General features: G+C 40.4%; 1 protein-coding gene and 1 non-coding gene across 4 annotated transcripts; both read left to right on the top strand.

Annotated features, from left to right (window-relative positions):
* The first annotated feature begins 34,379 nt into the window (after nt 1-34,379).
* LYRM9 (LYR motif containing 9) lies at nt 34,380-98,632 on the top strand. 3 transcript variants are annotated; one of them, XM_044054403.1, is made up of 4 exons: nt 34,380-34,981; nt 64,928-65,069; nt 95,402-95,494; nt 98,149-98,632. In XM_044054403.1, the coding sequence occupies exons 1-4, from the start codon at nt 34,971-34,973 to the stop codon at nt 98,164-98,166; spliced, it is 264 nt and encodes an 87-aa protein (XP_043910338.1). In that variant the 5' UTR covers nt 34,380-34,970; the 3' UTR covers nt 98,167-98,632. The 3 variants fall into 3 exon arrangements, with proteins under 3 accessions (XP_043910338.1, XP_043910339.1, XP_043910337.1); XM_044054404.1 differs by having other exon boundaries at nt 34,386-34,671; nt 64,928-65,078; XM_044054402.1 differs by having other exon boundaries at nt 34,386-34,981; nt 64,928-65,078.
* A 45,253-nt stretch (nt 98,633-143,885) lies between these two features.
* Nucleotides 143,886-144,038, top strand: LOC122788520. Its single transcript, XR_006362716.1, has one exon. It is a non-coding gene; the product is annotated as a 5.8S ribosomal RNA (ribosomal RNA).
* The last annotated feature ends 141 nt before the right edge of the window (nt 144,039-144,179 follow it).

The raw sequence follows: 144,179 nt of genomic DNA, 5'->3' as shown, positions 1-144,179 counted from the left end.
AGACCTGCAAGGGCTGTTCATGCTGTTACTGGGCAGAACAAGAGCGGTCAGATACAAAGTGATTAAGGCAGATTTGGGCAGCTTTAAGCAGGTTTGCATGGGTTTGCGTGAAGCTAAGAGGTGCTAAGCTATGGGTAAACATTCGGGCGCTTACACAGTGTAGGCATCGCTTACCAGTGCGCAAATCAGCTTAGCTGTTATATTGCAGCAGTGTTGATACTTGCTAAGCATGGCTTAGCCCTGGTAACCAGGTCACATCACCCAGTCTGATAACATAGCAGGGTACTCACATCTGTAATAAGTGTATGTAATGCCATGTACAATACATGCACCTACGTGCTGTCATTACAGTAGCAAGGGGTGTGTGTGTCATGTGTGGGACACAGACATATATGTGGCCTGTACAGCACTGTTATCCATGTAAATATGTTAAATACAGGGGTATTAGGCCAAGGTACGTGCTGTCACACTAGCATGTAGTGTACTGTGGCAGAACTACTGTTGACAGTGCTTACCCAGGCAAGAGCAGAGTGCCAATTGTAGTACTGACAACAGGCACACCCGCAGGCATAGCTGGACACTGAGGCCTCCCTGTTGTATCCCTGGTGTGTGAGCTGTGTCACAGTATATACCCCTTTCTGGGTAATGATCTAACATGCGGAATGTAACTGTAGACTACCGTCTGTACAGCACATGTTAGTGAGGGCTTCTGACATGTACTTATGGCATACATATTGTTGTCAAATGTCTGTCACCACACTCATCCTACTGCATAGCTACTTGCCAAGCTGTCAGTCCCTGTACAGATGTGCAGATGGCAGGTATCCAGCTGGGATATGTACAGGCAACCTAAGCTTGATTGGCACTGACATGTCTGCCCGGCTATGTGAGAACCGGTACATATAGGATATGTCACCCTGTATGCACCACGTCACGGGTACCACCACTACACTACCACAGTCAACAGAACATGCTTGGGTGCAGGTCTCCATCACAGACACTAACCATGTGTTGTAATGCATGTTGCATACATGTCAACTTGATCACCTCAGTGGCCATGTGGAGGATTGGCTGATGCATGTTATTCTCACCCTGAGGGTCACCACAGTAGTGACTGTTGATAGGTTGCCTGCTGCCACCTGGCAGGTAGCAGGATACCACTGTACACAACCCCTACATAATCCATCTCTCATTGGACAACAGCTAGGTACACTGCTATGACCACCTGCAGTGATCCACCCCTGTAGTGACACATGTGTTTGTGTGCATGACTGAGTATAGCACACCTGTACTTGGGAATTGCATGAGGGCCTTCACAACCAACGCAACACCCATCGCCCTAGTCAGTTGTGGCTGCTGCTGTATGGGACAATACATGTACCCTGTTAAGCTCCTCCCCATACTGGCTACACGAGCCTTGCAGTACCAGCACTTCAGTGTTTGACAAATGCGTTGATAGGCATGGGATACCCATTGTGTTCTTGCATGTGTGTAGTTGTGCATGTCCGTATATCTGTAGGGTACAGCATTCTGAGGCCACATACTCCTATTACAATACCCATTGCCACACAGTAGTATTGATAGTGTTGTTGCTGCCCATAGGTGAGGCATGACAATGCAACACACTACTACGTGTGTGGCTTGTGCATTAGATGCATATCCCTGTAGTACCACTGTTGGGGTATACTATGGGATGTATTGAAGTCGCGGCCAATGTGTGATGGGTATGGCAAAGTGTCATCATGGGTTTCAGGGAGTACAATATCCACTGGGGGATGTGGGTGCTGTGTACACTGTCATTACACCAATGTACACCCAGTATATGTCACATGTACCCCGTTATGGTTACTACTGTCACCATCAACCATACAGGTAACTGATACCACAATCCAGTCTAGTTATACATGTGCTATGTGCAGCCTACCTGTAACAGATTGGACACATGGTCAAGTTAGTTAGCAGCAATAGGCCCTGATATCTCAGATGTGTGTCTGCCTGTTATGTGTCTGTTAATGTGTATATGAAGTTATGTCACACTACATATTGTCCATATACACTAATTACACCCCCCATTAGCATACTGTACATGTCTGGGGATGTTCTGCATGTAACATGTAATCTGGGACACACCTTACCCTAAACGCTGTATGGTGTGTGCAATGTCAGCCACACACTTCAGTATCACTACATAGCTAGGTAGTGGTCTAGTCCCAGTTTTGTCAAGTAACAGTATGCGTGTATGTGGATGGGTGTACATCAGGTTGCAGGGTATACACACCTCAGCAGGTCACCTGTCCATGTGGCACACACAATAACCATTTCAGTAACCTGTGACATGTGTTCAACTGTAACCCAGATATGTCACAGCCATGGTGTCACCACAGTGCCAAACCCTGTTGTGGAATATGACGACAGACCATCATCGTGCTGACACATGTACACCTACAACACACATGGATAACATTATAGGGACCACAACCAACCAGTGGTAATGACAGCTATAATACATCATTGCTGGATGGCTACACTACCTGCCATATATGCATTACACTTTACTCCTTGCATGTTATACTGCAGTACAGTCACTGTGTGCATCAGAACCATATTAGCCTGTCCCTGCATTGATGGTATGGATGACAGGGATGTGGCACAGGTATCATCATATGCACAGGACATTCTTGTGCTGACACATGTACAACTACAACACAAATGGATAACATTATAGGGACTACAACCAACCAGTGTTACTAAAAGGTATAATGCATCATTGCTGGATGGCTACACTACCTGCCATATAAGCATTAAACTTTACTCCTTACATGTTACACTGCAGTACCATGGTACACTGCAGTACAGTCACCATGTGCATCAGAACCATATTAGCCTGTCCCTGCATTGATGGTATGGATGACAGGGATGTGGCACAGGCATCATCATATGCACAGGGTGTGATGTTGGTTTTCCAGAGACCGAGGGTGGGCCATACATTTGACACCACTTGTGTGGGTGAGGGGTGTACTGTGTTGAGCTGGGCATGGTGCTGTGGTGGGTGTAGGAATGGGGTTGCCCTAGGTGTGTTTGTATAGTGTGTGGGTATGCATGCACACAGTTCTGCCATGTGGCTGCCCTACACAGGTGTTTATGGACAGCTGCAGGCCATACCTGGCAGGGTGTGCAGTTTACTGCCTTCAGCCATGGGCACATGCACTGTGCCTACCAGGGGATCCATGTGCACGTCCAGGTACAGGCCTCGATGTGCTGCTCTCACCTGCTGATGACAAAACACATGCACTGTGCCTGCCAGGGGTTCCATGGGTACTTCCAGGTACAGGCCTTGATGTGCTGCTCTCACCTGTTGATGACAAATGTCCGCTGGTACCAGGCCTCTCCTGGGACTGGCCAGGACCACACGCAAGTGCCCTGCTGTGGTGTGGGGTGGACAGCACCCCCACACTGCCGGGGCTGGTACTGCCACTATGAGAAGCACCTTGGTGTCCTAGCACACCCACGTTGACTGCCAGCTGTTGGTGTTGCTGGCCCACGTCCATGCGGCCATCGCTGCATCCCCATCACATGTTGAAGCATGGACACACCATGGCCGATGAGGGCCATCATCTCACTATGCTGTCTATCCATGAGCTTGGTATAAGCACGGATGGCACCAGACAGTTCACGGATGTTGTCACTTACAGATGCGAGAGCAGTCCTCTGCAGCCTCAGGCTCTGTCTGATGTAACGTTCCATATGTGCCTGCGTTGCCATGACAGCCTGAAACATGCACCCGCTGGTACCAGCTATGTCACCTCTGCCAGGAGCATGATGTCCAGTGGCACTACCACAAGCACCCTGGTACATCTGTCCATATGGTGCCCTGCTTGACATCGGCTATGCCTGCTGTGACCAGACACAGTAGGCATGGTTTTCACACTTTCCTGTGCACTGCCACCAAATGCCAGCTGTCCCTCCAATATGGCCACTAGTGATGGGGTATGTATAGGCACTGAAACTGTGTGCGGGGTTGGGGTGAATAGGCACTGAAACTGTGTGCGGGGTTGGGGTGACTAAAAGGGGGATGTCAAATGATGCAGTGTTGGCCTCTGACAACCCCACCTGTGCCTCAACAGTACTATCATCATCTTCAGTGTCTGTATGGACACCAACATCAGATTGCATCCAGGAGGGATCCTGACCCACCTCGCCACCTGTGGCAGAAAACAATAAATGCACTTTAAAGCCTGTACAGCATTGCCTAACAGTACACACACACACACACACACACACACACACACACACACACACACACACACACCCACACACATGTCCATAATACCTACCTGTCCACGGCTTTACAGACAGTCCCACGTATATGTCCATGTGGTACCCCATCCTGCATCACACTTGTTAACATACACACATTGATACCACTCATTAACATATCAGTCCTCTACATGCCTACACAAGTGGTCACACCACAAGACCTGTTACTACATTACCTGCCTGACCTGTGTGTAGTGGTTTTACATGGCCTCACTGCTGTCATTCGGTATGCACCCTCTGTATGTCCGGACATCATAAGCACGGCCACTATATGTATGGGCTACTATGTTCTATCCTTAATATCATGCACTGGTTTGGCATGTGTATGCAATGCTCAGTACATGCCAGATATGCTGCTCATTCAGTCTATCATTTGACAACTGCAATATTTGGAGACACTCCCTGGTGTTGACTAGTACTTCCCCAATACATCTGTAGTGCTGCATACGTGGGTTGTAGGTGACCTCCCTGCTGAATGCGATATTAAGGGTGTACCTGGTGTCTACCTTTCCTCTTGATGCCTGTTCCATGCTACAGACCATACTATACTATCAGATGTCCATGTACTGCATGGTCCCAAAGGGGGTACTGCTGTATGAACACCCCACAATCTCACATGTGCATGCATGGCCACCCACACAAGCACACATGCATCCTACATGCATCATCCTCCCTCCACTTCACCAGAGTGACCCTACAGACAAACCAACTAATCACCAGGATGCACACACACACACACACACACACACACACACACACACACACACACACACACACACACACACACACACACACATACCGGTGAGGTTGCACAATGACAGTACACACAGTCCTCCTATTACCCATCTGTCAACATGCAGAACATATGGTACACAATAGCATGCAGTTCAGCTATAGTCAATCCATGCTAGCAATAGTATACATGTGTGTGATGCAAGTGCTGTGTTACTAGGTGATGCCTCTTCCCCTGGATACCACTGCACCCATGTACACAGTAATGTTGTGCACCTTTTCTGCATCCTGCCATGTACTGTGCACCACACCTCACAGATGTACAGCCCATTGCAGAATGTGTAGCAATGTGTCAGTTATGTCATTTTTAATGCTCACAGCCCCTATGTTTTAAAGCAACACATACCTGGGATGATATGTGGACAGATGTCATTTGTGAATGCCTGATGCCTGATTTACAGCTCACAACATCAGAGGACCATGTATGACCAATACAGTACTCTTACACTAACAATCATCAGAGCATACTGTGGCTATGGGGGGTGTACACACCCTTCCTGATATGACACACCCATCCATGATCTGCATTGGGACCACATCACTACATATCTTAACAGTACATGTGCACGATATGTGACATATGTCCTGTACTTTTACATGCAGTGTCTACAGAATGTGTTAGGTGTGTGGATGCTGACCGTGATACATACCCTCCATGTGGGCATATGTGTGTTATGATGGTTTGACGCACCTCTTGTGTGTACTACAGCAGTCACTACTCCTGGTGGGGGTATACCAGTGTGGGCCATCTGCAACTGCCAGTGTATGTTCAATCTGCCCTACATATGTCCCCCTTCTCTGCATGATTGCAAGTTCTACTCATGTATGCATCCCTCGGTATTTGCACACTGCCATCACTATTGCTGTGGGGGTAGGGTTACGTCTGCCACAGGTCCTAAACCTGACTATGTGCGGGTACTGCCATTCTTAGCATCCTTACGATCCTTGCTGCAGTCCACTGGTGTGTCATGCTGACACCCCCCCCTCCAGCCATTTTGCAGATGCATGACAAGTAAGCCCTACACGTGTGTTACTTTGCAGTGTCCCATACACTGAATACCACATGTTACAGCCTAGTCCCAGCTGATAATGTGGACTACTGTAATGCCTTATGCCATAGTGTAGCTCTGCAGCAGTTGCCATTGTCCTACAGGTATATACACTGGTGTTGCACTTGATATGGGTGTTGTTCCAAACATGTCCCTACTGTAGGCCATGTCTCCCACCATTATGTTACTCCCTGTGGACACATTCTGCAATGACAGGATGTCAGTTATCATGTAGGTGTCTGACATATGCTTCCAATACCCCATCATGATCACCCCTGTGATGCCATGCATTTAACAGCAACAATATATGCACATGTACAGCATGCATTCTGGGTAAGTGTGTTAGATGTGTGCATGGCATATACCATTGCCATTACATGCCCGGTATATTGGGAAGCATCTACATAAACCATACTCACCGGCTACAGGCTGCTGCCTTGGTATCCTGAGAGGGACCTACATAAGAGGGTGAGAGATGCAATGTCAGTGGCCACACCTGTGGCAGTGCTACAGGATGTGTGCAGTATTACAATACATCAATGACACATTTCCACAATACTATCACATATGGACATCTGTTTATCACTACTATGCAACAACACAATATACCTATGACATGTCAGATATGCATGCTGTACCTGTACCAAAGTGGATGTATACGCAACAGTGGTCTACTGATATGCACTGTGGCCTTACCTGCATGGTCCTCGGCCAGTGTGTGGGTGGCACCCACCTCCACAAAGGTGTCTGGCGGTTGATGGCTGGCCAGACAGGCAGGTGCTACGAGGCTGGACAGGATCTCCTCCATACGTGTCGGGGGGATGGATGGCATGGCCCCCCCCATGGCAAGGTGATTCTCCCGGACTGCAGCAGCACACCGACGGGCATTGTGAAGCAGTACAGTGATACTGGACCTGCTCATAACTGCGGTTGTGCAGTCCAACATCATTGATCCTGTGGACTAGGTCATTCCACAGGGTGGTCCACTCCTGCTGGTCATGGGTGGCCTAGCCAAACAGCACAGGGTAGTGCTGGATTAAATATGTGATCAGCACTTCATTTTCAGCTGCTGAATATGCTGGCAGACGTGCATGTGACATCTTGGCTGAAAGACATAAAGATGGTAACAGGTCTGAGCAACTCATACAGCAAGGTTACCACAGTTCTTCACACACATCTCTGTCACCCCACCCACCACCTCAGGGACAACAAACTGTACACAGAACTCATTAGGTATTGCTACAGCTTACCTACCAGTGGGACAGATATTGTATTGTACCACACTTTCTGCTATGTGTTTGTAGCCATGTTCTCTGTATGGACACTATCATTGCTGACCTGTTACAGGTTATTCACTTGCATGCCATTGTCAGGGCCACTATGGTTCCATATATGTCTGTGGTATGGCTGCTTTGTGATTGCTGCACATCTGACATTCTGTGTTATTGGGGATATCTATGCATGCTGTTGGACATGTTCCGGGATTGTGTAGACTATTACTACCAACATATGTTCTATAACATTGATACACTAGCATGTATATGTACTATTGCCCAGCAGAACCACCTCTACAAACCCATCTGCCCATTTACCTGGCCACATCATATGTGTGTCCCACCCTGGGGCCTCCTCATTTACTGGTCCAGCAATACCATCAGGTGGAACCAACCCAGGGGGGATGTTGTCTCCCCCCTGGGGGCACACACAGACATGTTCCTGTCCCCTGAGGTCACGTCCAGGGTCTGTTCCATAACGGGCTCCACAGACACACATGGGATGTGCTACATCACTCTGAGGCACCCAGTACACATTCATAGGGCCGACATGCTCCTCCTGCTCAGCTTCCAGGCCAGGCACCTTCAGGACGTGGACTGCTGTTGTGAGTAGCAGTGGGTGGGAGGCTTGTTCCCACTGTGTCCATATTGGGGCTCATGGGGCGTCCACATCACAGACCACATACACCATCCAGGGTGTTTACTCACCACGTGTCATATATCACCCCTGAAGACTATCCTCTATATCTACCAAACCTCCCCACCTCCACAACTATACCTGCCATACTTCTCCATATTCCCATTCCATAGTTCACAGATGAGGGCAATGTGGTCCCAACAAGGGGTTAACATGTGACATACCCGTCAATGTTGCACACACTGACAGCTGTAGATATCTGTGTGTATTGCTATGTGTGCTGTTTCCTCGCACATAGCATGCAGCATTGTGGTAGTAATATAGGAGACATGTATTTACATACATATATGTTTGTGTGTGTTTGTATATATGTAGACGTGCATATAGGTATATATCTATATATATATGTGTATGTATATATATATATATATATATATGTATATATATTTATACATATATATATTTATGTGATGAATATATGTGCTCATACATATGTCTACACATGGGTATCTGTATATTTGTGGACATACATGTGTACATATATATATATATATATATATATATATATATATATATATATATATGGGTCTAGGACACATGCTCGACTAGCATATGTCCGAATCACAAAACATCGAACACACATACATGAAAGCACTTAACATCAAAAAGCGCTTTTGTGTATGTGTAGTTAAAAAAAAAATCTATGTTTCTGCAGGGGGGGGGGCTTCACCCCCCCGCGTGCCCCCGACACCCCCTACTTTATTATTCTCACTCCGAGATCGCACTACAGTGGGGAAAAGAGAATTTTCCCTTACCCGCACTGTAGTCCAATCTACGAAACAGGCACACATAAACAGAAGCGCTTGTTGATGTTAAGCGCTTTCGTGTATGTGTTTTCGATGTTTTGTGATTCAGACATATACTAGTCGAGCATGCGTCTGGATCCCATATATATATATATATATAAATGCTTATATATTGTATATGTGTACATATGTACACATATGCATACCTATATGTGGGGTACATTCGGGCATCAGGTCCACAATCTCACAACACCTTCCTGCACAGCTGCACTGTTCTGCCTTGCTACAACACAAACAGGTGCCACATATGGACACAGCCTGACATTAGGGGGGGGTATATGTAGGACCAGATTGCAGGTAATCCTATTACACACCAATGGCATTCCTGCATGCTACATTACAGATTAACCTGAGTATCCTGCAAGGGGTGGGTTGTGGATCCCACATGTCCATCATAACGCCATTGCATCCACCACCAGCTATTGGCCACGTAATATACATATTTCCCATTACACAACACACACTATAATGGCTTACATCTTGTCAGTCAGTGCTGATCTGCACAGCTGACAGCTATGGCCCACTACCCACAGGGACACACACTATTGTCCATAGCAGTTGTTCAGTTGAATATCATTACAATAATACCTGGTGGCACATATAATTCATCCAACATCATCTATCCCATTATTATGGACCAAGTACTACATTCAATTACATGCATATATACTTCATATACCTGTTGCAGGAATGATGTCTGTGCTGGACAGTTTGCTGGATGTAATTATATATATATATTTTTTTTTTTGCTGTGGCTTTGGCTTTCACTTCCACTTTCACACTCTTTCTCTCTCTGTCTCTGTCCAGTAAATGGATTGAGCTGCTTTGAATAGATTGCAGCATGGATTTTGTAGGTGATGCACATGATCAGGTGATGGCCTCTGCACCTATCAGTGTCCTCCACTTGCTACCTGCATGCAACTTGCTGTGCAGTACTTCCAATTACCACTGTCTTGGCAACCACCTACTATAAATCCCTACATCATGTGGGCTTGGTCCCTTTACCTTTCCTGTGTAATGGACATCCTTCCTGTGTGTGGGCATCACTGTTACAGACAACAGGTAGCAATAACTCTTACAGGGGAACCTGCACACCCGGGCCAGCTACATAGTGGTAGGTGGTTCCAGAACTACAGACAGAGTGTGAGTAGAGTTGTTGCATGCATTATATAGCACTGGTGTTGCAGGGTTTGTGTATGCATACTAGTTTAACTTGGAATGCAGTCTGTCTGCATAGCTCAAAACTGTGGGCCTATCCTCTTGATGGCCAGAGGTGTGCCTATTATGTTTTGTCTGTCCACCACACAGGTCTTGTGTCAGAAATTTCACTGGCAGTATATGTGTTGAGTGCTATCAGTACATGGCTACATCCATTTCTGTTTCTAATGTCATATTCCTGACTAAGGGTATGTTGCAGAGTATCCTGTCACACCAGTGACTTGCTTAGTGTATGACAACAGTTTTCCACACATGAGCCTGTGTTCCAGCCTCTGTCCTCCACCTACATATCAGGCTTTGCACATATGACATGCTGTCAGGGGTTTGTAGTTAAGCACTTTCGGCAAGGATAATCCAAGCCTTCCTCAGAACAATTCAAACAATCATATGACCACCCTTTAAATACCCAAACATAAGTAATTAATTTAAAGAGCCATGCAATATCTAAAACATTTGATATATATATATATATATATATATATATATATATATATATATATATATATATATATATATATAAATTAATCTATCAAATCTTCTCAATTTCAATACACTAGAAATAGAAACTACTTCATTTAGTCCTGGAAATGAAGCTGCATTTAAAAATAAAATCCACCACAATTCCCTTTGCTCTAAAATCAATTTCCATGGTCCACCCCTAGGGTTAACACGTACATGTTCCAGGACTAAAAATTTGAATTTATACTCAGGATATTCATTTATATGCCTAGCCACAGCACTAGTGTCTTTCCTTATCTGGATGTCATTGCAATGCTCATATATGCGTTGTTTGAGCCTTCGCTCCGTTTTTCCCACATAGTATTCCATGCAAAGGCAACACTTTGCTGCATATACCACCCCCTTTGTCTGACATGAATACCTTCCAGAAACAAAAATATTTTTGAACCTATATTCACACTCCAAAATATGTGGGCACTGGGGGCACATATTACAATTCTGCATCTTTTGTGTAGTAGATGCATGTTGATGAGATACACCATCACACCAATCCTTAAAGTTACCACCACGTCTAAAAATAAACTTAGGGTTTTCACCTAACTTATTAGCTAATACACTATTTTGTCTTATCACAGTCCAGTTCTTACACACAAAATATTTAATACATGCACTATCCACACTATGTGCAAAAATAAAAGATTTTTGTATACTATTTGCTGCCACTGAAACCCTGGGATCCAAATTCTGTTGTTCATTTAATAACTATACACTCTCCTCTAGATGATTTAAAGTGCCATTACTACAATTACCCACTACTCCACACATATTTGTGGCTGTTAATAATGGGCGATATTCTCCAGAAAGCCTCTTCCTAAATACTTCAAATTTTATATCATCAATTAAATATTTTGGATATCCCCTATTTAAAAACATATTACATATAAAATGGCATTCTTCCAAAAATTCAAATAACTCAGTAACCATTTTGCCGCTCTGACCATTTGCCCTTTGATGACACCTTTCTTAACGTGATATGGGTGATTGCTTGAATAATGCATATATTTATTAGAATATGTTTTCTTACGAAAAATACCAGATTTTAACCCAATTGCACTTTTTGTTAATATAACATCCAAATAAGATATGGATGTAGTACCAATATGGCATGTAAAATGTAAAAAAAGAAGTACTATTATTCATAAACTCTAATAATGCATGAACTTCTGCAATAGACACTACCCATGCAAAAAATAAGTCATCTAAAACGCAGGCATATAATTTTACATTTTTGAAAAATTCACAAGAAAATAAATAACAAAGTTCCCACATCAGCATTACCACATTAGCATATAAAGGACCACAGGGGGAGCCCATAGCTACCCCTGTCAGTTGTTTAAAATACTGACCTTTGTAATAAATGAAATTATTACATAATACCATTTCCATCATATGGGATAGAGTGTTTATATGATCTTGTTGTACATGAACATGGTCAGTAAAATATTCAGTAAACCACTGCAGTCCTATGTCATGTAGAATACATGTAAATAAATCCTTTACATCAACCGTCACTAAAATGCCATCATCAAAAGTTCCTAACTGGTTGTATTGATGCAAGAATTACCAAGAATCCCTGCATATGTGTTTGACATTTTCCAAATATTCCTTTAATTGTTTATCAATAAATTTAGCAATAAAATATGTCTTAGAATAAGTCCCATCAATGATGGGTCAAAAAGGGGGTTGATAAATGTCTTTGTGCAACTTAGGTACACCAAATATAGTAGGTAACTTTGGTTCACTATTAGTTACAAAATTAAATTCCTGAAGAGACAATTGACCTTGAGATAACATATCATTCAAAAAATAATCTATATTACTATAAGAAATATTAACATCATTAACTGATGCTTCTATATAGGAATCATCATATAACAATTTCAACATTTTCTGATTATAATCAACATGATCCATAATAATTAATCCACCACCTTTATCAGGTTGTAAAAGTCTTAATGATCCAGTTCGTTTTATATCTTCCATCAACTTACATTCATCCTTTGATAAGTTAGGTGAATGACATACACTGGAATATGATAAAGCTGTTCTCAAATCAAGTTCACAAAATTCCTCAAATTTTTTCTCAAGGTAGGGTGGAGATCAGGATTAAATATACTAGGTATTCTCAGATCATTATCAACAGGAAATACAGATTCATTAAATAAAAGTGACAAATTCAATTTCCTCGTATAGAGCTTAAGGTCTATTAATAATCTAGGTAAATTAACTTTCCTCGTAGCAACAAATGTCAAACCTTTGCTAAATAAATTAGCATGTTCCTGAGTAACATTATAGCTACTATAATTATAAATTTTGAAGTCTCCAGTGCAATTATTAACAATATTCAAAGTACTGGCCAAACCTACCAGTTCGGCCGATTCCTCTGGTTCAAATTCGAAAATGTCCTCATCTGGTTGTTGTAAGGTTGATTACCTGTCCTGTTCACATTCACATTCCTGTTCCGAATCCTCTCTGAACACTGTATTGGATTGTAATCTAAAGCAGGCTGCTGACTAGATGTATTAGCCACTTCCTGTAATTCTTCATTATTATGTGGGTCGGAGAAGGAAACTGCCCGCTGTCGGCCTGTAGGTGGTTTTGGATAAGCTGTGCCATTCAAATAATCAAGCCGGTCTCTCTCCAATTTCCTATTCTTTCTTTGAATAATCCCCTGACACATATAATCAATATCAGAGAATATTTTCTCATATTGAGTCCAAAACTCTTGAAAATTATTGTATAACTGTCTCATCCATCTTTTTAATATTAGTATATATGTTCCATTTCTTTGCTGTTATGTTTCACCAATAATTCCATAAGTTCACATCTATTTTTATCAAAAAGCTGTAATAGAGCCACATACAGTTGGGAATTTTCCTGTAAGCCAGTCAGGTACCTCCAACAACGCAAACCTTTGGGTACATGTTTGCATTTAAGGCACTCGCGAAAATACACATTCTCATGATGTAATTTATGATATTGTGTTAAAAGATCTTTATACACACCCAAACTGTTTTCAATAGCTAGTGTTGATACCTGGCCACCTGTAGTTCCACTAGTTGCTCGACATAACCAATGGCCAAGCAAAGAACCACCAGTACTTGCTGGTTCATCTGAAGAGTTCACGACTGTATTACCACTATTCCCTCCATTGGTGTTTGTAGCCAATAAACGAAACTGCTCCTGTCCTGGTGGAAAACCCTCATAAGAAGGCAAGACAGGCTCCAGTTGAGTGTTAATTATTTCTTGTTGCAAATCAGCCACATTGCTGGAGTGCAACCATTCAGTTAACTGCAGAATGAGCAAGGTTAAATTATTAACCAATGTTTGTAGTGTGTCAAATTCCACACAGGAAACAGTTTGTAAATCTATCTGTGAACTTTCTTCAGCCATAATTACAACTCCAGAAGTAAGAACCAACTAAATCCACCAAAAAGGCACAACAAGAAAGTTCACTGAATCAAAATTTATTGTTTGTAGTTAAGAGCTTTCGGCAAGGATAATCCAAGCCTTCCTCAGAACAATTCAAACAATCATATGACAACCCATTAAATACCCAAACATAAGTAATTAATTTAAAGAGCCATGCAATATCTAAAACATTTGATAAAAATATATATATTTTGTAGATACTATCAACAAAAATCGTAACAACCATACTCTCTCCTCCGCTCTTTTCATTGATCTCTCAAAAGCTTTCGACATGGTTAACCACTCTCTCCTAATCAATATTCTTGAATCCCTTCCTTGTGATAAACTAGCCACTAATTGGTTTAAATCTTATCTTAACAACAGACAACAAGCAGTAATATGGGAAAACCATATCTCATCTCTCTTGCCCATTTCCATCGGAGTTCCCCAGGGATCCATTCTGGGTCCACTTCTGTTCTCCCTCTTTATAAATGATCTTCAGACTGCTATCCCACAAGCTACCTGCATACAATATGCAGATGATTCTACCCTTATCTGCTCGGCACCTTCCTCTACTGAACTGACCTCATTGACGCAAAATACCTTTAACGAAGTAGAAACTTGGTTTTCCAAACGGTTTCTCCTACTAAATGCAAAAAAAACTAAACTCCTCCTCTTCTCCCCCTCCTCTCGGTCCCCCCCTTTAAACTTTACCATTTCTTTTAATAATGGTACTATCATCTCACCTGATCCAACTACTAAACTTCTAGGAATAACCATTGACAATCATCTTTCCTTCGATCAGCACATTAACAACACAATCAAGGTTGTTAACAGAAAAATTGGATCCCTATATCGTATCAAACCTTTTTTAACCCCAGCAACAAGAACCAAAATTGCACAAACTCATCTCCTATCTACTCTCCTATATGCTTCCCCCATTTATACTAACCTCAAGAAAAACAGTCTAAACAAACTTGCAACTTGCTATAATAACATAGCTCGCTTCGCCACTAGTAACCCCTTTAGGACCCACCATTGTATAAATCTAAAACAACTTGGCTGGCTCGAATTTCAAAACTACCTAAAAATTCCTCAACTCACTATAGCCCACAACATATTACACCTACCTGACAACACCCCTATACTCTCTCAACTTCTAATCCCGTACAACAATCTGAACTCGCTTCGCTCCTCTAGTAAACTCATGACAAAATCAATAAAGGCAAACAACACAGCAGGTGGTTCTCTATTCACTAACACTATAGGTAGAAGCTGGAATCTCTTACCTAGTGACATAACTTTGACTACATCCCTACCACAATTCAAACAAAAAATTAAACTGTACTACCTCAATCATTGGCTTTGTTCCTGCAGTACACCTGACTAAACTTTTTCTTATACTATATCTCTCCTTCACTCTTCTCTTCACTACCTGTCTGATTTCTTCTCCTTTTACTGTACTAATCTAACTATGTACATCTTATGTATAATTGCTAATATGTAATGAACTGCTTATTGTAAACGTGCTTCTCTTTGAAAGTATCTTGCATTCTGTGTGTTGTTATGATTTCTAATTTTTATATTTCTAAACAGTAATGATTATTTGTAATGTACTTAGTATTTAGTGGAGCTTTTCTCCTCGGGCCTCTGCTGAAAATGGACATGTATCCAGCCAGACCAGCCCAGTTAACAAATGTAAAATAAAATAAATAAATAAATATATAAAAAATCATTTATCAAATCTTCTCAATTTCAATACACTAGAAATAGAAACTACTTCATTTAGTCCTGGAAATGAAGCTGCATTTAAAAACAAAATCCACCACAATTCCCTTTGCTCTGGTTTAGTTTAGTCCTGGAACATGTATGAGTTAACCCTAGGGGTGGACCATGGAAATTGATTTTAGAGCAAAGGGAATTGTGGGTTGTTGAAGAAAATATCTTGCAACACTAGCCTTGCTGCAGAGTAAGTGTGGAAGAGCACTTCCATGACTTGTAGTCTGAAGGTAAGAACTCTTGTTGGAGGAAGTGAGGATATCTGGTTGATTTTGTCTAGATGAGAACTTACGAACTCCAGAGTCTGAGTAAGTGTAAGTTGTGATTTGGCATAGTTGACAGTGATGCTCAGATGATGACATAACTAGAACAAGTAGTCCCCTGCTTGACTAAGTAGATGTCTGGATGGGGTGGTTAGGAACCATTTGTCTAGATATAGAAACAGTAGAAAAAACTGAGAACGCAACTCAGACACACTGATAAATGGTGAAAATCTTCTTCTTTATTGCATTCTGGTACCTCGGCCTTCGCCTTCTCAAGGAATACATTTAACTTATGTTTCACCACACCTTTTATATCTTTAACTTGATGTATTAACTTCAATCAAACACTCCATTAAACAATTAAACAATCAACCAACCCATTTCTTTTCTTTTTCAGACTAAGAATCTTGAACCTTGCAAGAAAGTAATAAAACTATGAATAGCATAGAGACTCATGAAAGAAATACGTCAAGATACATGAAATACATGAAATACATAACTCCCCAGTAGTTGTGAAACTTCAAACCCAGTTTGTGAATAAACACTCTACCGTGAAAAACATGATTTATTCTATCTCCTTTGCTATGTTATAATATAATATAGATATAGAAACACACAGAATCCCAGCAGTCACAGGTGAGCCACTACCACTGCCATTCTTTTGTTGAACACCCTGGGAGCTGTGGTGTGCCCAAAGGGCAGTGCTCTGAACTGGTAATGACTAGCTGCCAGATGGAACTACAGGTGTCTTCTGAAGCACCTGCTCATTCTGATTTGATAGTATGCATCCCGAAGATCTATTCTGAACATCTAACTGTCCTTTTGCAGAAAAGGCAAAGTGGACTGAATCATGACCATCTGGAACTTTGAACTGGTCTCAAGTCTCCTGTCTTTTTTGGCACTAAAAAGAAATGTGAGTAAGCTCTGCATCCTTGCTGATCTTGGGGGCTTTTGGATGACTCTTTTTTTTTTCTAGCAGCTTTATTATTTCCGAGGTTGCTGCTTCCCTCTGATTGGGTGGAAGATAAGGGATCATTTTTGTTTTTGTTGGTGGATTTTGGGAAAATGGGATGAAATAACCTCTGGATATAATCTTCACTCGTGTCTTTTTTGAGGGATGCCCAGGCTTCTGGGTGCAGAGATAAGCACACCCCAACTGCCTCCAGAGTAAAGTAGTCCAGCAACCTATCAGAAGCACTGGTAGGACTTATCAGAGAAGGTGTCTCTGAAGCCCTGGCTCTGCAGGCCAGCCCTACTGCAAGGGTAATGTCTCCCATTAGAGTTCCACCTTTTGCCCCAGAAATCCCTATGTCCTCGTGAGTCCTGGAAAGACCCTTGGGACTTGGAAAACCACATCTTTGTACCACCTTGTTGATTCCAGGAAAAGGACCTCTGAGGCGTAGAAAAGGGTCTCTCCATCTTGCTCACTTTTGGAGAGTGTTTTCTTAACTTTGGGGCTGAACAAGGATGATCCAGCAAAACTAGCATTGATAAATGAAGACTTAAAGGGCTCTGCAAAATCACACAGGCACATCTAGGTGTGCCTCCTGACAGCAATGCCTAAACCCACAGCCCTAGAAATACCTTCAGCTGCATGAGAGATCAACCTCATAGATACATTGGAGATTAGAGTGAAGGGTGGCCAGTTGTAAAGAAACTTTTTTTCTGGTCCTCCAAAGACTGAAAGTGATTTGGAAAGCTCCTTGGTCAAATCCCTTTGTAACTTGGTGAAGTGTGCCAATTAATTCAGCGACTGAAGAGCAAAGGTTGCAGAGGCATGAATGTGCTTGCCAAATCTGTCCAAGAGCCTGGACTCCCAATTAGGGGAATGGATAAATGAACTCTGTTTTGCAAGCTCACTCTTAGTGGCTGCAGCCACCACCATGGCATCTATTGGGGCTCCCTTGCTCCACTGAACCCTATCTTTGGGTGGAGCTAAAAACTTATCTGGCCTCTTAGGTATGGGTTCCATACCATCCAGCTCCTTCCATGCTCGGTGTTAGATAAGGTCAATCAACTCATCACCCAGAACGACCACCCAAGACTTAGCCATGCCAGCCCCAAAAGCCTCCAGAAAGCCTGACTCCTCCTGGGAAGGGGTTTAGGAAGACCATCCACCTCTCTGTTTAAGAAGTTCCAGGATCTCTCCAAAGGAGACGTCTTCAGGTGGAAAACTGGGGCAGCCCTCCCCTTCATCAAAATCCATGTCTTCATTGATATATTCCTGAGGTGAATCTAGGTGTCTCCTTTTGCACATCCTCTTCCTAGGGACTTCAACAGTGGGGTGATCAAGTAAAGTATCAGAAGTGGGTTAGGAGTCCTATGTGAGGACTATCTAAAGGGTAGGACAGGGTGGCTGTCCCAGTGGAATGGACATGAGAAGCTCAGAACTTAAATTTGATGGAGGAAGGACTGGATCTGAAGAGGGTAAGGATGTCCTCTTTCTGGGTAAAGAGAAAGCCCTCTCCACTATCTCAAAGGCAGAAGGTCTAGAAGAAATTACAGCCAGTCACACCAGCGCAGAAGCTACCAGCACTGAATTCTGAATCCCTGTAGATCCTTGCCTGGCAGATGGAGTAAGAGCTGACCTAACATCGAGGGACCAAGGGGCAAGGATGGCTCTCACAGCTTCGGAGTTGACCCCAACCCCCTGGAGCCAGCACCAACACTTCAGCCACAACAGTCATCCTGCTCTAAACAGATCAGAGCCAGGAGACTCAGGAGCATGGTCAGAGTGGAAGAATAGGCATGTCTTTCTATCCGACAAGGACGTTTGTATGATCCTGGATCCGAGGATTCCAAAACCAACAGTTGGATTGGAAAAGGATCTATAACATGAGTTTAAGAAAAGGTCAGGCTCATGGGTCTGATAGGAGATGGAGACGGAAATACCCCCGATCTGGATCTGAGCCCTGAGAAACTTCCTCATGATTCTATCCACCTCTGCTACAGATAAACTCCTGGATGACCTAAGGGATGCAATTGTGGCAGGTGGTCCGGAGTGTTTCCTTGGTGTCTCCTGCAAAAGAGATGAATGAAGTCGAGGAGATATTGGCTCTGGGGTGAAGCATGGAGGTGGGATCTGAGGAGATTTGGTGCTTGGAGTTGTAGGATCTGAGACTGACATCAGATCTAGTTTCTTAGAAACTTTAGCCAGAGGTTCAGGAATAGGAGCCAAACGAGGAGAACAGTCAGGGAACTGTTTTCCTGGACTCCTTCTCTTTTGGAGCCAAGTAATTTCTCCCTTTATCAGGTTTTTGGAGGGGGTTTGAGCCCCAGCCAGTAAAGAAGCAGGAAGAAAAGGTAGTAAGCCTTTTAACACTAACTTGTTTCTCCTGTCACTCAAAGCACAGGAGTTGAATCCCGAACAGAAGGCTCAGTCAGCTTCAAGATGGGCAGAGCTCAGTCAATAAACGCACTCCTTGTAGGCATCAGAATTAGGGATCTTAACACAACAGGATGTGCATTTCTTAAAGTCTGTAGGCTTAATCCGAACATGAAAATCAATAATCAATTGATAGACCTTAAAAGATTTCCACAAATAATTAATGTAACTTTACTGGATCTATACCCTTATATTGGTATATCAGTACATGATATATTAAAAGAGATGAACCTTCCTAAATCTTATTTAATTATAATTCGACAATTAAAGGATCTTTCCATAAATTATTTTAATGACTTTGGAATTAAAGAAGAAAATTTGACCAAATGTTTAAGTTTATGGCAAACTCTGATGCAAGATTTTAAATATATAACATCTACATACAACTTAATAAAATAATTGAAATACAAGAATCAAATACTCTTCGCAAATTACTGGAAGGAGAAAATACCATTGATTGAGGACAATAAAATATTAAAAGCTATTAACCTAACCTTAAAAGCAGTATCTCTCCAAAAATTGTTATTTACGCAACTGATGATTTTTAATAATGCCTATTATACTCGTCTTAGAATACATAATTTTCACTCTAAAAATTCACCTAAATGTCCATATTGCACTGATCAAACGGTGGATCTTTTACACATGTTCTGGAGCTGTAAATGTATATTTAAACTTTGGAATTCTTTAAAAATTCAATTACAAAAAATGGGTTATCAACAATCTACACTTTCCTGGGAATTTATGATTCTACATATCCCGCCGAACGATTTGGATAAATCCCAATTGATAATACTTACAAATATTTTTTTATTAATGAAGTTATACATAGCTACAAACTGGTTGAATCCAGTGCAGACTTCATGGGAAAATTTTAAAAGTGTAGCAATAAAACATATTTTAGCACATAAATTATTAATTAAGGATCACAAGAAAAACATAAATAATCCAAAAATTTGGAGAAAATCTTTAATATTGTATTGGCATAATGATTAAATTATATTGTTCCTCTGGGTGTACATATTAAAGTTGGAAACGTTATCAGTAACCTGTATACTGATACTAGATCTTTTAATACCTTGTCAAGAATTTTATCTTAATGTATAAAGATTTTAGTTATCTGTTGGAAGCATTCATGTAGATAATGTATATATAGTGTAGTAGTGTGATTATAGGTTTACTTTTGATATTGCTGTATTTTATTTTGTGTAGTGTATTATTGTATTAACAACTGAAAATAATAAAGATTTATTATTGAAAAAAAAAAGTCTGTAGGCTTGTCAGCCATATCGAAACCAAGTAGAATGATAGATTTTTTTTTTATTAGATAAACTTTTTTTTATTATTTTCATTATTATATATACAGAGCAGGAGAAAATAAAATATCAACAATGATATTCCAAAAGTACTCTATACATGGACAAACAGTAAAAGAAAGAGAAATAGTACCAATGATGGCATTTAGAACACCACTCTCACAAGGGTAGAGAAGCCTAACTAGAAGAAAAAGAAGTTAGAGAATGTCAACGTTATCAAGAGCCCCCTACTTAGGTAAAGGCAAAGGAAGGAAGGGAAGAAGATATTAAAACTAAAAAACTCACAAATAAGGACAGAGAATCCTATTTAACACCCTTAGCTCAAGAGCCAAAAATCTGCAGCCGACTGGTGGCAAACGAGATCAGAGGTATACCGGGATGGTTGGGCATTGTGGGTAAAGGGACGAGCTCCAGAGCTGGATCTGTGAGTCTAATGAAAGCAGCCCAGTTGGATCACAGGTTGACCAGAGACCCATCAGTTGAGGAATGAATGAAAATGATGTCGTCGTTGTATTCTACTGGCCCACCGGATGTGCAGTAGAAGCACCGTCCAAACCCCGCCCAACACCCAGCAGCAGGTTGATATCACACTGTAGTCATGAATAAACAACGTCATGTGTTTCTCAGCCGCATGAATATTCGTCTGGATAAGTTTTTACATCCAGATAAGTTTTTATTGGTATTTCACTTGCCTTTAGGAAGGGCTTCAAGTTATAACAGTATCTTCTGAAAATAAAGTATGTTAAAATGCTGTATTATGCGTTCTGTTGCATATACACTGATATTACACTTCTTTTTTCTGTTTCTTGCTACCCTTGGTGTTGTAAAGTCATAGAGTGGTGAACCTCTTTTTACATAGCAGAAATTATTCTAAATACCAATTCTGGTCTGTATTACTGTGATAACCAGATTATGGCTGATTTGTTGTGGAGTTGTTTGTCTGTTTGCAGCACAAAATATAATTGTTTTGCAGACACATGAGATTAGTAGTCATTCTGTTGCATGTGGGCACTTTTCGTTCTTGATTCTTTGCCACAGTATTTACACCTCAGCAATAGAGAAATCTGTGATTTAAAATAGGAAATGTCTTCCACAGTGTTGATGGCAAGCTCCAGCCAATAGGAGTTTGCAAAGCACTAGAATCCCTAAAGAGCCTAACAGCACCATCATGCCTGAAATTATTTTCTTTGCAAAATACGGTCATGACATTACAATTGTCCCATTTCATGGTGACCGAGAAGAAATGTCTGGTTAAGTCATTTGCTCAGAATCACACATTTGGCAAATGGGGATAGAAGAAATCAAACCCTGTACTTTTGGTACAGTAAGGAGTTATTAACAGCTCAGGAAGAACTTATATGTCTGGCTCATGTTTGAGGTTTGGCTTAATTTGTGTGATCTCCAGTAAAAGAAGAACAGTGCCTTTTTTTTTTTTTACTTACATTATAAATTCAATAGTTTGCCTGATAACATAGTACAGAGGGACCACTGAATTTTTCGACTTAGGATAATTTTCCTATACACATCTAATACACACAAGTTAAACTGCACACTTTAGGAATTTAAATATACTGAAGTCACAAAATGTAATGATTATTAGATTCTTCTGCATCTATTAACATTACAACTCACCACATGATCTGCCCCAAAATGCTTTTGTGGATGTACAGCTCTTAACTGTCCAGAATTTCACATAATGTCCACATTTTTCCTTCATATTTACTCTGTTCTTCATAACATCTGTGTTTTGTTTTGAAGACACTAATAAACATTTGAATTTCAGACTTTGTATCCTTCAGAAAATGAATGCTTTCATAAACTTAATATATTAAATATACCAACTCCGAGATCTGTGTGAGATCCAAAATTACAATATCAAATCAGCAGTATTAAATTGTCCCTGTCATTGGTCCTTTGCTTTCTATTATTTTTGACTTTGTTCACAATTCTTATACTAACACTTCGACAGGTATGCCTCTAGACAAACATAGTTGAAGCAAAGTCTAAAAAGACAACTCACTATGACCATGCTTTTCATTCTAGTAACATTTTTGATATTGAAAGATTTAGCCTGACTTCAAGCAGGGTAGGGACTCAGTTTTCTAAAGCAGCAGTAATACTGTTGCAATAAAAGAATAGTTGGCATACAGCAGTCTTGCAGCTGGAACACCTTAAGCCTTTGTTTCGACTAATATGTAAAATAACCGCCAACATTTTTAATGGGACAGAAAGACACACATGACAATATGGCAAACTGCAGTTACCATCCTGTGCTGTAACTATTTCTTATCAACAATGATAGATTGCATTACAACAAAACGTACTTCTTTCTTATACCACAGCAAAAACATACACAATAAGAACTGCAAAACATCATAGATCTATACTATGTTGTTCATAGGTAGATACTAGGCTATCTGCCCTAAGGCATTTATAAGCCTAGCCAGAGTGTATTTGGCTTCCGCCTCCCTATTAGATTAGCCTACTGTGCCTCTGTAAAGTAGGTCACAGAAGGTACCCTTTTAAGATTAGTTTACTGTGCCTCTGTCTAGCAGGGACACAGAAGAGATCCCAGGAGTGAATTTGCGATTTCCCATCCATGCGTCAAGATTTCGCTTGAAGAGGGTGAGCGAGGGGCTATGTCTAACATGAATTGGGATTCTATTCCAGAATGAGGGGAGCCTCTGGGAAATGAATCTGTCCCTCCAGCATGTCCTATTTATTTTTGTGCTGAGGTTTAGGTCCCTGGAGCGTGTAGCTCTAAGGGACTTGGATTTTTTGAGGTGGAGCATGTCCATTAATTCTGGGTTTGACATGGCTTTGTACGTCAGGCATAGATCGCCTCTGAGTAGGCGGTAAGCAACTGAGTAGAGCTGGAGTTTCTTTAGTCGAGCTGCATAGGACATCTGTTTGTAGCCCATGATCCTCTTGGTGAGGTACTTTTGGGGTCTCTCCAGTTGCTGCAGGTGTCGGGTAAGGTACATCCCAAAAGGGGCATTATATTCAATTATGGGCCTGACGAGTGACGAGTAGAGGGGCACAATGACCTCTCTTGATCTAGATGCGAACCCTTTCGTGATAAGGTGAGCTATATAGAAGGTCTTTCTAACCACTTTGGCGACGTGATTATCAAAGGAGAGATTACTATCTACGTTGGTCCCCAAATCTCTAATTACTTCTTCCATACTTAATGGATTACCACCTATGTGGTAATTTGTGGGCACCTTGTTTTTCCCAAAGGGGATGACTATGCACTTTTTAGCATTTAGCTTGAGGCCGTGGCTCTGGCACCAAGCATCCGTCTCTGTGAGACCCTTTTGGAGGATGCTTGTGTCAGCTGGAGATTCGATTATGGCCCCCAGTTTGCAGTCATCTGCGAACTTTGTCAGCCATAATCCCCCCATGTTAGCCTGAACCTCAGAGAAATATATACCGAACAAGAGAGGTCCCAGAACTGAGCCCTGTGGGATGCCACTTGTAACTGGTTTGGATTCGGACATGGCACCTGCGATTCTGACCATGTGGGTTCTATCTCTGAGCCAGTTTGCAACCCATCTTGTGATATAGGGGTTGATATTTAAGCTGGTAAGCTTATTTATGATGCCCGAGTGGGGTATTGTGACGAAGGCTTTTGCGAGGTCCAGGTAGGCTGTGTGGACTACCTTGCCCTCATCTATGGCTTTGGTAACTGTTTCAAAGAAATCAACTAGGTTTAAGAGGCAAGATCTGCCCTTAACAAAGCCGAATTGGGTAGGGTTCAGTGTCTGGAGGCTCCCAATGTCTTTGTTTATGAGTTCCATGATAATACGCTCCATAGCTTTACAGACCAGACTAGTCAGGCTTATGGGGCGATAGTTTCCGGGGTCCGTTGTGGCACCACCTTTGTGGAGTGGGACCACTGTAGCAGTACGCCATTCTTTGGGTACATGTCCTGTAGTAAGGCTAAGTTTGAACAGTGACTTAATGTGAGGGTTCAGTTCTTCTTGGTGCTCATGTAAGACACAGCCTGGGACACCATCCGGTCCCATAGATGCTGTGTTTTTTGCTTTGGAGAGGGAAGCTTTCACCTGTGCATCTGTGATGTCAGGGAGGTTACATTCAGTTGGGATAGGCATTTGCTCCTTTGGGGGGGAGAAGTTTGTGCTGAATCTGTCTGCCAGGATGTTGGCTATGTCTGTAGGTTCGGTATATTTTGTACCGTTATGCAACAATTCAGAGTATATCTGGGAGTTTCCGCCCATGTTCCTGACATAACTAAAGAAGGCCTTGTGATTATCTTTAGTGTCTAGGCCAATTTTTCTTTCGGAACTGGCCTTTGATGATTTTATGAGGGATCGAAGTTTCTTGCTAATACTGATCAGAGATACCTTCCCTTTTTGGGATTTTGCTCTGTCATGTAGTAGCTTCCTCCTTCTGTTGCATAGCTTATTTATGGCTGGGGTCCACCAGACCGGTCTCCTGTTTTTGGAGGAGTAAGTCTTGGTTTTATTTGGGATAGCACGATCCATGCATTCCTGCAGGTGCTCATAGAATGCATTTGTAAAGGATTCTGCGGATTGGGCTGTATTATCCTCTGGCCCACGGGCTTTGAAGGATTCCACCTCAGTCTTGAGAAGTGCAAAGTTGGCTTTTGAGAAATTCTTTACAGTGATTTCCTAGCTGGGGGTGGGGATGGGATATGGATGTCCAGGGAAATTTGTTTATGGTCTGATCTTACCAATGAGGGGTTTACCTCTGGTGTGGAACATAGAGTCCCCATGTTGGTGATGACCAGGTCCAATATGTTGTTCCCTCAGATGCAGATGATGGCTCATTTTGTAGCTTTAAATATCACTTCTTTTTCTTTCGGCTGTTCCCATTAGGGGTCGCCACAGCGGAGCATCTGTTTCCATTTCTTCATGTCCTCTGCATCTTGCTCTGTCACACCAAACACCTGCATGTCCTCTCTCACCACATCCATAAACCTTATCTTAGACCTTCCTCTTTTCCTCTTACCTCGCAGCTTCATCCTTAGCATCCTTTTACCACTATATACCCAGCATCCCTCCTCAGCACATGTCCAAATCAATGCAATCTCGCCTCTCTGGCTTTGTCTCCAAACCGACCAACCTGGGCTGACCCTCTAATGTACTTATTCCTAATCCTGTCTACCCTTGTCACACCCAGTGCAAATCTTAACATCTTTAACTCTGCCACATCCAGCTCTGACTCCTGCCTTTTTGTCAATGCCACTGTCTCTAACCCATATAACATAGCTGGTCTCACTACCCTCTTGTAGACCTTCCCTTTCACTCTTACTGGTACTCGTCTGTCACAAATCACTCCTGACACTCTTCTCCACCCACTCCACCCTGCCTGTACTATTGTGCTTAAATACAGCGTGGACTATTAAATGACATGGCATGTATTGTTTAAATATTCGCTGTGTTATGCCTTTAAACCAGTAAACAGCTGAACCGCAATAAATGCTCTCATGGGGTTAATGGAAATCCCGTTGACTAGTAGCATATGAACAGTATAAAATAAAACTGCTCTATAGTTTGTGAGATGGAATAAGCTTAATTAAATGCATAATGCAGGCATGAGAAGACAGGAAGATGCTTTGTCATCTATAATTAATTCAGTGCCATTTAAAATCCTACACTCTTCCTCATTTACTAATAGCAGTGAATATTTAGGTTAAATGACAGTTGTCTTCATTTCAAGTACCCATATTGTCTGGTATAACAAGTAATTTCAATTTCTTTGCAACTCGGAAGCATAGTAAGGTATAGTTTGATGTAAAAGTTCTTAATCTACTGTGTTGAAACAGATATCAGCAAAATTCATTTTCAGTCAAATGACTTTGCTGTGGCTGACAGATAGGTAAAGATGAACAATCATTACAGGAAGCAAAGGAAAAATCAACACTCTTGTGTGGGATGATTTCACAAATAGCTTCATAAAATACAAATGTATGCTACAACATAGCTTTACTTTTTGTTCTTCATTAATTCCAATGCAGAATATAAGTAAAAAAAAATAATTTGCATAGTTTAGGCCAGATTTCTAATTTCAGCATGCATTCATCGTTGTGCATTTATCAAACTGTCTGATCTCGCAGCTTCATTTTTAGAAAAAGAACTAGGTGGAGAGATATTCGTTCATTCCCACGATGTTATCAATACTCTTTTTCAGGAACGTTCATTCAGTAAATTACATTTGATATTATATTATTCAACAGTGACATTAATCAACTTACTACACAGTTTTGCATGCTTGTTAAAAAAAAAAATTATTTTATTTATTTTATTTTACATTTGTTGACCAGGCTAATCCAACTGGATACATGTCCATTTTCAGTGCAGGCCCGAGGAGAAAAGCTCCAGTAAAAAAACATATTAAAAACATCCTCGGAAAAAAAAAAGCACAGAGATATATCGTACAACTATTAGAAAATAACATTAATATAGAATGATGCATCATCAGATTAACAAAAATTTACAATTTACATATTTTGATTTGTACAAATTTACAAATACCAAAACATAATTTACAAGAAAGTACCGTTAAAAAGTGAGTTAAAGAATCAAACATGGAAAGTAGTACTCAGGAATGATAATGTTAGAAATGAAGAGAAAAGATTAGTTTATAGAGAGTTACATAAAGAGGATTATAGTTCAGAATATTCTGTTTTAAATGAAACAGGAAAATTAGTGAATAATAGTTAGTCAGGGTTGGTACAAGAGCATAACCAGTGGTTAGAGAGGAAATGTTTTAGGTTAGTTTTAAATAGTGGGAGAAAGGTTAGGGTTGTAAGGTCTTGTGGTAATTGATTCCATATTTTACCATCTGAGTTAGAAAATATGGAGTCGCCTGCTGAGTTATATGATAAGGAAGTGTAAATCAACATTTTGTTAGTGGAACGTAGATTCCTCAGGTTGTTATATGACCTTATGAAGGTAGAAAGAATTGGGGTGTTGTTGGGTTGGTATAGGGCTTTGTGGGCAATTATAAGTTGGTTGAATTGTAATTGGTGAGGTAATTCAAGCCAGGCTAGTTGTTTTAGGTTCTGGCAGTGATGAGTCCTGTAAGGAGAGTTTGTAGCAAATCTGGCAATATTGTTGTATGATCTAGCTAGTTTGTTAAGGTTATTTTAGAAAGATTGGTATATATGGGAGAAGCATATAATAGGGTAGAGATTAGGTGAGTTCTAGATATTGTGGTCCTGGCTTCAGGTGTTAGGAAAGGTTTAATTCTATAGAGGGATCCGAGTTTTCTGTTAATATTCTTTATTGTGGTGTTTATGTGACTGTCAAACTTTAGTTGATTGTCAATTGTAATACCTAGGAGTTTGGTGGTGGGGTCTGGAGAAATAACAGTACCATTACTGGATGTGAGTGTGAAATGAAGAGGGGGAGACAAGTAAGAGGGTGTAAAGAGCAAAAGTTTTTTTTTTTATGGTTAAGGAGAAGACAATGGTTAGAAAACCATTGTTCTATAGTGGTGAAAGCTTTTTGTGTGAGAGAATGAAGTTCAGTTTGGGATGTTCCAGAACAGATTATGGTAGAGTCATCTGCATAAGACTGCAAAAAAAGAGATGTTCGTCGTCTCCCATTGCTGCAGTCCTGACAAATGGGGGTACTCCGCTGCCCACCATCGGCCCGAATACCAAAGGGCTAGAACTGGCGTCGGTCACGGGCGCCTGAGACTGACGTAAGTACTTGTCAGTACAAATGCGCATGACCGACGCCATAACCTCAGTCTTTCTTGCCGCATGGTCCTCAGCAGAAGCAGTTTTGCAAGTGCCATTCGGCGTTCTGGAACTGTCGGTTTTCGAGTTTCAGACCGGATACCAAGTTGGCTAAGTACCCTGTTGGGAACATTTTTTGTCTTTTTCTTGCCTCAGTATTGCCGGATGTCAGAAAAAGTTAATAACTGTATTTCTTGTGGGAAACAGATTCCTCATAGGGATTACCATTCACTCTGCATTCCTTGTTTAGGGCCTGAGCACGACGTTGTTGGGTGTCGCTTTTGTGCTACTTTTAACAAGCGTACTATTAAACATCGGTTGGACTGTGCTAGGCTGGTGTTTGGTAAGCGTTGTAATTATAACATGCCGTCGGATTCTCCGACGACTGGTTCTTCTAAGAAGCGCAAAGATAAGTCTTTGCGGTCCAAACAGGATGAGGTGTCCACTCCGGACGTCGGTTCTGTGGAACCACTGACTGCTTCAGTGGCTCCTTCTGACAGTTTACCAGTGTGTCTAGGGGAGCCTTTGTTACTGCAGGAAGTGGCTTCTCCTGTGTTAGGCCAGGCTGAGGGTGCTTCTTTGTTGTCGGTGGCTTCCTCCCCTCATAGGGTAGTTAGACCTCCTCCTTCTCAGGGCAAAGGCCATTCTAAATCTAAGTCTATCCCTGCTGGTGCTAATCCCCAGGGTCCAGCTCCTAGGAAGCACATGTTAAAGATGGCTGAAGATTTGATTACTTTAATTAGGGGTTCCATGCCCCCCCCTGTGAAGCGGCCCAGGATAGACACAGAGTTGGAGGGTCTGGTTCAGTCTTCCAATGAGTCGGATTCCTCTGTGGATGAGCTTCAGGATTTCCCTCCCTATTCTGATTCGGAGGCTGAGGACGCTACTCCCTCTGCGTCCCCTCCAGAAGATTTTTCTTTCTCTGAAACTTTGCATTCCATGAGGGAACATTTCCAGTGGGATGGCCAGGATTATTCTGATTCTCGTAAAAGGCTGAGAGAATTCTTGTTTTTACCTCAGCACAGGCCTTTGGCTATTCCCCCTGTACTGGATGTTGTTCAGGATGTATTTTCTGAGGCTGCCCTTAACCCAGATTCTCTGCCCCTGCCCCAGTTAAACCAGATAGATACTACAGGGTTCCGGAAGCTCACAAGTACTTGTATAAGAGTCCTAGGGCTGATCCAGAAACTATTTCTCAAGGCCCCAAAGGTGTTAAGGCTTCTGTGGTTAAGAATCCGGTTCCTCTGGACAAGGATGCTAGGGCCCTGGATAGGTGGGGTAAAAAACTGTATACCTCTTCTACTTTGGCTATGAGAGCTTTAAATTGTCAATTTCATATGCTCAGGTATCAGAATTATTTGCTAAGTCAATTGAAATGTAAAGTGGATGCTTTGCCTGAAGGTGTTGACTGTAAGGAGCTTCAGGATTTAGTGCATGCTTCCGACCAGGTTGGTAAGCATTCTTTGCAGTGTGGTTTTGATGCTTTGCAAGCTTCTTCCAGGGTGGCTGCTACTAGTTCTGTTGTTCGCAGACATGCCTGGCTTAGAGATCAGTCCTTGTCAGAGCATGTTAAGGCTCGCATTATGGATGCTCCTTTGCAATCTGATGTTCTTTTTGGCCCTCCAGTGGAATCAGTTTTGAAAAAAATGGAGGAAAAAGCTAAGTCTATCCAGACGGTAAAGGACTTCTTACAGGTTCAGCCCCCTAAGTTCGGTAGGAATTGGCCTGCTAGGGGATGGTCTTTTCCCTCTTCGGATTTTCATTCTAGGGGCAGGTCGAGGCGTGGTAGAGGTAGGGCGTCCTCTCAGGGCCCTGTTACTTCTAGGCCTTTGAATTCTTTTACCCCTTCTGCTGGGGTGGGCAGGGGTCAGTCCTTTCGGAAGCAGTCCCAATGACCTGTGTCTTCAGCTGCCGGACTCTGCTTTGCTGACAGCTCCTCTAGGAGGAAAACTGGGACTTTTCAAAGGGAATTGGCATTTGGTTACCCAAGACAAATGGGTATTGGACATTATAACTCGAGGCTACAAGTTTTATTTTCACACATTCCCTCCTTTCAAAGGTATGCCGGATGTGCCTCATCAGCAAAGACTGGAAGTGCAGGCACAGATTTTTTCTCTGCTCCGGTTGGGAGCAATACAGGCAGTTCCTTCTGTGGACAGAGGCACGGGGTTTTATTCCCGTCTTTTCTTAGTGCCAAAGAAGGGAACTACTTGGAGGCCCATTCTGGATTTATCCATTCTAAACACCTTTCTGGAAATTCCGAAATTCAAGATGTTGACACTGCAGCAGCTGTTGCCTATGCTAGGCAGAGATCACTGGATGGTGACTTTGGATCTCAAGGAGGCCTATCTTCACATTCCTATCAGGCCCAGTTGCAGGAAATTCCTGAGGTTTCGGACTGGGAATTTGCATTATCAGTTCTCTGCATTGCCCTTTGGCTTATCTACTGCGTCCAGGGTATTCACAAAAGTCCTGGCTCCAGTAATAGCTTTTCTCCGGCTGAGGGGAATTCAAATTTATCCTTATCTGGACGATTGTTTGATACTGGCTCAGGGCAAGCATGACCTTCTTCGACATCTGCAGTTTGTGATGACAGTTTTCAGATGCCTAGGGTATTCTGTGAACGAAATAAAGTCCAGTCTAGTACCCTCACAGGAGATGTGTTTTCTGGGTGTGAGACTGAATACAGCTACTCAGATGGCATCTCTTACCCCGGACAAACAAAGAAATCTTCACCTATACTTCCAACAGCTATCCGTAATGTCCAGGCTGACTGCAAGGACAGTCCTTCAAGCCTTGGGGTTCATGGCATCTTGCATTCTAGTACTTCCCAATGCCAAACTGCATATGAGGAAGCTACAGTGGTATCTCAAAGGCATTTGGACTCAACACAGCCACGATTTGGATACTGTCATTCGGATTCTCCCTTGCATTCAGAAAGAATTTGTGTGGTGGGCTCAGGAATGTCACCTAAACAAGGGACTCTCTGTGAACCAACCAGAGGCAAGTCAGATATTAACGACAGACGCCTCGGAGTCAGCCTGGGGAGCTCATTTCAAAGGAAAATGGATTCAAGACCTTTGGCCCCCGGAGTTGCTTCACTTGCATATCAACATGAAGGAGATGCTGGCGGTTCAATTTGCCTTAAAAGCATTCAAGGATCTACTTCAACCGGGACTGGTGTTGATTCGAACAGACAACACAACTCTCATGTGGTACATCAACAAGCAGGGGGGTACTCATTCTTACCCTCTTTGCAGACAAGCAATGCTGTTATGGGAAACTGCTTTGGATCTGCACATCACTCTTTGAGCACAGTTTCTGCCAGGGGCACAAAATTCGTTAGCAGATGTTCTGAGCAGACAGATGGTGGATCCTCACGAATGGAAGTTGGATCCTCAGGTATTTCGTCAGTTGACCATGGCTTGGGGAACTCCAGACATAGATCTGTTCGCTTCTCCTCTGAATTCCCAACTGCCTCTGTTTTGCACAAGGCTGTTTCATCCGAAAGCCTGGAAAATAGATGCACTATCCTTCAGTTGGAGCAACCTTCACGTGTATGCCTTTCCTCCTCTGCCTCTTCTTCCACGGGTCCTGTTGAAAGTCAGGAGGGACAAACCTTGCATGATCCTTATAGCGCCGGATTGGCCTCGTCAACATTGGTACCCTCTGCTGCGGAGCCTAATTCACGGGACACCTTGGCCATTACCGCGGATTCCTCACTTATTGTCTCAAGAAAACAATCATTTTCTCAATGTCAGGGTGCAATCCCTACATCTGACAGCCTGGCGCATTCAGTTTTAGAGGATGGGGGCCTTCAGCTCCCTCAACAAGTTTTGGGTGTCCTTTTGGAAGCCAGGCGTCCTAGTACTCGGAAAGTTTATGCTGATAAATGGAAGAGATTTTTTCTTTGGAGTTCAGCTAAAGGTCTTGATGTCACGTTGCCTAATTTGAGTTGTACTTTGCAATATTTGACTATGTTACTGGACAAGGGTTTGTCCTTCTCTTCTATAAAAGTGCATGCTGCAGCTATTTCTGCTCACTATGATGGTGATCCTCCTTTATTTTCACATCCTTTGCTTACACAGTTTCTTAGAGGGGCAAAGAATATAAGACCCCCACGAAGGGCTCCTACTCCTGCCTGGGATCTTAATTTAGTTTTGGAAAAGCTGACTCTGCCTCCTTTTGAACCTGCAGCTACGGCTGAATTGAAGTTGTTGTCCTGGAAGACTGCTTTTTTATTGGCTGTTACTTCTGCTAGAAGGGTGTCTGAATTACAGGCTCTCATGGCAGTGGAACCTTTTCTGATTTTTCACCAGGACAGAGTTTCCTTGCGTACTAATCCTACTTTTCTGCCTAAGGTAGTTTCTAATGTGGCATTGAACCAATCTATACATTTGCCTACTTTTTATGCTAACCCCCAAAATGAAGGGGAAAGAGTTTTGCATTCTTTGGATGTGCATAGGCAGTTACGGTATTATTTGTTCAGAACCAATGAGTTCCGGAGATCTCAACAGTTATTTGTTTAGTTTGCTGTGGCTTCAAGTGGGAAAGCTGTCTCGAAACAAACTATTTCCAAGTGGATCGGCCATTGTATTGCTTTTTGTTACTCTCATCATGGTAAGGAGGTTCCGGTTGGGATCAGGCCTCATTCTACTAGGGCTACGGCCACCTCTACTGCTTTTTTGAGAGGGGTAGCTACGAAGACATTCTAGAGGCAGCTACTTGGAGTTCTGTACATACCTTTACAAAGCATTATCATTTGCCTCTTTATTCTAGGTCTAGGGCTGGGTTTGCCACTGCTGTCTTACAGGGCATGTCTGCATCTCCTCCTGCTATTTAGTTGGCCAGCCTCCCTTTTTCCGTTGCTCTGGGATTCTACCCATTTGTCAGGACTGCAGCAATGGGAGGCAGCGAACATAGTACAGTTTTGTACCTACCATAAATGTAGATGTTCGAGGATCTCCATTGCTGCAGTCCTATTTTCCCTCCCTCCTTCCCCCTTTTTCTTTTTAGACTGGGGTTTTTTGGGTGGTGTTTTCTTTTTTGCGTTCTGACGTCTGAGGCAAGAAAGACTGAGGTTATGGCGTCGGTCATGCGCATTTGTACTGACAAGTACTTACGTCAGTCTCAGGCGCCCGTGACCGACGCCAGTTCTAGCCCTTTGGTATTCGGGCCGATGGTGGGCAGCGGAGTACCCCCATTTGTCAGGACTGCAGCAATGGAGATCCTCGAACATCTACATTTATGGTAGGTACAAAACTGCACTTTACAGCAACCGCAATATCGCATTACCGGCAGTAGCCTGTACGAGCTCAATGATGAACATCTTAGATTTTTTAGTTTTACCTGAAAAGGAATTAGCATGAGTAAATGAGAGTAAGCTAGTAAATAAGTTTGGACGTCCCAGGTATGTGTAAGCCTTAACTGAAAACTATGAACACAAAGATAAAACTTAGCTCTTACAGGGACGTAAGTCTGGAATCTCATGACGTAAAGAAAGTGCGGTGCTTGGCTGGTTTTAATTAGGCCAGAATTTTTAATACTGGGATTGTCCCTTTAATTCTGAAATGTCTGACTCACATCTTATAGGAACGTAAATCCAAAAGGCAGTTGACACTGGGAGTTAAAACAAAACTGGAATTGAAAAAAAACACAGGATATTTAAAAGAAAAGTGATACTGTTGCTGAGAATGTGAGTAACGTGGTTAAAGTGGGCGTTGCTTTGGTTGGCTGTAATTCGGACCGAATTTTAAACACTGGGAGTGTCCCTTTAAGAACGGCAACTATTGCTTTCTCCAGTTATAAACCCCGGATTTGTTGAGTACTGCTCACGTAGATTTACGTGTCTGCGCACGATACAAAGAAAAACAAAAATAATCGTACCTGCTCCTTACTGCCTCATAAAGAATCTCTTCTTACTAGTGCTAGCAGGGCTGTTTTTTTTGCAATTAAACGGTCATTATACCGAGCGCACACCAGAAAGCATACGGATTTGTATTCAATTGTTCCCTTATGTGTTAAAGTCCATAGTTATAAGTGTTTGCTGTCGCTGTACGCAGTGGGGCATTGTGGGATTAGAAAGTACGCAGTACTACATGCCAACTGTTGGGGTATGGTATCATTTAGAAAGAAAAGCACTTAAAAGTTTTTCTGAAGATTTCACTTAAAAAATAAATAGGAAGATAGACGAAGCTGTAGACCATGTCTGTTGGGTGTCCAACAGCCAATAAACGTCTCAACTGTACTACATTTCCAGGCCAGAGTCATGAAGTGTACTTCAGTTGTGATAGGGTTGCTACCCGTCTTACAAGGCCTGATCAAGTCTTTTAGAGGACATAGGGAGCACATGAGTCTGCAGTTGACCTTCCCAAGCACTAAATGCTTGTTATCGTTTTGCTCATAAGAGCAAATGAAAAGGCAGTAAGTTGGGCATGCTGAGCCTTCAATAGTATCTTCTGCTGAAATGCTTGTGGCAAAGATAAATGTATAATATTATCAACACTATAAAATACTATACTACATCTCCTGTACTTAGATGCAATTAATATTTGCAGTTTACGTTTGAAGTATACAGCACAGATAACTATTTTAATCTTATGTGATGTACAGCAATACACTGAAATTCCAGATATTTTATGAGCAGAAAATGGTTGTCAGTTTAGCATTCAATATCTCTACTTAATTTTATATGTAGTCATTTTACTGTTTCAGTTTCCTTATTAGTCGTCCTGACTTTGCTTACAAATTTAAAGAGAGTTCACAACACTGCTCTGGGGTTGCAGCGCTCGTTGTGTGCATTCGTCGTTCAGAGCAATTTTTGTACTTTACAAAGTGCATTGTTGAAGTTTAGTAACATTCTGAGAAATACGTTCAAGTCGAGAATACATAGTTCAGAATTCTGAGATAGCGCTTGAAATTTTGAGTAGCTGGACACCTTGAGCAGAATTCTTGAAGACAAATTTGGTTAATAGTGTTTTCTATGTCATCTGCATATATAGACTTGGTATATTTTTGGTTGACATATCCATACCTCTCAAATGTCAAAAATTTTGCCTAATATTTTTGGTCTGCTTCTCATAAACTATGTGGTTTTCTGCATTTTTGTGGCAAATATTGTGAGGACAGAATTCACTAAATAATGATAGACATTTACGTTTCAGACTTCATATCCTTCAGAAAATGCATGGTAACACAAGAACCTTTTATTCTAGCAACTTTCAAAGTTGATAACAGCAATATTTAAAATGTGCCCGTATTTTGCGGCTTTGTCCCACCCCCCATCCCCCCTGTTGGCTTTGTCCATTTTTTTTGTGGTAAGAGATTGAGAGCTATGTGTATCACTCTGGCACAATTACATTTATGTGCATTCATTATCATAATCCATATTCAACCCATCCTTTCCACATTTTGCAGCTTTGATTTGTCAGAACAGAATTTCTGCTGATTCTGCCTGCTAATACTGCTAATTAGCAGTATTCCTTTGAGATTCAGGAACTAACAGGTTAATGTGATAGCTTAATGAGATATCTTCCCGTTAGCAGTGCTGGTGGAAGTCCTGTAGACTGCAAAGGAGTGTTGTTGTACACCAGCACTGAAAAATAGCAATTGCACTTCACCTTTCAAACTGTCATGTTTCTTCTAAGATTCTTTATATCCTAGTTTATATATATCTTGTACTTGCCTATCACTTTGAGGATTTTTGGGACTTCAGCTAGTATGTCTAAATGTGTATTGTTTCACAAAAGTGGCATTCTGGCCTTGGGAACTGTAGACCATTATCTGTTACTGCTTCATCTGGTATGCTATGTCTGGCAACAATAGAAAATCTGTATTGTGATGAGACTATCTTATTCCACTTCTGGGTACTTTTAATATTAATCAACACAGAGAAAGTAATATGGTATCTATAAACAAACAAACATCCCACTTTCATTCAAGAGTATGCAGTGACCGATATGACAGCATCTCCTCTTTCTGATTTATGAACTTATTGCAGACTTCACATCTTTGAATAATCTATTCAGTCTGCTGTGACATCTTAGGCCAATAAAAACAAAAATGCCACTGGTCCTTTCCTTATACTTGGTTGTTTCTAGATGTGACTCGTGGATCTTGTTTGTTTAACACAACAATACAATGTACAGTAAGAATAACCATGTCAGCTCTGAAAGAGATATAACAAAGGAATTTGGTATCCAGGGCAGTATACCCTTTTTGGCCCTACACTACCCACAGCCCAGTGCCCACCCCACTCATTGACATAATTTTGTTATTTTTATAGTACTGCAGGATGATATGTTTGTAGATGACATTACTGAAGTAATTACTGTGTTTAGGTGCAGACGGTAAAACAGCATAACAACAGGAAGGTTTTGAAAGATCAGGAAGTTACAATAAAATTAAAGGTATGTGTGTGTGTATGTATCTCCCACTTCTGTTGCCCCCTGCAGCCTGGTATACCAAACAGTGAGGCTGTCTGTCCCTCCTTTTGTATGGCCATGACCTGTGAACATTGAACTTTGTAGAAAAAAGCTCCTCAAGGTCTGAGAAAATACTGTAATTTTGGGATATAGGGATTTACCATTGTCTGACATTAATGTTATCTGTCCAACCATTTAACAGTTGAATGGTTCTGCAGTCTGTTGTACAGATTCTTGACACTTCTAGCTTCTCACATGATTCAGGCACCTGTAAAATAGCCCACAGAACTTCTAGTTCTTTCTCTAGCAAGTCATTACGCAGTTACAAGTAAGCTCTGATAAATGTATCAGCTGTATGCATTAATTTGCCTGGTTTATGCTGAATTTGTAGATCATATTTCTGTAAATTTAGGAACATTCTTTAAAGTCTTTTGAGTATGTTATGAAAAGACATTTTGAAAGTGCTGCTCAATGCTTTATGTTCTAACTCCAGTATGATAGATTTATCATAGGTATAGTAACTCCAGACTTTTGCAGAATGTCCACATTTTTGCTTCATGTTTTTGGTCTGTTCCTCATTCAGTTTGTGGTTGAGGACTGAAGTTAGTACATAATGGCAGACATCTGAGTTTCAAAAGTCATATCCTTCAGACAATCCAGGTCAGTACAAAACCTATTCTAGCAACTTTCTAAGTTAATAAGAGCAGTATTTAAAATTTGTTCCGATTTTGGTCCTTTGTCCACCCTTATTCATTTTTGGCTTTGTCCAGACTTCTTATACTAAGAGATTGAGATGTACGAATATAATCATGGAGCTTTTAACAGCCAAAAACATGGACAGCATTTTTTTCTTCTGAATTTGAGCTTACCATGTCTGAACTTCAGATACCTTGACCTGTATGTTACTGGTATTGTTTCATATCTGTCGCCTTTTTATTCATCCTGTAATTTATTTCCAGTTGCTTAAACATTTCACCCAAATTCTCCATGCACTTTAGTTCCTTGTCAGTCCTGCTTCCAAATGAGATTTGGATGCTTCTTGGTGCATGTATAATTGGTACAACCTTAGACAAAATCTTAATGTGGTACTGTCCTAGCAGACAGCCTAAGCCAGTAAGAACATCAGAAAAACTCTGCAAAATACCATCAGTATCTTGAACATTCAGTTTTCACATCTCCAAATGAGTCACTCAAAACAATGTTCCTGTTATTATGCTTAGTGACAGTTTGAAGGCCTGTAGCAGATTATTCAGAGACTGTTATTCTAGGAGAAACATACATACTGCCATTGTCTTTATGACTGTCAGACTGTCTATTAAGCTCTCTATGACCATAAACCTTTCTGTGACTCTGCACTTTTTCACAGTGATGCTTATTAACATTCACAATTTCTTTCCTGTTGCTTTACTTACCCTAATTTCAAGCAACATTAGTGCAATTTAGATTTATATTTCTTACTTGTAAACAAGAGTTATATTTTTATCTGCAAAACTCAAAATTATTCACAGTGTTAATCTTCTTAATCATACTATGTTAGGCAAGCATTGCAAACCAGATCTTTCTCGTTACCTTAAGTGCTTTTTCAAGGATGCTGCCTGTGCCTTTTTTTTCTCCATTTGTACTCATGGTCAAGGAAAATCTGACTAGGTGCATCCAGTTCATGCTTAGAATGCATCAGAAGTACGAAGAGAAATTTGTAACCAGGATTAAGCAGATAGTTTCTGACAGTATGACAGATTCTACACTGGTATAAAGCGAAATATAATATACTTTTTATCTTTATTCATCTGTCCAAAAATCATGATTTTTGCTGCTTATAGTTTGTGCTTTCTTCACATTATGCATGTCAACTGTAGCCACAAATATTTCTATGTTAGTCTATTCCTTTGCCTCTACTATTAAGTATTGCTGGAAGGATTTATTTTGACTTGTTCATAGATTCATAAGTAAGTACTAGCTTAGCTGCCCTAATGGGCCATTTTTTTCCTTTTGGTGCTTGAATTAACGTTTCTGTTTGCTGTTAGACTGGCCTTATTCATCCCATGGTCAGTAATTATATATTGCCCCTACTGAGAATAACTGAGATCATACCATAGATAATTTAAGGAGGTATATACTTGGAATAAAACATTTAGGAGTTGCCTCTGTCCATTAGTAGTAGACACGTCAGTCCTGGGGTAAAATTTCCATCTCCCATCCATGGCTCCAAGTTGCAGTTGAATGTAGACAGGAGCTTTGTTTTATGTGGATGGGAAGTTTGTCCGGAGCAGTGTTATCTTTCCAGTCCCTCCAAACCATTCTGTTGATGTTGCAGAAGAGGTTTAGATCCTTGGACCAAGTATTTCTGATGCCATTTGACTTTCTGATGTGCAGTAGGTCCATCAGTATTTGGTTGGAGGATGCCTTGTATGCTAGACACAAGTCACCTCTTAGTCTGTAGAATGCAAAGTATAATGGCAGGGCTCTGAGGCGGTACATGTATGACATTTTGTTTAGGCCTTGTATCTTTTTAGTAAAGTCTCTGTGGGCATTCCAGTTGTAGCATGGGTCTGGAAAGATACATGCCAAAGGGGGCATATACTCAACGTTTGGCCTAATGAGGGCTGATAAAGGGGAGAATGACATCTTAATATCTAGTTGCAGTCCCTTAGTTTAAACTTTATAAGCTGCCCAATATAAAAGGATTTTCTTATGACAATGGACACTTGTTGGTCGAAAGTTAGGTCTCTATCCACATAAATTCCCAAATCCCAAACAAGTGGTTCATCTCTCTCCAATGTATTGTCAGTGTCATAGTTCCTTAGCTAGATGACTTCCCAAAGAATACGGTAATGCATTTTTTGCATTTAGTTTCAGTCTGCAGTTCTGTTACCAGTTATTTGTTTGGGACAAACCTTTCAGCGGGATGGCTAAGTCATTTTAGGATTGAATAACTGCTCCTAGATTGCAGTAATCTGCAATCTTAGTCAGAGCCCTTTAGCATTGGCTTTTTACTTGAGAAGTAGATGCCAGTCAGGTATACACTTCTGCAAAATAGTTCTGAGCTTCATTTAGCTTACAAAAGTAATTAATGGCTCGCCAGTTATTGAGGTTGCAGATGCAATGTGACTAACTGAGTGTAGATTTGATGTTATGGTACTTCTGTAGTAGTTGTAAGGTGAGTCAGTTGTTAAGTCCTATATGAGAGGTTTGTAGCGGCCTTTGCTACTTTAATGTAGTGTGCACCTAGCTTTGCTTGCTGTGTGGTTTTCAAGTTCATAGATATGGCAGTAGTGGTAGTTCTAACCTTTGTACTTACTGCAGGGTGAGACAGTGGTAAGTCCTGTACGAGAGGTTTGTAGAAATTTGTGTTACTTTTTTGTAGCATGCAACTAAATTTGCTTGCTGTGTGGCTTGCAACTAAATGTACTTGCTGTGTGGCTTGCAAGTTTGTAAATATGACTGATGCATATTAGTAATGTGGGAAGAAGGTAGGACTGGCATTGTTTTTCCTTGTTTCATCAGTTAGATATAGGTTTGACCAGTAGAAAAGTCACATTTTTTGGTGGTTTATTTTGATGACTTGCTCAATGTGCTGATTAAATTTCAGATTTTTGACTCTAGTTATACCTTATAGTTTTGTGTAGGTTACTTTTTCTGTGGTAGTGTTATTCGCTGATGTAACATTTAAAAGTGTGCTTTAGGGCAAAAAATTGTTTGGGTGTGGCTTACTTTAATTTGTTTTTCTTAGGGTTTAAGAGCAAGGCTGCATTGGTTAATCAGATTTCAATAGAGGAAATGGATGCTTGGGTGATTGGAGGTTTGCTAAGATGTTTTGAATAGCAGAGGAAGATGTAGTCATGGGCTTACTGCATGATGGTAGCTTGTTTGGTAGCTGAGTGGAGCTTGTTTATAGATATGTTAAATAGGAGGTGGCATATATCAAGCCTTGGGGAGCATCTACTGGAACTGGAAGTAAGAAGGTGTATTGACATTTTACAGCCTGTTGTCTGTTGCTAAGGTAACTATTGAACTAGGATAGTGTAGGTTGGGAAAATCTAGGAAGGAGAGTTCAGTTAGTTTAGTATGAGAGACAATGTCAGATACTTTGGATAATTCAAGGAAGATGGATGAGACTGTGACCTGCATTTCTGTGAAGATTGATTGTGTTGGTGAAATGTAGAGGGGCAGTCATGGTGCTATGACTTGGACAAACTCTGTGTTGGGTCTGGGGGGAAATTTTTAGCAATGAGACGCTTGAGGAGCTGTGTGTGAATACATTTTTTTAGAAATTTTCATAAGAAAGACATTATTGCAATAAGTCTATGGCTAGAGAACTCTGTTGAATTTGCACTTGTGAAGGGGTATAATTTAAGATTTTGCCCAGAAGATTGGAACTTGGCACTCTGTAATGTAACGGTTAATAAGTATGGAGGTCATGCAGGCCTGTGGGTCTTCTGCCATTTTGAAGTATTCACCTGGAAGGTTATCTGCATCTAGTCTTATGGGCTTTAGATATTGGAAAAGTTTTTTGATTGTTGAGATAGGGGCAAGTTTTAAGGAGAAGGATATTGTGAGATCATTTAGCTGAGTAGGTGATGAAGGAATAGATGATTATCTTTGACGAATGATACAATTGGATGAAATGGCTGTTGAACTGTGTGACAATGCTGTTGGTGGTATTAGTTGATGGTGGTGGTTTGGTTACTTGACCAAAGTGTAAAAGAGTTTCCACTGATGCCCAGAAGAGCTTTATGTTATGTTGGTGTTTTTTCTTGAGGTTAGTGTGGAAGCTTATTTTTGTCTGTTTTATTTTGGGATTTGGAATGGTTCCTGAGATATCTGATATTTTGCCAGTTGCTTTGAGATTTGTTTTGTGATCATTGTTTCCATGCTTTGCCCCTGATGAGCCTAAGTTTGATTTCCTTAGTTAACCAAGGTGCTGAGTTAGATTTTGTTCTGCTGGGAGACAGTTAATTTAGTATATTTAGAAGTATTTTCTTAAATTCTGGGACTGCTTCCTCTAGAAGCATTTTTTTTTTAAAATCCCAGTTACATGGCTGAAGGTTGGAAGTAAAAGTTTGTACCCGGATTACTGAGGCTATGTGCTTGCTTATATTATGGTCGTCTATGGATATTGTTTTGTTGCCTTATAGCAAAGGTAGGAAGATGGTCACTGATGGTGCATGTTAAGCAACAACTGATGGTTATTTTGTTTGGAGATGAGGTAAGAACCCAATCCTATATACATTCTTTACTGGTATTTTTTGTTAAGTCTTGTTGGAGTTGAGTGAAATTATATAGGTTTATTGTGTAGCTGGGAGTATCTGAGCATATCAGTTGCCTTTCAGTGTTGCGGTTGCCCTGTATCATGGCTTATTTTGATGGCTATCTTGTATAGGATTTCTTCAAGAGTGTTAATATTGTTCCTGGGCATATGTATAGGGCTGTTATGCGAATGCTCATCATTTTACTATTTAGCTTTAGCCAAGAGATAAGTATTTGTGCATTGATAAATTGCAGAATGGCTTTGGGATGTGGAGTCATTTCAAGGGTATTTGTATAAAATGGTTACCCCTTCTGCCATTTTGTGTTTTCTGCCCATTCTTCAGATGTTGTAGCCTGGCAAGAGAGCTTCTTTGTCTTTTATAGTTTTAGCAAAGTTTCTGAAGTGCCTAATGTATCAGGGAAGTGCAGATCATGTCTGCATGTATATGTAGTATTTTGTTTCATATACTTCTAAGGGTCATACTAAGGAATAGTAAGCCTGCCTGCACCTTTTGGGTAGAGGTTGAAAATGTTTCTGGATATTTTTGTGGGGCATATGAGTCCTATGTGTGTGTTGAAGGACCAAGGTTTGGTTGGATGTCACCACTTTGTTTCAGTTTTTATAGGTTCATAATTATATACTAGGCTAATGACCTAGGGCCTATGTAAGCCTTGCCGTACAAACCATCGCATTTGTGTCCTTATGTAATATGGGTGTTTATGTTAGTTAGGTTTTCTAGAGGTTATGTAGGGGCTATGTTAGTTTGGATATAAAATGTTTGTTAGGAGTGGGACATTTGTATTTGAGATTGTGTTTTAAGTTAACTTTGTGTTAGCAAGCCATTGGTGTTTAGATACATGTGTTTGTGGAGAGCAATATGTAAGATACAGTATAGATTAGGAGAGTTTGGCTGTAAAATGTTGCATTTTGATTTGTGATATGATGGTTTGGAGAAAGAGAGATAATGAGAGATAACATGAGTATATATTGAGATTAAGTTTATGAGTAGGATTAGGGGAATTAAAATTAAGAGTTGAAGAATGTGCATGGTGAATAAAGAGGATGAGTGAATGAATGTATTTGTTATGAGGAGGCTGGAGGAGATGTGAAATGATTTGTGAGAGGTGAGAATTTGTACAGTTTATAGTCAGTATATGAGTAAGGTGAACCCCCCCCCCGTCCATCTTTACCCTTGTACCAACCCTAACTCTGTTGCTCTCCTAAATTCAACCCTGTACATTACCTTCCAAAGCCCTTTTCCTAACAGTTCCACTATTCAGATAAAAATGCCTTGAGGTCCTGTTAATTTTTTTTTTACTGATCTGAAAAAGGAAATAATTTGGTTTTCTTTGTTGATCTGTATAGATTTAAAGTTTTTGGATTTAATGCTTGCTAGATATTCGTTTATCTGCCAAGGTAACTCAGTACTGGCCAGCTTTCAAAAACTCAGACTTCCCCTCTCTCTTTTCTTGTGATAAGTGAATGAGATATTCTGAGAGGGAAGTCTTCAACTGACAAAGGAAGTGTGAGCGTTCAGTCTCTTTCTGCCATCCAAAGTAGAAAGTCCTAGGACTAATCACAGGATCCCGTGCTGATTTTTCCAGCTTAATGTTCAGATAAGCTCCATTTGGAGACCCCTTCCTGTCATTTTATTAGTAGGTTTATTATTATTCTCTTTCTATTTTTTATTTATTTAGGACATACATTTATTTTAATATTTTATATCTCTCAGTGTTTACAGTAACTCCTGTGTGAAGTTTTGCTTGTAACAGTGTTTAGTTGGCTTCTGTCTTTTACAAATGTTTGTTTTTACTGTTTTGGATAAAACTATCAGTATTTTTCTCAAAAGTGCAGTGTATATGTGTGTTGTTAAACACTATTTGTCAGAACCACAAATTAATTTTGCCTGTCACAAATAAATTGTGCTTGTCTTTTCTGTTGGTACTTGATTTATTTTCATCTTTTGATAGGAAAATATTGCAGAACATAATTTTTTTCTGCATTTATACATTATTTACTACATGTATGACTCTGCTGTCTGTGTTTTTAACTTCAGATCATGATTTTACAGCAAATTAAGTTATTTGAATTTACAGTGGAAATTTTATTCTCTCTCTGGCAAGAAAATGTAGTTTAAATTGCTAGTAAACTTTACATTATGGCAGTTTAACATGGTTAAAGTGTATAAAACTAATTTTTTTTAACACTATCTTGGTACAATGGATGCTTTGGTGTTTGGAACTGTATACTGAAAATTCTTTAACTTCTGTCAGTTGCAAAATAAATCTGAACATATTTCAAATTGTTTTTGTGATTATAAGACCGTTTGCTTGTGTGGGGACATATTTATTACTAAAATCTTTATGTGCTTATTGTGATACATTGTCCAGTACTGTCACTTTATTGTTCTGACTGGTTTTCTTTCCCCAACTTGATTGATCATAACTGTGGTACCCCCTCATCAAATCCGATTCCACCTAAAAAAATAAATAAAAATATGCCTCAGGTTATGTTTAGTGATTCTGTTGGGGCCACTGCTCAACCCACAGACCACTTACTTTTTGCCCTATCTCCCTGTAGTATTGCTTTATCAGCCACTATGAATTGGGGTTTAAACACCTCTTTTTTGGGGTGGTTCCTGTACCTGGCACAGGTATGGAAGAACCAAACCCATGTAGGTGCAGTAGTCATCTGGGGTTGGAAACCCCTTGCCAGAAGTAATACTCTGTCTCAAGATATTTTATCAAGTAGTGAAGTTCACAAGAAAACAAAACGGATGTTTCATCATACAGCTGATAATCAGATTATAGCTGTTTATAGCCGATGTGGTGTCCTTGGCTAACAGTGTTCTGCAGACAGCTAATTCTGGTGGTTGTGTTGCCATACGTGGCTTTAGTGTTAGTTGGTTAGCGGCCTTTCTGTTGTTTCAGAGAATGATGAGGAATCTGATGAGGACAGTGGAAAACCTGAGCTTAGGTCCAAACAAGTGTTCCCTTTTCTTCAGATGATTGCTAGATTTAGTGATGGTTTTGCTTGGGAGCATTGAGAACTGCCCCAGAGTTAGGCAGGGTATATGACCTTTATAGAGAATAATATGCTCAATTCTGTGGCTGTCCCTCCTGTCTTAACGGCCTTGGAGGATGTTTATAAAGCTGCCTGCTGGTCATCTGTATCTATTCTAGCAATCCCTAAAAAGCCTCAGAAAAATATAGTTTCCTCGGATATGACAGGTCTCTTTTGTCATTTGACTGCTGACCCAGCTGCAGTTTCTTCAGTTGCCTTGTCAAATAAAAAGTCCTTGGCTTCATCAAATCCATTGCCCCCAGTAAAGAGGGAAAATGCTTAGATCTTCAGGTCAAAAGGATGTCTCTTTTTAGTAATTTAGCCTTTACAGTGTTAAATTATCAATGATGTATGTGGAAATTTATTTTACAGTGTGTGTACAGTTTGGATCTTTACCTACAGAGCAAAAGTCTTATATGATTGAAATTGTTTCTAATCTGACTCAGGCTTTGAAACATGCTTTGAGCGGTATGCTTGAATGTGCAAATACAGTTTTGAGAAATTTTAATTTGGTGTGCTTGGTTAGATGATCAGAACTTCTGTGATGATTTAAAAGTTGATATTTTGACTGTACCTTTAAGTTCGGAATTGGTGTTTAGACCCTCTCTTATACAGATTCTCAAACAGTGGGATGATAAGAGGCAAGTTAATGCATGAGGTATCTAGGATGTTTCATGTTCCCATGTTCTCCTAAATAAGGCGTCTTCCTTCAAGAGACAGAACAAACAGCACAGCCAAACAAAAGTCATGGATTCAAGAGGAAATGGCAGGAGGATAATTCTTTGAAACTAAACAAGAAGAGTTCCTTTCTGAAAAAGGATCAATTCACTGTAAAGGAATGACTGTGCCGAGTCACAGAGCACCCCAACCAAGCCCTTCCTTCTTTTTCTCCTTCCAGGTTGTCTCTCAACCCTGCAGCCTGGCTGTAAATAATGACAGGTCAGTTCTGAGAGTAATTCAGAGAGGATACACTTGGTAGTAGATAGAAAACCCCTCCCCCTTTCAGGGGAATTCCCTCACACCCACCAGACCAGATAGAGCTGTTTCCTTTAGTGCTTTATCACTTAGTAGAAGAAGGGGTTGATACACAAAGGAAAATAATTTTACTCCGGAATCTTTTTGGTGCCAAAAAAGGAGCACTGCTGGAGACTGTACTAGATTTTTCCTTTCTAAATGTTGTTTTAAAAAGTTCCAAAATTCAAAATGCTCACCACACAGTTGGTCCTAGCTTTGCTTCCAGTTCACTTTTTCATGGTGACTGTAGATCTCAAGAATGCTTATATTCATATTCCTGTTGCTCCCAATTTCAGGAAATTTTTGAGATTTGTTGTGTCTGGGTTACGTTATCTAATGCATCTTGAGTGTTTACAAGGTGTCTGACCCCAGTGGTGGCATATTGCAGAACCCTAGGCATCCATATTTTTCCTTATTTAGACAACTTGATGATTTCTGCACATTCTGTATTTGAGTGATTGGAGTCCTTAGACAAGGTTGTATTCCTCCGTTCCTACCTGGGTTTCAAACTGAACTTTTAAAAGCTCCTCCTCACACCTTTGCAATGAATTGTTTTCCTGAAGTGTTGGATAAACAGTAAAAAAGATTATCTTCTTGCTGGTAGCAAAGGTTGACTTATAGGGGCATTTTCTTGAATTTCTGTCTTCTAGATGTGGCCTTAACACAAAATTCTATGCCTCATAGCATCAGTGATCTTCATGGCACCACTAACTTGACTATACATGAGAAAAATTCAATGGTACTTTAAGATTGTTGGATCCAACTCCTCCATCCTTTAGATTTCTATGTACTAGTACTAGGATTTGAGAAATGGGAACTGCAGTGGTGGAGGGATTAATTGTCTCTAAATCCAAGACTTCCTTTCTCTCTTCATATCCCAGTCCAGTCTGCCAAGATGGACTCTTCAGATTTTCTGTGCAGAGCAATGTCTATGGGAGTTCAAGTGCAAAACTTGTAAGATCCTCAGAGCATGCCAAAACACATAAATGTAAGAGAAATGCTGGCAGTGATTCATGCCTTGAAAGTTCTTCACCACTTATGGACTCCTGGTCCTCTTCTAATAGTCACAGACAACACTACAGTGATGTGGTAGAAGAACTAGCAAGGGGGTACAAGGTCATGCCCTCTTTGCCAGTTGACATTGATGGCATGGGAGTTGTCTATGCAGCATTCTGTAACTTCAGGCCTTGTACATTCCTTCAGACCAAGACACAGTGGGAGACAGACTAAGCAAATCCTGGCCAGAACCTTAAGAGTTTAAGCACCATGTAAAGGTCTTTCAGGACTTGAGCCAGATGTGGGGTACGTCTCAAGTAGATCTGTCCCCCTCCATTCAAAACAGACAATTCCCTATGCATGTGAAGAAGAGTTCCTCCCTAACCCAGTTCAAGTGAAATGTGGACAATTAGATGGGCAATGGGAAATCCATCCCTGGTTTGGCACCTATGTCTCTATTGGGCAGAGGTAGCATGTAAATGGTTGAACTCCCAGACCCCTGCTTGTAAATGTTTCATCTCCCAAGCCCCTGCTTACACTTATCAAGGGTACCAGAACTTGTCAGAGATTTGGGATGCATAGCCACGCTTAAAAGGACCATTGTGGTTATTAGCCTAGTAAACACCTATGAACCACCTATGACAACTGAAAAAAATTCTGCTCAAGACATTCTTGCAGCCATTCTTAGAAGGCAGGCATTCTGTCAGTCCCATGTTCAGGAATGCTCCTGTATGCATTTCTGCCCTTTCCAATAATTCCGAAGGTACTTCAAAAGATTCAGAAAGAATTACCAAAGCTCATTGTGGTAACCCTTTTTGGCACAGGCAAACTTGGTTCTCCCTTTTAATGGAATTGGCCAATGGCAATTGCCACAAGTTTCCTCACAGGCTGGATCAGCTCAAACAGCATCAGGGGCTAATGGTACATCCCAACTTAAAGCAATTGCAACTGACAACCTGGATGATTCTATTTTGATAACTTTTAGGCACTTCTTCCATGTGGTGTGCAACAGGTGTTAAAGGAGGCAAGGAAATCTGCAACTAGAAAATCTTACATTTTAAGTGGAAGAGGTTTTTCTAGGTTGCACCTAGCTAATAAAATAGGCCCTGAAATGCTTTCAACCCATCTAGGTTTGAAGTATTACTGTGAGCTACTTAGAAATGGTTTGTCATATTCTTCAGGTAAAGTGCATCTTGTGGTCATCGCAGCTTGCCTGCCCATGGATCCTACTCTTTCATCTCTTCTTGTGGTCAAACACTATTTGTCAATATCCTAAATAGCCTTGCTCCTATCTTAAGAAAACATGTTAAATCCACCCAAACTATCTGGCTATCCACCGCTATTCACATACTGATGCACAAGAGAAAGAGAGACATAGCTTAGTGAAACTGGCAAAGAACTACATTTCCTGCCCACCTCCAAACTTATAATCATCTCCATAACCTTGCTAAAACTTAAAAAAATATTACTTAGATCCACAAATAAACCATTAAAAAGAAAAAAATGGCCCTTTTTAACAAACTCTTACACCCTGGAACTTCTACTGCCCCCAGCCCCTACCCAGATAGCTCTCTAGAAACTGCTAATAAATTAACTCCCATTTTACAGTCTCTATTGCTGACCTAATGTAAAATCCCATACAAACTCACAACACCCCTGATGAGGTTCACACTTCCAATAAACCTCTTTTCTCCTTAAAAACTGCATTTGCCTCATATAAACCGCCTATTGAGTAATCTCAAGCCCTGCTAACCCTCCTTTGACAAGCTACCTGCAGAATATCTAAAGTTAGCATCTACTTCCATTGCTTATCCAGTCTCCATCTTGATCAACAGATCCATTCAAGAATCACATATCCCATCTCTCTGATAAAAATTCTACATCATACTTCTTCACAACAGTGGTAACTAATCTGAAATAACAAACTTTAGGCTTATCAATATCTTATCCCTCATCTCTAAAGTTCTAGAAAAGTGTATACATCAGTAAATCTTGCAACACCTTCTTCAAGAAAATCTACTAAGCTCTACCCAACTTAGTTTTCACCAGTACCATAGCACAACTGCTCTGGTTGCCTTCTTAGACAACACCATCAATGCTAGAGATAATAATAATTTGGTCTGTTCTCTGCTTTTAGATTTCTCCAAAGCCTTTGACACAGTCTCACTCCAAATTGCTCTCTAAAATGTCTGCGCTTGGTCTGTCTAATACAACACTCAGCTAATTTGCTAGCTACCTTTCTCATTGGCAACAATCTATAAAATGGCTCTCTACATACTCCCTTTTTTTTCCCCAGTTAATATCGGTGTGCCCCAAGGTTCTATCCTTGGACCTGTGCTCTTTAACATCTTTATTAACAACATACATGCATCTTCCCAACAGGCTTCCCTTGTCCAGTACCCTAACAACCCCAGTCTCATCTGCACATCAAACACTGTTCCCCATTTACACTGCATTATGCAGAAGGCTTTCAACTTCATTGAACTCTGGCTCTGACCAAATCTTCCTAAATCCCAGTAAAACCAAGCTACAACTATTCTTACCAAATCTCTAGCATGTCTCAAAAACAGCTTCAAAATTACTTCTGTCAATCACAAAGATATAGAAATCATATCTCGTGCCAAGTTACTAGGTGTCAGAGTCAATGATGATCTGAAATTTGAGCTTCATATACAAAATTGTATTAAAAAAAGACATCAAAAACTTGGTGTGCTCTACAGATAAAAAAAAAATCCTCACCCACTCCTCTAGAGTCACACTGGCAAACACATGGTGGGAGGTTGGCATAATGGTTAAAGTGTTTACCTTATACACACAAGGTGCAAGGTTTGATTCTGACATGGGGTAATTGGCTAGGCTTATAATAGCCCGCATAGGCAGTTAGCCTAGTACTAACCTATGAACTTTCTCTATTGCATGCCTCACTAATTTTTACCAATATTCAAATCTTCCTCATCACAAAACTAAAACTATGTTATATCAAGGTGGTTAGATTTGCAAATAGTCTGTCATATAAAAGTCATCAGTGCTGTGTTCTGAAAACATTATATTGGTTTGAGTTACTCAACTACCTGAAGTATACTCAATTCTTATTTGCCGACAGAATGATGTATAATCCTTCTCACTGTCCATCCATCAGTAACATTCTCAAACAGTAACTTCCTAAGCATCCACTTTGCACATATGAGAAACAGCTTCTTGAAACCCGTAAGCCTGAAAAAAATAGGGCGTAGTTTACACTGTTGCATACTAAATAAAACCTGTATCAAGATTCCTGTGGACATTAAATCAACACCTACAAGTCCCATTTTTAAGAATACTGAAAAAGAATACCTTCTCAACCGGTTCTGTACTTGCCTTACACCAGGTTAAACTGTCCCTTTTAATTTCCCCTTCTGTATTCTTTTTCGTACATACTCTCTCTTCCCTTTCTCTTCCATACTCCTTCCTTCTTGCAATCTACTGTATACCTACTATATATCTTACTGCTGTTAGTGCTTATCCTTATTTATCTCTTATCTTCTTCTATGTCATCATCTTTTAAATGTTCTTTTACCCACTTTTCCACCTTCCATTGGCCTTTCTTAGTCTGTCATCTTCTTACTGTCAAGTTTCTGTTTCTGCATCTCCTGTACCTGGTTACTTCATCTTTCTCCAGAAAATTAAAAAAGTACTTAGATAATTTTATGTGTGTGGGTGTGTGTGGGTATATATATGGGTTCCGGACAGTTTGCTGAATGGCCGTTTCTCCGAAATTGAAATGGCCGGGCATACTTGCGCCAAAGTGCTTTTTGCCAAAAAAGCAATTTCACACAAGATGCTAACAGGTAAGGGAAATCATGGGGGAATGGCTGCTGCTGAGATCATAGTACAGTGGGGATAAGGGAATATTCCCTTTTCCCCACTGTAGTGCGATCTCAGAGAGAGAATATAAAAGTGGGGGGAGGCACAGCCCCCCACATGGGGGTGCAGGGGGGCTTGCCCTCCTGCATAAACATGAGTTTTGTGTTTGTATGTGTTTGTTTTTGTTTTTTCTTAGTGTTTGTTAGGGACTTTAGCGAAAGTGCTTTTTCGGCAAAATGCACTTTCGCTAAAGTGGATTCGGTTATTTGGCTTCGGACAGTTGAACTTTCGTTCAATCGTCCTGGACCCGTGTATATGTGTGTATATATATATATATATATATATATATATATATATATATATATATATATATATATATATATATTTGTGCATGTGTTTTTTTTTTTCCCTGTCTCTGAGATATATATGGGTTCACTACGAAATTTCGAAATCCCAAAATCTTGAGTTCAGAATCTCGAGATCTTGAAATCTCAAAAATTGTGAACCCCCCCGAAAACACCACCCAACACACTAAAACATGTGTATGCACCCCCCACACCCCCCCGCAACTTAAATATACCGACTCCAAGATCGCACTACAGTGAGGACAATGGAAATCTCCCGGTCTGCGCTGTATGCCGATCTCCATTCAGGATTTCGAAGTTTTGAAACTTCAAACATATGATCTTCGATCATATGAAATTTAAAGTTTTGAGCTTCGAAATGCTGAACGGAACCCATATATATATATATATATATATACATATATGGTCCACTTCTTAATTTCGAAATGTCACAATCTCAAGATTCATAAAATCGAGGCCACAATCCTGAGGTTGTGAAGTCCCAAAATTAAGAAATGAACTAAAAAAAAAGAAAACATGTAAAACTATGTTTTTGCAGGGGGGCTAGCCCCCCTGCACCCCCAAACCCCCTGCAACTTAAATATACTTACTTCAAGATTGCGCTACAGTGAAGAGAACGGTAATAGACATCGCTATACAGTGCAGAATGGGAACATTAGCATTCTCTTCACTGTAGCGTGATCTTGGAGTTAGTATATTTAAGGTGTAGGGGGGGGGGCACAAAAATGATTTTACATGTTTTCTTTTTTTTTTTTAAAGTTCATTTCTTAGTTTTGAGATTTCACAACCTCGAGATTATGGCCTCGATTTTATGAATCTTGGGATTGTGACATTTTGAAATTAAGAAGTGAGCCCATACATGGATAATATATATATATATATATATATATATATATATATATATATATGTTTATTTAATTTGTATTGTGTCGTATGGAGCTTTTCTCCCCTGGTCTCTGCTGAAAATAGGATTTATGGCTTGTTGGATTTTTTTGGTAATCAAATTTCAAATAAAGGTAAATAAATAAAAAGAGTGAACAAAACTAAAGCCACAGCCTAATGCAGGAATGGCACAAACGAGGCAGATGTTTTATTCCAAGCATTCTGTTTTAATAGAGGTTTTGTGAATTTAATCATTCAGTATTTAGTATTTGTATTATATAAATATGTACGACAGTATGAATTTTTTTATATAGACATTTGATTGCATTTAGATGCTTTTTATAGAAATTTGATGCATCTATGTGTATTTTTACATTTATTATTGCGAACTATTTTGTGACATCATATCCTGTTCACAGGATTTAAAAGACATGTGTTGGGGAGGGCACATGTTTCTGAAGAAGTTCACATTTTATTAAAGTGGAAGAAAGCGCTAAAACTGCATCTGCCTCGTTTGTGCCATTCCTGCATTAGGCTGTGGCTTTAGTTTTGTTCACTGGTTGCGGCTAGTCCGTGTTTTTCGTGTTTTTTAAATAAAAAGAGTGTTGCACGAGACTCCCTCAAAAGCAAATTTCTCCTTCCTAGGGATCCTAACATTTTGTTGAAAAATTGACATTACCTCTTTTTGAACTTGCCTCTCAAGCTGATTTTATGGTTCATTACTTGGAAGACTTTTTCACTCATTGGTCTGACATTTGCAAGATGATTCTATGATATGCAACTTGTCATAGTGGGCCAACCCTATCTGTGTTTTTTTTTTTTTTTTAATACAAGGACAAGGTTGTGTTTTGCAGTAATTCATCATTCATGGCTAAAGTTGTTTCTGAATTTACCTTGAAATCAAGCCGTCAATCTCCCAGTGTTCTATCCTAATCCAAAAAACAAGGAAGGAAAGATTCTGCGTATCTTGAATGCACACAGGCAGCTCAGACAGAACAAAGCCCTTTAGGAATGCTGAACAGCTGTTTTGTTTTCTGTATGGGGGTTAAGAAAGGTCAACCTGTCTCTAAGCAAAATATTGCAGAATAGTTGTCCTCTGTTACTGTTTTCTCTTACTTCCACCATTGTAAAGCTCTTCCGGACAAGGTTAAGGCTCACTCAACTAGGGCCTTATCCTGTTTGATGGCATGGTGGAAAGGAGTGAACCCTAGAAGCATTCTAGAGACAGTAACCTGGTCCCCTGTTCATACCTTCACAAACAAACACTATAAACTTGATACCTTTTCAAGATCCAGAGCCTGCATTACTAGGACCATTCTCTTGGATCCTTATCCTTCTACCTCCCAAGTAGGGTAAACTTTGGGAATCTACCCAAAATGGCAATGAAGCAGTGGGAACAATGACCATAATACATCTGTGTAAGTTCTACTTAACTAACAGCAGATGTTCAAATTCCTCACTGCCCCAGTAGTAAAACCCACCAGCCATTCCCCGGATTATGCATAGTTGAGGTTGGTTTCAACCTGTTTGGTTTGGTTGTTGAATTTATTTTTTATATGCTGCTGTGATTGTGAATTTACTCTTGCTAGATGATTCTGGCTTTAGGTACTTTCCTCTCCTACTTTGTGGAAACAAAAAAGCTTGAAGACTTTCTTCCTGTGACATCTGAAGGCTTACCTGTCAGAATATGCATAGCCACAGCTAATCATCTGTCACAGGAAGAGAGAGGAAGGGGAGTCTGCTCTTTTTTGAAAGCTGGTCAGTACTGAGTTACCTTGGCAGATAGCCCAAAATGCCACCGAGGCAGTGAGGAATTCAAGCATCTACTGTTACAGGTAAGTAGGACCTGCACAACTGTACTTTTCAACCTTTATTTTTCTGCATTTATATTAGTAAAGGTTACTGTTAGCTTACATATATGTATGTTTGTATGTATGTATATGTTGATTTTTCAAAACACAGAGGATCAATGACAGTATTTTGAAAATCAACATAGCACAAAAAAAAATAATAAACAGTTTCCTTTTGCAGTCTGTTCACCTAAACTCCACCAAAAATTCAGACCAAATTCCCTAATAAAATTATAAGGTTGATTAGGAGGATATTTGAAGGATAAGAGGTGAAAATTAAACTGGGTGGGTTCCTCTCTGATAATTTCTGCTTGAGCAGAGGAACCAGGCAGGGGTGTCTTCTTCACCTTCATTATTTGCATTATAATTAGAACCATTGGTAAAGAAAGTAAGGGACTCAGGAATTCAAGGATATAATTGGTATGGTAGTCAAGAAAAGCTGGCTCTGTTTGCAGATGATATTATTTTATACCTGATAAAACCAGAAAAGGGCATTACAGTGTTGTGGAAAATTTTGAGACCATTTCATATCTTTTCAGGATACAAAATTAATGAAGCTAAAACAAAGGCAATAGAGGTAAAGTATGTACCCATACATGAGTTGGTTCAGCACTATCCATATTTATGGGGACATGATAAAATTAAGTATTTATGAGTATGGATTAAAAATGATTCTGATGTGGCAGCTAAGGATATGTGGGAAGAGACTAAACAAAAGATGATACAAAAAATGAGAAATTGGAAGTTCTGTTATATGGCTATGGACAGTAAGTTACAAGCAGCTAAAATGTGTTTAATCCCTTTAGTCATATACAAAAGTCAGGTATATTTTTATCAACCAGAGGAGAAGTTGTGGATAGCAATTAATAAAGAGCTGAAGGATTTTATATGCGAGGGGAAGGTGGCAAGAGTCAAGTGGGATAAGCTGATTCTTCTAATAGCACAAGGCGGATTGGGATTACCCCATTTGAAGGGGTATTTCAGAGCTACACAGATAAGGCTGCTATACATAGCACAAGCAGAAACCTGTAATTCATAGTGGAAAGGGATGATGATGAAATGGGAGAAGCTCAAGAAACAAGAGATTGCGATTTTGGATGATGATTTTAAGAAGAATAACAATAATTGTACAGAATATTATCATAGGAGGTTACAAGGCTAGGGCCCTTACAAGCCTATCCAAGTTAACTCTTGTTCCCAAAAGTGTCTGTTACAGGTAGACACTAAGCACCTATTCCCCGTATCTAAGAGGGACACAAGTAGAACCCCCCAGGGCAAATTTATGGTTTCCTTTCCAGTCGTCCAAATTATGCTTAGGGTCAACAAGGGTCTGTGCTTAACATGGATTGGAAGTCCGTTCCAGAGATGAGGTAACCTCTATGAGATAAATCTTTCCATCCAGCAAGTTCTATCAATGTCACATACCAGGTTAAGGTCCCATGGGAATGGAGAAAGGACATTCTGCTGATAGGGATAAATGCAACTAGGGATGCAGACAATAGGCAAGAGGGGTCTGGAGTTTATTGGAGAAAAGTGGCAAAGGAACCAAGGTATTGTGAGCAAAAAATTAGAAAGAGAAATGTAATAGAATGGGAAGATGCCAAGACTTTTTTTGGACTGCAGGTTAGAGATTGCCTTCCCTATCAAGGATTGATGTCAGAGTATAGGCAAAGAGAAAGAAATAGGGGTCCTAAATGAAAGACCAGCACTAGGAGAGTTTTTAGTAGACTCTAGAACAGAAGCTGGTATTAAAAAATAAATAATTAGTAGTGCATACAAAATATTGCATGATAACTATAAGAATCAATCAAAGGCGATTAGAAATGATTGGGAAGAGAATGGATAAGCAGTTCACAAAGAAACAGTAGGGAGATATATGTTTGTCTCCCAAATATGCAGTAAAATCTAGAAGATTTAGGATTTTTGCTTGGAAATGTTTACATAGATATTTTTATACCCCAAGTAGACTCCAGGGAATTTTTCCTCTGGTAGACAGCAAATGTTGGAGGTGTGATGGGGAAGAAAGAGGGAATTGAAAACAGATTTTCTGGGAGTATAATGATTTGGCAGACTTTGAAGATTCCCTGCAGACTATTCTATCAGAAGTACTGGGTAAGCAAATTGGTCTGTGATACAGATTCAGAATTGTCTAGACATGGTAAGGCCTTGCTGAGTCTAATTATGGTGGCTGTCAAAAAAGCAATTACTAGAAAACGGAAATCAAAGTCTAAACCAACTGTACTAGAAGTAGTGAATATAGTGACAGAAATAAAACAATTGGAATTGAAATCTTTAGAAAAGGGTAGGAGCAAATTACATAGGAAAAATGGGAATTGTGTGAAACAGTACATACAGGGGAGGAATGAGGTTTAAAAGAAGGCAGGATTTGAATGATCTATGTAATGTTTGACAGTGATTGGCTAGATTATAAGTGATGTATAATGTTTGCAATTAAAATTATGTCAGTACAGTCTGTGATGTAAAATACTTCTAACTAAGAGTATAATATGGTTTGTTTCCATTTATATAAATGTATGATTGCTGTGTCATAAGTGATAATTTAATAAAAATGATTTTTGTTAAAAAAAAAAAAAAAAAAAAAACATTCAGACCAAATTTTCTTGAACAGTTGTAGTTTTTTATTTATTTATTTTTTGTCTGAAAGGGTTTCTCTTCTAAAATAAAGTGTAGGTTTGGGTTTAGTATGTAAAACTAAGGTAATGTGTGTGTGTGTGTGTGGGGGGGGGGTCACCCTTGTAAAAAAAAGGCAAATAAAAGTACCATTTCATTTTCCAGAACAATCTTGTAGCCAATCCTCTGGGTGTCCTCTGAAAACTTCCAAAAACCTGGCAAAGTTTCCCAGTGTAACCCAACGCCAAATGAACCAGATCGTAAAGAAGCGTATTCCTTTAACTCCCATCATATTAATGCAGCAGCCTGTTCTTTTTCAAAGCACATGTAGTGACGCATTCTCCCACCAACCCAGAAATCTTGCACACTTTTTCTGTCTAAAAATATGTCTCCATGACAGCAATTAAAAAGCTATTACATAAAATAAGGCTAACTACCCAACAACAGACACTCTTCCAGATGAATAAATTGAATTAGCAGCAGGAGTTCTAGCCTGCCTTGTCTATGTACTTATTAAGAAATCCATAATGGAATATCATGTTCCTAAAATCTGCAAGCAACTCTTCATCCCCCCCTCCCATAGAAGAACATCAGATTGATTGAGATGATCCACTACTGACTCATATCTATTCCCCCTCCCCTATCAAAGGTACCAGAAAAATGTATTCACTTCTAAATACTTTAGTACCTGCTAGATAGTAACTTACTTGCCCCCAAATAACATGGTGTTCATCCTAAGTATACAGCAGCAGCCGTACTACCCTTCTTCATCACAGTCTACATTTTGAAAACGATCGACTCAACAATTTTTTTTTTATGTCTATAAGGCATTCAGCATAGGCTCCCACCCTAAACTGCTTCAAACTCTGATAGCCTGTAACCTGTTGGATGAGTCCATAATGTAGCGTGATATCTACCCGACTAATCAAACTCGGTGCATAAAGGGCCAAGCTGCATGGTCAGCATTTCTCCCAGTGAATGTTGGTGTCCTGCAAGGAACCATACTTGGACCTATGCTATTCAATATATTCATCAAAAAATTACATACCACCTGAGGCCTTCCACATTTGTTCAATATTCTGATGATTTCATGCTTATCTGTTTAGCTACATCCTTAACTAAGCTGCAGTCTGTCACCCAAGAGTCTTATTTCTTATCTGAATGCGACATGCAACAATCTGGCCAAATAGTGATAAAGGACAAAAGTAGTGCTATTTTTACCCAAAATCATTCATCCTCACTCAGCCAAGCTAATCACAGTATCCTCTCGAAATATAAACCTTGACATTTATTTATTTTATTTTACATTTGTTGACCGGGCTAGTCCAGCTGGATATATGTCCATTTTCAGTGGAGGCCCGGGGAGAAAAGCTCCACACTTCAGAATAGCATCACAATAACATAAGTACATTAATTTAGCAAATTTTACTAGTAAATACATTTTAGCTTGAGTAAGGAAAAAATCTTCTAATCTAACATATCACATATGGATATACATACAACAATATAATCTTGAACATCAAATTACTTGCTCCCAGAACACATCCCTGTCATGCCAACTCAGGTTTCTCAGTTCATATGGTGATATTGTGTACCCAAACTGTGTAACTGAACTCTGAAGTAGTATCCCTTTTAACATGAGACAATTTGAGAACTCAGTTATTTTCAAACAGAACCAGTAGTCTCGCCTTCTCAACACCTGGCTATTTCACTGTTCTTCTTCAGAGGACTAGCCCATTACAAATCTATAACCCACTAAAAATGTTGTTCTACACAACATTTTCATGATCTTTCTTCCTTTATTTGTATCTTTAATGCAATTAAAGGGAGAGCTCAGTAACTCTGTATGTATTGTAAATAATAGAAATGTGTGTACAGTATATAATTCTAGGAAATTGCTCTTACAGTAATACTTTATGTATGTAACATGGAGAAATATTCATAACATTTTTATCCACTGTTGTATGTTCCTATTATGCATTCTACCACAATGTGTTTCTAAGATTTTTAAACTATGTACTTTATACTATTAAAAGTGTTGTGTGCTTTTCTATGATGTTTTTTGTATGTACTGCAGATAGTGGAGTTTTTCTCTTGAGGTCTCTGCTAAAGAGGGGTCTTTCATGGCCTAGACAGATATTTCCAGTTATTAAATGCAAATAAAGAAATTGTCCTTTCACACAATATGTTGCACAGAGCTTTCAAAAGATCACTGCAGTTGTTTCCCATAGCTGAAATATACAGGTATTATAACTTAAGCCATCATTGAGGATGATCTAAGGGGAAGAAAACTACTGCAAGATGTGTTGATTGTCATAAAGTGCAGGCTGTATAAAATATAAGAGGAGAAAGGTTGAAAATACAAAACCCAGGTTGATCACAGTCACTAAGACTGCCTTACAGATAAAAGTATTGTATTAAAAAACTGCTGGATATTGTACAACAGATGAAGTATCACATTGTAGATACTTCCACAGTTAGTCAAACAGTAATGCAGTTAAAGGATAACAACAGGATTCTATTATTAAATGCTCAAGTCCTCTGTCCTTTTCTCCCTATTTATTGCCCCTGCTATGAATAAACAACAACACAGCATTTAAAATATTTTAAATTGAATGTTTCTCTACACTAGAACAATACCTTACTGTACTGTGGTGGTTTCACTTTCAAAAAACATTTATCCCACTGTGAAAAAGTCTCCAATTCATTGATGTCATCAAGGCCACTGAATACAGGTAGTTTTCTGGCCAATTCCCTCTCCAAACTGACATCATCATGACCATCCTAAAAACCCTCCCATGCTGTGATGTCACAACTGACTGGTCCTTCTCCTACCCATACAGAAAGTAAAAGCTAGAACAAGGAAACTACATGAGTCGAGTCTCCTGCTGAGAGCTGTCAATCACAGCAGATAACAGCTCAAATTACCCTTAGCACTTTGACAGCTAGGGATGTTAGGTGTGAAGGGGGATGAGAAATGAGTCAAAGTAGTACAATTCAGGCTTCACAAAAAACTGTAGCTTAGCCATTCTAAAAGGAAACAGCAATAAAAAGCACTTTGAAAATCTGTTCTGTGGCATTTGCACTGTTTGTGTTTTAAGTAGTCACTGAATGACATGAAATGTTACTTAAAACTAACTGACAAAGACAGCAGTGTCTGCATGCAAAATCAGTGCAGTGACAGGAGCTTTAGGAAGAAAGAGGCCTGCATGATGTAACTTTTACAGATGAGCACTGCATTGTGAGATACCTAGAGGCAGACTAAACAATCAGAATTACTTCAGGATGTCAGACACCATGTGGGCAGGCTCAGAAGTTATGTATAAAAATATTTAAAAACCTGTAACTAGTCCCACAGTTGTGTTAAAATGTAGGAAACACCAAACCATGATGAAATAAACAAGTTTTTGAGTCTGTGGTGTGGTTCTCCTTTAACAAACAAAAGAAAGGCTTAAACTCAGTTGCAGTACCTTTACCACTGCCACTACTATCTTTACCAGTGCCACACAAGCAGCCAGATTCGTGGATTGCTACCACACCATGAACAAGAGGCATCAAGGAGGCCCTCTGTATCATATTGCTGACAGACACAAGATTTGTGAGCAGAGATGCACAGTTACTGCCCACAATATGTAGAGAAGACTGCTAGTGTTGTGTGTTTATACTAGCCTGTATGCATGCTGGAGTTGGGCCATTCACTAGTATAAAGCCTGATTTGTGTCTCAAGTTATGCGTGTGTAACAGTTCCATTTCCCCTCATACCATAATGTTAGAGCATTGGCTGATAGCAACACACACCCACTTGGAACCTTTCTGTGAGTTGTCTTTCATCAGGGAAGGTAGACAAATGTTTGGTGGTGCAGTCAGATATGGCTACTAGTTGTCTGCAGTCACAGCAGTTCTGTAGTAGTTGGTTGTTTATCACCAAAGGGCCATTTAGGTCATCTGTCATACACTGCCTGTTTCTAGGGTGCACAATACATGCACAGCAATATTTGCTCATGTATGTTTGGCTGTGATAGTAGAGATAACCTGCCATATTTCAGCTCTGAGACTGGGATGACGATGGTGCATGATACGTGTCATTCAGAATCCTGCATGCTTTATAGCATTCTGAATCATGCAGCATATGTATATCATTGGGGAGGGGTTACCTGCATCTATGCTGCATATGATGGAGGTTTGTTGGATTCTTAGATATATTGTTAGTCAGGTGGCTTTCATTCAATTTTGTAGATGAAGCATAACCATCTAGTTGGACTTCTAAGAGCATTCTCATTATGCTGTATGCAGCATCCTTACAATGCTATGTGAAGCATTCTGAATGGCTGTTTGCAGCATCCTTACAAGGCTAAGTGAAGCATTCTCACTATGCTGTGTGCAGCATCCTTACAATGCTCAGTGAAGCATTCTGACCATGCTGTGTGCAGCATCCTTACAATGCTAAGTGAAGCATTCTCACTATGCTGTATGCAGCATCCTTACAATGCTAAGTGAATCATTCTGACCGTGCTGTGCGCAGCATCCTTACAAGGCTAAGTGAAGCATTCCCACTATGCTGTGTGCAGCATCCTTACAATGCTAAGTGAAGCATTCTGACCATGCTGCGTGCAGCATCCTTACAATGCTAAGTCAAGCAGTCTCACTATACTATGCGCAGCATCCTTACAATGCTAAGTGAAGCATTCTCACTATTCTGTGTGCAGCATCCTTACAATGTTAAGTGAAGCATTCTCACTATGCTATGCATATATACCATGCCTATGCATCCCACCCAATTATAGTAAAGCAGAAACATTTCCCTAATTGCTTAGTTTTGTCCGAACACCTAAGGAGCCGCAAAATCTCTGAACAAAAAGGTGAGACTGAAAGCGTGACTGGGCATCATTGTGATTCTAGCCCTTTATATATAATTAGACTGTTAGGAAAATAATAGGTTATGGTTTATGTAAGAGTGTTTACAATAAGGTCTTGTTCAGGTTATATGCTCTTATAGAAGAATATATATTGTTTGGCAGTGAATTTCTGCTTTAACGGACACATGCATATACATATTTAGCATTAGTTTTCCAAATCTTGTGTTGGGTTCAGTTGTCAAACGTAAGACATAATAGTCCCCAAGAAGCTTGATTGATATAACCCCATGTTGGTATTGATTACTTTCCATATGTATGTATGTATATGTATTGTTTTTGTTATTTAGTCAAATCCAACTCTGTGATCTCAAGGACTTTTAAGTTCTTGCAAACTCATATTCATTACTTCATTAACTCTGTCCATCCACCTTAGCCTCCTGCCACCCCTTATTCTTTACCTCTGAATTTTCCAGCATCACTGTCTTCCCTAGGGGATCGTGTATTTGCATAACGTGGCCAAAGTGTTTGAGTTTTAGTTTTATTAATAGGCCTTGCAATGAACAGTTTAGAATTCTTTCTTTTAAGTTTTGATCGGTTCAGTCTTGCAGACCATGCAATTCTCAAAAGTTTTCTCTAGCACCAGCGTTCAGAGGCATACTTTTTCCAGCACATAGCCTTACTAATATTCCATACATGTTAGTACTGGAAAAACATAGTTTTGACTATACAAGGCTTTGTTGACAGTGTGATGTCTTTCTCTTAATTTTATCCAGATTTGCTATAACTTTCCTTCCAAAAAGCAGGTATCTTTTAATTTCATGGCTGCAATCACCATCTACAGACATCTTTGAGCCCAAGAAAATAAAATCTGTCACTGACTACATTTCTTCCCCATCAATTTGCAAAGGACTGATAGGGTGGGAATGAATTGAAAGAGATGGCAGCAGATGATGTGAAGGAGAGTGGCAATGAATTGAAAGAGATGGCAGCAGATGTGAAGGAGAGTGGCAATGAATTGAAAGAGATGGCAGCAGATGATGTGAAGGAGAGTGGCAATGAATTGAAAGAGATGGCAGCAGATGTGAAGGAGAGTGGCAATGAATTGAAAGAGATGGCAGCAGATGATGTGAAGGAGAGTGGCCATGAATTGAAAGAGATGGCAGCAGATGATGTGAAGGAGGGTGGCAATGAATTGAAGGAGATGGCAGCAGATGATGTGACACCTCGTTCCATGCAGAAAATGGGAAAAAGTGGGATGATGATGAACTATCAGTACAGATCTCTCAGCCAGAGTGCATGCAGTCAGCAGCACTTAATTTTTTATATTGAGCAACAAACCAGCTTTTGCACTTTCTGCTTTCACCTTCATTAGCACTTTCAGCCATTGGAGTGTTATTATCTGCATATCTGAGGGTTCAAATATTTCTCTCAACAATTTTTATTTCAGCATCTGATTCCTCTAACTCATTTCAAATGATATATTCAGCATATAAACTAAGTAAGGTGATAATACATGTATAGCCTTAGTTTCCCAATCTGGTGTTAGTTTCCTTAACAGTATATTTATTATTCCAGGCATCCACTCATAGACTTTCAAACAGATGTGATCTTTAGCTTTAGACAGAGAAAATAATGGCATCACTTTTGTAAAAAATAGTAATAATAGATTTCCTTATCTTGTTAATCTGCTGATTCCTCCTCCTTTCTGATAATTTGAATGCGAATTTGTCTCTTTAGAAAATGGTATAGTGGGACTGGTTTTGCAGCACTTGATCTCACTTTGTGTGCACGCTCGCGTGTGTGTAGGTATATATTGTGTTGAAATCCATGATGTCTGTGTAGTAAGTGTCTGTACTGCAGGAATTGTCAATCTTCATGGACTGATACTTCATAGATGCATCAGGCCATTGATTTATACTGACTACATGCACCTTGCTGTAGGAACCTATAATGACTACACATACAGTGCTGAAGGGCCTCACTTAGATCATGTACCATACTGCACCTATATTAATTTCAAGAGATGTATTGTAGGAATCCATACTGATTTCATGCTTGTTTTGTAATGAACAAAGTTGACTGCATGCACTCTGGTTGAGAGATCTGTACTGATAGTTCATCATCATCCCCCTTTATCCCATTTTCTGCATGGAACGACGTGTCACATCATCTGCTGCCATCTCTTTCAATTCATTGCCACTCTCCTTCACATCATCTGCTGCCATCTCTTTCAATTCATTGCCACTCTCCTTCACATCATCTGCTGCCATCTCTTTCAATTCATTGGCACTCTCCTTCACATCATCTGCTGCCATCTCTTTCAATTCATTGCCACTCTCCTTCACATCATCTGCTGCCATCTCTTTCAATTCATTGCCACTCTCCTTCACATCATCTGCTGCCATCTCTTTCAATTCATTGCCACTCTCCTATGTTCTTCAACAGTCATGCTTGACTGTCATAAGTTTCTCTAACACAATTCATCCATCTCTTTGCTGGACACCATTGTTTTCTCTTGCCTTCTTCCTGCAAAGAGATGGATGAATTGTTTCAATCAAAGGTTTTCTGCTTCTTCTTCTTTGGGAAAGCACTTTTAAAACCTACATTTTCCTTTTGCTGATGTCACTAAGTAAAAAGACTGAACTCTAACCTCAGTGGCAACAGTCAGAGAAAAGTGTGGTTTTGTATCCATAGACTTTAATAGGAGAACAGTCACACATGCACAAAGGTGCCCAATTAAAGTCTGTGCATGTTAACCTAAGGTGACATAAGCATAGACTATAGTAAATTTGTTTGGGCTGTGGCTTAATAAAACAAGTTTACATAGCTTTTTATTAAAAAAATTCCTCAAAAACATAAGGATGGCAAATTGTATTTTTCAAAGCACTTTAGTCATCAAATGTTGCAATACATATACAAACATCACCAAATCACTTTAATGAAACAAGTCATAGACTGATTTTTCTGTCCAAATTCCTGGTCAGTCATCAGTATCCTACTGGAACACCCCGTTATGCGTGTGCTTATTTTGAAGAGGCAAATTTTGCAGCATTGTTAATAAATGCCAGCAGCTAACTGATATGAGAATTATTTTGTTAAATGTTTACATAGCGATTGGTGGTACAAATCTTTCAGGCTGAAATGCTAGAGTCAGTCTCCACATGTTTAAAACTGCTGTTATATCCGTTTTGTATTTAGATTTAAGACTGGGAAGCTTGCGAACATGACACCTTTAACAGGTGCCAAATTAGTCAAGACACCTGTGCAGTTGTATCGTTATCTCCTTCGCTGCTGTAGACTACTGCCTACAAAAGCTACGCAACAGCATTACAAACACACAGTAAGACAAGTATGTATTAATTGCTTTAAGTATGTTTTTGATCTGTATATTGTATGTATCCCTGACACATGTGCCTTTTCATCTCTTGGGAAACCAGACAAGCATTCTTCTGTCCTTGTTTTGCCTTTATTAGTGCATTTTAATGCAGATAACTCAGTTATTTTTCATATGCCTTTTTATTTATTTTGTGGCTATGGTCAGTGAAACAGCAATTTCAAATAGTTATGGTTGAGTGACAGCATCTTCCTTGTTTACAGCTGAATTTTATGAAAGAAACACTTTTGGCCAATATTAAAAAGGTTATAGCAAGTTGTACATGAAATGTGTACCTTGTTGTAACAATTTCCAGTTCAGAGACTACCCTACCACGGTGTTTTAGCACAAAGACTTGCAGCACAGCAGTGGGCAGTATGTGCAGCCATGCTAAATGCTAATGAGGCATTCTGGGGGAGAGGTATAAGCTAATTAACCATGTGCTCTCCCCCCAATAATGCCTGTGATAAGGCATTTGTGCAGCCATAAATTAACATGGCCGCTCACAGACATTTGTGTTAATGAACATAGCCAAAATCTGGTTATCACCCATTGCAGTATAATTAATTGTCGGGGGATTTAGTGAACAGTGGTGTTGGAGGTTTTATGTGTGTGGTGGGGGGCAGCACATGAGAGTGTGCGTTTGCCAGGGAGGTCAAAGTAAGGAGGTTAGTTAGGGGATAGATAGAGTTGGGCTGTGTATGTGTGTGTGTGGGTGCATGGGTAAATGCATGTACAAGTGCAGTCAGGCTGGGGTTGCTGTGTGTTTGTTTGTATGCATGAATGTGTGTGTGTTGGGGGGCTGTCACACTTCCACACTACTGAGCACATCTTACAATTTTGGGGGGACAGTAGACACCACGGGTACTCTAAACAGCATGACTTTAAGGCACTTATAAAATAAAATGCTGCCCACACAGGACATTAGTCCTGTGAGTGACCACTAGACACCAGGGATAATGTAAAATATTACCTAAAACAAGAAAACAAAATGTAACGTAGAAAGGGGAAAAGGCTTCAGACCCTGCACCCCTGACACAGGAAACAGCAACATTGACTCACTACATTAACTCATAAGTTAGTATATAGCACGTTTTTTTTTTTTGTTTTTCACATGATAAGATGTATGACACTCTTGTTTCTGGCACTATTCAAGGATTGTAACCATTTGTGAGTTACAAGGGATAGGGCATCTACAAGCACATCTCTCAACCTCACTGTGCAAGACATCTGTAAAAGCCAAAAATAATTGGAGGACAAAGACCCACAATCAAGGATTGATTTTAATTATTTATCTTATAAACTTAAAAAAGTTGTGAAAATATCAGCTTTTGCAGTAGCATGAAATTGTTGAATAATATAAAGTCCGAAATTCAAATGTCTCTCATTATTTACAAACTGCAGTCCTCAATGATTTGCCAGAAAAACATATTTTTATGAGGAACAGAACAAAATGTGATGCTCAAATCTGGACATTCTGTGAAAATCCAAATGGTTGAGAAGTATGCCTGTAAGAGGCAACAGCAGAAACATCCTGTAAAATCAGTGACTTTTGGAAGGGATGGAGGTATGTCCATGTCGGTGGAAAGCTTCAGGACAAAGTCAGGAGAAGCACTAGATGTCAACAGGGAATATTTTTGAAAATGTGACTTGGAGATATTTAAAAAGAGAATAGAGCAACAGGTCCAACTTTGTGATTCAGTTTCTGCAGAATGAGAAATATCAAACTCTAATGTCTGGCATTATTGACCGACTGTGATCATCCATGATTTATAAGATCAGGAAAAACATAAGAAGAGACATCAAGATATTCTGACAACCCAGGAACAGGTAAGAGGCATGTGTTGCGTGTGTGTGTGTGTGTGTAAGATTGTGAATGGCAGGGTGCCTTTACCAACATGATGCATAGGCCAAGAGTGTTAACTACCACAGGAAAGTGCTGATTATTACCTGGGGTAGTTAAAGGCAATTCAAACACATACAAATTAGCCAATAGTAAAGTCTTTCCTCATTGCGGCTAACATTGCTGAATTGCAAATCAGAGTGTCACGTAAATATCCCCTTTTTACTGCAGCTTTTATTTCCAGCACTGGGATTCTTTCTGAATCCTCGTGTTAGTCTGTTCCATTTCTTAACTGATGCATTACATGCCAACAAATCAGTTGCTCATTTTTTTTCCTTCTTTTTTTGGGCTTTCTATTGGCCCTATGCATACCTGAATTTGTCCACATTTTATCATGCAACTCATTCATTAGGATTGATTTACACACACCATTTTATTAGATGCTTTATTTTTTTTGTGTGTGTATAATTTTATGTATTTTTTATTCTTATTTGTGTGCTGACTTGAGAACTTGAACCTTTTGCCTTCTCCATGAAACCACTTGCCTATTATCACTCAAGAACTGTCTTATTTCTGTGTTGTTGCTTAATCATCCTTGTTTTTCAACATTTTTTATAGAAATAATTGGGCATAATTAACTACGTTTTTCTTTTATTGTCAGTTATTTTCTTTTATTTTAAGGTGTACATTCTAAGGTTTAGGCTTTCTTCATATGACTTCTTCACTTTATCTGGACTGTTTCCATCTTGCATTCTGTGTTGCATGGGTTGCACTCATACAATTACCCAGAGTAATCTACTTGACAAGTGACCATTTATCTTTGTTTTCCTTTTAGCTGACTATGATGAATGGACAGTAGCATGGGATTTGAATCCTACCACTGCCAATAAAAATATGATAGTATTGGCTTTAAATCTGCTCCGCTGGCACCAATGCATGATGAGAGCTGGGGTATAGTCTTATATAATATGAAATGGAATATGGTCTCTTGATACATGGTGCTGAAACCATGTAATTTTTAAGGGATGCTTGGGTACAGTAAAAGCATAGTGCTGCTTTGGGTTATAACCAACAACTACCACACCCAAATAAGCTGCACATTGTACAGCCACAGATCTGAGTTATAATCCCTGGCTACCCAGGATTTCACCCACCATAGACTTTGGCCAGAGACTTCCAGCATAGTTTTACCAGCTAAAACTTGGCTGACCTTATTTTGCGTGCACACACACACACACACACACACACACACACACACACACACACACTATTTTTTAGAAAATGTGTGTGGGGATGCTAAATGACAATTCTCCATTGCCAGCACAGTCTTCCCCAGTTTACAGTTTGCTGCTACCAGCCATACTAAGCCATACTACTTTGGCAAATCGAGAACACAACTTACTATTTAACCTTAAAATAAGCCAACCTTTGAATATTTGTATGGTGGTATTAGCTTTGCAGCAACACGTCAAAGTGTGGATGCCTGCAGCTAGTTGTACACCTATTCAAGATACATATTTAAGCTAATAAACAAGTAGATCAGCAACCATAAGCACTAAAGTTCAATAATAAAACTATTTACTTAGAAGAAAGGATAAATTGCTGCATTTGAAAAGTAGTAAATATGCAATCAGAAATATTTTTTTGCCATTTCCTGCTAATCATCAGTCTCGTCCTGACCAATTGACTCATCCGTTCCCCATCATCAGGGCAAGAGTCAGCAGGAAGAGGTCATCATTCAGACAGCCATCCATATTGTTTCAGTTGTTTGTTTGCTGGCCCTAACCCCAGCATGTATTTAGCCAAGTCCCAGGGGAAGTTGTGCAGTGGGCTGACCACAGATGCCTACCCCCCACTTCCACAAGGGGCATACCCCCCAGAAGCCCTGCTCCCCCATAGAAGCACTAGCAGAGATTGCCCTGGTCCCCACTGCAGAAATAATCCATGTGCCCCTCGAGGTATATGGTGTGCAATCAGCATTTTTAGCTGTTGTTACTTCAGAAATCCTCCTGCCCTGCTAGTATATTGCTTAACGCTACCTGCCAAGCAACATACTAGTGTTGGCAAAACATACACTTCCACACAACTTCTGCTCAATGGCAGAGAAAATCCCTACTTGCAGTAGAGTCTCTTGCAATGCAGGCAAACCTGCTGCAACACTTTACCCTATCTCATGACTGCATTGTGGTACTGCCAAGTTGTCACCAGTGGGAACAGGCAAAACACCAGATCTGTTTATTCATCAGAAGTAAGAGGCACTATAGAAGTAAGCACCACAAGACACCTTGGAAAAATGAAACAGACTTAATCCAATTGGATTAAAAGTCTTTCATTTTTTCCAAGGCATCTTGTGGTGCTTGCTTCTAGAGTGTCTGGTACTTCTGATGGTTATTGGTATTTGCTGGCACTTTTTAAACCTTTTCTTTTTTCTTATTTTACAGATCCATTCATTGCCATTTATTACATTATTATGGCAAAGCACAAGTACAATGATGTGCATAGTGATTGCAGCATTTTTTAATGAATCACAGTCATTCACGCTGGCAGCATACAGCACTAGTGAGGAAGACAGTTTGTTGTAGACTGTAGGGGTCTATATTACGTTGCCAAAAGCTATTTACAGCGAATATGGCAATATCGACCCGTGAACAGCAAAAACCCATTAATGCGAATGGCCAGGTCAGTGATTTTTTTTCCTAGGAAAAAAAATCAGCAGACCAGCCAAACACGACACGCCACCTAAATCACTACAAAGTGCAGGGCTTCGCCCCCCCCCACACCCCCCTAACTAAATATAACAATTCCGAGATCGCACTACAGTGGGGTAAAGGGGAATTTCACGGCGACAACCAAGCGATTTTTTTCTCTAGGAAAAAAATCGCAGACCTGGCCGTTCGTGTTAGTGAGTTTTCTCTGTTTATGGGTCGATATTGTCATTTTCACTTTAAACAGCTTTCGACAACATAATATAGACCAGACTGTAGAGCATTCCTTAGCAAGTAACTACTGTATTTACTTGCTAAGACCTGCTATATATGTCTGTCAGGATGCACATTACTGCCTGTCATTCCTGCATACAAATGTGTACCAAGTGCTCCTTTGCACCATTCAAGTACCTGGAAATGTCATGGTGCACCCCAGACGTCTACAACAATTCGTGTCTATGATCACAGTATTCCCTGTCAGTATACTGAACATAACATGGAAGATGTATTTATATTCTTGAATATCAAGGCCTGACTGGATTTCTGTGGCTTCATTTTTAATTTTAGAAGATGCTCTTTTGCTATCACAATTACATTCTTCTGGGGGGTTCCTAACAAGATACTGTCCAAGTCTATCATCATTGTATGGCCCAAACTTCTCAATTGTCTGTTTTTGAGGAGCATACGTATTTGCAGGCCTGATTTACATCTGCTTATGATTTACCTATTTTTGGAAGTATGTCCCTATTTTTAAGCTTGATTTAACCCTATTTTAGGCTTGAGTTAAACCCAACACACAATTTCAGAATCCTCCTCATCACATATGATTTTTGAAGCTGTCTGATACAAAGAAAACCACAGTAAATAACCAGCATACTAGTGACACCAATAATTAAAAAAAAGAGGACACACATCTTGCATCTCCCTTTTTCAGAAAAAAAAAAATAAATGGATTTGTGTGGTAGAATTTTATAATACAGTTCATTAAAGGCTACAAATGGTACACTGTCTCCTTGATAATGTGCTTGTATTTTTCCATTCTCTCTTTTATTTTATGGTGCTTGAGTAGTATCCCACATTCCTACTGGAAGTGGGAAGAGGTATGTGCTTTTGGTATTCAAATTTTATGTTAAATAGATGTCCAGATTTTTGGCTGGATGTACTTGCATTTTAAGTGCCTTTGTACCTATTTTCAGTGTCTGCCTGTTGAGAGGTATGACATAACCTGTTTCAACATCTTCCAAGAAGTGTTAGGCTTTAAAAACTGCAGAGGTTTTCACAGTCGATGAATGGAGATGGTTTCATTTTTAAACAGCACAAACATACAACAGCAAATGTACAGTGTATTTCTACACAGGTTCACTCACTTCTTCTAAATTTTCAAATTTAGTAGAAAGGCTTCTTATCTTTTAAAAATGTATTTACATTTTTCTTCATTCAGAATAGTATTAGTATTGCTTAATTCACTTCCACTGCGTTTTCCATCTAAAAAAAAAAGATCTGATGTTATCCAAGTCATCATTCATCATCATAGGGTCTAGGATCCGATATCGGATCCAAGCCGGCAACATACTACAGACAGATCCAAGGCTCTAGCTCCTCCCTCTCCCATGATGTCCTGCTACTCTCTGACCCCCAGATCTCATTTGCCGTGTATCACGTGCAGACGCATTTTCCATTGTCTCTAACTAGATAAGTGTTTCTTTAATTTTTTTCTTGTACTTCAGGTCTAGCTGTTAGAGTAGTTTCTAGTGTAGTTTGGTGCTGTTAATTGTTGTTTCTTGTAGTTTGTTACCATCCTTCTCTTAGCTTAGGTTTTTGTCTTAGTTAATGTGCTTTGGGTTTTGGTGCCCTTTTTTCTTGTAGCCATTAGGGCTGTATTGTTATAAAAACAAGCAAAGTACCTGGATAAATCTGGTGTAGAGCACAACAGTAGTAGATAAAATCCAAAAATCACAGCAAAACACCAGATCACACAGCCACAGGCTAAAAATATTTAATTAGAAGTAAAACAGTAGTAAGTGCTTTCACAATAAAATTGCTTCATCAGACTGCCATTAACAAAATACACCAAGTAGATATAGCACTGAACATCCTATCAGCCCTATCCAGTTAGAAATAGCTAATAAAATCTTACAGTCAATCAAGCCATGTAAAAGCAGCATCACTCATTAAAAAATGAAAAAGAGAGAAAACTGAAGAGAAAAATAGAAGAGACAAATTGGGTGGGGCATTTATAAATCAATGCTTCACCCTATGTGCCCATAGGAAAGGTTTCAGTGTAACTGCATCATTTATTCCTGGTATTTTATCAGCCCCAAACTGAAGAATCCACTTCTGTTCAGCTGATATATGCATTGTTACCACAATTTCCTTTTATTTTAACATAATTTGCTCTTTTGCTTTTCTAAAGATCTTGCTTCCAGTTTTTATTACCTCCTTTTTAATATTCCATATTTCAAACAGAATTGGTTTAGACTTAGATTTCCAAATTGAGTGTAACTTTTATGCCGATTGCAGGACCTGCAATGTAGTCTATTTTAGCTACTGTGTGTTCTGCCATGTGTATTATGTTGTGGACCAAATTCTGTAACATGTTTTGCTAAGGTACTACTTTTTCCCATTCCTAATATCTCTATTATGTTCTAAAATACGCTCTTTAAAAGAGCGATTAGTCTTTCCAATATAATACACATGGCAGAACACACTGTAGCTAAAATAGACTACATTGCAGGTCCTGCAATCGGCATAAAAGTTACACTCAATTTGGAAACCCTCACTAGGGTGCCTATAGCTGGGTCCCACATGCATGTGACTACATGCAGAGCATCCTCTACAAGAATAGGTCCCAAGCCTCTGTGAGTCAACAGAAGTGCCATATTTATAAGGTCTATAGCAAAGTTGTCTCTTTTATGATAGATTATTCCTAAAGGTAAAGAGGGGCTTATCTCCAACTATATCCCTGAGCTGATGTGACGCTTGTAATATATTCCTGTTTTTCTTAAATATATTACAGAAAACACTGACATCACTAGAGTATGTCAGTGGAATTCTGATATTATTGTAGTCAGTACTCTGATTCTTATTCTGGGTATTCACTACATCAGAAAAATAGGGTCTACCCTTTTCATCAGAGGGGGGTGACATAAAGAATAGGACAGAGTCAGCTGAACAGAAGTGGATTCTTCAGTTTGGGCTGATAAAATACCAGGAATAAATGATGTAGTTACATTGAAACCTTTCCTACGGGCACGTAGGCTGAAGCATTGATTTATAAATGCTCTCCCCCCCCAAAATTTTCTCTTTCTATTTTTCTCTTTTTCATCTTTTTAATGAGTGATGTTGCTTTTACATGGCTTGATTGACTGTAAGATTTTATTGGTTGTTACTAATTGGATAGGGCTGATAGGATGTTAAGTACTGTATCTACTTGGTGTATTTTTTTAATGGCAGTCTGATGAAGCAATTTTATTGTGAAAGCGCTTACTACTGTTTTACTACTTCCAGTTAAATATTTTTAGCCCGTGGCTGTATGTTCTGGTGTTTTGCTGTGATTTTTGGATTGGATTGTTATAGTTTGTTGGTGTGTTTTAGTGGTTTAGTTTAGTTTAGTTTAATTTAGTTGTTTGAATTATGGCTGAAAAGCCATCATACTTTAAGAAATGCTCCTCGTGTGTTCGGAAAATGCCTAATTCTGACGTGCACAAGGAATGCATGTATTGCATGGGTTCTCAGCACCTGGAGGTTGAGTGTGACATTTGTGCCACATTTAACCCCATTGCTTTAGCAGAGCACCACAACAAACTCTTGTTAAATGGTCTGGCCCAAGGTGGACCCTTCATTTTCCCCCTTGAAGGCTTCATCTTCTCATCCAAAGAGGAAGAACCCTTCTCTCCAGCCAGTTCCTTCTAAGAAATCGAGGACATGGGATCCTAAGTCTCCAGATCCTATTCCAGCCTGATCTGTCTCAGATCTGAGGTCTTCAGAGCCGAGAGCTGTGGCGCTGCCTCTCGGATCCAGGGCCTGTCTGGATCAGAGGCCCTAGGATCAGACCAAGATCAGGCCAGCCTCTTATCTGACCAGTTCGTTGGATCCGTCATCTGTGTCGGCTAGGCCTTTGGATCAGACAGGATCATCAGATCTGATTATAGTCTTGGAGGAGATAGTCGTCCCTTCTACCTCCAGACAGATGATGCAGTTGGCTCTGAGATATCGGAGCCATACCCCAGAACATCACAGTAGGTCAGGGAGATCTCCCTCAAGTCTACTCCCTCCTCTTCCTCCTCTAGATCTTCGAGAAGTCTGTTACCCTCAGATATGGACAGGATGATGAGGAGCTTCCTCAAGGCCCAAATAGAGTTGGACTGGATTCCCCTGCCCATCCGGCTATGAGAGCCTTGCACCTCCCAGTTTTTCATTCTCCTCATCCAATCCTAGTAGCTTTGGAATCTAGTGACCAGGACATCTGCGGTCAAATTCCGGTGAGGCAAAGTATTCCCCCTTTCTCAACCCCGTTGGGGTCCCTGGCTTATTTTGTTCCTCCACCCTCAGAGCAGGGTGGGCCCCATACCAGAGTGGTTGACTCTGACTCCTCGGGGGGGGGGATCTGATACCCTCTTCTCAGACTGGTCCCTTCCGCTTGGTGCTTCAGCCTTCAATAGCTCTGAGCCAGTATCATTCAGGAGTCATGGTGCTGTTTCCGGACTCGTTCCTCCTCTCTGGGGGACCTCTCCCTTGGACGTGAGGGATGGACCCACTTCCAGCCCTGGGCTTTCTTGGTGGTAGAGAGGACCTTCTCCAGGTCTGGAGTTTCCTCTGCTGCACCTCCTGGTCCCTACCTGCCTCTCTCTACTTCGTCTGGTGAGGCCTCCAATCCTATCCAGGGTCAGCCCTCCCAATCGAGCCTTCAAGGAGTTTCCTCCCCTCTGAGAGTCCCTTTCTCTTCCGAGTCCTCCCTGGAGCTCCCAGTGGAGGAGCTACATCATAAGAGAAAGTGCAAGAGGAGGCACTTGGACTCCCCCATGGAGTCCCTCACAGAGGATATGGATCTCGAAGGTGACGGGTCCCCTAATTTTCACCCGACGATGTCTCCTTTGGAGACATCCTTGAACTCTTGAAGCAAAAGGGCAGATGGTTTCCCCAACCCCTGTCTTTGGAGGAGACCATGTGTCTGAAGGTCTTCAGGATGGGCCCGTCTACATCTTGTGGGTCCACCCCACTGATGAGTTAGTAGAGCTATTCACCAGCAGGGCATGGAAGGAACTGGACATGGTGGACCCTATGCCAAAAAGGGCCAATAAGTTTCTTAGCCCTCCTGCAGACCATTCTTTCTGGAGCAAAGCTGTTCCAGTTGATGCCATTGTGGTTGCCACCACCACTAAAAAGGAGCTAGTAGAGCAGAGCTCCACGGTCCATTCCCTGAAAAAGGAGTCATGGGCGATAGACAGTTTTGAGAAGAGTGTGTATGCCTCGGCTACTTTTGAACTGAGAACGACAAATTATTTGGCACATTTTACCTGCCTTCCCTTACAGAGATGTTGCCGGCGAAGGACCTCAAGAAGGTGTCTCCCAAGCTATCCACTCAGACTTCCGTCTCGAATTCCTCAATGAGGTTAATTTCCAATGCTACAAAAGCTACCTCTTGGGCAGCTGGTACAGGCATTGCTTTGAGCCGTCATGCCTGGTTATGTTTTTGCAGGTTTGCGGAACCCTTCAAGGAGTCCTTTACCAATGCCCCCTTCAATGGTTCCACTCTTTTTGGACCTTCTGTGAAGGACACTTTGACCCACAGCAAGCAGGAAGGGAAGACTCTCTCTACGATGGGGATCAAGCTTTCTCCTCCCCAGATGTCCTTCTCTAAGACCCAGTGGGGAACTTGGAAGATGTGGTTCCATAGGTCACAGTCTCCCTTCCGGGAAGCTCCTGAGGATTCCTCTTCCAGAGGCAGGGGGAGAGCTTTCAATGGACAACGATGCCCTCGAGGTGGGGGAAGGGTCTGCAAAATCAGGGCTCCCGGGAACCCTTCTCCAAGCAGCCCTATCAGCACTCCTGAAGCATTGCCTGGCTGCTCTGTCCTGGAGGCAGTCTGGGGTCACATTTTCCTACACCAACTAACCTGGGCAAACATCACTTCTGATCAGTGGGTGTTAAATATAATTTCCAGGGGCTATTTCATTCCCTTTTCAAAATCCCCATCCAGTAAGAAGTCACCTCCCAGATGTTCCACCCAGTCAGAGGGAGTTGGCCTTTAAAAAAGTTCAACAACATCTTCTAAAAAGAGCAATCCAAGAGGTCCCAGCAGGACAAAGAGATCCGGCACTTACTCTAGCACCTTTTTAGTGCCAAAAAAGATGGGGGACTTGCATCCTATTCTGGATCTCAGCGAGATCAGTCTTTCAGTAAAGAAATCAAAGTTCCGGATGGTCACTGCTCAGTTCATTCTGCCCCTTTTATGCAAGGATGATTGATTGTTTTCTGTAGATCTCCAGGATGCCTACTATCACATCAAAATTGACAGGTGTTCCAGGAGACATCTTTACTTCCAGCTAGGAGCCTATTATTACCAGTTCAAAGCCCTACTCTTTGGTCTCACCACATTCCCCCAGGTGTTTAACAAATGTATGGCAGTGGTAGCAGCTCACCTGCTACAGCAGGGGTTGCAGGTCTTTCTGTACCTCGATGATTGGCTCCTCATGGCACCTTTGAGGCATTGACTGATACAAGCAGTTCATTATGTTCTCCCCCTATCTGTCAGTTGGGGATCGCCGTCAGCCTTGCGAAATCCAATCTGATCCCCACTCAACAGTTGGAATTTATAGGAGTTCAGTTAGACTCCATTTCAGAGATTGCAGCTTTACCTTTGCACAGAATTCAGTTGATAACAGGATCAGATCACACAGATCTTAGACCTGTAGTGTCCCCTGGTTCACCTGGTTCTTCAGGTTCTCAGATCCATGGCCTCGGCCATTCATCTCATTCCTCTGGCCAGGTACAGACTCCATCGGCTCTGCTTCATCCCCTGTCTATGACCATAAAACTGATGCCCATGTGCAGACATCACCTCCAGTGGTGGCTTCAATCTCAGTATCTCTCTCTAGGCAGGCTCTTTACTCCACCACTGCCCATGGACACAGCAACCACGGATACCTCTCTGCTGGGGTGGGGAAGGGCATTTTCAGGGGAAGACTGTCCAAGGCACATGGTCCCCAATAGAGACCAAGTTGCATATAAACATTCTGGAGATGGAGATGACAGCAGTTCTTCTATTGTTGCAAGCCTTCCAGGACTGCATCCCTCTAGGGATGACTGCATTTCAGACAACATGACAATGATCTGGTATGTCAACAAGCATGAGGGAACACATTCTTACCCATTGCACAAAGAGGCCATGAGAGTGTGGGAATGAGCAATGTCCTCCAACCACTTCCTTATTGCAACCCATATACCCGGGGATTCCAACTTGTTGGCCAACAGGCTCAGCAGATTGATCTTGAGCCCTCATGAGTGGTCCCTCAATCCTTCTGTGGCTGAGCAGATTTTTGGCCATTGGGGTCAACCGTGCTGTGACCTTTTTGCCTCCCCAGCCAACCATAAATGCAGCAGGTACTTAACCCTGATCGGGGGAGTCACTGAGGGATGCCCTAGTCCACAATTGGCCTCCAGGTCTCCTTTATGCCTACCCTCCTGCCCCTTAATACCCAAGGTTCTGCAGAAAGTGCAACACCTGACTTAATCCCTTATCCTCATTGACCCTTTCTGGCCTTGTCAGTCATGGTTCCCCTTCATCAGGTCTCATCTGAAGTATCTGTCATAGGTACTGGATCCCCATCAGGATATGATTTCCCATCCATCAGGGCTTCCTCTCTCAAACCTTCAGACCCTTCGTCTTACCGCATGGTTTCTCCAGTTCCAGTGATCATAAAACAGTCCAGGCTAGTTTCACCTATTAAACATATCATTCTAGCCTCCCAGAGACCGTCCACTAGAAAGGTATATAGTAGTAAATGGAAAAGGTTTTTTATCTGGGATAAGAGCAGGAATCTGGATCCCTTTTCTGCTTCAGTTTCAGACATTCTTTTGTTTTTGTCCTCTGTTTTCCAAGCGGGAGCAAGTTTTTCTACCATCAAGCTTCATTTGGCGGCAATTTCTAACTTTCATGAGAGCTCTGAGTCTACCCTTTCATCTAGGCTTTGTAAACCATTTATGAAAGTGTTTTTTTCTGCTTCAGCCATGGATTTAAGGATCTTTCGCCTCCTTGGGACCTCATGCTGGTTTTACAGTCTCTGACTAGGTGTCCTTTTGAGCCTGTTAGTTCCTGCAATCTCAAGTTCCTGTCTTGGAAGATGGCCTTTCTTGTGGATATTACCTCAGCTAGGAGGGTCTCACAACTGCAAGCTGTCACCATTACTCCTACTTACATGATTTTTCACAAGGACAGAGTCTGTGTTAGGACAAAACCCTCCTTCTTGCCCAAGATTGCTTCTGAATCTTCTCTAAACCAATGTATTCAGCTTCCAGTGTTCTTCCCCAACTATTCCAATAAAGAGAAGTACATCCTACATATCTTGGACATTCACCAACAGTTGCAGTTTTACCTGCATAGGACAAAAGGTTTTCGTAAGTCAGAACAGCTTTTTGTGGCCTTGGTCCCTAGTAGACACAGTCTTCCAATTTATAAGGTCACTGTTTCTAAATGGATATCTAGCTGCATCTCCACGGTCTACAACCTTACCCACCTTGAGGTTCCAGGAAAGTCGACTAAGTCTGTAGCAATTTCTTCAGTCTTTTTATCAAGGCTTTCTATTGATGACATTTATGCTGCTGCCACTTAATCTAACCCTCACACATTTATTTCTCACTATAAGTTTGATCTGATTTCTAGGAGGAGGGCTTCCTTTGGCTCCACAGTGCTCAGGCATGTCCTTCCATGAGGCCTCGCAGAGTTGATGGTAGCTGGGTACTCTGACCCTATGGTGATGAATGATGACTTGGATAACATCAGATTAAAAGTTATGTATTTACCATAATTTGGCATCTGTGTTATCGTACGTCATTCATTATAATTTTCCCTCCCACCTTCCCCCACCTTGTAGACCAGGGAGGAAGTTGCAGTTTTCCCTCCTGTCTTGTGGGAGTAGTCTTGAGGTGCATTGCAGCAAACTCGATCTGGGGTCAGAGGACAGCAGGGTGTCATGGGAGAGGGAGGAGCTAGAGCCTTGGATCCATCTGTTGTATGTTGCCAGCTCGGATCTGATATTGAATCCTAGACCCTATGGTAATTAATGATGACGTAGGATAACACAGATGCCAAGTTATGGTAAGTACATAACTGTTATTTCTATGTTTGTTGCAACTTTTCCCCACTGATAATAGCTTTATGCATGACATTTACTATCTGCTATGCAGTTTCTTCCAACATTGTTTATTTAGGATTATCACCTGATGCAAAAACTTGAATTTCCCTTCCATCTTTAGCACTGTTACCAACTCTTTGCTCCTTGTCCTTTGTTTTTTATTTAAGGTACATGAGTTTGCATAAATTTTAACTCCCATTCTCTTCATAACGCATCTAACCTTGGTAAACCCCATCTGATTTCCCAGGCCCATTACAGTGCAATCAAATATATTGTAGCTCTTCATGGCATCCTCAAACGACTTAAATAAATATCTAAGCAGAGGAGGCTCTTTCATATTAGGTACTTCATCCACATGTCCCCAAGACTTCAAGTCTTCAGTTAATTGATAAACCAATATCCTTTGCACTTGTCAAAGTTGTTTCTGTATTAGTTCACAAAGAAATATGTCCACATTGAATATTTTTACTGTAGAATGTGTCTCATCTTGTACATGCTATTAACATGCGAGTACCTGAAATGTAATCCTCCATCTGGAAACTGGACAAGTCAAACTTGTTGAAAAATAAGCCCACTGAAACTGTGGATAACATTGGTTACAGATGATTATTTACAGGAGATAAACCTTCTTGCAACCCTTGTGTGGGAGGTTTTGTCACACCCGCTCTTCTACTTATACTAACTCCTCAGTTGTACAGCTGTGAAGAAAAGAGACAGACCATGCAAGGATTAAAAAATGGTTTACAGATCTGTAATCTCGCAGATGTCAAAAAACTACAAGACTATTCTATGATGTGTAAATTCATAGACTACTAGATCTTCCATTAAACACTGTATGAGCAAGTATGACTATTTATGTGAATAATCTGCTCCTCCAAATGATTCTGGCATGTAATCTTATAGTGCTGTTACCAACTGCCCTAACTACTGGTTAATGAAAGAATGTAACTTAGCTAATGAGACCAACCCTCCCTTTTCATGTCCTGACTCCTAATTCTTAAGGCTTGAGGAATGTCAGAAGGCTTCTCAGCAACACTTGTAATATGAATAAAAGCAGCATGCCAGCAAACTCCATGTCTGGTGTCCCTGACACATTTCTGATTTCCAACAGTTTGAAATACTGTGCTTTCCTGTAGCTCTGTGCCATGCATTACACTCTTATCAGGCACTTTTGGAAGTTGATAAGGATTTTGCAAACAATGAAAATAATAACATGTTTGATTTTTATCTGTTCACTTGTTTTTTCTCTATAGCCACACATACAAAATAATGTAGACAGTAGACAATGATTTATGAGCACCTGCAAGGAGTCATGGGTAATTAAAAAACTCACCTCTTTTGGAGGAGCAACTTCTTACATGTATTGTGGTTTCTCTAGTACATCATCACATGTTAATTTTCAGTATGAGGTGTATAACTTGCAAGAACTAGCTGACAATTTGTCTGTTGAGTAAGTATGAAACTACTATTTACGCAGTTAGCTTGGAAATAACAGCAGATTATACATTGGTTCAGGTGCTGAGGCATTGTGTGTTCAGTCTTTCATTATGTAATGGCAGAGACTTTGCAGTCTGAGAAAATATTCAGGAGGCCATCCTTATCAACAAAATAAAGTGCATAAGCAACATAGTTTTTGCATCAAAACTGCATAATTTGATATTGTATATGATAAGGAGGTTGTATTGAACTCCAAAGGTTTGTTTTTTAGTTTTGATTCAAAACATAACCAATACACTTTAAACAATTCTGTTCCTATGTTTTTATGTTGAAACTGTCAGATTACAAACTGTGGGCAGAAAACATTATTACTAGTTCTACCATTTTACATTTCAATATACTCTATTGATCCTTTGAGTCATGCTTGTTTGTTATGGTTTAAAATTTGTTCTTGGCTTGTAAAAGCCCTTCTTACATACTTGATTTATGTCGCTAGTATGTATATTTGGAAATTTCTTAACAAGATATTTTCAAAAAAATATTTTTTTCTTCCACCCATTATGAGTTACATTATACATGTCCTTTGGTCTCCTGTATGCCAGAATATTGTCCTTCACTTTTCAGGTCTGTAGTGTTCTTAGTCATACCTATCTGACTTCATTTGCACTGTTTATGTTGCTGTTTAAGTCTTAAATGTCATGTCTGTGTGTGTCACATACACAAACCTTGACTTCAGTATGCCTTTCCCCCTTTCATTAGTCTTCAAACTTCCATCTCCATCCATCATCTGTTGACATTTCTTCCTTGTACCTATAAGCTGTGACAGGAATGATGAGAGGGGTCTTATCCTTATAGAATATGATGTTGATAACAGAGATGTAAGCATTGTGTTTTTGTTGACTGTATTGGTTTTGGTCATAGTTTGTGAGCTCTGAGAATGCTTTACAGGAGTGAGTTATTCACTGCATTCAGTAGCAGTACATTATGTGTCTGGCCGCATTAGTTTCTCTTATTTATGATTTAGCACACCTGCTGTTCGACCTCGTAGAGTAACAGATTTATTTATTGGCATTTGTTTACCAGAAAAGTCTGATTGGGTACCAGTACCCATTTTCATCGGAGGCCCAAGGAGGAAAGCTCTACAGAGAGGAGGTACACAAAGTGTGACATAGACAACATATTATGTGAAGCCAAGAATGATATCAAAAAGAGTTATACAATAATGCTTGAGATGTATGTATACTTATTACAGCTGTCACAATTTCTGTGAAAGACCAGAGTAATTGATGTTAGAATCATATGGGAAACAGATTACAGAGTTATGAAACAATGGGTATCGCATAAATTAGGAGAACCGAAGTTGGACATGGATGGAGTACTTCTAGTTATAGTGATGATGAGTAGAATGTTAAGCTGGTGTAGAACAAGAACAGAGGCAAGAGCTGAGAGGAATTTCTTTTTAAAGGTTTGAAGGTATTGAGGTAAAGTATTGACCTGATAGATGCAAAGATGCTTCTCCAGGCTTTGGCTGCAGTTAGTGTACAGACCAAGTCTGAGTGATGTTTGAGGTTTATAAGTGGCTAGTAGTGGTTTGTCGGAAGATTGTTGGTCATGGTTTGGAAGACAGTCATGGAGAATGATACTAATGCCTGGGCAAGAAGAGGGATTACATATTATTCTGTGAATTAAGAGCAGATGAGTGTATGTTAGATGGTTGGGAAGTTAAAGCCAGTTTAGACTGTTTAGTGCAGTGCAGTGATGGATTCCATGAGGTTTACTAGCTGCAAATGTTGCAATTTATTGTAACATTGTTCAAGCTTAGATTTAAGTAATGCCTCAAGATTAGACCTCTCAATTGTCTAGATTTTTACAGACGGTCCACATTTTTGGTCTGTTCCTCATAAAATGTGTTGCTTTCTGGCAAATCATTGAGGACTGAATTCACTAAATAATGATAGATATTTGAATTTCAGACTTTATATCATTAAAAAATTTCATGCCAGTCCAGCAACATTTATTCTAGGAACTTTCTATGTTTATAAGAACAATGCTTAAAATTTGTCCCTATTTTGTGGGCCTTTGTCCCCCATTATTTTGGCTTTGTCCAGATTTCTTGTGTTGAAGGCAAGAAGTATGTTGATCAATGTGTGTGTATTTAAGAAGCTATCCAAGGGATTGCACAAGTGTATAAATACTAAGCACATGCAAGCTAGACTGCCATTTTGTAGTTAGCTGTTGAGATGTAAGCATGTATGTATGTAAGGTCTGTCTGTTGACTAGTTTGTTCATATTTAATGATGCTGCTAGCCATACTGTTGTGTTTCTGTGTATTAAAGCATCTAAATAAAAACCCCATCCTTCTTGTCATATGTGTTAGAGATGAGCAAGTGACATGGTACCAGAAGTGGCATGTCTAAAGGGTATGGAGTCAGAACAGGCATATCCAAAGGGCATGAAGTTATAGGTGGCATGGCTAAAATGACTTAAGGCACATGCTTAGAGCTGGAGGAATATACAGCAGTAGATCCTCGCTAAAATGTGCAAACTTCGCAAAACAGGTAAGAAACAAATTTCAAATATTAAAACATGCTCAGCACTATTTCTTTTTTGTATAATGTGAAACTGGGCATACAGAACGTTCTAAATGATATTAGCAAAAACTGATATGTACGATATGGTTAAAAATATTTGAATTACTACAGAAAACGTTTAAAATAAAGTTTGAATTGCATAAAATGAATAAAATAAGGGGAAACGACCGCATTTTTCGCAAAGCATGTATTTTTCGTATTAATCAAAGATATCCGACTTATCAGAAGTGTATAAAGTGTTTGCATGTTTGTGCAGTGTTACAGTAAACTTATTTCACAGAATACAGCCATTACAGAGCGTATTTTGCTAAGTACAGTATTTCAAAGAGTTGATTGTGCATTTGAATGTTGTTACAAGCTCACAGCACTGTTTGTTCATACATAATTACAAGGGCCATATTTTCACTGTGTTTGTGTATACTTTGTGGGCATGGCAGATGGTTTTTGGAAACCCAGTGCACTTGTGTTTGACAGTAATATTGGTGAGAACCGGAGAGTGTTAGAGCAAGAGTACGACATTTTCATACAGGCTGCATTTTCTGATAAAGATGACTGTACAAAGGCATTTATTCTGTTTAATTTAGCTGGGTCAGAAGCCATTGAAAGGGAGCATTCATTTGTGCATGCACCTGCTATCTATACAGGAGAGGAGGAAAACCATCATATTGTTGTACCGACTGAGTCAAGGGAGGACCCAGAGTGCTTAAAACATAAATTTAGAGAAATGTGTTACCCCTAGACAAATTTTATAGTGGAAAGTCACTTCGTATTTTACACAAGGGATCAAAAGCCTGGTGAAACTTTTGCAGCATATATATATAACTGACCTGAGAAATAAGGCTAAAACATGCAAATTTGGAACCTTAAGGGATGAGTTGATAAAAGACAGACTTGCTTGTGGCATAAAAGATGATGCTGTGAGAAAGATTTTGCTTTGTGACAGTGATTTAACTTTGAATAAGGCCATTGAGATTTGTCAGATATGTGAGCTTACAAATGAGAATAGTTCTAGAAGGCACAGTGATAAAGCTCACATTGATAGTATGCAGCATGTGGATAAGAGAAACAGGCCCAAGTACATGGCAGCAACTGCAACCCCTGCAGCACTCACTGGTAAACCCCAGAACTTTCCAGCAAATTCCAGAGTTCTCACAATCTCAGTGAAGCATAAGAGTGAGTCAGCAAACCTAAAGCATGCCCTCCCCCACCCAATTTCATTGCCAACTGTCGTAACTGTGGTGGAAGTCATGAATCTAAAAGGAAGACATTTTTAGCTTTTGATCAACAATGCACAAATGCAATAAATGGAATCATTTCAGATGGTTTTGTAAATCAAAAGGCCCACATTCTTCTTTTAAAAGGGAAAATTTTAAGAAACAAGTTGATCAGTTAAGACAGTGGCAACCCTACTCTTTATATTGATGGTGTGTTAGTGCTTCTTGAAACTGTCAATGCAGTAGATTTAAGGGCAACAAATGAAGTATTTTGTACTGTTCGTATAAATGGCAAGCCCATAGAGCTCAAAGTTGACACGGGTTCCAAGTGCAATGTCATGTCAGCAGGAATATTTGCTAGAGTGTATCATGGTGAAAAGCTTAATTTGGTGATGTGTGCAAAGCTTGTTGCTTATGGAGGTGAAAAAATTCAGACCGAAGTCTCAGTAGTGCTTTCATGTTACTCTGCTGGAAGAAGCTATGACTTATTATTATGTGGTCAAGAGGCATGTTCAGTCATTATTAGGGCTCAGAGACAGTTGAAAATGGGACTGATTTAATTTAATAAGGAAGTCTACCATGTTAGCTTAAAAGAGCACTACTCTAATTTTGCCCAGCACATTTTTTCTACCTATGCTGATCTTTTCAAGGACAAACTAGGCACGCTTCCAGTTGTGTACTCCATGAAGTTAGACCCAGAGGTCAGTACAGTTATCTGGCCAGCAAACAAAGTTCCAATAGCCATGCAGGACAGAGTCAAAGCCGAGCTAGACAAAATGGTGCGACAAGGTGTGATTTGTCCAGTTGAAACTCAAACTGAATGGGTATCTTCCATGGTGGTAGTTCATAAGAAATGCTCAGATGACATCAGAATATGTATTGACCCATGAGATTTGAACAGAGCACTAAAAAGAGCTCATCATCCAATGCGCACAGTCGAAGAAGTTGCAGCCTTGATACCAAATGCCACTATTTTTTCTGTCCTAGATGCAAAGAGTTCATTTTGGCAAATTCAGCTTGGCAAAAAAATCCTCATTGCTCACTGCTTACAGTACTCTGTTTGGCAGGTACAGATTTTTGAGAATGCCATTTGGGATAAATTCTGCAACTCTTTCAACGTGCAATGCAGCAACTTTTTTTCTGGGTATCCTTGTGCTATTATAGTAGACGACATACTTGTAGGAGGTCATGATGAAGCTGAACATGACAGAAACCTCAGAAAAGTTCTAGAAAGGGCATGTCAAGTGAACCTGAAGCTCAGCCCACATAAATGCAAATTCAGGCTATGAGAAGTTCCTTATGTTGATCATTTATTTACATGTACAGGCCTATGACCAGACCCTTCAAAACAAACAGCCATTCTCGAGATGCCAGCTCCAGACAATGTTCAAGCCCTGCAACGTTTTCTTGGCATGGTCAACTACCTAGGCAAGTTCATTGCAGACTTGAGCCAATTTTCAGCACCACTCAGAGAGCTGACATGTAAAGATGTATCCTGGTCTTGGTTAGAGCAACACCAAAGAGCATTTGAAGTCCTGAAACAGAGAATTGCTAGTCCACCAACTCTCAGATACTATGATGTCCACAAGCCTGTTACACTTTACTGTGATGCTTTGAAAATTTGGGCTTGGTGCAGTCATTCTACAAGAGGATCAACCTGTTGCCTATGCATCGAGAACTCTTACCCAAACTGAGATGCAATATGCCCAGATTGAGAAAGAAATGTTGACAGTTGTGCTTGCATGTTCGAAGTTCCATGATTATGTCTATGGTAGGCCTATCCAGATCGAAACAGACCACCGACCTTTAGTCACTATCTTGAGAAAACCTATGCATTCCGTTCCAGCCAGACTGCAATGTATGATGCTGAGATTACAAAAATACAATTCCAGTCTTGTCTACAAGAAAGACAAACTTCTTTATCTTGCTGATACATTATCGAGATCACCCAGAAACACCACAGAACACCATGAGAATAAGAGTCTTGATTTTGAAGTCATGGAAGTGAGAAATGTTTCTTCCACACGTCTTGATAAGCTGAGGGATCACACAGTGACAGAGCCAGTTTTACAAAGGCTCAACCACTTTATCAATCAAGGATGGCCATTAAAACAATCTAGTTTACCTCAAGAAACACAGCCTTATTTTCCATACAGAGATGAGATTTTTGTCTGATAAAGGTATCATTATGAAAGGTCCAAAAGTAATTGTTCCATAGTCCTTACAACCAGAGTACATTACTGTTCTGCATTGTGGTCACCCAGGAACCAAATCTACCTAAAGAAAGGTGAGAGGACTAGTATTTTGGCCTTCTATGTCACAAGACATTGAGAGAGCACTTTCGTTGTGTTCAGTGTGTAATAGTACAAGTGCTAAGATGAAGCGTCATTTTGCTGTACATGGTAGTCCACACAAAGTTATTTCTGACAATGGCACTCAGTTTACAAGCCAACAGTTCAAAAGATTTGCTGATGAATGGGAATTTGCTCATGTCACAAGTACTCCAGAGTACCTGAAGTCAAATGGTTTGGCAGAACATGTAGTTCAAAGTGCAAAGCAATTACTAGAGAAGTCAAATACAGATAATAGTGATGTTTTCCTGAATCTCTTGAATCTCAGAAATATTCCTCATGATAAACATCTTGGTTCACCTGCTCAGAGACTTCTGTCGAGACAAATCAGAACCACCTTACCAATCAGTAGTCAATTGTTGGTTCCATGTGTCAAGAACAACAGATCAGTGAAAGCCAATCTGTTGAAGAAGTGCCTAGCACAGATAGTCCTATTAGGTAAAGACAATAAACCACTCAATTCATTACGAGAAGAAGTGGTAAGGATGCAAACATCCAAAGGTTATGATTGGATTGGTGTCGTGAAGAATATTGGTCAAGAGCCGAGATCATAGCCGGCCTTAGGCATAGGCCAACTAGGCGGCCGCCTAGGGTGCCGCTCTAATAGGGGCCCTTTTCCAGTATTTATTTGGTGTAGGTAGACCAGGACAGGGGCACCGAGTGATGTGGTGGGGGGGTGCCTTGGAGCCCTTTTGCGTAGGGCAGCAGTTGATCTAAGGCCACTCCTGCGTACATTGTGGAATCAGAAGGAACAATCTTTAGGCAGAATTGGAAGCATTTGAGACTGATGTCCGAGTCTATACCACAGCAGATAACCTGTAAGAAAGACTCATCTCAGAGTGAGTTGTTTGGTGTTCCAATTCCAGAGGAAGTTCCAGAGGAAATTCGTGTTCCTGTGATGAATCCAGAAGTTCCTGATATGAGTGGTGCACTGCAGACTGTCCCTGTTACTAAATTTGGTCCTGTTATGTTATGAGATATGGTCACATCACTAAACCCTGTAGCAGATATGAAGCAACTTGGACATGAACATTTTGTTTTGTTTCCAATGAATATAGTAATGGATGTCTAACTCTGATATTTTGTATAAAGGGCAGTCTTTTTAAGAGAGAGGATCTAGATCAATGTGTGTGTATATACCTTTAAGAAGCTAACCAAGGGATTGCACAAGTGTATAAATACTGAGCAACTACAAGCTAGACTGCCATTTTGTAGTTAGCTGTTGAGATGTAAGCATGTATGTACAGAGGATATAAAATGTGTACACACCCCTGTTAAAATGCCATGTTTTTGTGATATAAAAATGAGACCACAACAAATCATTTCAAAACTTTTCACACCTTTAATGTGACCTAGAACCTGTATAATTCAATTGAAAAACAAATCTGTTAGGGGAAAAATATAAAAAAAAAATTTAAAACATGTACAATAAGCTGGTTGCATAAGTGTGCACACCCTTAAACTGATACTTTATTGAAGCACCTTTTGATTTAATTTACAGCATAATTAAGATAACTTGTTTGAGGGGATTGAGTAGGACTTGACTGTTATGAAGCCAGCACTCTATGGAGTTAAAGGCATGTTGTAGTGTTGTAGTATTGTTTTCAGTTGGGTCAAGTTGTCAGAGGAGCAGGTAAGAATGAAATCATCTGCATATTGTGTAAGAGTTGCCTGTTCAGAGGATGTTTAAAGGTTGTCAATAAAGATGTTGAAAAGGAGGGTGCCAAGGATAGAGTTAAATCAGTGCAAACAAGTAGGTAAGAAGAAAGAGTCAAATGATATTTCGCAGACTGATATTTATCAGGCAAATAACTAGTGAACCATCGAAGAGTGGGATATGATGAGCCTTGAGAGGATAGTTGTAGCAAGAGGTTATTGTGAGAAACTGTTGAAAGTTTTTGACAAATCAAAAAATAGCAATGAGACACATTTGTCATTGTCTCTGGATTTATTTATGGTATCTGTGAATGGTGTAAGAGCAGTGTTTGCACTATGTGCAGGTTGAAAGCCATGTTGAGTAGGGGGTAGGAGTTTATGTTGAAGATAATGAAGTAGTTGTGGACACATTTTTCCAGAATTTTTGAAAGGGGAAATAGTATAGCCATAGACCGAAAGTTGGATATTTCTGTGGAGCTGCCATCCTTATTAAGAGAAATAATAAAGATTTTTTTTCACAGAGAAGGAACATAGGCTTTTTCTATGGACCTGTTAATTAGTTGGGTAAGCAATGGGTGGCAGATAGAGTCCTGGGATACACGCTATGACCCTTCTTCAGTTGGCTCACACAGTAGTGTATGATGTGTTCAACAGACAGTTCATCCTGTTTGCTGGTTACACCACAATCTGAAAGGAAATAAGAGCTAGCGGAGTCAGGCTGCAGTAAACCAGCTGTGGGCTGTTGGATGAATGAGAAAGTGGTAGCTTGAGTCCAGTGTTTAAGGAAGTACACTGCTACATTGGTGAAAGAATAATGAGATGGCATGTCTTAAGCAGAGTGGTTAAGCAAGACACAAGAAGAAAAATGCTTGTATTACTATGAAATTAGACTGTACGATGACCCAGAAGGTAAAACAATAAAGCATAGAACCGAAGCTGCCACAGGAAACAGAAGTTTAATCTACAAGCCACAAACAATTCACATAAACGCCTCCAAATACACAGTTCGTTTTCGTTTCTCCTACTTCATCAGATGTGGGCTGCTTCCAAAGCTAACACCTTTTATAGAGCACATTATTTCAATTAAATCTCCTTTGCTAAGCAATCAACTTGTAATTTAGAAAAAGTGAAAAAAAGTGCTTTTGTGCTTTTAACCTGATGTTAACATTTTATGTTTTACATGATAAAACTTTAAAGATGTGTGCCATTACATTACTAAATCATATAATCTTATTATAAATAACTATTCACTTTTAAAACAGTGTTCAATTTTTGGTAAAATGCATGAATGAATTAAAAAATACTAAATAAGTAAAAAATGAAATGAAACTTTCCTTTGATGAAAGAAATACTTCTGCAAAAACTAATCCATTTAGCACCATCTAGTGGCCATACAAAGATTTTGCAAGGAACAACAAAATAAACCATTCCCTAGAGTGTGTTCTAAAAATGCCTACTTTAATATATGTTTATAGATTTGATAGATAGATCTTTTGACTCCATTGAGCCAATCAATGGTTGACTGTTATCAGGGCATTCGAGGGGAGGAACCAGGAAGTAAACGGCCGGCAAAAACGACGCGAAGACGGGCGTAATGGTGGTGCATCTAAGTCTTGTTGTTCTGCTTCAGATAACACTAATTTTTGCAACACACCAAGGATTTTGGCAGGAAGAGGGGAAACTAATAGTAGTGGAAGAAGTGAACAAGTGGATGCATCAAAATCGGCCAGTTCGCCAGCTGGCAATGGACTTTCATAACTGGATGAAGGTTAGTTTTTTTGGCAGATTTTAAAAACAAAACAGCCAGATCTGAACCAGTTCCTGAAAGCTATAGAGTGAAACTGGTCAGGTTTGAAAAACTGCTCTACAAATATAAATCATTGGACATTAAAAATGCCTATTTAACTGAATGTATTTCTGAAAATATAGTCCCCAAGGGACTAAGAATTTTTAAATTTCCCAATAATGTTGTGTTTGGTAGCAATATGTATAAAGAACTTGTAGAAATTTACAACAGATGTGGGCTTGATGTATTAAGATGTATGATAGTAGAAAACAATAGAGTGAAAGATGAATTGTTAAAGGAAGTAGAAATGTTAAATGAATGTATAAAAGATGATTTGATTCACACCATTCCTGAGGAAAGAGTGAAGTATGATAACATTAGGAGGGACATAGAGGGACAGTGCAATGAATTAATTAAATGTAAAGTTAAAAAACCTCAAAGGGACTTAAATGAGTATAAGAATGATAGTGCATACCCTAAACCTAAGGAAGGAAGGAGGCATTGGGAATGGAGGAACAGTGAGGTAGGAAAAGGAAATGAAAATGTGAGGGTCAGTGAACGTGTGATAGATTTGGATGATTTTAGAGATGATTTTTGTGAGGAACAACCTTTAAGGAGATCTGAAAGGTTAAAGAATAGGGATGGATACCAAAATGAAAGACAGGACTCAAATTTTCGAGGGGAAGCAAGAAGGGGGAGGATGAGGTACTGAATATGGTTAGTACCAACCACCCCGACTTAGAAATTTCAGACATTGTTCAAGATGAAATTAACCCTTTTAAATTTATTAAGTGTGATTTTAGTATTTATAATTTTAGTCAAATAATTTTAACAAATGAGCATTTTAGTTTACTAAGTAAGGGTATCAAATTTATTCCTTGGAACAGAGGAGATCTTGCTAGAACATTAATGGATGTAAAGGAATTTACTAGAAAAATTAATTTTCAAACCATTTTTAGTCATAATATTAAATATGAACCAACAAGAATGACTAGGAGAAGTGTATTTAATCCCCCCTACATCCCCAGATAAAAAACTTGGAAAATATAATAGAGGGGTTAGGGATAGTTTTAATAAGGTAAAATACAAAAATAACCTGAACCCACTTGAAAGTAAGACCTTAAAAGAAATTAGGGGTGACAAAAAACTAAGAATTATGAAACCAGACAAGGGTTGTGGAATGGTTCTTATGGACAATATGACTTATGAGGGGAAAATTAATGAAATTTTGAGGGATCCTGACAAATATTCCAACATGTCTATAAATGAAATCAATACAGTGTACAAACGTATATATATGGTACTAGAGGAACTATTGGTAGATGGTTTAATAGACAGTAAGACATGTATGTATGTATGTGTCTTTCGGCTTTTCCCGGTTAAGGGTCGCCACAGCGGAACTCCGGTTCGCTAATGATTGGCAGTTTATTTTTACGTGCAGAGTTGCCAGCCCTGATGCACAAACTTCAATGAAGGTACACCATTCATGTATGTCTCCACGCAGAAGACGCTCTAGCTGAGAATCGAACCGGACAGTGTCTTACTGTGAGGTGATAGAGACAGTAAGACATATGGTTACTTAAAAGTGGAGAAGCCAAGAATACCCAGCATATTTGGGATTCCAAAAATACATAAGGATGAAATGAATCCACCCTTGCGACCAATAGTTTTGGCTGAAGGATCTAAAACCTTACCACTTGCTAAGTTTATAGATGGGAAATTGAAGGCAATATGAGTAAAAAGGTGTAATATATTAAAAGACTCTTGGGATTTTTTAAGAGGTTTAAAACAGGATTTATGGAAGGAGCATCTAAGATTTTTGACTATAGATGTAGTAGACTTGTTTTCAAGCATGCCCCATGAACAAGGATTAAAATTACTGGAAGAAATAGTGTTTGAAGACAACACTTTAAGTCATAATGAATGTACAGTAATTATGCAATTGATTGATCTGGTTCTAAAGTATAACTTCATTTATTTTAAGGGAGAATACTTTCACCAGATAAAGGGAGTAGCAATGGGGGCAGCCTGTGCCCCTACATATGCGAATTTGGTATTGGCTAAATGGGAAGAGAAATTTGTTTTATAATCACAATATAAGAGGTGTTGGATACAATATAAGAGAGTTTTGGATGACATTTGTATTCTTTGGGTGGCACCGAGTGAACAGGTACCAGTATTTATAGATTTTTTAAATACAAGTACAGATTTTTTGAAATTCACTTATTCCTTGAGTGAAGATACCCTAGACTTCTTGGACATAGAAATATATAAAAAAGACAATACATTTCAGTCCAAGGTTTATAGGAAAAAGACCTATTCAAACTCTTACCTACATTATATGAGTGCTCAATCCTATGTATTATAAAATAAATATAGTAAAAGGCCAGTATATTAGGTCATGTAGGATGACTTCAAATAATGATGATTTTATGGAAGAAATGAATGTTCTTAGAAAAATGTTTAAGAATAGAAGTTATCCTGACTGGTTAATAGAAAAGACGGAGAATAGAGGTGATGGGAGGGTAGGAAGAGTAAATTTAAACCTATATTGGGTATAGATGCTACTGAAAAGGAAGTAAATATAAGAAATGTGGATGAGAATTTCAGTAATGCATTGGTATTAGAGTACAATGCCAGTTCAAGGATAGTGAGAGAAATAGTTGAAAATGAATAGAATATATTCTTAGCTTTCACTGATTTGGACAACATCTCAAAAAGTAATTTAAAGGTAGTATATAATTCCAATAATCTCAAAAAACTATTGGAAGGTAATACAGATACCCGATATTCTAATAGGCGAATAAAGAAAGGAACATGTAAATGTGGTCATTGTTCGCAATGCACCTATGTTATAAACAAAGAAGTTGTTTTTATAGAAAGTAGAAAAATAAAGCTAGAAAGTAGGGACTTTAATAATTGTGATTCTAAAGGCTTGGTATACCTGGCATTGTGTAAGACATGCCAAGGTTTTTATGTTGGAAAAACTGAAAGGAAACTAAAAAGGAGAATATACGAGCATATATATGACATACAGGTAAAAAAGGAAACAAATGCACTGTATAAGCATACTAAGGAATGCCCGGAGGCACAATTTACATTTTATGTTATTGAGAGAGTAGACATAGATAAAAGGGGAGGGCTGTGGGAAGAAAGAATAGAATATAGGGAATTGTACTGGCAACTAATACTAGAGGCAAACAAAGCCCCTGGTTTTAACGAAAATATTTCCATAACCCCCCTTTTGAAAATAAGATCAGCCATATTATAATATGTGTCTAATAGGAATTTCAAGAAAGTTGTTCAAACCTTATAAAGTGTCCTAAATGCTTTATAAACTCTCTACATACTTTTTATTAAACATATTTTTTGTTAAGTAATTTTTATTACAATGTTCATTTGAATGCAATTTTAATAACATGGTTTTAATAAGTTTTTTTTTAATTAAACAGTAATGTTAATTATGTATTTTTAACATATGTATGTATTTATAGAACAAACATATATTAAAGTAGGCATTTTTAGAACGCACTCTATGTAAGTTATGTTTTAAGGAAAAGGGAACGGTTTATTTTGTTGTTCCTTGCAAAATCTTTGCATGGCCACTAGATGGTGCTAAATGGATTAGTTTTTGCAGAAGTATTTCTTTCATCAAAGGAAAGTTTCATTTCATTTTTTACTTAATATTTTTTAATTCATTCATGCATTTTACCAAAATTGAACACAGTTTTAAAAGTGAATGGTTATTTATAATAAGATTATATGATTTAGTAATGTAATGGCACACATCTTTAAATTTTTATCATGTAAAACATAAAATGTTAACATCAGGTTAAAAGCACAAAAGCACTTTTTTTTCACTTTTTCTCAATTACAAGTTGATTGCTTAGCAAAGGAGATTTAATTGAAATAATGTGCTCTATAAAAGGTGTTAGCTTTGGAAGCAGCCCACATCTGATGAAGTAGGAGAAACGAAAACGTACTGTGTATTTGGAGGTGTTTATGTGAACTGTTTGTGGCTTGTGGATTAAACTTCTGTTTCCTGTGGCAGCTTCAATTCTATGCTTTATTGTTTTACCTTCTGGGTCATCATACTGTCTAATTTCAAGGTTGTTTATCGTGTTGGTGACCGGGTTACCTTATTCATTTATAGCTTGTATTACTATCACTTAAGGTAAAACTTGTGCCGTACAATGTGAGAGATCAGTAACGAAGGCAAACGATTATGGGGGTTCATTGCCAGAATTACTGACTGTGTAGTTACAGATGTCACGCTCCTGTTGATGAATGTGCTGCTAAAATACTTTCTTGAATTCTTTGTTCATCTATGGAAATCGTACTGGAAGGAAACAGTAAGCTGGCTGAGAGAACATAGTGAAGAGGTACGGAAACGGCAAAGAGGATAGCAGACCCAGAGTATAGTAGAGGCTCAAAGCACTGGTATTGCATGCATTGGAGGCCAGAAGGGAAGGGGAGTACTTTGTGGGCACTGCTTTGTTAATAAGAAAGTAGGTGACATAAAACTGAAAAGGAATGATAAGGAACAAGGCAGGGACATAGATGTGGCTGGTTGGAAAAGATTTGCAATCAGCATTGAGAAACATTACTTCATGTGGGAGTGTAATAATGCCTTGGAATACTTTGTCAGAGGGGGTGGGTATATTGTAGGTGTTCAGAGGGAGTTACAAATTCCTGATTAGATGGAGGTAGCAAAGTGTAAAAGCAGCTGCATTGGGCTAGCTATAACATTTGGATGAACCTAATGTACCAGAGGGCCTTCTCAACTGATTCTGCACATGTGGTGTAATACTGTAGATGTATATGATCACCAACTTTGTTTTAGACCCAGGTTCTGTGTATGAGACCCACAGCAGTAAGTGGTAATAGATTCTCACAAATTATTTGTAAGCAACATTTAAACTCCAGAAAAGTTTATAACTGAAAGGCAGAAATGTACTTCCCTTTGTTGTATCATAGAATGCACAGTCCTACATAAATTTAAAATAGAACAAAATTAAGAGAGTTAACAGTAAAAGCTTAATTTCAGTGTAAGGAAAACCTGCAATAGCTTTTTTTGTGTTGTAAAACAATTACTTTAGTCACTAAGGCATTGCAGTTTTAAGTGAAGCATGATTTCTATAACTTAGGCAAGGATATCATTATAGCAGATATGCTTTCTCCAAAATGCATGCGGAATCACAGTTGTCTAATGTTGAATACTTATGTGCAGGAACATTTTTTGTCATTTGGATGGTTCAGTATTAATTCTTTTGGGATATGAAAGTGTGAATAAATGTCTGAAGCTTTCACTTTTCCTTTTCAGTAGCTGAAGCATAATTATTACACCACTATACATTTTATAGAGTTTCAGAGTTCATTCAGATGAAGACGATCCTGAACGCATCCATCAAATAATCCAAAGGGCCATAGAGGATGCAGACTGGGTATTGAACAAAGTAAGAAAATTGGAAGTAGTTATTGATCACTTAATCTTTTTTCATGAAGATACCAAACATCAAATATTATTAACTCCTACATATCTAATCATACACAAAAATGTTTGCATCTGGGTTATGTTCATGATGCCACAATTTGCACAGCATTCTACATGTTACTTGTATTCTTAGTCATTGCATTACAGATGTTTTATGTTTAGCTGTTCATTTTTTTTAAACATTTGTCCTGTTGAAGTTTGTGGTGGTAGCAATCCAAGCAGGATAGACCAGACTTCCATAGCCCCAGCAAAAATCTTGTAATGATCCTCTGAGATATTCAGAATTCTCAAACAAGCAAAGAGGTATAGTCTTTCTACCCTGACTGGTTGTACCTTTGGGTCTTCCTGCACTAGACTGTACCTGATACATTTCCCATGGGAGGTATCAGGGAACATCCCTACATGGTGACCAGACTACTGCAGCTGACTTCTGTTAACATGAAGGAGTAGTGGCTGCATTCTGAGATCCCCAAGACTGCCAAGCTCCTCACTCTGTCCCAGACAGTCAAGCCAATATGAATATTTCTGCTGCTTATATCTGTGATCTCATTACAGTCGTGGCTCAAAGGTGAGAATAGGAATAGAAACTGTCCAAGAAACTAAGAGCTTTGTCCTGTGACTCAGTGTGTGCTTTATCACCGTAGTCCTGCTGGTGGTACACCCATTCACCGGTCAGTCTCCCAACCCCCTCTTACCTTCACTCGTAAATAAGCCGCCAAGATACTTTTAACTCCTATGCCTGAAGTATCTGTGCCGCTCTCATCTGCAGACAGTAGTTTACACTTTTTCCCAGAGTGGACCATAATCCCTTGATTTGAAGGTGCTGATTACATATCATACCATAACCTATCATATTGCATATCATAATGTAACATACCATAATGATAGGGGTTTTAAGCATAAATTAAAAAAAAAACTATGTAAATGTTCATATAGCATAACACTATACACCTTAGTCCTGGTTATCAAAAATGCTAAAGTGCTGCTAAAACAGCATACCATCCTACAGATGTTATGCATAATACTTGCTGTGTATGACTTAATCATTGATTTTCACTTATAGTAATAAGTAAAATGTTCTGTGGTGCATACAGGCTTCTGTTTGTATTGGTTTTATAAGACTATAATTTCAGGTGGTATTTGTTCATACTGTAGCTATGACATTAGATTCCTGTATTTTTTTTGTTCATTTTCATATTGTATGCTCACATCATTGGATGAGATAGGTAGCAGATGTGCATCATTATACAATTCCTGTATTGTTAAGGACTGTGCACACTAGGGTCATATCGAAGTATGGGAGATACACCAGGGAAGGTGGAAGATACTAGTTGCTGTCTTCTTGGTGGTCAGCTAGATCAGTTTCTACAGCCTCAATCCACAGCCTTTGCATCATTGTATAACTGCGACTTAAGAACATAGGAACACACTAGGCATGCAACTGCATGAATCATAATTTGCCAGTCCCTATGTACCTTTAAGTAGACACACTTTAAAAAAAATTGTGTCATAGACACACACACAAAGTTCTTGCCACCCTTTTCAAGACAAGCTTATCAAAATTATAGCATTTAGCACATTAGCATAAAATTAGAATTGCATTGCTGAGAATAAGAGTGTAGGTTTTGTATCAGAGACTGAATTTGTGAAGCCCAACAATTGAGGGTTTTTTGGGGTTTTAGGTGTGTGAATTATGGGTTTTACAGTTACAGTCCTCATTCAGAGTATTCCTTTCTCCTTTAAGGTGCAGCGATCTTGGAGGTTGTATAAAGATCAGAGGTATGGGACAAAGCTTCCAACTGGGGGCAAAGAGAGTCTTAGGGTATTCCTTTTTTCAGAGGTATATTTCTGTTCTGTGCACTGGTGACTTGGCTAGATAAAGCTCTGACTTCAGCACATGTTATCCAGATTTGATTAGCAGCTTGGGCACTTGACAATGCAGGCAAGAGAGGATGGGCATGCCCATCCTGGGAGGGAGGGGTCAGAGCTGACTGTATACAGTAGTGATCCTTATGAAGAGGGGAGTAATACAAGTAGCCTGTGGACAGGTGTATGGTGTACCAAGCACCTACGAGAAGTAGCTTTTGCTGAGCAAATTCATAGAAGCACGTACCTGCATATGGGAAGATATTGTGACCCCAGCTGTGATGTAGGTCACACATCCACCCACCCAGAGGTGGGATTTTTCCATTCAAGAAATATTCCCTTATTGCTGGAATAATGGCTAGGTCAAAAACAGCCCTCATGGTGACCTAAATGACAGCCCTAAGGACATTCTTGCTGCCATGAATCTGGTGGATGATCATCACCACCACAGGGATGAATGAATGGAGTGTAGTCCAGTTAGGGAAGATTTGGTGGTTTGCAGGCATGGTGGAGGGGGGGGGGGGCAAATCAATACAGAAAAATTTGCATTACAAATCTCTGCACATCCAGAGACCTACATGCTTACACTAGTTAGGTCATCATCTAAAATTTACATAATATATACTGTGGTTTACTTAATGAATGTTAAAATTTTGGAGAATTAATTAAATTCAACAATTGGATTGACAGAGAAACTTAAAAATAATACTGTGGTTCCCTAAAACTTTTTTTTATCTTTTTTTTTTTCAGTATAAAGGAAAGCAGTGAGCTGCTGAGAAAAGGAAATATACATTTGTCATGGAATATTCTTTAGCTAATGAAGTCTCAGGACTTGTTGCAGTGCTTTGTTTATCCAGTAGAATATAAAATCAGAACTTACTAACAACTCATGGAACACTACTGCTACATCGAATCTTCTCATATGTTGCTAGTAACTTTGATAAATCATTGTCTCCATGGTGACTTTCACGTCTGTGAGAGTAAAAGCTCATTTTGAAAGAAGGAAATGAGCAGAGTATGCTTTATGTAAGCTCGGACATGTACCATTTTTCAGAATTTGCAAAGAAATGAAGATATGAAACATTTTTGGTTCTGCAAGTGTATTTCCATGTTATCTATTTACTTATATTGCCTCTGTGAAGAAATGACAACATTATTTCAGTAAATGTCAAATGTGCCTGTGAGTTATTGTATGGAGTAACTAAATTAAATGCAGTTTAATTTAAGTGCAAAACAGTTTTTCATGTGAGTATAAAATGGAGCTCAAGAATGTTTCTTAGCAGATAAACATATTCAGGGTTATTACTTTGTCTGCTTCTTATATGGAAGCACTAAGAATTGGTAGGATAGGAACTAAATGGTCCTAATTTCTGAGGGGCAGATAAGATAGCAAGCTGCAACAAGCTGTGTGTGTTCATTCCTGGGTCTATATCATTGCAGCGAATGCCTCTTCATCGACACAAAAAGAGCGAACCGTGAATTATGCAAACAGCTGAATCAGCATTTTTTTTTTCTTCGGGAACAAAAATTGCTTGGCAGTCAGCATAAATTTGTCCCTTTCCCCACTGTAGTGCGATCTCGGAGTTGGTATATTTAGTTAGGGGGGTGTGGGAGGAAAAGCTCCCCACTTTGAGTTATTTATTTGTGGTATTTCGTTTTTGGCCAGATCAGTGATCTGCCCCCCCCCCCCCCGAGGAAAAAAATTGCTGATTTGGCCATTCGCATAATTTGCAGTTCACTCTTTTCGTGTCAATGAAGAGGAATTCACTGTAATGCCTCTTCGATAATTTAATATAAAACTTTCATTCCTTGTACTGTGTTTTAGAATTGTAAAGTTGTCTGCATCTGTTTGGTCTAAAAGCAGTTCTGGGAAAGTAGTGTATCAGAAAAGCACATATATGCATGTTATGACAATTGAAGGTCATTGTCAGTTTAGATATGGCATTCATTTGTCATAGTCCACATGGAAATGTGACAAAAAGGCAGTCTGCAGAGTACATCTCCATGTTATTTATTTTATAGTCTCTTCAAGTATTTGCTTGGGGCATGTCTTCATGTTAACAATCTGGCTCTTTCTCGTTGCTGAAATGAAAATATGATTGAATAGTTAAAATGCACCAGTAGTAATATTTCTGCCACTAATGTTTTTGCAGATAATCTTAATGCTATGGTCATAAGTGGCTGCAAGTGCCTTTAAAGTTTCAGTTATCAAAATAGTGAGATTATGAGCAATGAAATGAAAGCAGAAAGACAGTTTGTGATACTGTACAAGGATATCAGTGTGACAACCATTAAGAGGCAGCATGTGAAACCAGAGGGGCTTTTGATAAATTGGACTTTAGGAACAAAGTAGGCAGGATCACATGCTCCCTCATGATGAAGCTAATTAGAACATTTTCTTAGAAATTCTTGACTTAAACTCATTGCCATGTACTTTACAAAACATATTTCCCTAAATTATTCTTAATCAGCTTGAATAATATTTCTGGTTCACTGAAAGGAACAGTTGATGAGATCTGAACTGTAATGCACAGAATTTTAGCAAAGAATACCAGCTGGCATGTAAACTTCTTTAAACTATAAATCACTAAAATCAAGTATGTACTTCACAGAGCATTTAAAGTGGATTTTAAATAATTGAAACCTTATTAATTTTGAAAGTTGAAACAATTTTTATTCTTCAGATATGATGTTAAACCAAGGTCCCTTATGTTTGAGCAAGTGCTAGATCTGGTGTATATTAAAGATTCCCATGTAGTGACATAGCCAGGAATGTACCATGTATGTCATGACTTACTATTTTTTCAGGTGATTGGTTTATTTGTGCAGTCAGTTTTGCTGGCATTTAAATTTTAAAAATCCTGGCATGTTTACTACATTTTATATTTTAAGTTTATGTATTTTGTTAAGAACCAAAAGTGTACTGTGCATGAGGCTAAGTAACAGACTAAACAGCAGTAAGGTAATTTAGAAATAAACAGCCAAATAAGTAATTTAAACATTTTATTGACCAAAGTTAACTCTTTTGTCCTAACATAACAAAGGACTTCATCAGAACAATATAGTCAGTATTCCATCCCCTTATAAATACAAACATATTTAATTACTCGATAAATCAGTAAATTACTAAAAATCAAATGATAATTCTTAAACACTTACCTATGAACCTTATTGTGAATATACAGTGTGATAATGTGTGACACGTCACTCAAATTCAGATTCATATAATCCAGAAAAATCAACTTATAATCATCATATAAAACTAAAAATATCACAAATCTGTTAAACAGTTCAATAATTTGAAGGTAAAAGTACATAAGAAAGTATATAAAAATATATAAAGGAGACATAAGCTCACCCACCTTTAACTAGAAAAAAAGAGGGGTGGCATGATGGAAAAGTGAGTGAGTAGTAGTAAAAAATCATAGCAATTTACAGTTTAGCCACTTTTAGCTGCTCTTGCCCTCAACATTGCAATAATAGAAATATTATCATGTATTCCAGGGAGGTCTGAGGCATCAGCTTCAGCTGCCAAAGCAGCTACCTGTATTCAAGCCTGTTCTCCCAAGCTCCCGCCCCCTCTCATCTGTAAAAGTTAGGACAATTTAAAGTACCGATTTTTGTCATTTTTATTACTGATATCCTAATTGTGTTCATAAATTCTCTTTCATAAAAACCTTTCCATCTTGCTTACATAATATGCTGGACAAGTTGAGCATATGGCCAAACAGGCCACCACTTTACTGTGACAGTTGCTTAATTTTTGGTTTAGTAATAAATTCATTATTATACCCTGTGTAATGCCTGTTACCCTGTAAAATGTATTTACATTGGTTACAAAAAACATAAAGTTGGGTTCCTTGTTCTTATCTCTAAATTCAGTATCCCTTCTTTCACCTGTCTGTAATATGTTCTTAATGTTTCTAGCCATTTTGTAAATGAAACCCACGAGTTCGCCTGCAACCTTGAATAGCCCAGTTTTTATTTATAATATCTTTGATATGATCGCTCTCACTGTTGTGTTCCAATGCCAAAGTCTCAAAGGATTTATGTGAACTATTTCTGGGTTCCACACTGGCACAGTACCTCATTTTTCTAAGCCTTTTCCAATAAGCAGTTTAAAACAGGCATCTCTCTTTTCATGTATTTCTTTGTAAATCTCATTGATCAGCTTATGAGGATATTCCCTATCAAGAAACATTCATCCTCAAAAGTCTTATTGTCTGAAATCATTCTCACCAACCTGTTGACTTGACCCTTAACCTCCCTTTTCTTAAGTTTAAAGGAATGGGAACTGTCGGAGTGTAAATAATTGTTACTAAATGTTGGTTTTCCTGAGTCTTTGTTATCTCAGTATCCAAGTAATTAATTTTATCTGAACCAAAACTGAAAGTAAATCTTAAAAAGTCTGTGATCATATTTAAGTAATCTATAAATCTTTGAATTTCTTCACAAGGTCCTGTCCACAGTGTAAAGATCTGAGTCGTAACAGAAGTATTCTGATTGTAACACATATTTGTTTTCCCATGTTCCAATATTAGTTCCATACATTCAATTATTATGGTAATATCCCTAGTTGATAGGAAACTCAAGTCTACTAAAGCCTTTTGGAATAATCCATTCTTTGCCTCAATGGAATGCTTGTGAACAAATCCACCACATCTATAGTGAAAACAAATGTGTGAAGTTCACACTTAAGTTGCTCATGAGTCTCCCTAGAAGGTCCCAAAAATCCTTTACCAAATGCTCAATATAAAGAAAAATTGGCTTCAATAATCTTTGTATGTAAACCGCTAAAGAGTAGGTTTTAAAACCTTGGGTGGCAACAATGACCCAGAAAGGGAGATTGTCTCTGTTTTTAAGGATTTTTGTTATCCCAGAATATAGTTGGAATACGTGGGTTGCTATTCAAGTCTATTAATCCCTCTGTTAACCTATCTTCCAACCATAAGTTAATTTTCTTAAACCTGATACTGACTTCATTATGAGATATATCTTGATATGTTGACTCATCACACAACTTTTGAAACATGACACTAAAATAATCTATTGCATCAAAAATTACTACTCCTTTCCCTTGTTATGTTTCATGACTCTTAGTGTTTTTGTCTCCCTGTAGCCTTTTTAGTAGATCTTTTTCACTTTTATTCAATTTACCAGATTTTTGTTTAGATCTTAACATATATATATATATATATATATATATATATATATATATATATATATGTGTGTGTGTGTGTATATATATATATACATTTTTTTCTAGAATGCTTGATTGGTTATTTCTTTAAGCCTGATCATGCACTGTGCGAGGGAAGTATAAGAGGTGCATTCTGTAAGGCTTTGGTGTATGATTCCAAAGATCCTGGCTGAGCTTTCAATCATATGGAACTTTTCAGTGAAGAGTAAGGGTGTTTCACAACATTCTGGGCAACTTTCCCCTTGTCACTAATACTACAGGAGTTATTTCTTGAAAAGAGGCTGTGGTCCCAGAGGGACTTATTTAGTTAGCTAAAGTTAAATGAAAAATAAATGTTAGGTCCAGGCTGCTGTTTTGTGAGTTCCCACTTGATGGTGCTGCAGTTTATGAATACTAGGAGGGTAGTGTTTAGTGATCTTTCTTGGTGTATAGCATTAATGAGCATTATTATGAACTAATACTGTGCATCACAGATTCCTTCTCCTTCTGGGCTGCTTTAAGAATTATGTATGAAATCTCCTTTTATCTGTGTGTAGAAAACACATTAATGATTTTTAATCAGAAATGACATTTTAATGTAATTCATTTTTTTATCATACTCTGTTTATTCCGTATTGTTTTAACTGCATTCAGAGTTCTCAGGCTAGACATCAGGGCTTGTACTATAGTTCATATTTTTTTTACTAATTTCTTTGTCTAGTCATAATTTAAACATTTCTAGAGGTGTTACACATTAACTGTTAGTGTCTTCCATATGCTTCCAATTCTGTCAGAGCTATGCTGGTATAGTTTTAGAATGTCTATATACTCAGCGAGTGCTGGATAGTGTCTAGCTCACCAGTAACAGTAAATAAGATAAACTAGTATTGGAAAAATAATGAATGTTTTTTCTGGAATCTGATTTCCTTTGCCATGTGTTCTGTATTTATGTCTTCTTTATGAAAGTTAAGATGCACACACAATAATTCTTCACTGAAAGCCTTTTAGACTAGACTGTGATCTTCTTTAAACCTACAGTATGCTAAACTGAACACATGAAATTGTTTGACTATCTCAGAATAGATATTTCTTGTAGCTGATAGCCATAACTGATTTCTTCTGTATATCCTCAATATATTTTTTTATCTGTAGCTGTTATAGGGATTAACACCACTGTTGATTTGGGGCTGATGTTGACAGGGAAAAGTTTTTTTTAGCCATATTGCATTCGGAATATGTCTGCTTTATGAATGTTAATTTATTATCCATGTAAATGCTCATGTCTTTGTATACATTAGTTTTGCTAATATTGCACCCATTGAACAAACAATATTTATTTTATGACTGTCCATTAACAGTTTTTGTCTAGCTTGTTTTGATAGATTGCATGGTGTATTCCTCTAGTAATTAAACAACTTGTCTTAATATCACTGTATATTTGCTGTACAGTAGGTGATCACCTGTTATCATGTTATATGTATATACTCGGGGAAACTTGGGATCTAAAATTGGCTGTTTGGTACAAAGTACTGAGTAGGTTCAAAAAAGGTTGATATGGAATTACAATAACTCTTCTTCAGTCCTGGATAATCTCTCCTTCACTCTGTCCCTCCTCCTCCTTTCTTACTGTCCCTCCCTCCCACTTATCTCTCCTCCTACCTTACCTCCTTCATACTATCCCTCCCTCCTGCTAATCTCCCCTACGCCCTCACCCTCCCTGTTACTATCTCTATCCTGTCTAACTTGCCTCCTCATTTTCTACCCCACCTAACAAAAAAAAAAACTTGCACGGTATGTACTTAGCTGATATCCCAATCCTATCTATGTATGCTTACCATCTATTATGTAAATATAATAGTAATCTATACATATGATGTTTACCTTATATTATATACAAATGTTTTAGTCATCTGCCTCATCACAATGTATCTACTATTTGTATTTCTGTTTCACCATTATTGCTCTTTTGATATTGTATTTTACTGCCTTCACTGCTTATAATGTGTGTACATTAGAGTCTGCAACTGGAGCTTTTCTCCCTGGGCCTCCACTGAAAACAGGTTCTTTCTGACCCAGTCAGAGCATCCCGATAAACAAATGTCAGATAAAATATATAAAATAAAAATAAATAGTTTACTGAAAGTACTAGATAAATGATCTGTAAATCTTTGGCATTGCACGATGATACTGTTATAGAATCCTGGTTTTAACACTGAGGGCCTTTGGTGATGAATACACGGTTGGGCTTATCCTTTCTTGCACTCAGATTGAGCAAGTTTTTCCATAAACTCCTTCTCACAGGGGCTTGCATGTTGCATGCTGGTTCATTTCATGATGTTACTTGCCACAACGGGAGAGCACTTTTATCCCTAGGAATCTGCCAGTTCTTTTTTGCCATTGACACAGTTCAGATCTAACGTCTGCCAATATCTTGAAAATGTGTGAGTGCTTAACCAAAGTCTTCTAACTGTTCATTTGACTAACATATTCTTTGCCAGGATTTGCACAGAGCATGATGTAAAGTGCTGCATAATTGCTAAGGATTCAGCATAGCCACCACAGACTCATAAGTGAGAAACATCTGGCCTGTCCCACTATTTTGAGAATGGCAGTAGTTGAAACAGCCAGCACACAAATAAATTAGGAATTTTCCAAGAGCAACCCCAGGCCTTTGCAACAGAGGTTCTGCACAGAGGGAGAAACACACGCTTTTGTTACAGAGATTGCATACAGTAGAAGTTGGAGAAACAGACATAAATAACTTCAAGTATCACACCAGAAATGAACTGGCAAACAAACTTCTGAAGCACCAGAAAGGAGGTAAAATTGCAAGCATCACAAATGTACTAGCTTGAAAGGTAGATGTAGATGGATATATGAGAAAAAGAACAAAGAAGAGCTAAATAAAAGCGCATTTAACAATATCAGCACTCATTACCTATGAATATAACAGATACAGCATACGTGGGGTAGATAAGATCCTGGGCATAGACAAAAATGGAGGAAAGAACATGGAAAACAGGAGATATGAGGGGAGTCCACAGGTACAGTAAGAAGAACAAGAAGCTGATCAAAGCAGAAAACTGGGAGCAAATGAGAGTCTGCTAGAATCACAGCAGAAGCAAGGCTAGAGATGCAAGAATCAGAAGAACATACCATCAAAGAAGAGGCACTTCAACAGAGGCCTCAGGGGATTCTGAACCCCAGAGGGCCTGAACAGGCTGGACTTGTCAAAGGACGAGTGAAGAAAAGCAAAATGGAACAATAGCTAGAAAATCAGACCAGAGGAGGAGGCCTAGAGGAGGGGAAGCCACCAAGAACAGGACAGTATAGCCATATATGGAAAGATGGGAATAAAAATGAAAGTGCAAGAGAAGAAAATGAGTGGATATACTCCATAAACTTAGGCATTGGGTCATGACTGCGTGTCAAAAGAACTGAGACACTGAAGTCACGGTAGTGATAGGACAGATGAGGGTAAATAGTCTCCATAATAAAATTCCTAACCTACATGTCTGGCTTACCCACAACCAGCCAGGCATAGTTGCCATCTCAGAAACTTGGCTGAAACCGCACATAAAAAATAATAAAATCCTGCCACCTGGCTACCATATGATTCGTAACCATAGGGCCAACATAAAAGGAGGAGGAGTAGCCATAATCTACTCTTCCACCTACTCAGTTACCCCATACAATACTCCCACTCCATAATTTGCCAACCATAGCTCTCTTAAAATTTAACAAACACAAGTCTGTATGCATAGCTGCTCTTTACATCCCTTCAAGTAATAACATCCCAGTGCTAGAAGACATTCTCTCCTGGTTATCCTCTGACATTAAAAATTAAACCTTCATCATAGGTGATGTAAACATTAACTGGGCCACCATTAACTCTCAATCCCCTACCCAAACAATCAACCTCTTTAACTTCACCCAGGTAATTAACTCCCCCACCAGCCCAAACAAAGATGGAACCTCTGGCTCCATCATTGACTGGATCTTAGTGTCTCATCCAAATCTAATCTCAAATTCAGGAATCCTTCCTGACCCTCTCAGTGACCATCTACCAGCCTTTGCTGACTGGTACCCCTCCACCTTCATAAACAACATCATTACATTCAAACCTGAAACCTGTCCAACTTCAACCCACAAACATTTTCAGAGAAGAGAAGAAACAGGGGGGCCAAGAATGGATAGATGAGCTACAAATGGAAAAATCAGGAAAGGAAGCAGTAATTCCAAAAACTGTAGAGGAGAGAGTGAAAGAGAATACTAAATGGGAACAACCACAGACAGGACAAAATTGAGGAAATACTGGTCAAATGGAATCAAAGCAGCTGTTATTGGAAAATGTTGAGAGATGATGGGTAGAAAAAGAGGCATGTTGAGGAGGAGATAACTGGAAAGAGAACTGAGCAGGATACAAAGGAAAATTTTAAAAATGTATAGACTGAGAAGCACTAAGGGCAGAGGAAACAGTAGTAAAAACTGAACTAGAAGGAAAGCTAACAGCTGCAGTGCAGTAGGGCAATGCTACTGATGATAAACTGGAGAGGAACAGGGGAGACATCTAGCAAAAAGATATTAAAAAGGAAAAGGTGAGAGACAGAGAAGGGTACCAAGCATTAGAGAAAAAGAAGTAGAGATCATAGAGGAGGACAGCAGGATTGAAGAAGCCTTTAGGAAAACTACCAACAAATATAGTTGGAGTAATGGAGGTCTTCCTTTATGACTTTGAGCTAGATGGCAGCAACCTCATGCTGTCATCTCTAAGGATAGCTCTAAAAAGAGAACAAAACGTGATCCCAAAGCAAAAAATATTACAAAATGAGAACAAAGCTAGACAGAGCCATAAGAAAATAGCAGGAGAAACATGGGGTGAAAACAAAGGACAGAGAGAAACAATAAAGAGGCAAAAAAAATAAGAAATGAGGGAAAAGACAGAAAACAGAAAAGCACACCATTGTTGAAATGCTTGATGGGCTACAGTTGAAACTGGACAATGACTACAATGTGATAATAAAAATTAGTGATTCACTAATGGAATGTGTAACTAAAACAGACAGTACACTGAAGACCATGGGAAATGCACTTTCTATCCATTTAGATGACATTGATGTCCTAAAGAAATGGAGAAAGATTATGCACTCAAGTTGGCAGACTTGGAGACAGTGCAGGAAGAAATACAGGGAAAAACGCATACAAATTAAAGAGAGAGAGAGAGAGAATCTAAGGCTCGCAAATGTCTAAGAAGGAGTTGAGGGAAAAGACTGCAAAGAATACATTAAATATATGCTAATTAAAGCTACTGATATCCCCAGAGGGAAAATCCTTATGATAGAGGGCTCTAAGTATTTGCACCAGCACAGGTGATTAAATGCTTCCCAAGACCCATAATTATAAAAGTACAGACATACCAGCTCAAGAAACAACTTTTGATCCAATTGTGGCAGAAGGGGAAGGTGACTCAAACTGCAGATAACAGGGTCTTTTTCGACTTTGACTACTCTGCAGGAATTAGGTTTAAGTGTAAGAGATTTCTTCCTCATTTTAAATTGTGCAAAGCATTGAAACCTAAATTCCGACTGTTGTATCAAACCATATTAAAACTTTTCTTTCCACAGGAGTGAAGACATTTTTAGAGCCCTGTGAAGCCATGATGGAGTTGGAAAGATTTGCTGAAGTGCAGCATCAGGGGGAAATAAATGGGCCACTGGAAGAGACAGTGGGAGGAGAACAGCAAAGGGAGAAAGTCTTGAGGGAATGATTGCCATATAACCTCTTTCATGTATTCAGTAGAAAATGCAAGAATGATAGAAGCAGAGCAGCTCACCAAAAGGGTCAGAGAAATAATAATGGGAGACCAGCAGACATGGACAACAGAAGACCAACCCCAGAGAGATTGCTGAAAGGGAGAAGAAATACGGACATAATTGAGAAACTAAAAAGGACATGAATAATTAGACTTAAAGTAAGTGAAAACCTGGGTGGAACTCTGGTCTAACAAGGTATCTCCTGTCTGACATAAAGAATGACTGTCGATTAACTGGAAAACAGTTTCTAAAACAAGAAACTGATACAGCTCAAGTCTGATTGGGACTGTGTAAAGTAGGGAGGAGTACATGTGATAAAAAGACACTATAACATACAATACAAACTTATTTACCTGTACAGCCTTTCATTAATGTGTTTCTGTTCCCTTTTAGGTTGTCATACCAAGTATGGTGGAAGTGGATAATAAGGAATGATTCCACAAAGGGCAAGCTGCTTTATTCTATTCTACTTCATTTGTACTGAAAAATAATAGAAACTGTAAAAAAAATGCTCTTACTAAAAATATAAGGCGCCAACTCTGGGATAAAATGGAGAAACTACATACCTGAAAAAACAAGAAAAAGTTTTAAAGAGGTATGAAAGAAAGGTGTATTTGTCACAAGAGAAAAGTCCTATAACCTATACATTGCATGTCTCAAGAGAAGGGGCTTCCTATCTCAATGAGTGATTTTAACAATTAAAGTGAGTGATAAGAATAGTGACCAAGGAGGTCAAAAAGTAGGTGGGTTTTAAAGGGAGAAAGCAAAAAAAAAAAAAAAAGAGTGGTGATAGGATGAGAACAAAGGCAATTGAAGAAAAGAGGATAGAACAAACAGCCTGAGGAACTAAAGCATAAGTTGAGCTGGGCACTAGGTGGTCAAAATTTGACACAAAACATAAAGGTGACAGTTGCATAGCAGGGAGAGATGTTACAAAGTTTCTTCATGAGAATGCATTGGGCAACAGAGAATTAAGATCTAATTAGGATTAGAAACTGAAAATTAACCAAGATTTGAACAACAAAGTAAAATAAACTGAGTTGCTGTTACTCATCAAGGAAAGGGAGGAAGAAAAAAATAATAAAAGATATGCTTGGGGAGGCAGACGAGGCAGGATGGGGAAAAAAATGGTGGTGGGAGAGAAAGTATCTTAGTGCCATAATGTGAGAAATGACTCAAAAATATAAGAGAAGATGAAGGGGAAACAAGCAGGGGAAATTGCTATATAGATAATGTGATTCTTAGTTATAGTGTCGGTGATCAAAACACACTGCCTAAGGATAATTAGTGACACCAGCAGATGTGAGAAAATAAAATTAAAAGTGACAAGTGCATTCAGGAAAGGTATAAGATTACAAGAGAAAGACCAGATATATCACTGTGTTGCACTTGTAGTGAAAAAAAAGTAGAAGAGGCAGACATTAATGCTCAAACTAACATACCCCTACATAACCTCTATAAACTTCCTCATGTAACCCTCCTAATAAACTCCAGTGATGCATAGGGACACAATTAGGTTGAATTGCACAGCTAGGCTTATAAAGGTCCTGGTGAGTATTAATCTAGTATATAACCATGAACCTATGATCAAGAAATGGTGAAAAGTTAAATATTAAATGTAACTTAGTATACTGACATGGAAAGTCAATGGCCTCATGGACAACAGGAAAGCATAGAGACTAATAGAATGGGAATGACAAACAGGGAGTAAAGTGATTATGTTACAGGAAATGCAACTAAATAGAACAGAGCATGAAGATCTGGTAAGAAGGGGATTTAGAGAGGGCTATCATGCAGATGTATAGGAGGGAAGAAAAAGAGGGATAATTGCGATATGTATAGAGGACCAGAAAAGTTTAGTAATGAGGGAAATGCATATTAATAAAGGGTAATTGGAAGGGTGTAAAGATTACAGTAGGGATTATTCATATCCCACCAAGAATTCCAAGAAGAGATTTGAAACAGATAATGTATAAAGTCACTGAATTTCATCAGAGACTGGTGATTTGGGCAGGTGCTTGGAATTTAATTTCACCAACTATGGATGTTAGCAAAGGACCAAGGACCCTTAAGATATCTAATTAAGGAAGATTATTAAGTAAAATAATTAAAGTATAGGACTTAGTCAGTGTACTAGATGGCAGGGAAAGATCAAAGAACTATGCTTACTATTCATGAAAGTATGATTCCTGATCAAGACTGGACAAGATATAGATTTTTAGGGTGTTTAAATATCTAACAAATTAAATAGTAACAACACAGACTGCACTCGGACCAAGTGCCAATAAACTCAAATTTTAAGGAAGCCAAGAAACAGGAAGGCGGGGCATCATTAGAGGTTTAGTGCAGGAGAGCTAAAAATAAAACAAAAAAAGAGGGATGGAAAAAAGGTAGCTGACGTGATAAAAAAAACACAAGAGAGCAGTATCAATCTCATCTGGTGGTGAGAAATAGTTTAAGGGTAAATCAGACTTGATAGCCAAAGACAGGAAAGAAGAACTATGGAAGAGAGAAGTAGCTTTATAAGAAACAAAATGGGAATGTTGAATGAACTACAAAAAAAGAGAAGAACATCAGTGAGGAGAAATTAAGGGAGGAGGACAGACTGGCGGAAACATGGAAGCATTATCTAGATCAGATTATATAAAAAAAAAAAGCAGTGTTGGGGTTGGCATATTTTGACAATATCCCTAGAGCATAGAAGATGCTGGTAGATAGATTGGGATATTGCAGAGTGGAAAGAATGATAGTAAGGATGACTGATCCTAAGACTAGACTTCAAACTAGGCAACTGAAGGAGATAGAAAAAATATTCAGGGCATATTGTGGGCAAAAGTATGGAAGGAATGGAAACATATAAGACAGGTTTGCAGATATCCAAACAATTGATACAACAAGGGCAGCATTTGATAGCATGAATAACAGAGAAGATACAGAGGACCAGATGGGCAAATTACCAATAAGAAAGTCACCAGGGAGGGATAAACTGCCAATAGAACTCTGGGAGAAATCAAAACACTTGGGGAAAATATTTAATGAAATACTAGCCATTCCAGTTTTTAGAGGAATAAAACCTTCACTGCGGCCCAGTCAACCAGCATTTGATTAGCATCATAGGAGACTGACAGAACAGCAATGAGGGATGGTTATGCCCATCCTTGGTGGAAAGGCACTCATTGAAGCTGTCCTTAAGGGGAGGTTTGGTCCATAGAGGGGAGTTGCCCTCAGACATGGTTAAGAGAGGGGCAGGGAAAGGGAAGTGAGTAGGGCATCTAAAAGAAACCCAAAGTCAATCTACTGAATTTATTATAGAGCGGTTAGACTTTTGTCTTAAACATAATTTTTTTGAATTTGGAGAAGCTCTATATAGGCAAAAGAGTGGAACTGTAATGGGGGTGGCATTCACCCCCTCATATGCAAATCTTAGTATGGGCCTATTCGAAAATGAATACATATATAGGAGTGAATTTTTCCATAGATATGTTAATATGTTAAACTGTACTATAGATTTATAGACAATCTGATTTTTTTGTGTGAAGATGGTAAAGAAGAAGGATTTGTTAGGATGTTAGGAAACAATAGGTTTGGACTAGAATTTGATGGTCTAAAAGTTGGAAAAAAATTATCTTTTGTGGATGTAAATCTTGATGGCAGTAATAATAAGACCATCCAGACTAGTGTTCACAGAAAATTTGATAATGGACTACAATACATAAGGGCAGGTAGTTGCCATCCCCCCATACTATTCATTCTACCCCCTTTGGGGAATTTATTCATATTAGATTATGCAATAATGAATTTTATTATAAAAGAGAAATGTGCAATATAATTAATATGTTTAAAATGAGAGGTTTTGATCAAGAACTATTAGAATAATGTTGGAATAATCAATTTTTAAAAGAATATATTTTACAGTCTACTGTTAAGAGATGTACACAAAGATACAAAATAAATAAAATTCAAAAACAGGATGACATATATTTTATTACTACATTTAGTAGTTTTAGTGTTATAGTTAAAAAAATTATTAATGTATTATTTTGAGTATATTTTATGTATAAATGATTAATTTGTGCAAAAACTAGGGGCCCCTATCATGTCATTTAGGAGGGGTAGAAACCTTAGAGATCTACTAGTGAAAACTAAGTTGGTAGCCCCTCCAATGGGAATACAAGGTAATATAAAAGAATTAAGAACTATTGGTTGCAAAAAGTGTAAGGCTTGTAATTTTATTGTTCAATATTTTAGAAAAATTAATGATTTTTGTTTGAAACTAAATATAGTTTTTGTTGTAGCAGTGAGAGCATTGTTTATGCCTTAAAATGCCCCTATAACAAGTTCTATATTGGAGAAACAAAAAGACAATTCAAAATCAGGTTATTAGAACATGTTAGGGACATAGTTAATAAAAGGGAGGAAAGTGCAATAGCTTTTGTTTGCAAATTTACCTAGAACCCTTGCCACAGAGACTTCAACCAGGCAATGTAAAAGGATGTAGATGAAGGGGGTAGAAACTGGATGTGTTTATGGACTACGTGATTTTATGCAACATGGATACACAGAGAATATCCCAAAAATATTAGAAATAGTGAAAAAAATGGTGGCACTTTCAGGATATGAAATTAATGAAGGAAAAAACTAAAGCACTAAATATAAATTTTGTGTTCAATTTTAATCTGGTTCATGAATGTCTATATTTATGGAGATGGGGTATGGCTAACCAAAAACTGCAAGGAAGTTACAATATGCTAAAAATGTTTAAGTTTTAAAGATCAGATATAGAGCACAGGATACAGGCAATAAAAATATTTATGATTCCCCTGATATATGCTACCCAAGAAAAAATACTGGAAACAGATGAAAAGAGAAGTGATGAAATATATCTGGAAGATTGTAGTAAGTTGGTACAACCATCAGACAAAGGCAGAATGGTGGTAGTTCATCTTCAGGAATATCATAGAGCCACCCAGGTTAGACTGGGATATCTTATCTACTGCAAACAATAGCTGCAGCTCAAAATGGAAATGTGTAGCATTCAGACAAGTGGGAGACAGTACAATAACACAAAGATTATATGGTGATAGAAATTAGACTTAAATCAACAGAGTAGTCTTTAAGAGAAAAAAATATGGATCCTTAAGAGAAATACTAAATAAGCATGATGATAGGGTATGAAGATTTGACCTGGTCCTATAGGGATAGAATAAGAATTTGATACTGACAACTAAATAATTTAGACATGGTAGGAAGAGCAAAGAAATGTGTACTATTGGGAACAATTAAAAAAAGGAGGTTGAGAGGATGAGCTGGGAAGCATTGAAAGATGTACACAATATAGATAGAAGGGAGTTTCTCAAATATAAGGGATTGTACACTATTTTGACTAAATAAGGCAAAGAAAATGGAGGAGGAAATCATCAATCCTGGACATAACCCAAATATTGGTAAGAGGTGAAAAGTGAAAAAAGCCAGTAGCAATAGATTGCTTAGTAGAATATATAGGGTCTTAACAAATGATATAGGGGTGATAACCAAAAGGCAGATGAGGACTTGTTGGGGAGATTGGAAATAGAAAAATAATGAGGGAAACATGGATCCCCAATGTGTAAAGCACAGCTAGAAAATCAAAACAGTTTCAAATTTTTGCATGAAAGTGCACGCACAACTACCCCTGAACCCCAAATAAAATATCAAAGATGTTCCCTTGAGTAAGTAATGAATGTTGGAGATGTGACCAAAACAAGGTGAGCAATTTGAGATATATGTTTTGGAACTGTACTAAGATAGCAAATTGCAAAAGGTTCATACAACAATTCATACAGAAGATAATAGGGGTCCAAATGGTGAGGTGATAAGGGTCTGAATGGAGAAATGATAAATTAGCAAACAAGGAAAAGTAGTATTGCTTGTAATTGAATTCATCCTCAAATCTTGGTGAGTACCTTCATCTTCATGTAGTGGACCCTGTTTTTCACAAAATCTCACCAAGACAACACTGATATATAGACTGCATTTTATATAACATATATCATGGACAGAAGTAGGTTAAAAATAAAAAAAAATCCCTGGGTGCATAAGACCCAGGATAAAAAAATTATCCAATCTTGGTAGGCACATTGGTGCCAGGCTGGAAAGAATGACAGTGTAGTATCTTTAAGACACATAAACATTACTTCGATGGGGCTAGGCCAGGCCTAGGTGGAGGATGGCTCCTCTGTTGTAAAAGGAAGTATCAGTTTACAAAAATCACAAATAAATGATGGGCGAAAAAACAGCCATAAAGATAATGGAGTGAAATACTGAGTCTAAGAAAGAAATTATGTATTATTACTATTATGCAAGAAGCCCAGAATTTCCAGACAGAAGATATACAAATAATTGAGAGAGAAATTAGAGGAAAGCAAAAAAATTGTACAAGAAAAATTGTCAGAAGCTTCAAATAAAAATTTGTGTTCATTAATACATTTATAAAAACGTTATATAGACAGGTAGAGGAAGAAAAACAAAGCTTAGTCTTGATAGGAGTAGCACTGGGCTGTTTGGAAAAAGAAGCAACTGCAGAAGTGCAAAAATATAAAGAAAAAATCTAGAGATTATTGAAAGGTATAAAAAAGAAATTTGATATAAAGCAATATTTATGCAAAGGAGAAAGCCAAATTAATCACTACAAAAAAAGCCCCAAAGATAACCATAGAGAAATGCAGGCAAAGGACTCCAGGTATGGAAAATTTTACAATACAAAAAATAAGATTGCAAAGAGAAAACATATAAGATTAGTAAAGCAGAAGTTAAAAGAATAGAAGTTGAAGTTATGGAATACTTGTGAAGTGACGGATTTAGTGTAGAAAGTCTAACACAGGTTATATCACAGCATGATAGAACAAGTCCTCCAAAGTGAAGAGAAACAGCAGGAGCTGTAAACATCTGAGGAAGAAATATGGACATGGGAAAGAAAAAGAAATTTAATACGGTGCAGTATGTATGCAAATGAAAGGCAAAAACTAATCAATACAAAAAGAGCAGCACCAAAGATATTCAAAGAGAAATACAAGCAAAGACATCCAGATATGGAAAATTTTACAATACAAAAAGAAAATAGAGGAAAAGTAGAAAACAGGATTAGTAATGGAGAAATTAAATAAAAACTGAGGTTATGGATTACCTGTGAACGATTTAGTGAAGACAATCTAACTCTGACAACATCACAACAGGATGGAGCAATTAAATTAAGGAGAAACCAGTGGAGCGAGAAGCATCTGATCAGTTGCCATATGAAGATACTTTAGAGCCTTCCATACGAAACCACTACAAAAGTTCAATTGGAATTGCACAGCTAGGGAAGGAACAGGAAACTATGGCAACTCTGATACAGTCAATGTAGAGTGATAGGCCAATGAGTTCCCATATGAAAGAGCAACGGATGAAACTGAAGAGAATGTGGCACAGGAAGATGTTCTGGAACTTTCTATAGAATTACCACAGGAAATGGAGAACAAAGAATGTGCCCTAAGTTTAGAAGAAAATGATCTAAGAGAAGAGTTGTTTGATTTAGTAGAGATGGACAGACATATTAAGATCAATTAAAGATACTACAGAAAGTCAATAAAATCCAAAGAGAAGTTTGATAAAACAAATGAGCACAGTAATTAGGACTGTTCATAGACATTCATGCAATATAAGAAAAGTAAACAGGATATATTACTTTGCAGCTAAATTAATAATAGGTAAAGCCTTGCTACAAAACCACAGTGCAGTAAGAGAAAGGAAGGGGAGAAATCAAATGCCATCATGGAAGTATCTAATATAGAAAATTATAAAGCAATTAAGACAAGAAGTGTCACTGTTAGAAGAGTAAAGAAGAGGGAACAGATCAGCAAAATACCCAGAAAGAGAGAATGATAAAAGCAATGTGTCTTATCAGAAAAGAACAGGATCTATCGTGCACTATTGCAAATAATAAACTAGAAATATTAGCACAGGCAGAAAAACTTAGAAGATATGCAGATAAATATAAAGGAAAAGTATAAAATAAGCAATTTATAGGTGACCCAAAAAAGTTTTATAGAGAATTGGGAAACAAGGCAAAAGTTATTGAAACACCATGAAAAAAAAATAAGAAATAGATACATTTTGGAGAAATGTCTATGAAGATCCCATGGAACATAACAATGATGTTAAATGGATAGACAAAGTAAAAGAAAGAATAAGAAGTTCAAATGTACAGGATATGAAATGGGATGAAGTAACAGCCAGAGAGATTGAAACAAAGTTAAGAAAAGCTCCTAACTGGAAAATCCCAGGCCCAGATGCAGTACATAACTTCTGGCTAAAAGTATTAACATGTTTACATGAAGATTTAGCCATGCGTAAGAACTATTTATAGATTTAGCCATGGGTAAGACCTATTTATATGCATACCCCAAACAGACACCAACCCGGTTAACAACAGGAAAAACAATATTCCCTACTTAAGAGCAACTTGCCTGCCAACAATGTATAAACTATAGACTGGAATTGATGCCAACAGAGCTTATAGTCATTTAGAAGAAAACTCAATCATGGCAATGGAACAAAAGGGTAACAAAAGAAAGTCATATGGAACAAAGAATAATGTGTTATTAAATAAAGTCATAATGGGGAACTGTAAAAAGGGGAAGAATCTAAGTATGGTATAGATAGACAACAAAAAAGTATTTGAGATGAGCCCACATTCATGGATAAAAGATTGCTTCAAATGTATAAGATACACCCTACACTGATAGATTACATTTCAGTGACCATGAAACAGTGGCAAACCACTTTACAGTTTATCCATGATAAAGGACAAATTATTATTCCAGGGCTAAAAATTCAAAGGAGATATTCTAGGATGACTCTTTGTCACTGCTGTTCTTGTGTCTTGCCCTTAACCCATTAAGCTGCCTACTTAATGGATTAGCTCATGGCTACAGTTTGGCTCCCAGAAAACAACAAAGTGTAAAGACTTCTTATCATCTTTTTGTGGATTATTTAAAACTGTATAATACATCAGATGAGGAAGTGAAAGCACAACTTGAAGTGGCCAAAACTTTTTCAAATGATATAAGAATGTTATTTTCTCTTGATAAATGAGCAAACACAACCTTTAAAGCAGGAAAGCTGCAGCACCAAGAAAACATCAGTTTGAGACAGGAATGTGATATAAAAACTTGAGCAAGAGGGAGTGTATAAATATTTAGAAATTGATGAAAAATCAAAAATAAACCATTAATAAATGTGAATAAACCTGTGTAAGGAATATTTTAGAAGAATAAAATTAATACTAAAATCAACGTTGACATCTAGGAACAGTAGAAGACTAAAATTAATACTGAAAACAATGTTGACATCTAGGAACAAAGTCCAGGCTATAAACCAATTTGCTCTTCCTGTCCTAACTTACAGTTTTGGAGTGACTGACTGGCCCCAAAAAGGTGTTGGATAGGAAAACAAGAAGGATTCTTAATGCTCATCAAATGATTTATAAAAACTGTTCTGAAGGTGGTATGGGTCTCTTGAAATTGATTACATCTATAGAACTGCAATCATAAGACTGCACACATATCTGCTGACCTCACAAGACCCAAATATAGTGAAAGTTTTAAAACATGAGAAGAAGAAGTCTAAGATTACTTCCCTACTTAGTCTAGTAGAAGCATATTGATGTCAAGCAGGAATGGAAATCAAACCAGAAGTAGATAAAAATCAGGCAGCAACTGAATGTGCCAAAAAACAAAAGAGAGAATTCAAGGTGAAGGATCAGATGAGAAGAGGCAAGAAATGTGGAAAATTCATAAATATAGTTGCAAGTACAGAAAACTTTTGGAACAATCTCAGGATTAGTTAAGGAGAGGTGAATTTAAACTAAAACCAAAAGACGAAAGGTTAATATTGTTGGCCCAAGATAGTGGACTATGTACACATTGGTTTACAAAGTCCATTGAACATGTGGGAGAAACAGACAAATGTTGGCTTTGTAAAACACAATTGGAAATAGTTGCATATCTTGTTGCTGGTTGTGATATACTAATGGCAGGACTGTATATAGAAAGACATAATAATGTGGCAAGACTGTTGTGATGGTAATTGTGCAAACATTATAATACTGAAGTAGCTGAAAAATATTGGAAACATGAGCCACAAATCCTTATAGAAAATTATGAAGTTTATGTCATACGCAATCATCCATTACCAACAGTTCAAAAACTAGATGCGAGAAAACCAGATACAGTAGTCTATGAAAAGAAGACAAAAGTAGCATTTTTAACTGAAATTGCTCCACCCAATGACTACAGTGTCTTACAGAGAGATACATAGTCATAAAATACCAAGATTTGCAGGCAGAAATGAGGGCAGTGTGGAAGAAGGATACTCAGTTCCTGTAGTAACAGAAGCAATGGGGCTTATAAAAAAGAATTTACAGTCATAATTAGAGATGTTGCCAATACATGTAAAGTTATATGAATTGCAGAAGGAGTCATTATTGGGCATATTGCGGGTGCCACGAAGAGGACTTCTGGCTAACATCAAAGACTGAAACAATGATAATTTCATGAACTTTAATCATACTTTGACTTAGGAATGGGGTCCATTCCCACCATGGTATTAGAAATCCAAAAGACTTGGATAAATCAAAAAAAGGATGATAGAGGAAGGAAGGGAGTTAGAAGAACTCAAATATTACACAAATTAGATGCAAGATAATAGGAGAAAATTAACATGTCAAAACATTAACAACTTTTCTACTGATTGTAGCAAAGAAAAGGATCTCTAGAAAATAGAAATTGAAGGAAGAAATCTCAATCAAAGAAGCAAAAGGATATAAGAAAAATGGAAAAGGATACCATGAAAACAGAGCCAATAAGCAGAAGGAAAGAAAATTGGCAAAATGAATGATGATTTTACAGGAACATAAAGAAGGACAGGTTATGGATTGACCTGTGCCTGGCTTACAGGACAGTCTCTGACCCGACCCTGATGGAAATGCTACACATTCATAAATCAAACTGCACTGGAGTCACTCAATCTAGGGATCTTAACCTGGCCTCTGACATGACCAGGTCATGTTGGAGAGATGCATCTCACAGAGACTACCACTTCTCTGGAACAAGCTTACAATTCACTTGAAACAGATCTCCTCCCTGACCCTCTTCAAATGCAGCCTAGGTCAATGGATGGGTGGGGTGATGCCCATGTCCCTACTGGCCAGAGGAAGTCATTATTAACTACCATAGACCCTTACCTCTGCAAACTTCACTCACCTAACTACATACAATTGGGGCAGCTTGAGATAAATATGGCTAGGCTTGTAAGGGCTGTAAGGCCATTAGCGTAGGAACCTATGAATGATTATAAGATTTTAAGAGTCAAGAAAGGATTTTAGTTAGGTCTGTGAGGCCAAGAGACAAAATTCAGTAAGGTTTATCAGGGGAAGGGAAGAAAGAGAAAAAATATTATGAATATATTTGATAAACTAATAATTGTACATTTTGGTTTTGGGTTCTACTTAATGTATAAAAATACCAGATTCTGATTGCGAGGTGAGGCAAGAACATTTTGAATAACATGACAGCTGCTAGAGACAGAAGTGAAATTCACAAGTTGTAAAGAAAAATATGTAAATTGAATAAAAAGGCACTTGAGTTAAAAGAAGGAAAACGTATATACCAGAAACAGATGAAGGAAAAAAAAAGTCCAGTGGAAAAGTGAAGATAGAGAAAAGGGGTACCAAGCAGCATAAATACAGAGGGAGACAATGAACTCAAAAGTCATGATAGATGAGTTGCGGCAATGAAATACAGCAAGGTAGGGAGCCCAGATGGATACCTGGCAGAGTTTCAAAAGTATGATAGAAATGCAGTATGGACAGCTATGAAGGGATAATGTGAAATGATAAGTGAAATGGGAAATAGACACAGTGAAAAGAGCCAGGGTGGTAGTGCTCCCAAAAGAGGGGGGGACAGCATGGAAGTAGGGAATTACAGACCAGTATCCTTACAAAACACAGACATCAAGGTGAAGGCAAAAGTGATAACAAGGAGACTAGATGAGATTCTGTTGAGAATTATACAGGAGGGACAGAGTGATTTTTGTGAAAGGAAGAAGGGCCAAAATGAATTGATGGGCTCTGTAACAGAGTTTATGGACAGAGAAGAGTAAAATGATAAATACAGGCAAGGATGGTCATTTTTGACTTACAAAAGGCTTTCAGCGCAGTCAGATAGGAATTCCTCTGGAAGATACTAGAAAAAAAGACAAGTGGCGGAGAAGTTCTAGGACTGATAAAGGCAATTTACAATAAACCAGAAATAGAGGTAATGCTTAATGGAGGGGTTTCCAAAGCATGTAAAGTAGATAGGGAAACCAGACAGGGGTGCCCTCTCTCTCCAGGGCTCTTCACTAGTGGTATAGCTAGGAGGGAGTGAGAGGGGTGGTCAGCCCCGGGTGGCACTTTCTAAGGGGCAGCAGATGCAAATTATCCACAGTGACTACTTCATGGTATCTTCTCCTCACAGTGAGCACCAAGCAAAAAGGGCTATGATTTCAACATGATCAACAGGCAGACGTGCCAGACCTACATTTTTGGCAAAATCAGCACGTTGTCAATTGACGTATCCGGTGTGGTGTCTCAGACCCGGGGCCAGTTGCGGGAGTCAGGTCAGCCTCCCATTCTTCACTTTGCACAGGGAGATGCCACTTTGTGAACAGCATCACCCATGAGGCAAAAGGCCACAAGCCAGGAGGCTCAAAGCAACACACGTCCATCGACCCTTGTGCTGCAAAGGAGAGAGATGGTGGTACACCTCCAGGGATGCGGGGTCCCAGGGCCATCTCTCCTATGAGTTTGAAAGCTCTAGGTGCAGGGCGGAGGGGAAAACTGGCATGATGGAAATCTGGATGAGAGCCTGTCTGAGGCCCTGCGATCAAGTAGAGTTCTATGAGTCTTGGCAGGATCAGAGGGAAATTCCTTTGAGAGGCTCCAAGGGCACATATGATCTGGTACAACTAGGTAGCCTGCAGGAGATGTGGAGGCGGCGGGGTCCCCCAAGGTAAGGATGGGACTGTGGCAGGGGAAGGAGTCCTCTCATTTGGGTCGTCCAATTGGCCCAAATGGAATTCCAAAAGGGAGCACCAGGCAGATGGCGGTGAGGCTTGAAAGGCTCCTGCCTGGATGAGGGAGGTCAAGCAGTGCAGCACCTCCATGATGGAAGTCCGTAAGAGAGTGCAAGCCAGATGGTGGTAGAGCCTGGAGAGTTCCTGCCCAGGCAAGGGGGCTCAGGCAACTCCTCCATGGCAGAAGTTTGTAAGGGAGCACAGGACGGATGGTGGTGAGACCCACAGAGCTCCTGCCTGGGCAAGGGGGTAAGGCAATGCCCTCTGGGCTGGTGTGGTGTCTCAGACCTTGGGCCAACTGGGGGAACTGACCATCAGTGAGGATGTGCCGAGGGCTGCTCTGTGAAGCCAGATCTGTGATCCCATCCCCCTGTCACCTTGACAAGGAACCAGCTGGCCGGGAGATTACTTTTCTTTTAAATAAAACAAATATATATATGTTTTTTAAGGGCATTCTTATTTAAGAACGCTCTTTGCATCCAGTCGCACACATGCGACCAATGGTTTATGTCTTCATCTTCCACTCCCACATGGAATTGAAATTCCAGAAGATGTTTGGACTGCAGACAAAGGTACAAGTGAGAGGTGTGTGTGTGTGTGTGTGTGTGTGTGTGTGTGTGTGTGTGTGTGTGTGTGTGTGTGTCTGTGTGTGTGTCTGTGTGTGTGTCTGTGTGTGTTTGTAAGAGGCAGGTGGGGGTATGTATGTGTGTTTGTAAGAATCATTAATTTATTTTGCACAGCGAGTCCTAACACATTTACCATAAATTGATTAAGTGACAGTTTGCTAAATAGAGGATTATTTTTTCCAGAATATTCAGAAGCTTGGCTTGCTTTTTTTGGTAGCATTGAGAAGATTTTCTTTTCTATATGCATACTGAAAAGCTAGGATGGACTGTTGAGTTGGGGTGTTGCACATTATGTAAGGTCGTTTCTAATTTCAAAATTGCTAGCTACATGCTTGGAGGCCAGCTTGTTTGAGGCAAGGGTGCATGCAAAAATGAAAATGTTGCATGCTTAAAATACTTAATATTTGGTACTAATTTTATGTGGGACCAGGCTAGATTTTTTTCACATCTAGGTGCTTAGGATTTCCCTCTCTCTTCCCCCCTTGGCTGACCTGGTGTGACTTAGTTTGAACTCTATAGTTCCCTACAAAACGGTGTCTACAGGACTGCAATCAGTTTCTCTCAACATTTAAACAGATTGAACTCTACAGTTCCCTACAAAACGGTGTCTACAGGACTGCAATCAGTTTCTCTCAACATTTAAACAGATTGAACTCTACAGTTCCCTACAAAATGGTGTCTATAGGACTGCAATCAGTTTCTCTCAACATTTAAACAGAGTAGGTTGCACACACAAAAAGCATTTGTTAAACTTTCACTTACAGTGCTTTGTAATTAAACAGGTCACCATATTGGTCAGCCATAGGGCTCTTTGTTTCTACTTGCGTGGTTGTCTCCTTCCCCTGTAACTGAAGTAAATTTGACTCTTACATTAAGAGCTGTAATACTTACCTTATAGCTTTAGGACACCTTAGGAAACCTTGTAAACTGCAATAGCCTGACATTTCCAAAATTGTATACTGTTGGTCTGTCTTTCCTGCTAAACATAAGTGAAATTATAGTGCCGAGTGCAAGTAACATTAAAATTAAAGTACTGAGTGCAAATAATACAGTGCTGAGTGCAGATTTTAGGCCCTCACATTCAACTTATCTCTGGTGTGGTGTCTTGAATCAATCAGGGTATTCCTTGTAACCACTCCCACTGCCTTCTCTTTTCCCCCACTCCCCCTCTTTCCTCGAACAGGTTAAACTGCTACAATTCAGTACAGGCATCATTTTCAAATCTAGGTGCTTAGGATTTCCCTCTCTCTTCCCCCCTTGGCTGACCTGGTGTAACTTAGTGTAAGTTTCTTCATTGTATGGATATTTTACTGTTTTTTGTGTAACTGAATGACCTGCTGCTAAATTCTGATTCTGCACAGACTGCTCTATTTTTTTTTTCAGAGGCTCTATAAGTAGCTAGTGACTTTACTGAATTTCTGTGGTAATATTTGTGTTTTAAACTGAACCTGTACCTAGAGAAAGTGTATAATCAGAGCTCCTCCTTGCTGCATGTGTTTTTTAATGTTTAAATTGCACACACACATTGAAGAAGTGCTTTTATGACTTGAATAACTTGGGCTAGCTATACCTGAAGTGCTTTTACTGACAATTTTCCAGTTGTACAATTGTGAATAATTGATTTAGTTTTTCTGGTATATCTTTAAAATCTGGCAAGTGTTTATTTACTGCATTGCTCTCTTGTTTAGGTTTCTTAGCTATAAATCTTAGTTCATTCTGAAGTATGCTACTTTAGCCCCCCACCAAACCTTTCTGAATGCATTATTATATAATAACTGCCTGTTGTTGCCTTTATGCTTACCCTAGAATCTCTGCTTTTCTCTTTTCCTAGTTGAACTCTACAGTTCCCTACAAAATGGTGTCTACAGGACTGCAATCAGCTTCTCTCAACATTTAAACAGAGTAGGTTGCACACACAAAAAGCATTTGTTAAGCTTTCACTTACAGTGCTTTGTAATTAAGCAGGTCACCATATTGGTCAGCCATAGGGCTCTTTGTTTCTGCTTGAGTGGTTGCCTCCTTCCCCTGTAACTGAAGTAAATTTGACTCTTACATTAAGAGCTGTAATACTTACCTTATAGCTTTAGGACATCTTAGGAAACCTTGCAAACTGCAATAGCCCTCGTTAAGCCCACGCTCGGGCTCTCTTTGCTCCCCTCCCTGCCCCCAATTCCCTCCCGCCCCCAGTACCTTTAAATTTATAGTACTATAGCCACTCCCCCACTTTCTAGATCCTATCTGCTTTCATCAGGTATAATTCCACCCACCCCCATTCTACTACCTACATTTTAATAGCACCTATTATCTTTCATCTGGCATTCTCCCATCCCCCTTCCAGTACCTTTACCTCACCACTCTATCTTCTGGTGTTGCATCTCCAGGTAAAACAGTTCCTTAACTCACTAGCTGAATCACAGATAATGATATACTCCTCTTTACTACTCCTCTTGTTCGCACCATGCCTCCTTACCTTGTATGAAAACCAGTTTCTCACGGGATTTCAGGTCCCAAAAGGCCATACTATCACCCCAGCTGTAAATCCTTCCACCTTCAACCATACTTACAGTACCAGATCCTATCCAACATCTTGTTCAGTCTATCAACATCTTAACCCCAGGCACATTAGCTCTAGATCCAAACACTACCACAAACTAATAAACAAATTCCTGAATTTCATCACCAAGTATAGACTCAACCTAATACTTGGTGGTGATATTCACCCCAACCCTGGCCCACTCACTTCAGATACACATACCCCCTCTACTTACAATCTAAGCTACAAACCTACAATTAATAGGCCAACTAACTCTCTCCTAGTCTGGCATCTCAATATTAGAAGCATTAATAAGATGGTACATGAATTGCATGCACTTCTGGATGTCCACTCCCCTGAGATTCTCTGTTTATCTGAAACCTGGTTAAAACCTAACACTAAAGACAATGAAGTGTTACCACCTGGGTACAACATACACAGGCTGGATCGTGCTTTGAGGAAGGGGGGTGGGGTAGCTGTACTCTATAAATCTGAGTTGAATGTCACCATAGATGTAATACAACCTCCTCAGATTAATAACTCAGAGATTCTTGCCACCAAATTGCAACTTAATAAAAATAAATGCATTAATATCATCTGTATGTACATTCCCCCAGGTAACAATATATCTACATTTGAAGATATCCTGCACTGGCTATCATGTCACTACCCCCAAGAAACCCTACTACTTGGAGACTTTAACATAGACTGGGGCACCTGTTCCTCAGAATCCCCAACTACCCATATTAACCTGCATGCATTTACACAAATCATATCCACCCCTACCAGGATAGGTAAACCCAACCAAAAAGAAAGTATACTTGACTGGGTACTCATAAACAGTCACCCCCAACTGTACACCTCTGGTACCTTCCTTAATGGCCTAAGCGATCACCTTCTCACATATGTAATTAAGCATAAAACCATTAATTCCCAACAACCCTTACTCAGAAAGGTTAGAAACAATAAAAACTTTGACCCTGCCAAATTCCAACAAGAACTCAAATCATGTAATTGGTCTATTCTAAAACACCTCCCCTTAGAGGAAGCAGTAGCATACTTTAACAACAAATTCCTTGAGATCCTTGATTTGCATGCACCTGTTCGTTCAAAGAGAACCAAGGCAAAAACTGCACCATGGCTTTCTATAGAGTCTAAACTCAAAATTACCCTTAAAAACAAAGCATGGGCTTTATGGCGTTCTTCTAAAGACCCTCAAGATCACATTAAATACAGGCAATCCAGGAATGAAACCAAAAAATCAATTTTACAAGACAAAAAACAATACTACTGTAATTTACAGACAGTAAATCAAAATAACCCTCAGAAGTTTTGGGCAGGTTTAAATAATCCACTACATCCTGGACAAACTTCAACCCCAATCCCTGCTGCTACTATTGATAAAACCCCTGAAGATGTTTCTGATAGTTTTAACCAATTCTTTACTGAGACAATTCAAGCCCTAGCTAGCCAACTACCTCCTAGCTCCCCTGGTCCTGAAAGTAGCACCCCTAGAAACCTACTGCGTTCAGCTTCCAACCAGTCGCCACTTCACTTATCCGTACCTTGATAAAAAATTAAAACCCACTACACTTTCTGCTGATCAACTCCCTGCCGAGTACCTACAAAAATTAGCTGATGCTATTGCTTACCCCGTTTCAATACTAATCAAACGAACCATAGTAGAAGCTAAAATTCCCACCATCTGGAAAATATCCTATGTAATCCCACTTCACAAAGGAGGCAGCTCTACTGAATTCTCCAATTATAGGCCAATAGCTATACTCTCCACTTGCAAAGATTATGGAAAAATGTATTCATAGACAACTCATGCACCACCTAATCCAAAATCGCCTTATGGCAGACACTCAGCATGGCTTCCGTCCTCATCACAGCACTACATCAGCCCTCCTAGCCTTTACTAACACCATAAACCATAATCACAACAATAATTATATATCCTCAGCCCTCTTTTTGGATCTTTCCAAGGCATTCGATATGGTTGATCACCAACTTTTAATCCACACCCTGCAAACATTCTGTCTAGATACTGGAGTCCTCCAGTGGTTTCAATCCTACCTGAATGGTCGACAGCAAGCTGTCCTCTGGCAGAACAAACTCTCTAACCTTCTACCTAACACCCTTGGAGTACCACAAGGCTCTATACTAGGGCCCTCACTGTTCTCCATCTTCATTAACGACCTTTATACTTTCATCCCAAAAGTCAGCTGTATCCAATATGCTGATGACTCTACTCTGATTTGCTCAGCCACATCTCCAGTAGAGTTATGGTCAGCTACCCAGACCACCTTTAATACAATAGAAAACTGGCTTTCTGAACATAGCCTGATCCTAAATCCCAAAAAAAACTAAAATGCTGTTATTTTCACCAACACGTAGGTCTACCGCTTTCACCTTTACCATAAAATCAAATGATGGCACAATAATCTCCCCTGACCCATCTACAAAACTATTAGGTGTTATCATAGACAATAATCTAAAATTTGACCTACATGTTAACCAAACTATCAAAACCATCAATAAAAAACTAGGGTCACTTTACAGAATAAAAGCCTTCCTAACCCCTCCAGCTAAAATTGGTCATAGCTCGCTCTCACCTTCTTTCAACCCTTCTGTATGCATCCCCTCTACTCTCGAATTTAAGCAAGACTGTCCTTAACAAACTCTCAATTTGCTACAACCACATTGCCAGGTTTGCCACTGGGCTGCCTTTTAGGACACATCATTGCATCAATCTAAATCAGCTTGGGTGGCTTGAACTACCCAGCCTAATCCAGTATAACCAACTGATTATGGCCTATAAAATCCTCTATAATCCGGACAATAATCCTGCACTTAAAAATATTATCACCCCCTTTAACAATCCTAGACCGCTTCGATCCTCTAACAAACTACTAATTCAAACTAGCAAAATTAATAACACAGCTGGTGATTCTCTCTTTGCAAACTCTGTAAGTAGATCCTGGAACTCTCTTCCAGCTGATATTACCTTACTTTCCACCTTAGGTCAATTTAAAACTAGACTCAAACAACATTTGTCACTTAACTGGCTATGTCAATGTATCAAGCCTGGCTAACTCTCTCTAGAATGTGTAAAAATCTGTTAACCAGTTTACTGTGTAATTTAATTTAATCCTGACTTGTGCTCAGGATCAACTGTAACCTGTGGAACTAACTTGCTTACTTATGTAATCGCTGTAAATAGTCTGTTTGTAATATGTAATGCTGGTATTATGTAATGCTGTATCTGCTTACCCTTGGAGCTTTTCTCCCCGGGCCTCCGCTGAAAATGGACATGCATCCAGTCAGACTATCCCAGTCAACAAATGTAAAATAAAATAAATAAAAAATAAATGCAAATGGATAATACTGAATTCATTTGCATATTGGAAGATAAAATCATGTACTTAGCCAAAGTTGTATTATTTCATATCTGTGTGTTTAATAGACTGATTTTATGCAGTTATCATTTGCTTTACGTATATGGCAAGGGGAAATGTATATTACGTAAGGAAGGTATAAGTATTATTTATTCTTTGACAAGAGGGAGGCAAATTGTGGTAAAGTCGAAAAACCTGAATTTTATCAAGCACATTTTTCTTTATTCTGAGTCTCTCTCTCCTGCCCTCTTTACCCAGTCCACCTTTTTCTTTATCCCTTAGGTTTCAAAGAATATTTTAATTTCACTACCCTTCAGATCCTCTCATCTCTCTCCTGCTTCTTTTCTTATCCAACTGGCATCCTTAATTCTCTTATTAAACTCAAATGGCTCCCTAGTGGTTCAGAAAAATCGTTAGCTGAAATCGACATTTTGGGTAAAACAATATAATTTTATATTACTTATGTCTTGAATATTTATTTTATTGTCATCCCTCATAAATGTGTCCAGTTTCAAATGGTGAGCAAACACAGCCTTCTGTTGTCCGTAATTAATCTTTTGGTAACATTTGTATTAACAAAGTTGATCATTCTGAAAGTGAGGATAAAATAACTTTGAAGCACTTTTGCAAGTCCGCTACCATAATCTGAAATGAAGAATAAAGTTTTCTAAATGTCCACACCTCACTACTAATCACCAGGAACGTGAGTGGGAGGGTTTGCTGCTTCTACTGTTTCTCTCTTCTCTTAATGGTTTTCCTGTTATTCTAGCATTTTTTTTAAGTCCATGAGAGCAATATATATAATCTGTCCTTATTTAATTTAGGCTTTGCTCAGATTTCTTGCAGTAAGGAGTGTGGTGTGTGTGTGTGTGTGTGTGTGTGTGTGTGTGTGTGTGTGTGTGTGTGTGTGTGTGTGTGTGTGTGTGTGTGTGTGTACCCTATTTAGAGTTAGCAGGTGGAATTTATTTTCAGGGAATTGTGAGCTTCAGGGGAAGAGATGTTTACTGCTGCTCATGCTAAGTCTGCTTAAAATGTGCAACTGTTTTGTTTAGCAAATGGTATCACTATTGTGGTATAGAATGGTAGCATACTTGCATCTTGTTGTAAAGGGCTGTAGGTTCTACTCCCACAGCATATAGATTTGTATTTTAAGGGTTTGGGGTGCTTAGTCCTGAGTATATATCCTCCTTTGGATGAGATGCCTAGTAACTATGAATCTGTTTTTCAGCTTGCCACCCATTCCCTATTGCAATATATCAGCTTACCATTTTTTAATGTAGCAAAGGCAATTTATTCTTTAAAGGCAGCAGGAACTGAATTTGTAGATGAAACACTGAAATATAAAGGTGTGTTCTAGCAACAACCTCTTAATTAGTTTCAGATCTCTTTAATGTGGAATTATTCCGATGACATTTACGTCTGCAGAGATTGTGAATATTGACTGATATTGGTGGATTGTAATGACATAAGTTTGAGTGGCATTTTATGGTTGAAATGTTCTGAATTGGGTAGTTTCTCATTGGTTCATATGTATTGTTTCATTGCTTACTGGAAAAATGTTCAAAACTATGAATTTAAAACATACTCTAACAAGTGGTGCTGTGTTATACAATGGATATAACTCAATTATTATATATTGTAATTAATACAATCAGGAAGGTGAATCAAAGAACTTTTACATGGTTCTAAAATGAGTGCAAGGGGCCTATGATGTGAAAACAGTCCAACGGTAAACTTAACCTGCCACTGGCCAGATGCATTTTCTTTGAATATGGGTTTCAATGCTGTTTTAGTAAATGTGAGTTTCAAAGATAGAGAAGTTTTAATGCTAAGTCTGTTTTCATTGTAAGACTATGTTATTATTTATTTATTTTACATTTGTTGACCAGGATTGTCTGACTGAGCTGAAGAGGCCTTTTTCAGTGGAGGCCTGGGGAGAAAAGCCCCAACATATTATACAATTTTCATTATAAAGTAGCATTAAACAGCAATGTTACAGGATTATTACAAAGCATTAAGTAGCAATACAATGTTATACAGTGTCAATAATCAGGAGTATAGCATAACTATTTCAAGATGTATAAAAAGAAATATGTCATTAAGATGAGTATAGTTTTAGGGGTAAGTGGTTACAAAAACCCAGTTTTATCATGATGTAGTTGCATGAAGGCAAGACAATTACAATAGAATGTTTCTCTGAGGCAATTTGCTTAATAGATTTTAGAAGACAGTAGAAAGAGTAGTCAAGGAAGCTTAGAGAGAGCTAGTGAGAAGAGTGAGTTAAGGGCAGAAAGTAGATTAAGGTATGAGAAGTAGGGAATGTTAAGGAGGGAGAGTGCAGTGGCAGGACCAAGGCCTTTTAAAGTGCTCTTTGGTGGCTGTCTTAAATTGTTTAGGATATGTAAGGGGTCCTGATTTCTAGTGGAAGCCTATTCCAGGAAATAGTGAGGTGATAGCTGTACATGTTGCATTTTGTTGAATTTAGACTTGGGTTTGTAGATTTGTAGTAGATCTTGATTAGAGCTTCGGAGAGGTCTGGAGGGAGAATAATGGAAGATGAGAGAGGATAGTGCTGGGCAATAGGAAGGCTGGTATAGGATAGAATGAATGATCTGGAGCTGAGAGAGAAGAAACTGGTGGGGTAATTCAAGCCAGTTTAGGAGTTTTAGAAAGAGACAGTGATGGGATTTTAGGTTTGTTGGGCAACAAATCTAGCTACCTTGTTGTAGGTAGATTCGAGTTTGGTCAGGAGTGCTGAGTTAAGATTTGTGAGAATTTGAGAATTGTACATTAGACTGGGGAGAAGGTAGGTAAGAGAGAGAGTAATCTTGGCTTCAGAGGTAAGGAATGTCTTGTTACGGTAAAGGAGCCCTAGTTTTGAATGAGTCTTTTTGATACAGTTATTAACATGCAAGTCAAATTTACGCTGATCATCAGTGGTTACCCCTTAGAGCTTAGTACTGGATTCTACCTGAATGGGAGTGTTATTAAGAGACTGTATGGAGAAGGAGGGTTTAATATTGTTGAACTTTTTAGGTAGGAAGAGTAACAGCTTTGTTTTTTTAGGGTTAAGAATGATCTGGTTGTTGGAGAGCCATGTTTCAACTAAGTTAAAAGATGCCTGAGTAGCTGAGAAGAGCTTAGAGGGAGAGTTGACTGTGGTGATGACTGTAGAGTCATCTGCTTATTGTACTAAAGATGACTGAGGACAGGAGGTATACAGCTGATTAGTAAAGATATTAAAAAGTAAAGGTCCTAGGATAGATCCTTGTGGTACACCCATTTTGACAGGGAGAGGAGGGGAGAGTGCAGAGTGCCATCTCACTGATTGAGATTTATCAGTGAGGTTGCTGGAGAACCATGCAACAGTATCAGAGAAGTTGAGGTTATGCAGTTTGTGCAGCAGAAGAGAGTGTGAGACAGTGTCAAAAGCTTTTGAGAGGTCCAAGAATAGGCAAGAAATAAGTTTATGGTCATCCATGGCTATAGAGACAGTGTTGATGAAGGATAATATAGCTGTAGTGGTGCTATGTTTGGGTCTGAAGCCGTGTTGAGTAGGTGTAAGCAGATTTTTCTGTATTAGATACTGCATAACTTGTTTATGAATACATTTTTCTAGTACTTTAGAGAGAGGAGAGAGGATAGCAATAGGTCTAAAGTTGGAGATATCAGAGGAGTTACCTCCTTTGTGTATAGGTAGAGTGTAGCATTGTTTCCAGATGGAAGGGACTTTAGATTCAGAGACAGAGTGATTAATAAGGATAGATACAGGGAGAGCAAGAGAGTCAGCTGATAGTAGAAGAAAAGTGGAAGGAACATTGTCAGCTGATGCTGAGTATGGTTTTAATTTAGAGAGTAGAGTTTTGATGTAGCTAGTAGGTACAGGTTTGAGGGAGAATGTATTTGAGAAGATAGTATTAGGAGTAGGTTCAGAAAAGTTGGAGATGTTAGTAGTAGAGAAGTTTTGGGTTAGGGTTCAGTAGCTTAGATATTGAATCGATAAAATAGCAATTGAAGATAGTGGCAGTTTCTTCAGATGTCTTGTCTGGGCATGGATTAGGGGAGCTACGATTACCGGGATGTGATATTTGGTTAATAGAGTTCCAGAATTTTTAGAATTAGATTTTAGGGCTGTGGGAGGTTTGTTATAGAAGTCCGTTTTATCTTTGTTTATGTGTTTTTTTTGTCAGATTTCTGAGTTCTTTATATTTTTGTAAGTCTGCAGAGAGCTGAGTTTGTGACCATTTTTTTCCATAGTTTGTCTCTAATTATCATAACTATTGCTTTGTTTAGGTTTAGCAAATGTCTATCAGTGTCTGTGCTATAAAATTTGAAATAAAAGCTGTAAATTAAATCCAAATATCTGTAATCATTGTAGAAGTAAAGCATCAAACAGTATACACACTGAAAGTTTTGAACAGTGTTTATGGCAACTGAGGAGAAATACCCAAGTAATGGGACACTGGATTGGCTGCATGGGGGGAGGGGCTCTGGGTTTGCACCCCCCCCCCCTGCAAAAAATCCTGCAAACTCCCCTGCACCCAGGGAAGTGGAGATAGGGTCGTCATGGCATCTCACACCCAGGGCCAGCCAGGGGAGTCAGCCAGTAGTGCACACGGCCTCCCTGAGAAGTGAGGTCTATGATCCTATCCCCTGGACCCCAGGGAAGTGAAGATAAAGCCACAGTGGTGTCTCAGACCTGGGGCTGGGCAGGGAGTCAGCCGTGGGTGCAAACAAGCCAAGGGCCACCCCTGGAAACCAGATATGCAATCCTGGCCCTCAGGGACATGGAGATAGAGCCTCAGTTATGCTTTGCACCTGGGGCTTGCTGGGGGAGTCAGCCATCAGTGTGGAAGGGCCAAGGGCTGCCCCAAGAAGCCAGATCTGCGATTCCATCCTCCTGGCCCCAGGGAAGTGGAGATAGGGCCTCCATCATGTCTCACACCCAGATCCAGCCAGGGGAGTTGGCCATTGGTGTGGAAGGGCCAAGGGCTTCCCCAGGAATCCAGATCCAAGATATCATCTCCCTGGCTGCCATGGAAGCAGAGATAGGGGCTTCATGGCATCTTGAACCTGGGGCCAGGTGGGGGAGTCATTTTGGTCTTCCATTCTTTGCCAAGCATGGGGGATGCCACTCTGTAAATAGCATCACCCCAGAGGCAAGGAGCCATGAGCCATGAGCCAGGAGCCTTGAAGCATTGCTTGTTCATCGGTCCCTCTCTCAGAGGAGGAGAGAGATGGAGGTGCACCACCAGGAGCACATGGATGTGGGGTCCCAGGGCCATCACCCCTGTGAGTTTGAAAGCTCTAGGTGCAGGGTGGAGGGGATAATCAGAGTGATGGAAGTCCAGATGAGAGTCTGCCTGATGCCCTGCTGCTGAGCAGAGTTCCATGAGGCTGGGCAGGATTGGAGAGAAGTTTCCCTGAGAGACTCCAAGGATGTGTGCTATCTGGCATGATTAAACAGCCTGCAGGAGACATGTAAGCTGGTAAAGGATCTCTCTCGGCCAGTTAGAAGTGGAGGCCTGGAGGGGGTCTGTCCTGACAGAAGTCTGAAAGGGAGAGAGAAGCAGAAAGCAACCAGGTTGGGAGAGCACCTGACCATGGCCCCCAAGATGGAAGCCCAGAAGGGAGAGAATCTGGGCCATGCCCGCCCTCCGGGATGGAAGTGTGGAAGGGAGAGAGAGAGAGGCGGAAAGTGGCCGCCTGGGAGAGCTCCTTCCTGGGTGAGGGAGGGTCCAAACCATGATCCCCCTTTGGGACAGAAGTCCAGAAGGTAGAGAGAGGTGGAAAACAGACAAGGCAAGAGATCTCCTGCAGGGGTGGGGGGTCCGAACTCTGCCCTCCTCCAGGACGGAAGTACAGAAGAGGGAGAGAGAAGCAGAAAGTGTATGGGCCGGGAGACCTCTTGCCCAGGAGAGGGGGGTGAGGCAGCCTCCCCAGATGGAAGTTCTTAAGTGAGTTGCAGGCAGAGAGTGGTGGGGCCTGGAAAATTACTGCTCGGGCAGAGGGCATCCGGCCTCACCCTGGAGCTGAGGGCAGGGGTTTCCTAAGGTAGAGGGGGTAGCCCACTGGGAAAGAGAGGGAGGGGGCCACCTGGCTTGAATGGTCATCCTGAAAATTTTCAAAGTCCCTCAGGATGCTCTGGATTGGAAAGGAGGACTGAGAAACTCTCATAAGGATGGATCTGCCCCCCTTCAGCCAAGGGGAGTTGAATAAGGCTGGCTGGGATTGGAGGGAAGCTCCCCTGAGAGCCTCCAAGGCATGTGTGATCTGGCACTCAGCCTGCAGGAGATATGGCAGTGGGGTCCCCCAAGGCGAGGTGGGGACAGATGCTGTGGAAGGAAGTCTCAAGGCCAGGTCAAAGGGGAGGCCTGGAGGGGTCGGCTTGGACCAAAGTCCATAAAGGAGCACCAGGCAGATGGCGGCACTGCCTGGGAGCTCCTGCCCAGGCGAGTGAGGTCAGGCAGCACCCCCATGACATAAAACCTTAAGAAAGCACCAGGCAAATGGCATTGGGCCTGGAAAATTCTTTCCCAGGTGTGGGGGAATCAGGCTGTGCCCCCCACAATGGAAGTCATTAAGGGAATGCCAGGTAGATGGCAGAAGGGCTTGGAGAGCTCCTGATAAGGCAGAGGGCATCCAGCCTCATCCTGGAGTGGAGGGTAGGGGTGCCCCGAGGTGGAGGGTTAGCCCACTGGGAAGAGACAAGTAGAAAGAGAGAGGGGGCCGCCCAGCTAGGAACAGTGGTCTTGAAAAGTTACTAAGTCCCCTGCGATGCTCTGGATTGGAGAGGAGGTGTACTCAGAAGTCCTTATGAGAGATTATCTGCCCTTTGGCGGCTGAGGGGAGTTCCGCAAGGCTGGACATGAATGGAGGGAAGCTCCCCTGCAAGGCTTCAAGGCATGACTGATCTGGCATGATTAGGCAGCCTGCTGGATAAGTGGAGGTGGCAGGGTCCTCTGAGGGGAGGCAGGGGCTGCAGCCAGAGAAGGAAGTCTCTAAGCCAGGTCGAAGAGGGAGCTCAGGGGGGTCAGCCCAGATGGAAATCTGTAAGGGGCTGCCAGGCAGACTGCATCAGGGCCTGGATAGCTCCTGCCTGGGCAAGCGGGGTCAGGCAGCGCCCCCATGTCAGAAGTCCATAACAGAGCACTTGGTGGATGGTAGAGGGGCCTAAAGAGCTTCTTCATGTGCAGACAGGGTCAGTTAGCACCCCCCCCCATGATGGAAGTCTGTAAGGGAGTGCCAGGTGGATGGCAGCAGGCCTGGGGAGCTCCTGGTCATGCAGAGGATGTCAAACCTCGGCCTGGAGCTGAAGGCAGGGTTGTCCCAAGGTGGAGGGGGTAGTGACAAGGGAGAGGGGGGGCTGCCTGGCTAGGGACAGCAGTCCCAAAAATGTACAAAGTCCCCGGTGATGCTCTGGATTGGAGAGGAGGGGGACTTGTTAGTCCTTATGAGAGCAGATCTGCCTCTTGGCAATTGAGGGGAGTTCAGTGAGGCCTGCTGGGAACACAGGGAAGCTTTCCTGAGAGGCTGTGAGCCACGCATGATCTGGCATGATTACGCAGCCTGTAGGAGATGTGTATGGGGGGTCTCCTGAGGCGAGGCAGGAACCGGGGCTGGGGAAGGAGGTTTTTAGGTCGGGTTGAAGGGGATGCCCAGAGGGGTCAGCCTGGATGGAAGTCCATAAGGGTGCACTGAGCAGACAGTAGCAGTACCTGGAGATCTCCTGCTTGGCCATAGGTCATCCAGCCTGCACCCAGAACTGAGGGCAGGGTTGCCCCAAAAAGGAGGGAGCCACTGAGGGGAGACAGGGAGAGAGAGACAGGGGCTACCAGGTAGTGATGGCGGTCCCTAAAATTACAAAGCAATGCTCTGGATCAGAGAGCAGGAGGAGGAAGATGTCCTTATGAGTGCAGGCCTGCCACTCAGTGGCTGAGGGGAGTTCCACAAGGCCAGCCAGGATCTGAGGGAAGCTCCCCTGAGAGGCTCTGAAGCATGCCTGATCCAGCACAGTTAGGCAGCCTGCAGTAGATGTGAAGGAGTGGGTCCTCCGAGGTGAGGCAGTGATCACAGCCTGGGAAGGAGGTCTCTAAGTTGGGTCAAAGGGGAGGCCTGCAGGGGTTGACCCAGACAGAAGTCCATAAGGGAGTGCTGGGCAGATGAATGTGGGCCTGGCGAGCTCTTGCCTGGGTGAGTGGGGTCAGGCAGCACCCTCTATGATAGAAGTCCATAAAGGAGCATCAGGCACATGGCAGTGGGGCCTGGAGAGCTCTTGCTCAGGTGGAGGGCATCTGTCCTCGGCCTGTAGCTGAGGACAGTAGTGTCCCGAGGTGGGGGTAGCCTGCTGGCAAGAGAGAGGAGAGACACAGAGAGGGGGCCTCCCAGTTAGGGACAGTGGTCCTGAAAAGTTACAAAGTCCCGCAATGCTCTGGATCAGAGTGGAGGGGACTTGGAAGTCCTTATGAGAGTGGATCTGCCCCTCAGCAGCCAAGGGGAGTTAAGGAAGGCCAGCCAGGAACAGAGGGAATCTCTCCTGAGAGGCTGTGAAGCAGAAGTGATTCTGCACAATTAGACAGCCTGCAGGAGACGTGGAGGCAGTGGGGTCCCACAAGGTGAGATGGGGACTGCAGCCAGGGAAGGAGGTCTCTAAGCCAGGTCAAAGGGGATGCCTGGAGCGGTCAATCCAAATGGAAGTCTGTAAGGGAGTGCTGGGCAGATGGCAGCAGGGCCTGGAGAGCTCCTGCTCGTCCATAGGGCATCCAGCCTCTGCCCAGAGCTGAGGGCAGGGGTGTCCCATGGCAGAGGGGTAGCCCACTGGGGATAGACATGGAGAGAGGGGTGAAGCCTGCCAGCTAGGAATGATGGTCCCAAAAAGTTACAAAGTCCCTGTGATGCTCTGGAACGGAAAGGAGGTACTCAGATAGGAAATTCACCTTGGGGATCACATCAGTCCCCCTGCTAGACAGGGGTCCAGGGAAGTAAATATTGTGAGAAGAAATAGCCAGGGAATTGTTATGGCTAGGCTTGTATAGGCCCTGGGGCCGATAGCCTAGTACCAACCTATGAACCTATGAGACTGGATCTGCCCTTCAGAGGCTGAATGGAGTTCCAGAGGGCTTGTCATACCCTGTGGGTTCACTTCTCATAAGGGCGGGAGGGCATGCATGATCTGGAATGATTAGGCAGCCTGCAGGCAATATGGGAAGATGGGGCAGCTCGGCACATTGCGTCCCACCAGAGTGCGAGTCTGAGTCCAGGTCCCAGGTCCAGTGGACATCCTCCTAGATGTCTGCATGGGATTGAGGCACCTTCTTAGGCTTCATCCTGTTCCACCCAACTGGGAGAGGCCACAGGATCCAAGGGAGGAGAGGTGCATCTTTTGGGGGCCAGTTCCTGGTCCAAGATGACCATCACCATGCCCCACAGGTGCCATCATTTTCCCCACAGGTGATTGATCAGTCTGGCCAACTGATTCCCACTGGCAGAGGGCCCCATGATGTGATTCTCCTGGTCACGGCATGCAGGTCAAGCTTCTTCACCCAAGGAGTGAGGCAAGGGTCGGGGCATGGAGCATTCTGTGCCCCGCTGGTTTAAGTTGAGGTGAGATCGATGAGCCCGGGCCAAGGCAAAGGGGTCCTGTTACACGCCAGGCCATTCCACTCAGCAACCATCATCCATTGACAGCTGTCTGCCCTGAGTGTGGGAGTGAGTGTGAGAGGTCTGTTTTCTCTCTCTCTCTCTCTCCCTCTCTGGTTCTAAGCACTGCCACTCTGTGCACTGGCCCATGGCCCTCCAGGGTCACAGTCAGTGGTCCACCACCAGCACTCGGGGTGCCCCCTCTGTGGGGAGAGAGAGACCCCTCCCATTGGCAGAGGTGTGGGGTCCTGTCCCTCCTCCACCTCTCCGCTGAGGTGCTTTCATCTCGTTGAGCCTGCCAGTAGCATATGTATTGTCTCAGTGCACACAGACAGTACAGTGAAACTGTAATTGGCTGATTAAATAATTTATGGTTCCTTTGATCACTCCACAGTTAATTGGATAACTGTGGTAATTCTAGAGCTAATACATGGTGACAAGTGCTAACCTCCAGGGATGTGTGCATTTCTCAGACCAAAACCAATCCAGATCTCAGCCCGGCAGCTTTGGTGACTCTAGATAAACTCAGGCTGATCGCATTGCCCTCGTGGTGGCAATGCAACATTTGAATGTCTAGCCTGTCAACAATGGTACTATCTGTGCCTACCATGATGACCACAGGTAACAGGGAATCAGGGTTCAATTACCACATCCAAGAAAGGTAGCAGGCATGCAAATTACCCATTCCTAACTTGGAGAGGGTAGTGACAAAAAATAACAATCAGGACTGTTTCAAGGCCTTGTAATTGAAATGAGTACACTTTAAATCCTTTAATGAGGATCTATTGGAGGGCAAGTCTGGGGCCAGGAGCCATGGTAATTCCAGCTATAGCATATGTTAAAGTTGCTGCTGTTAAAAAGCTCATAGTTGGATTTTAGGATTGGGCTGGTGGTCTGCCACTAGGTGAACTATCACCTGTACCAGCTCATGCTTCTTGATGCTCCATTGATGCTCTTAACTGAGTGTCCTGGGGGTCTGAAGCATTTACTTTGAAAAGTCAGAAGTCCATAACAGAGCACTTGGTGGATGGTAGAGGGGCCTAAAGAGCTTCTTCATGTGCAGACAGGGTCAGTTAGCACCCCCCCCATGATGGAAGTCTGTAAGGGAGTGCCAGGTGGATGGCAGCAGGCCTGGGGAGCTCCTGGTCATGCAGAGGATGTCAAACCTCGGCCTGGAGCTGAAGGCAGGGTTGTCCCAAGGTGGAGGGGGTAGTGACAAGGGAGAGGGGGGGCTGCCTGGCTAGGGACAGCAGTCCCAAAAATGTACAAAGTCCCCGGTGATGCTCTGGATTGGAGAGGAGGGGGACTTGTTAGTCCTTATGAGAGCAGATCTGCCTCTTGGCAATTGAGGGGAGTTCAGTGAGGCCTGCTGGGAACACAGGGAAGCTTTCCTGAGAGGCTGTGAGCCACGCATGATCTGGCATGATTACGCAGCCTGTAGGAGATGTGTATGGGGGGTCTCCTGAGGCGAGGCAGGAACCGGGGCTGGGGAAGGAGGTTTTTAGGTCGGGTTGAAGGGGATGCCCAGAGGGGTCAGCCTGGATGGAAGTCCATAAGGGTGCACTGAGCAGACAGTAGCAGTACCTGGAGATCTCCTGCTTGGCCATAGGTCATCCAGCCTGCACCCAGAACTGAGGGCAGGGTTGCCCCAAAAAGGAGGGGGGAGCCACTGAGGGGAGACAGGGAGAGAGAGACAGGGGGCTACCAGGTAGTGATGGCGGTCCCTAAAAATTACAAAGCAATGCTCTGGATCAGAGAGCAGGAGGAGGAAGATGTCCTTATGAGTGCAGGCCTGCCACTCAGTGGCTGAGGGGAGTTCCACAAGGCCAGCCAGGATCTGAGGGAAGCTCCCCTGAGAGGCTCTGAAGCATGCCTGATCCAGCACAGTTAGGCAGCCTGCAGTAGATGTGAAGGGAGTGGGTCCTCCGAGGTGAGGCAGTGATCACAGCCTGGGAAGGAGGTCTCTAAGTTGGGTCAAAGGGGAGGCCTGCAGGGGTTGACCCAGACAGAAGTCCATAAGGGAGTGCTGGGCAGATGAATGTGGGCCTGGCGAGCTCTTGCCTGGGTGAGTGGGGTCAGGCAGCACCCTCTATGATAGAAGTCCATAAAGGAGCATCAGGCACATGGCAGTGGGGCCTGGAGAGCTCTTGCTCAGGTGGAGGGCATCTGTCCTCGGCCTGTAGCTGAGGACAGTAGTGTCCCGAGGTGGGGGTAGCCTGCTGGCAAGAGAGAGGGAGAGACACAGAGAGGGGGCCTCCCAGTTAGGAACAGTGGTCCTGAAAAGTTACAAAGTCCCCGCAATGCTCTGGATCAGAGAGGAGGGGGACTTGGAAGTCCTTATGAGAGTGGATCTGCCCCTCAGCAGCCAAGGGGAGTTAAGGAAGGCCAGCCAGGAACAGAGGGAATCTCTCCTGAGAGGCTGTGAAGCAGAAGTGATTCTGCACAATTAGACAGCCTGCAGGAGACGTGGAGGCAGTGGGGTCCCACAAGGTGAGATGGGGACTGCAGCCAGGGAAGGAGGTCTCTAAGCCAGGTCAAAGGGGATGCCTGGAGCGGTCAATCCAAATGGAAGTCTGTAAGGGAGTGCTGGGCAGATGGCAGCAGGGCCTGGAGAGCTCCTGCTCGTCCATAGGGCATCCAGCCTCTGCCCAGAGCTGAGGGCAGGGGTGTCCCATGGCAGAGGGGTAGCCCACTGGGGATAGACATGGAGAGAGGGGTGAAGCCTGCCAGCTAGGAATGATGGTCCCAAAAAGTTACAAAGTCCCTGTGATGCTCTGGAACGGAAAGGAGGTACTCAGATAGGAAATTCACCTTGGGGATCACATCAGTCCCCCTGCTAGACAGGGGTCCAGGGAAGTAAATATTGTGAGAAGAAATAGCCAGGGAATTGTTATGGCTAGGCTTGTATAGGCCCTGGGGCCGATAGCCTAGTACCAACCTATGAACCTATGAGACTGGATCTGCCCTTCAGAGGCTGAATGGAGTTCCAGAGGGCTTGTCATACCCTGTGGGTTCACTTCTCATAAGGGCGGGAGGGCATGCATGATCTGGAATGATTAGGCAGCCTGCAGGCAATATGGGAAGATGGGGCAGCTCGGCACATTGCGTCCCACCAGAGTGCGAGTCTGAGTCCAGGTCCCAGGTCCAGTGGACATCCTCCTAGATGTCTGCATGGGATTGAGGCACCTTCTTAGGCTTCATCCTGTTCCACCCAACTGGGAGAGGCCACAGGATCCAAGGGAGGAGAGGTGCATCTTTTGGGGGCCAGTTCCTGGTCCAAGATGACCATCACCATGCCCCACAGGTGCCATCATTTTCCCCACAGGTGATTGATCAGTCTGGCCAACTGATTCCCACTGGCAGAGGGCCCCCATGATGTGATTCTCCTGGTCACGGCATGCAGGTCAAGCTTCTTCACCCAAGGAGTGAGGCAAGGGTCGGGGCATGGAGCATTCTGTGCCCCGCTGGTTTAAGTTGAGGTGAGATCGATGAGCCCGGGCCAAGGCAAAGGGGTCCTGTTACACGCCAGGCCATTCCACTCAGCAACCATCATCCATTGACAGCTGTCTGCCCTGAGTGTGGGAGTGAGTGTGAGAGGTCTGTTTTCTCTCTCTCTCTCTCTCCCTCTCTGGTTCTAAGCACTGCCACTCTGTGCACTGGCCCATGGCCCTCCAGGGTCACAGTCAGTGGTCCACCACCAGCACTCGGGGTGCCCCCTCTGTGGGGAGAGAGAGACCCCTCCCATTGGCAGAGGTGTGGGCTCCAGCCCCTCCTCCACCTCTCCGCTGAGGTGCTTTCATCTCGTTGAGCCTGCCAGTAGCATATGTATTGTCTCAGTGCACACAGACAGTACAGTGAAACTGTAATTGGCTGATTAAATAATTTATGGTTCCTTTGATCACTCCACAGTTAATTGGATAACTGTGGTAATTCTAGAGCTAATACATGGTGACAAGTGCTAACCTCCAGGGATGTGTGCATTTCTCAGACCAAAACCAATCCAGATCTCAGCCCGGCAGCTTTGGTGACTCTAGATAAACTCAGGCTGATCGCATTGCCCTCGTGGTGGCAATGCAACATTTGAATGTCTAGCCTGTCAACAATGGTACTATCTGTGCCTACCATGATGACCACAGGTAACAGGGAATCAGGGTTCAATTACCACATCCAAGAAAGGTAGCAGGCATGCAAATTACCCATTCCTAACTTGGAGAGGGTAGTGACAAAAAATAACAATCAGGACTGTTTCAAGGCCTTGTAATTGAAATGAGTACACTTTAAATCCTTTAATGAGGATCTATTGGAGGGCAAGTCTGGGGCCAGGAGCCATGGTAATTCCAGCTATAGCATATGTTAAAGTTGCTGCTGTTAAAAAGCTCATAGTTGGATTTTAGGATTGGGCTGGTGGTCTGCCACTAGGTGAACTATCACCTGTACCAGCTCATGCTTCTTGATGCTCCATTGATGCTCTTAACTGAGTGTCCTGGGGGTCTGAAGCATTTACTTTGAAAAAATTAGAGTATTCAAAGCAGGTCAGTTGCCTGAATACTTCAGCTAGGTGTAATGGAATAGAATTCCTGCTCTATTTTGTTAGTTTTTGGAACATGGACCATGATTAAGAGGGGCAGCTGGGAGCATGCATATTGTGTCGCTAGAGGTGAAAATCTTGGACCAGTGCAGGACAAATGAAAGTGAAAACATTTGCCAGGAATGTTTTCATTAATCAAGAAAGAAAGTTGGAGGTTCAAAGATGATCAGATACCTTCGTAGTTCTGACCATAAACGATGCTGACTAGCAGTCTGGCGGCATTATTCCCATGACCCTCTGGGAGCTTCTGGGAAACCAAAGTCTTTGATTTTCAGGGGGAGTATGGTTGCAAAGCTGAAATTTAAAAGAATTGATGGTAGGGTACCACCAGGAGTGGAGCTTGTGGCTTAATTTGACTCAACACAGGAAACCATGTAAAGGATTGACAGATTGATAGCTCTTTCTTGATTCTGTGGGTGGTGGTGCATGGCCATACTTAGTTGGTCGAGTGATTTGTCTGGGTAATCAAATGAGACTCTGCTATGCTAACTAGTTATGTGGCACTGTGCAGTCATCTCCAGCTTCTTAGAGGGACAGGCGGCTTTCAGCGACACGAGATTGAGCACTAACAGGTCTGTGATGCCCTTAGATGTCCAGGGCTGCAGATATGCTACACTGAATGTATCAGTGTGTGTCTACCCTTGGCCGACAGCTCTGGGTAATCCACTGAACCCCATTCATGATAGCGACTGGAGATTGCAATTATTCCCCATGAATGAGGAATTCCCAGTAAGTGTGGGTCATAAGTTTGCATTGATTAAGTCCCTGCTCTTTGTACACACCATCTCTCACCACTACTGGTTGGATGGTTTAGTGAAGTCCTTGGATCAGACCTGCTGGATTCAGTCAAGGCTCTGGCAATGTGCTGAGAAGATGATCAAACTTGATTATCTAGAGGAAGTAAAAGTTGTAAAAAGGTTTCTGTAGGTGAATGATCAATAAAACTGAGGGTCCTGAGACCAGACCATCCCGGGGGACCACCTCTCCTTACTCTGCCTCCCCAACCCCCTCTCTCCACCCGCCCCAGTGGAGGGGAGAGGGACCGAGCCTGTGACTCTTGGGTGGAAATTAGGAATGAGAGGTGGGACGGCATCTTTCCCCCTTGCTTCCTGGTGGCAGGAGGGTGTCCCATCAGCACGGCAGGAGGCATGGCCATGCTAAGCACTTCTCTGCTGCCCCGATGGGGTGCCTGGGCAATGGCTCCATCCTCTGTAAACCCAGAGGCGATGAACTCCCCATGGAGGGAGAGAGGGTGCCACCCCAGAAGGGGATGCTACACCCTCCCCTGCCACCACATGGGGGCCACCTCAGGGGAGTACACCAGCATCATCTCCCCTCAACAGTGGTTGCAGGTACCCAAGAAGAATGTCCCACTCCCCATGGTGTGTCAATTCTAAGACCCAGAAGGTCAGTGGGGAGCAGCATGCCAGCAGCCACAGGACTCCCTGCAGTCCCATGGAGTGGGGCCAGTAAATGCTGTCCAGCCACCCACAACTCCCGTGAAACCTCTCCTACTCGTCTCTCTGTGTGATGCCATGTTGACAGCGGTGCCTACTGTGATGGAGTAAGACCAGTACAACTTTAAGCTGTGGATCACTCAGCTTGTGCATCAATGAAGAATGCAGCTATCTGCGAAAACTAATGTGAATTGCAGGACACATTGATCATTGACACTTTGAACACACTTTGCAGCCCCAGGTTACTTCCAGGCTACTCCTGTCTGAGGGTCATCATGCCTTCCATCACCCCCAGGGGTCTCCTACCCCTGATGAGGGCATGGTCAGGGCATTAAAAGAGTCAATCACAGGCTTCCCATCCCTCTAGGGTGAAACATGGACAGAGGAGAGGATTCTCTGCCAGCCTGAGCCAGA

Source organism: Protopterus annectens, chromosome 13.part0, assembly GCF_019279795.1.
Source record: "Protopterus annectens isolate FY-2018-M chromosome 13.part0, PAN1.0, whole genome shotgun sequence".
NCBI lineage: Eukaryota > Metazoa > Chordata > Ceratodontiformes > Protopteridae > Protopterus > Protopterus annectens.
This window is presented reverse-complemented; position numbering and strand designations above follow the sequence as displayed.

Coding starts and splice junctions, on each gene's coding strand:
- LYRM9 (XM_044054402.1), top strand. Junction 65,079..95,401: donor ACAAACACACAGTAAGACAA/GTATGTATTAAT, acceptor TACATTTTATAG/AGTTTCAGAGTTCATTCAGA.